The sequence below is a fragment of the Triplophysa rosa genome, linkage group LG10 (assembly GCF_024868665.1).
Source record: "Triplophysa rosa linkage group LG10, Trosa_1v2, whole genome shotgun sequence".
NCBI lineage: Eukaryota > Metazoa > Chordata > Actinopteri > Cypriniformes > Nemacheilidae > Triplophysa > Triplophysa rosa.
In genome coordinates this window covers 24,400,744-24,544,922 of record NC_079899.1, presented here as the reverse complement: position 1 = coordinate 24,544,922, position 144,179 = coordinate 24,400,744, and the positions used below count along the sequence as shown (strand labels likewise).

Sequence of the window (144,179 nt, the reverse complement as noted above, 5' to 3'; positions counted from 1 at the left end):
ATAAATGCGTCAAAAGAGCAGGTGTTTGTGAAACTGAGACTTCTGTTGAAAGTACTGACCGGAGATCCTCTGTATACAGACTGAGACAAGGCATGATAAGAGAGAGGACACAGTTAGAAGCACAAAATAATGGACGCTGGACTGGGACATACAGAATGAACATCTTTAATATCTTTGGAAAGTATTTGTATTGAATTGGGTACATGGGTCCAGTGGATTAGGAACCTTAGATTGTGGGGGGCCCAAAATTTTAAAATTAAGATTTGAGGATGACGTATACAGTACTGTATGTGGTCACGTACCCTCCTGCCCTCCAGGAACTTTAACGCAGTGCCTATGTTGGAAACCCAGTGGATCCTTTTCAGCTGTCTGCCTTGTTCACATGGCTAAAGAAAAGGCGAGAGGACCGTGAGCAAGAGAAATGAATGCAGAACCGTATCAAGTCCATTATCTTTCAATTAAACAGACACTAAATGACATCACCGCGGGCACTGAAGGATAATCTGTAGAATCCGAGGTGAGAAATCGGGATATTGCATTAGTGACACTTACTAATCTCTGTCCAGACAGCACCTCTAACAAAGCCAACAGTTTCACCCCATCCTTGATGTCCTCGAACAGGTCGTTGACTTCTAAGGGAGGTTTGTGCTGGAAATGGAAAAATTTGGTAGAATAGATAAATGAGCAATGACCTTAAAGGACCTTTATAAAAACATGCCAACATTCACCAGCTTACATAGACCAAAACATAGTAAAGAATATTAAATTAAATAGAATTGTTGTTGGCATGTTAAAAGAATATTTCACAATATTTTAATATAAAATCATTTGTGTAAAGAAAGGAAGTCATAGGTGTGTCATGTGTGAGAGATTTTTTCCTTTTAAGGTCTGTTCTCATTCACTTTCAAATCCCATAACCCTACAATACATATTTAGCATCAGAGCAAAATTCGAAGCAACCTTTTTTACAAATTTAATCGATATCCAGCATTTAAAACAGCTATGCTTAGCTAAATAAAATTTATAAGAGGTGTGTGCTAGGATGCAAACTTCTTACTTAGAAATGCAAGTTAAATGGGTCATGTATTCGCGTTTTTCTGTATTATTATTTGCCCATGCATGTATTAGACACGTAAAATTGCAAAAATGAAAGTGTAGGAACAAAAGATGCTTTCTATGCTCACCCAGCCCTGCCTGAAACGCCTCGTGTAACCACACCCCCACAAATCTGAGTAAGACCACCCAAATGTATACGCAAGTAAGGTGGGCGTACCTGTCAGTACAATTGAAGAGGAACCTGATGTTCCAAATATGGTAAGAGGCGTTACATTTCCCTCACACGCTTACAGTATTCGACCAATCACTACGCACTGGTTAACTGGCCAATCATAGCACACCTCGCTTTTCAGAGCCATGAGCTTTGTATCTCCAAAGAGGAGATACAAACATGCACAGTATGTGGAAAATACAGCGTTTTTTAAACCTTAAATCGTGTATACACATTGCATTACATCTAAAACAAACCATAATATTCATTTCAGCCGTGTCATATGACCCCTTTAACATGCAGATACTTGACTATCTGCAGTCCTACTTGTGAGCACATAACAAAATCTGCAGTCTGTGCCGCTCGGTGAAACCAAGATGGAAAGGATAACAACAGAAAGTCTGCTTATGGCACATGCTCCAGCAGCTGTAATGAGGATTATGGGTTCAGAAACTGCTGTGTCACACGGCAGGAAAAGACACGAGCGAGATATAAAGATCAGACAGCGTCAGCACTGGCAGATATTTCGTGCTTTTGTGTTTCATGCTTTCACACCTCATCTGAACATATTCATACAGTAAACGTATAATGTTCCAGTTGCTAAATATGACCCATGCATCTATTCAAAACTCTAAAAATCTATTTCTTTTTATAGACGCCCTTGTGGTTGTGTATAGTCAGCTCTTGATTTTTGCATGCTTCACAAAAAAGTACCCAAAAGACATTATTGCACTACCGTGTACAGGTAGCACTGGACAGCAGTACACATGATTTGTACATTTTCATTATAACTGAAATGCGACTGTCATCATTTTGATCATAAAAAAGTGCAAATTGTGCAAAGGAAATGAAGACAATAGCGAAAAGAACAGACATGCTAAAGGTCAAACCAAAATAGTCAGAACTTTCCATCATAAAACCGACTCGCAGGCAAAGCCCAAACGCATTTATTTGTGCTGAGCATTAAGAAATTAAAATATATTAGGTATCAAAGAAATGGAAGGTACAGAATGACACCATTTCACTGTTGTTCAAACCTGACAAACTGATGCCAAATGTATTTCATCTGAGATAAAATTACACACACACAGCGCTCGATGTAAATCTGTTGATACTGCAAACGGCTCGCAGGAGTAAATCATTTCTCTGCATATCTTGCAGCTCAGTTAGTATGCACTAAGCATGTAGTCTACGTCCAGAATTGCATGAACCCCTCGCTGTCCACATTTCTTGGATTCTTCAAACGTTTCACAGTTGAGCTTTGAGCTATTGTTCACCGGATTCTGTGGAACAAAAGAGCCCCTCACAGCAATCCGGGCTGACTGGAATACATAAACCCACCATTTGTGTCAGATTATCCTCTGTTGTTCACTGCAAAGTGCCCCGTCACCCGAGCAACTGATCACGCATAATGAGGCAAGAGGGAGGAGCAACGATATGTTTACATAGCTGTGAATACACAGAATACAAGTATATTTATTTGTAATGGATTGTGACCTTGACCATAATGTCAAAATAAACCGTCAACCCTGTTATCTTTGAGAAGGTATAATCTCTATATACAGCCGCAGAAATAATTAAGGGACTTTTGCTCAGATTTTGCCCAGATTTTCAGTCTGGACTTGTTGCAGAAAGTCCGTGCCAGTCTGCAGATTTGATCAGTAAGTGGGTTTCTATCTGAAACTTTCAAAAAGTCTGCAAGTATGATGTCTAGTATTTAAAAAATTTGTTCGGATTTTAAAAGTCTTATAGTGTATTCCAGCCATTAATCAGCATTTCTAGATATATGTGAAAGACTGACAGCATGACAAGACACATGAATACTGTGATAAAAATCACACAAAAAATAATTTTTGAACTTTTCCTAAATACATGTACAAATATTACAGTTAGCTTAAAAGTAAATATGAACTTGTTTTCTTTGCAGTACTTGAGGTCTGAAAAAATACAGAGCATTTTTTCTGTTATTTTCACCAGTTTCTCCAGTTTTCATTTTCTGCAAATAAATGCAAATATAAACAATATTTTCATTTGAAATTTGGGAGAAATATTGTTAGTAGTTCACAGAATGAAACAAAAATGTTCATTTTACCTCAACACATACCTATAAATAGTACATTCAGAAAAACTGAAAATGGTCTTTTAAATGGTCTCTTAATTAAATGTACTAATGTATCTTCAGAGAACAAAATTTGTATCACTTTATTGTTTTCCTCCCCGTTTAAATTCACTTTGGATAAAAGCATCGGTTAAATGCCTAAACGTAAATTAAGAAATGTTATACTTTGTCTGATGCAAAAATCTAACTTCCGAATGAACTATAAAAATCACTTTTTCAAATGCACTTGCTTTATAGAACAGCCCATATGCTAACCAAAGACTGACTGATTTATTGATTGTCTTGTATTATTTTTCTTATTTTCTGCTGTTGATTCTTAATCACAAGTCACTGGCTGCAAACATCAAGAGCCCTCAGGAGCAAAGCAAACGCTTTCTCCCACTGTGAATTGTTCCAACCCCTCTCGACAGCCATCTGCACACACCTACAGCGTCCAAGACTTCCCATAAATACACTTGAGCCTATAACGCACACATGAGGTCTGCATTCTTATGTCACAAAAGTTGCATTTCTGGTATGCATAAAAAAGGACAGGGGACCATCCTAAAAAGACATGTCAACATTGAGAAGGTTTTGGTGTCTCAAAGGCACTCCAGCAGTGATCGTTCGTACAGAATAAACTGCAGCCTTGTTTTCAAGATATAAACACAAAGCCAAGCTCCTCAACCTACTAATGCGGTCTCACCCACGCCTTCAGGACCGGGCAGTGGGAGGCCATCACAACGCGGCATTCATTCTCAAAGCATGCAGAATAAACAGCCCTCATGCTTCTTATTACTGCATTACAGCCGCTGATTTATAAACTGCTTTTGAGTTCTGTTACAGCCATTTACCCTTTACACTCATAATGACATTAGGCCATAAAAACAAATCACATGAACCAATCACGGCACACGGAAAAAAGGACAATTAGACAGACATCACGATGCCTGTAATCCTCTGGGTCAACACATCAAAAAAATGTTGTTACAGTGAATCAGATTTTTTTTGCAACGCATGCAAAAGTATGAATGCATTAGATGAGAAAATATTAAACCAAGTGGCTATTTCAAACAGCTAAACATTTTACTCAAATTCGTAACGGATACGGCAATGGACCAACTGTTTAAAATAAAGCCATAAAAATATTTGAGAAACTTTCTGGGCTTATAATGGAAATAAAATCATACATTCATGAACCACCTTGACACCGGCTGGTTAACATTGCAAAAGACTCAGAAAAGTTAAAGTATTGTTAGAAAGTCTCTGGCATCATTTTGCAGCAAATAATGAAGTAAACTTTGCAGATGACACTTTATAATATTATAATATATAATATTAATACTATAAATAATAATAATTTGTAACGAAATTACATTAATACTGATTTCATTGGCTTTTTGCCACTGTATAATAATTGTAATCCACCCAACAAACAGTATTGACTGTTTAATATTGTGTCAAATATTATAAACCGCTAAAAAAAGTCTGTCTTACCTTGGCTAGGTGAGAATTAATCCACTTTGTGAACGTTCTTTTCTGAACTGACTCCTGTTCATCTGAAAGAGAAAGAAAATATAACTTCATGAGTGAGCAGATCTATTTAAACCTTGTGATCTCCTGCAGTTTTCCCAGTCTCCATGACTCACATGGTTACATTTTTATAGTCAAACAAATATTTTATGTTTTTGTACAGTGTCTTTTTTCTGCTTTCAATCTAGAGAGGAGATATTCACCAGCACAGCAGAGCTGAATGTCCACACGTGGCATGTGCGAAAACATGGACATTATATCAGAAACATCATGAAATATGCTTAACATGAAATACACTCAAAATGAATTATCAGACGCACATTGCACAGCAAATGCATTCGTTTAGCTTATTTGTTATCCAGCTTTCAGAAAGACAAAGTTTAACTAGACTCATTTACAGATGCACTTGCGTGCAAAACTTGCCACCACAATCCTAGGGTGTTGCTATGCAGCTACAAAATGCATTTCTGAGTGGTTTCCAGGGTGTTGCTATGCAGTTGCTAGGGTGTTATGGGTGTTTGCTGGGACATTGCTATACAGTTGCATGTTCTTAGTGGCTACCTGCGCCTTGCTATGCTGTTACTAGGGTGAAGTGGGTGGTTGCCAGGGCTTTGCCAGACACTGTTTTAAGTGGTTGCCGGTGTGTTGTCACACATTTTGAAAGGTTTTCTGGGCCTATAGGACAACTTAGAAAAGTACGGTAACTTTTACCCAACAACTCATGTAATTCACGTGTTGCTCAATTCATGCCCTAGTTTTATTCAAATACTTAAAATACTTTGTGGGTTTGTTTAAATCCTTTATCGTAAATAAGAGCAAACGCAATAGGGATGCTTGTCTTCCCAACTGCAAGTAATGAAACTCTATAATACAATATTCAGATCTTGCAGAGAATTTAAACACGCGCAAGGCCGTTTGGTCCAGCAACAAACACCCACCAGACATCTATGCATGATGGGCTCAAAAAGATCATTATTCTACACAAAAAAAACTTCCTACGTTTGCATGCACGTACAAATGCAATGCACAGGGCCTGTTTAGCACACAGTTCCTGCAGCACACATGGCATGCCGGCGCAGCGTAAAGCACACCATAGTTATCATAATCCAACATGCGCAGCGGTGACCCGTTCTAACTCTGACACGACATTTACCTCTCCAGATGAGGAAGACCTCAGCTGGCCGATAGCAATACCGACCCAGAGATGTGTCACTGCATGTCTGGATCACCTACATCCAGCAGAGCACGCACTGCGTTTGAATCCGAGCTCCTGAAACATCACACGGGATGAGAGGAGAATGTCCCACTTACCCCGGAGGTATTGAAAGAATCCCGTCACCAGATTCAGAGATGTGGTCTTCCTCATAGCTACGTCCTTAAATTGAGCCATTGTGCTCGTCACACGCCCTGTCTTTCTCTGTGCCCTTCATGTGTGAAAGCGAGCGCATATTATCCAGGGAGGAAAACCAGATCAGCTGTCCTTTATTTCCGTCTGGAGGCACGGGAGAGCGAGCACTGGAGCTTTCCGTGTGAAAACACTGAGTGCTGGAGGATGGAACCTCCCCCTCTCTTTTGCCTCTCTCTCTCTCTCTCTCTCTCTCTCTCTCTCTCTCTCTCTCTCTCTCTCTCTCTCTCTCTCTCTCTCTCTCTCTCTCTCTCTCTCTCTCTCTCTCTGCGTGTGTGGATAGGCTAATCAAGGGCAGTTTTTTTGAGCTGTTGTTAACAGTGCTGGAGAGCTGTGCTGGTGTGGATGCTCTGATCTGCTCTATTCTCTCTCCAGCATCATCTCACAGCTGCAGCCATGATAACCGGCTATGGCGCTGATGCTCCAATCAGCATGCAGGGGGGCTGTGATGTCACCAGGCAGCTGGTGTTATCCTGATTTACATGGGTGGGCGGGGGTCAGCGCTTGTGCTACACAGCTTGAACTTTAGCACAAGCAATGCAGGAGAAAACGTCTTAACAAATAATCATACCTGCAGTTTTTTTTCAGCACAGTCTAGACTACTACACAACAAAAGAATTATGGGTACGTGACACAGTTATTGTTGGGTGTGTGTGTGTGGGGGGGGGGTTGGTGAGAGGGGGTAGACAAATAGAGACTTGCACATAGTCATAAGCAATCTGAATTGACTTATTTACTATGTTGAAGGGATAGTTCACCCGAAAATAAAAATCTTCAAATGTCTTCATTTATTCACTATCATGTGGTTCAAAACTTTTGTGTTCTGTGGAACACAAAAGAAGATATTTTCAGAAATGTTTCAGTGGTTTTGTGTTCATACAACGGAGGTCAATGGGGAGCAATGTTGTTTGGTAACAAGCGTTCTTCAAAATATCTTCTTCTGTGTTCTGCAGAAGAAAAAAGTCATACAGGTTAGGGATGACATTAAGGTGAGGATGACATGAAGGTGAGGGTGACATGATCTATCCCTTTATTAAATAACTCTGTCTCTCACTTAATCAGTCAGACATTATTAATGGTGTTTACTAAAATAAGATTCACTTTTACTTGCACTTATCATCAGGATTTAAACAAACCCTGAAGCCGAACGTTTAAACTTCGTAAGCCACACAAAAAAAACCACATGGCAATGCCCTAGCAACCAGCCAGTACACCTTAGCAACCGCACTACACTCCAAAAAATACACTCCGAACACATTAAAAAAGTCACATAGCAACACATATTCAAAAGATCTTGGTTCTAAGAAAACACTCATTAGCTTTCAAGAAAAACATTTTAAACACATTCTCATGTTTTACTGATGTACCCAGGGCACATAAGCACATAACATTAATGTCCTGCTAAATATTCTGATTCACTCACATGCATTTCACAGTCTAAAGAAAGAAGATTGATGTGTTGCAAAACCCTATGATTTCATAAGTGTCTATAACAAAAAAAACATTGGTGTTGTGTATTTAATTATACTTAATAATACATGTACTGAACTGCACTATTTGCAAATGGTTTTAAGGAAAAAGGGAACCAAGTGCACTTAAAGTATTAAATCATTTATATCCCAGCTAGTGCAATACATTAACCACCTGCTGCCACCTGGTCAGTAATATCACTCTATTATTCCTGAGCATCCACACAACCAGAGCCATTTAACAACACATCTATTTGTGACGGCTTTTTCTTTGTGACTGTCTGATGGTTAAGAGAAAGGACATTATCATCATAGCCTTACTTTAAACTTAGCTTTTTGTTGTGTCTTTCATAATCTAAAAGTCTTTGTTTAACAGAACAATCAAATAAACAAACATTTTTGACATTTACCTTCATTGTACAAAAGGTCACACAAGATGCTCTTTGAAACATTCTCAAATATCAAGTTTTACAAAAATAAGGCAATGTTGTGATTCAAGCAAACGTACAATGGGAGAATATGCAAAATATTAAGAAATTAATGTTAATTTCCATATTCAGAAGCTAAATTGTTATGGTGGTTATATCATTTAAAACAAAAAAAATGTTGATTATTACTATACTGTAGACAGAAGCATCTTCACTATTTTATAGTCAGCTCAGTGACGTTTGAACCACACAGTAGATTGAATAGATATCCGAAAATATGGGATAGTCTTCATCATATTATGCACTTTCAGTTGTATTTATCTTCTAATAACATAAAAACCATAAAACCCTACAGTATATGGATCTACAGAACCAGCCAATAATATGGAGCTGTCCGGTCCTGAAACATATTTGAGAAATTATGTATTTTAGGTTTTCAGTGTACAATATTAATGTAAAAGTTTAAAAAGACCGTTACATTCATTTTGTAACAGTCTAAAAAGAGCAAATACATAAGCGCAGTGAACATGTTACTGTTCTCTCCGCAAGCCACCCTATAATTTTCCATCAGAAATCAATGTATTTTCACAATGGCAAAAGCACAACACGACACACAAGATTTTGCATGCGTGCTAAAATTGCATGCTAGCAGTATAGACCGTTATTATATGGGAACCGCTCACGTGCACTGAGGACAACATCATATTACAACACCATATCTATTTTATCTGTATGTCTATCTGTGTAAGGACTACAGAAAGTGAATAATAGTATTAATGAATTAACATTAACTTTCCCTTCAGTCTGAAGAATGAACTTTAAACATTTTTCTTTTTTATTACAAAACATGAAACGTAGGATTACCAAAAGTAAGATGCCGCTAATTTATTTTCATAGAAATGTCACTTAAACACTGCCATCTAGTGCTTATGATAATGTGGCTTTTTTCCCTAAAACTTTCTCTCACCTCAGTTAACAGTTAATATCTCAGTTCACCTAGACCCCATGGCTTTGCAAACCTGTATGACTTGAGTTTCTGCACAACATGAAAGCTATTTTAAAGAACGTTGGTAACCAAACAACACTGGCATCCATTGACTTCCATTGTGTTGACACAAAACCACAGAGACATTTTCTTAAAAGAAAAAAATCTCATACAGGTTTTGAACGACATGAGTGTGAATAAATGATGACTGAATTTTTATTTTTATGTAAACCGTTTCTTTAAATGATGGACCTATAAGGTTAGAAGTCAGACGGGCATAAATCAGAGTAATGAGCTGGGTTACATCTCAATCACAAGTTATTTCAAGAATAGGCATTTCTCTTTGTTTTACAATAAAACAATAAGCTTCGTAAGAAGGTTTTTCATTTGACATAAGGCTACAGGAAATGACAGATTCGTGCCAGTGGAGGAAAAACGGCTCACAGTTTCACCTCAGGTTCTGAACGGGCATGCGCCATGCGCTGCTGAAGGGGAAACCAAAAAAAGATCGCAACCACAGGCCTTCTGTTGTGTAAACCACACATCGCCTTATTTACTGCTGATGTGCCATGACAACCAGCACACACCTCTCGCGATATGACTTTCATCGCAGCTTTGACCACACAAATTCATACACATGTCCTGAATTAACCCTTGACATGACTGCTCTGTCGAGTCCGACAACAAAATCTACAGAGTGCTTCTGTTTATGCGCATAAGACTATGCAAAAAATACAACTTTCAGAAACTTTACATAAATTAACATAAATACTTCTATAAATAATCAACTTTTATTAAATGCTTTAGGCATGGTATTGCTACTGTTTGCCATTGCTAAAATGTTCAGAAGGGTTTTTAATGTATTGCTAGGCAGTTGCTAGGGTGTTCTGGGTAGTTGCTAGGGTAGTGAGTTTACTGACACACGTCAAAAGAGCCCACACCCGTGAATCTGTGATATGACAGGATGCTTTACAAATGTAATACTTTGAGCTATGGCTTCATTATAATCTCTCTCAATAATACCAGTGATAACTGCCTGTTCACCATCATGTTTTCATCTTTCATTCTCAAATCAGATTTCCTACACTAAAGCTGCAAATTGCATGTTGACGGTCAAAGAAAAACTCTACCAGTTATCACACACATACAACTTCCTTCCTGGTGTGTCTGAATACTTAGTTCCTCTCTTTAGCTCGAATCCCAGTTCTGGTTTCACCCAAAACAGTACGAGCAAATGCTCCTTGGCAATATGTCAACCTTACCATGAAAAAAAAGAAAGATTTACCAAAAATTTAAACCATACCGATGTCAATGCATGATGGTTTAGATACGCATGTAAAGTTTTGACTGCAAATGTCACAACCATGGTGCTGGAATTACCCGACGTCCATTTGTCATGAGAGCATCTGAAATCCACCGAAATGGCAGAACCAGAAAACTCTTGTAACATACTCCTGTTATGATGCTTTCACATAAAACTAAATTACTGCTAGTTCATGACCCATTTTTATAGGCTTGAACCAGACCAATACCAACAGTAATGGACATCTGCCAACAAGAGGCATCCAGTGACAGCGACTCCAAATATCGATCTCCAATCTTTTTCCAAGGACACAAAAAGTGTCGTGTTCAACCTGTTCGACACAAGCTACTCCTGGAGTCTCCGTGCAGCTCTTAGACAATAAAACTGAATGGATAACCTGGATTTTGTCCAGAAAAACAGGTGGATCATGGAAAAACACTCTTCTCAGCATGAGCCGCTATCACGGACTCCCAGAACAACAATCATTGCTTTCCTTCAATCATTTGGGCGGTGTCTTGTTTTTCCACCTCCACAAAAATGGCTGAAAAAACACTCAACCTTTCCTGCTCTCTGAAGCATTGCCCATAGTATTAAAGGGTACAGGTGGCCATTAGTGGTTTGAACAAGAGTAAGACTTTATACAAGCACTGTTTTAACACAGAGACGATTAAAAATTCCCGGCACTAAAACAACATGAAGAATGTAAATCATGTCAATCTACCAAGAAAGTTTGAGGAACTAAGGTCGAACAAAACTTGTCTCCGCAACAACTCAAGTGTTAGAAAAGAGCCTTCATCAGCAATTGCCTTTGGTAAGAATTAACAACGATGACCTTAACAAGAAACCTGTGACAATAGTTCAAACATAAAACTAGTCCACAATGACAATTACCTTTGTCTGTCATTGCACCCTGTGCCATCTCAAAAGTTAATGCATAGTGAACATTTTCTTATTTTTGCATAAGTAATAAACTGCATAATAACATATATTGTATATCAGCTATGAGCATAACATGCCATCGACCTCATTACTAGATAGCAGCATAAATATCGATCAAACACCTGTTCTTTTATGGAAAGCAGCTTGATTACATGGCTGTTCAATTTGAACTGAATCACAAATTTGTGTAGTCACCAAGCAGACACAATTTTTCATCCAGAAATAAACAAACAGAGACTATTTCTGGTTACTGTCCTGCTAAGAGGAAGAAAACCACACCTGGCATAAAGCACTGCAGCACTACAACATCCCTCTAACGCCTCAGCGGAGTCAACTCACATGGCCATGAACACAAATGTCAAAATGAAAGTGCTTGATTGTTTTTCTCCTTGAATCTATAACACAAATTAGTGTGATGCCAGCATTAGTAAGAAGAGAAATGAATAAGCATGCATGCACAAAATCATGCTGTACAACATTAATATTGATTTATTAAGTAGGTGAGTTCCCGTGCGATCAAATATGAGGTGTCTCAGTTCTTATCCACGTAACAAGAGGCATCTGGCAAAACTCCTGGTCCGAAGGCACTGAATCAGCATAATTCTGCCTGACTCACCGTGCCAGAGAGCGGTCACGAGAGGTAAAGAGCAGAAATCCAGCATCACCTACCTTGAAGCTTCTGCATCACATTCATTATGTCCTTGCTGGACCGTCCGAAAGGGCTCAGGGAAGCCATGGTCCCTCTCTACAGTCCTGCACAGGTCTGATGTGAAACTGTATCACTCTTGCAGTCCACACAGCAGATGCTGCACTACTTTGTAAAGGGGCATCCCCATACGCCCCTCCCACAATTCTCTGTCTTATGTTTCTCTTTTATCTCTCTCTGATGCAGGGACTCCAGGAACTTGATGTGGTCCAATAGAACAGCAGGTCTCATTTAGGTGCTCGACTGTGTGATGGACCAATCAGAAGTCCTCTTCTATCTGGAGATGATGAACTGTGAAGAAAAAGTTCAACAGAATTTCACTTTTTTTTAGAATTTTGGTTCTATGTACTGCATAAACAGTGTCACCACGTCTTTAGACCAGGTATCTTTTATCACACAGAATGCATATGTGAATTTTCTTTTTCACTCTAATGTGACAGTGGTGGACTTTAAATACCGGTTGACCATTCTTGAATGAGAAAATAAGAGTTATAGAAGTCATTCATACTGATTAACTTCTTGCCCACCAGGGATAACATTTCACTTCAGATGTGTAATGCAGTCCTTGTGCATGTCTATAGAGTGCATCATGTATATATTTATCAGTCAAACATTTAAACAACTAAGTAAAGACAACAAAAACTCTATGGCATCACACTTGCAACACCCTCAACCACAGCTTAACTACTGTAAATATATTGTTTCGTAGTAAAACCACAAATAACTACAGTACGGCCGCAATAACCATAGCTTGTACATAATATAAATGGTTATATGACTGGAAGTCAATCTACTTACACTTTTACTGTAATAAAACTTAAACCATGCAACTTTCTTAAGGGCACATAAGTATCTGCACAGACGGTTGATCTAAAAGTTGAAAATGCTTAAAAGCTATGGAAAATAACTATATTTCGCATTTTGGCTAAATAAATAAGCTGCATTTCGTCAGAATCTATTTGATAGTTGTATGGTAGTGAGTATGTTGCGCATGTATTACCGTGAGCCGCAGTTCCTGTCTCATGTGATAATGGTGAAGCTCTGTTGGACAGGTTGCTATAGAAACACTTAAACAATGTTGTAAGGCTTCATGAAACGCGAGACGCCACCTACAGGAGTGAACGGAAACGGAAAGGGGACGTTACATTTTCTGAGGCTCTGCGGAGACTGCGAACGACATCAAAGTATCGTGAGAGCTGCGCTTTTGAATCGCTCTCGCGGTACTGTGTTGTCATACGCTGATCGGTCTGCGCTGCGCTGCGTGAAGTTGAAACAACGTTAAAGGAAAAAGTACAATTTCTATTGTTATATTAATAAAGACAGTTAGCGTGTGTACAAAATCTTATAGAGCTTTAAAAATACCGCTGAACAAAGCAAAGAATGCGTCATGAAATATAATAATTTCTTTAGCTTTCTTTAAATTGTTTAATTCTTGCTAGCATTTTTACAGAATAATTGTAGCAATTACTTCGTGCATAAAACAATATTTTATATATAAAACAAAAGACAAAGATTAAAATATTACATTTTTATTATATCGAAGACAGCCTCTGTTTCCATGCAGTTTTACCATCTATAAGTCAATACTGGCACCTGCTGGACACTGCTGTTTTTTCACGTAAACTCCTGTAAGTATATCAAGCAATATACAACTACAAAATTACTTGTCATGCAGGAGAGAAATGTCTATAAAACCAATTTGACTGGACTACATTTACATTAAGTCATTTAGCAGACGCTTTTATCCAGAGTTCATGGAGCAATAAAGCGATATGTCATACGGGAGCAATAATACAATGGGTGCTAATACCAAGTTACTAGTTTCAACAAAAGCCAGAATAATACCTGTTGAGAGAAAGAGAGAGGGTTATTTTTTCTCTTTCATTTGACTAAGAATTCAGAATATCTCCTTATTTTCTTTTTACAGTTTTCTTTGTTTTATACTAAAGAATTGCACTTTTACAAACCCAAACATTGTTGTCCCAAAAGAAAAAGTGCACTGAGGAAATCCTCTCTGACAACAGAAAACCCCATTATCTGGGCGTTTCCACTTTCTTATGTGAAGTTTTGAAACTAATTTAAAGAGTGATGTATTGTTCTGATTTTTTCTAATCCATGTGCTTTCCTTTTATCTAGAATTTTATCTCAAAACCAAATAAACTTCAAAATCTGTCGTTTTACAGAAGCTGGAAGGTGTAAGTCAGGCTATTATATTATAATGGGGTGAAGAAGCCATTGTATTGTTTCCACTGAAACGGGGGAAATGATGCAAGAGGAAACAGGCCTGTTCCCCTGGATCTCTGTACCAAACAGATAAGCTCAGCACTTGCTAATTATACGAGTATAGAGGCAGGAAAAATGACGACAAAGTTTCCCTTCGTGCAAACAAAAAAAGTAACAGCTTCCCTGAGAAATACAGTGAGCACTTTCTGTGTGCCAAGACTGAGAGTTTGCAAAAGGTTTCTCGCCTCACTGCTGGCCTGCTTCTCCTAAATGTGCTATGGCTTCAAATGAAACAAATGCGATATGGGAAATTCTAAAACCTGTTGATTTTGGTAAGATTTTGCTTGCATTTGTTTTTTATTTTTGCCATGCTTTAGTTGGCTCATATTGTTATCAAGGTAGAAATCATATTTTACATATAGGCTATAAAATGTGTGCAGTTATAAAACTTAAAGCTAAATTTTATTTCTGAAAGATTTGTAGATACATAAGTTTTTCATTTTATTAAGCCAATATTTGCATTCGCTTATAAATGTACAAAATGAAATTGCAAATGATCAAGTCAGATTAAAAAACACCCAAAAGACTTTAACATTCATGTTATACTGTATACATGTCACATTAGAACATGTATTCAATACAGCTTCAAATCATTAGGTTGTTGTTTAATTATTAAACGGAACACTTGATATTATTTCCTCAAAATTCAATTACCTCTTCCATCCAGAGGAGCTCATCCTAGCATTCTGCTTGTCCATATTGATGGGTCTACTCATAGGAATCTTGATTTTCCTCCTCCTGACATGGATGTCACGACGTAGAGCTTCAGTCCGAATCACCAGACGTCAAAACCAGCATGCGGACTCTAAAAGCTCACAAAATAAGCTCTGTCACCTCAGCCACTACAAGAGATACGGTTTCGACAAGAACGGCGAAGGTGCTGGTAGAGCCGTATTAAATCTCCACAGACAGACGTCCGTAGACCCCAACGAAATATTGGGAAGAAGCCCCAGTTTCCAAAACTCAACTTTTCGGCCACCAAAAAAGGCGAAAAAGACCAATGATGAAGCAGATGATGATAACCAGGAGGCACTGATTCCAAACATCACAGATCCGTTTAGTACAGTACCAGCAGAGTCATTTTGGTTGGGAAAGGGCAGTCTAAGAGGCTTTCTGCCCCGACAGACTCCACCACCTGCATATGACAGCGTCATTCACATCTTTCAAGAGAGCACTACCTAACCGCATCATACCTGTCTGCACTAACTGTGACAACAGAGACCTAACAAAAACCTAACAAAACATGGCTTCAATGTGAAGACAATAGAAGAAAAGTTCATGTGAACAGTCTCTTACAGTCCTGCTTTGATAGAGGGATCTGATTTATCCTATTCAACATTACTGACCTGTGGTGTTTAAGGAAAAATAACATGGACCACCATAATGTAATTACATTTAACATTGTGAATATTTTTTCATGTACCATTGAATAAACATGGGCATAGAAAATACCAGACGCTTTACATTCAAGCTATACTTTTACTTTGCAAAAGATAAGAATTTATATATGCATAGATTTCTTTAAACTGGCAAAATGGTATGGTAAGAATGCTTTATTTTTTTAATTCACACTAGGAGTTATACAGAACACCTCTCAGGCATGTGTAGATATTGTTGTAGGATATTGTAGAATGTCGCTTCTCAGTCTGTATGTCTGAACAAAACAAACAAGTCTTCACAACATGCACAACTCATTGGAGAATGAAGAATGTAGTATTACACTCAACGCCTTCAAAAGTTCACGTTCAATTTATTTATATAGCACGCTTATAACAGCCACAGGACTGACCAAAGTGCTTTACAGTAAAATATAACATTATATGTAAACAAAACAAATTTAACAGTATTTAACTGATAACCCCGACTGACTTACCATGAGCTCTTGCGTTGTTGCGTAATCATATTTTGTAGAAACTACTTCAATGTGTATTTAACCTCACTAAAATGGTGTTTGACTGCCGAAAATCCACATATTTGTCAGCTTTAACGAGGAAAAGAGAAACGCTACAAAAACAGTTAGCATTAGCACATGTTTACCGCGGTTTGGGCGAAGGTAAGCAAGCGTTTTCAATCCCCCCCAAGGCAGGTGGATTGTTTGGAATTATGGTCAAAATAAGTTGAGAAAGAACGTTCTTGTACTCCACGTAGCTCTTACATCGTTAAAAAAATAAAAAATGTAAACGTTATTGTGTTTTTATCTAGAAGAAAACAACCCCACAGTTTACTTGTATGGGTTTTGGACGGGTTTGCCTGGTCCAATATGGCGGATGATTCAGTGGTGAATGTGGCGTTTAGCATGTAGTTCATTAAAGGACAATTAAAATCGGATGTGATTGCATTCCGTGTTTGTAAAGCAACGCGTGGCAAAGCAGAACATTAACGCAACATAGCCGTGCAATTTTACGGTTAAGTATGTGACGTTTTGATTCTCATATTTCAGTGATATGTCAGGTAATGGGCACACTTTATACTCGTTATGTCTAAAAAAAATGCATATTAACGTTTTGTAGCATTTTCATTAATTTGTGTGAAAAAAGTTAATTGGGGAAACACTTTTGTAAGGTGACGTTGAAACACGTTGTTTTCAGTACACATGGAGAGATGCTTTTAAACCTTTCTTTTTTATTATTCACACATAAGCACTAACGCAAAGTTCCACACTGTATTGCTTCATGACACGTGTAATAAAAAAAATCATCCTGCTTTTGCATGTAGCCTACACCGCATTTGTGTGATATACCATCTGGATTGGGTTTCCAGACACGTGATCTAAAGTACCATTCCGTCAGAGCGCGGGTTGCCTTCGCGCGCCGAAAGATCCCGCATTTTGGAGTTCTTTTGCGCCATTGCACTCGATCCGAATGCAGCAGTTTGACGTACCGTGAGGTAAAATTCACAGTGTGCATTTGGCAACCATTTAGACGCATTGAGAGCGAGTTGATAGAGGTGAGTTTGCCCATGAAAATTAAGGCAGATTTTTATATGTCTCCCGAACGAATTCTTATCTTGCTTGATGTAAATTGTGCTTTGTGTGGATGGTTTTAAAGGGTTGACCATTAGGCTTTGCTGTTTTGGGATGGTTGTATAATCGCGAGTGTAGGTGGTGATGGATTTATTATAAACTGCACCCAGTGTAATTACCTTAATTAGCTGTCACAACGCAAAAATAACCATTTACACCGTTTGGTACATGGCAACCCTCTATGTGTGTTTCTTGTCGAATGTATTACAGTTTAATAGCAAGATGCCTTATTTGTACAAATTTGTTTAGTTGCAGCAAACGCATGCAAAAATAGCATATGTCTATAGGACATGATCATACATGTAGTTTTAAAGTATTAGACTGCATGTCATTAAAATTCAGTCATCATCACACATCCCTGTTGCCATGACGCCTGCGAGCTGCCTCATCTGCTTTAGTTCTGCACACTGTTCTCTAACGTTATTGTCCGTTTGCATTCTTTTGTCAATAGATGTTTCGATGCATACATTGCTGTGCGTTAATTCGTGTATGAAAGCACGATTTGTGGGGGCTTTAAACGCCCCGTGACGTAACGGGACCAATGTCAACTCGTGTGTGGGTTCAGACACTTGAGATATAATGTCTTCAGTGTCTTCATGGCATGCAGAGTGGTTCTCATTGGTCTCTTCTGTTCTACAGTGTGCAGATAGTATATAAATGTATATGTTCCGGCTGCTATGCTTTATCTTTTCTCCTGTGTGTGTGTCTTTTATTTGGTGTTTTCTCTGCACAGAAATGCTGAACTACTGAAGGCTGGAACGCTTGCTTTATTTATAGGAATGTGCAAATTCTGAGAATTTTGATGTAGACATAATTTAAGACATTTTGTTGAATATAATCAGATTAAACTGGATTGCTCATGATGTGCAGACTATAATGGCCTGATTTTTAGTCCTTCTTTCTAAAGACACATCTGCAGAAAAGCATTCTCAGGTTCTGCTGCACATCATTCTGAATAAGCAAGCAAAATGGAGCACTCATTTAAAGACGGAATTCGGACTAATAATGTCCAGGGACTATGAAGAGGTGAGTGTTTTCAGGTTTCTTTTTTAGACACGAATATATTTTTGCTTGGTCTTAATTTATATTTAGCGTACAGTGTAGTTGTGACCTATTATATACAGTTTTGTCATCCAATAATACATGTGCTATAAGACAAATACCAATACAAGTTTTTCTTATTAATTCATATAAATTGTAACTTCAAATTTTGATAATGAGGAAAAACGTCTTTCAAATATTTCTATGCCTACTCTCTTACACTGATGTTTCCTATTTCTGTTTAATTTAACTATGTTTGGCTTAATTTACAATAAAACCATTATGCAACAGTAAACATCTACTGTATGTTTGTGTACAATAATAATAATTCATTACATTAATATAGCGCTTTTACATGGAAGGAGGAATCTCCTCAACCACTACCATTGTGCAGCATCTACCTGGATGATGCGATGGCAGCCATATTGCGCAAGAACGCCCACCACACACCAGCTTGTTGGTGGAGAGGAGACGAAGCCAATTAGTACATATGGGGATGATTAGGAGGCCATGATGATGTATAGAGACGAATTGGCTAATTTGGCCTGGGTTACACCCCTACTCTTATCGAAAGACATCCTGGGATTTTTAATGACCACAGAGAGTCAGGACCTCGGTTTAACCTCTCATCCGAAGGAAGGATGGCTGAAATGACAATAAAATCATAACTACAATGTGTTGTCTAATTACAAAAGTTACATGCCTGTAGACTTCCTTCCATAGAACACAAAAGAAGAAACACAAAACTTAAAAACCTCATTCTCTGTAATGATAACAATGACCACCACGACCAGAAAGTCATGATTTGGACCGACTTCGGAGAAAATGACCCCACTTTTAATTCTGTCTTCCTCTCCTGTAGTCTGGTCAGTCAGTAGGGATGTTGGCTGCAGTGGAACATGGTCCCGTCCTCTGCAGCGACTCCAACATCCTCTGCCTCTCGTGGAAAGGGAGGGTTCCCAAGAGCGAGAAGGAGAAGCCGGTGTGCAGGAGGCGTTACTATGAGGAGGGTTGGCTGGCCACCGGGAACGCCAGAGGTGTTGTGGGTGTGACGTTCACATCCAGTCACTGCAGAAGAGACAGAAATACCCCACAAAGAATCAACTTCAATCTACGGGGTCATAACAGCGAGGTGACAGCTTGTTGAAGTGGCATTTGTTTGTTACAAAGACAACGCGTTTGTGAACAGTAGTTCATGCGCGTATCAAACGAAATATCTAGGTTAGCTGGGTTGGTTTCTATGTTAATGAAACTTTAGTTTGTAGAGTGTCGATACGTTAGCGGTGTTTGTATATTTGCAAACGAAAATCTCTGCCTTGAATCTTAAAAAAAAGTGTCGTTCTGTGCACCTGCGTGTGTGTCAGCGTTTCTGCATCATTCTGAGGGATTTAAATCCCTGTGGTTTTGCACCTGTGCAGGTTGTTCTTGTTCGGTGGAATGAGCCGTTTCAGAAGCTTGCTACATGCGATATGGAGGGAGGGATATTTGTGTGGATCCAGTATGAAGGAAGGTGGTCCGTTGAGCTGGTCAATGATAGAGGTGCACAGGTATATTACACTTTTTGTTTATCCTTTCTTGTTTATCAGGAGCGTACTAATGTGAATAAACAAAATATAATTTGTTAGTTTGGTTTGCACTGCAAAAAATGACTTCCTTACGTAGTATTTTTGTCTTTCTTGATGAGCAAAATGACCTAAGAAAATAAGTCTTGTTTTTAGACAAAGAAATATGAAATTTCAGTGAATTTGTGCTTAAAGCAAGCTAAAAAATCTGCCAATGGGATAATTTTTTAATTAATTTAATTCGTTACATTTATATAGTGCTTTTATGGGCACTCGAAGCGCTTTACATTGAAAAATAAGGAAAATAATCTTGAATTAAGGTTTACCTTTCTCTTAGACACTAAATTCAAGATTGTGTTTCTTACCCCATTGGGAGATTTTTTTGTTGTTTTAAGCACAAATTCACTGAAATTTCCTTTTTTTTTGTCTAAAAACAAGACTTATTTTGCTCATCGAGAAAATGCATCTTGATTCAAGAATTGTTAGCCATTTGTACTGGAAAACAAGACAAAAATACTAAGTAAGAAAGTCATTTTTTGCAGTGTGTGTTTTGCTTTTCACAATAAATAATGTTTCAAAGCAGGCTTACCGTTTCAGAAAAAAATATTATAAATATATATGATACGATGATTAAGTTGACAGAGCAATTACTGAGCATAAGAGCATATTTTTCTCCACTGGTAATTGTAATAAAGTGCAAACGTCTAGTTTATAATAAATTAGGGCTGTCAAAAGATTAATCGCGATTAATCGCATCCAGAATAAAAGTTTGTGTTTGCATAATATATATATCTGTGTACTGTGCATAATAATTTTGTATTTATTAACACATACACATCCATGCATATATTTAAGAAAAATCTAAAAATTAATAAACATTTATATATCATTTCAATTATTGGTAAATATAAATAAATACATGTAAATATTTCCTAAATATGTATACTTGTGTATGTGTTTGTATTTATAAATACAAAATGAATATGCACAGTACATAGACATATGTTATGTAAACACAAACTTTTATTCTGGATGCGATTAATCATGATTAATCGTTTGACAGCCCTATAATAAATATGTTTTGGAAGCAGTTTCAAACAAGATATCTTGTATTTTTTATATTAAAAGGTCATATTCTTCCGCATCAAAATGATTTATATATGTCATCCAGGTTAGTGACTTCACCTGGTCACATGACGGCACGCAGGCGTTAATCGCCTACAGAGACGGTTTCGTCCTGGTGGGTTCAGTGAGTGGTCAGAGACACTGGTCATCTGAGATCAATTTGGAGAGCCAGATCACCTGTGGGATCTGGACACCAGATGACCAACAGGTAACGTTGGTGACATCATTGACCTGACAGGTTGTTTTCCGTTTTTGCTGATGGTAGACTTTTAACATTTCATGTGATGTTTAATTCCCTCTAGGTGCTGTTTGGAACAGCAGACGGACAGGTGATAGTTATGGACTGCCACGGCCGCATGCTCGCCCATGTTCTTCTGCATGAGTCAGATGGTATAGTCGGCATGTCCTGGAACTGCCCGGACTTTCTGGTGGAGAACAGCACTGAGAGCGACACAGACTCGGATGATCCCACCCCAGCTCAAGGTATGTTACACTCTGAAATTCTTTGAAATTCTGCTCAAGAACTATGTTCATGAGGTCTTTGGAGGATCTTGGCGTTACATTATACTTTATTTAGATATAAAAACAGCAATTGTTGTATTTTAAGGATGATTTGTGTTATATTATTTGCCTATTTTAATGTATACTATAAAACTGCCTTTCCTTACAAGTGCAAAATCTGAAACCAGTGCTCACGGTCAGCTTCATATCGGGAGACATCAGTTTGATGAACAACTTTGACGACCTTTCACCTCACATTATATGCTCAGGACTGAAAGGTAAATTGCTTTTCTTGCAATAGGTAACCGACTCACCGTGTGTTTCTGCCAATGAATCATTATTAACAAATTATTCCGGGTTATGTTGTTAGTTCAGCCAAAAATGTCATCATTTATTTACCTTTATGTCTTTCAAAACCCATATATGACTCTTTCATCAGTTGAACACAAAAGAAGATATTTTGAAAAATGTCTCAATAGTTCATACAATGGAAGTCAATGGGGTCCAGTGTTGTTTGGTTCAACGTTCTTCAAAATATCTTCTTTTGTGTACTGCAGAAGAAAGAAAGTCATGCAGGTTTGATTGACTGAATTTTCATAATATTTCGCATTTTTGTAAAGGTTTACCATTTCTTTCATTAATGTTTTCTTCTGAAGTGGGACTACTTTTCTAAGTGGAAAAGCTTCTGGTTATCGGCATGATGTAGTTCTGCGAAAAATATCTAAAGAGAATAAAAACGAATATTCCTTTAAGGCGTCTGGTGTCGCTGTATTGTTAATCCATTGTGACAGAGTTAGAAAACATGCTGTAATCTGATCAGACAGAGTGTTGTGATTTTCAGATGTGGAGGTACAGTGGTGTTCTCAGGGAGATCTTCTGGCAGTGGCTGGGATGGAAAGACACGGCTTGCCTTCTGACTCAGCCTGTGCCTCCATCATGAGGAACGCTCTTGTCAAGTTTTACAACGTCCAAGGGGAACATATATACACTTTGGAAACTCCAGCCCAAGTGAGCTGTCAACATCAATGATCATTTAACCAAATAAGTTTATTAAGCACTGAAATTATTGCATACTTCATCAAAATAACACTTGGACTACAGTGTATTAAAAGTAATATAAAAAGTAAATTTAGTTCTTATTTGTTTGCGAATACCAAATGAGCTGATATGTTAATGATATGTTTTAAGTGTCCAAATGCTTTTTGAAGATAATATTGTTCTGTCGATTAATATTTTCTAAAAGTATGAAGCATGTGTAAGACTATTGTTTATGTATTATTTATTTATTTATATAATTTTACATGAAGATAATAAATAAATAGAATTTTGAATTTCTTGAAATTGCAGGAAGTAGCTAAATTAATATTTCAATATAATTCTATAATATTTATCAATACTTTTTGTTTTATATTTGTATTATTTTTTGGTCCAAACTTTTTGAAAGTGTGCGGGTCCTTTTTTCTATTTTTGGATATATTTGCTGTGGATTTACGCACCTAAAGTTACTTAATATATTGATATTTGCACTAATGTTTGGCGCCACAATATTTTCTTTTTTTAATTTTTTATTATGAATATTTTTAGCTATAATTCCTTTTACATTTTGCACATTATCAGTTTTATTTGTAAATAGCTAGATATAAAAATATTTACATGCATTTTAAAGTACAGTCTGCAGAGAGTTTACCAGATTTACATTTTACTTCTAGTTGTATGTTTATATACTGTATATGTGAAAAAATCCTAAATGTGTTTTGGTTTCAGAGGCCCATCACCACTATCTGCTGGGGTCACCGAGACTCGCGTTTGTTTCTGGCCTGCGGTCCGGCTCTGTATGTTGTACGAGTTGAGCACCGTGTGGCCAGTCTGCAGCTGCTCTGTCAGCAGGGCATTGCCAGCGCTCTTAAAGAAGAAAGAGATGTGGGGAAACTGAACATGCCCTCCCTTCTCTGTTCCTACGTGACCACTGCATTCATCCCAACAATCAAGGTAAACAGACAAAGCCAAGCAGGTTAAAGTTTAATTTGTACTAACATAAAACTAAACCAATCTCTTTGGTCTCGCCAGCCGCCCATCCCTGATCCGAACAACATCCGAGATTTTGTGAGCTATCCCACAGCGGGAAACGAACGGCTGCACTGCACTATGAAGCGCTCAGAGGAGAATCCAGAGGCGGGAGGACCCTGCTACACACTCTACCTGGAACACCTGGGGGGCCTGGTGCCTATTCTCAAGGGTCGTCGCATCAGCAAACTACGGCCAGAGTTTGTCATTATGGATCCGAAAATGGATAGTAAAGCAGGTACAGCCCTAAACAAAACTCTAAATAAAACTCGAAGGTGTTCATTTTTTCCCATGACAATCGCTTTCAGATGTCATTCAAATAATTCAATCTTGTCTTTCAGATGAGGTTTGTGTTAATGGGATGATCTCCTATATGACAGACAGCTGTAACTGTTCAGACTCTAGTGATATTGAGTTAAGTGACGAGTGGGTTGGGCGAAAGTCGCCAAAGCTTTCCAGAGGAAACAGGTCTCCTAAGCTTCCTAGGTACTCTAAACATATAAGGTACTGTTATATATTCATAAGATTCATGCAAGGTTTCAGGGTGGCAGAAATGTCCAAATTGACACTGTAACGCAATATGAATATTACCAATAATGCATGTATCAACAAGATCAACATTCTGTGACTTTTTTGTTGTTATGTTATGTTATGTTTTGTATTGTTTCACTGCCAAGAATTAGTATGGAATCGAGAAAGTCTCCCAAACTTGCTCAAACATCTCAAGAAATGTCTAGGTCTCCTAGGTTACCAAAGAAGCCCCCAGTACGGTCTCCGAGTCTTACTCGACGAGAATTTCCAGTTGATGGCTTTAGTGAGGTACTTAACATCTTATTAAGAAGCTAAATATGGGGATTATTTTATTATACTTGCCTAGAATTGATATGAAGTGTTTCTATTTATTGCCTGTGTCTACTGCACCATGTCCTTAGATGACACCTCATTTTGTTTAATCGGAAAAGAAAAATTAGTGTACTGACTTTGACTTTGAATACCTTTTTAAAGTTATCGCTCAATTTGCTTTGCAGCATAATTACTTGGCCCAGGTCACCTCTAACATTTGGGGAACAAAGTTTAAGATAGTTGGTCTTGCCACCTTTTTACCAGCTAACTTGGGCGCAGGTATATCAGATGTTATGTAACTGCATCATATATAATAGTATCATTATTTTACTATGTGACTTGACTAATTACATTTTAATTCATTACAACAATGTATTTTGTTCCAGTTATTTATAAAACTAGTTTGCTGCACCTGCAACCTCGTCAGATGACAATCTATTTGCCTGAGGTACGTAAAATATCATTGGACTTCATGAGTCTCCCGGTATTCAATCCCAATGTGTTCAGTGAGGATGAAGATGATTTGCCTGGTAAGAATCAGTTCAAGTCCAGATCTGAGTATAGATTTATCCAAATATAAGTTGTTGATCTCGATATACTATCCTCTCTTTTCTAGTGATGGGACCCTCTGGAGAGTCAGCCGACAATCCTCCATGCACGGTCAATATTCCCATTGCCCCAATTCACAGCCCTGCTCAAGCCATGTCACCTACACAGAGTATAGGCCTTGTCCAGTCTCTGCTAGCCAATCAGAACATTCAGCTTGATGTACTCACCAATCCCACGGCAACCGCCGCTGCAGCAGCCGCAGCGGCGACGGCAGCAGCTGCTAGTGCATCAGTCTCTGAGCATAGTCAGGACACTGCAACAGCACAGTACTCGGTACCAACAAGATACTCGAACCCTGGACAGGTAATATTCAGTGGACTGGAAATTAATAACATCCTGAGTGGAACTCTTCCTCCACCTCCACGTCATCTGCCGCAACAATCTCACCAACTGCGTCAAGATCATCAACAATCAAAGCATCAACAGCAACTGCAACCACAGCAACATCATCTGAAATTGCAACATCAATCACAGCAGCTGCATCAACAATCACTGCAGCAGCAACATCAGCAGCAACTGCAAACGCAGCAACATCAGCAGCAACTGCAAACGCAGCAACATCAACAGCAACTGCAAACGCAGCAACATCAACAGTCGCTGCAGCAGCAACATCAGCAGCAACTGCAAACACAGCAACATCAACAGTCGCTGCAGCAGCAACACCTGCAACATCAGCAGCAACTGCAAACACAGCAACATCAACAATCGCTGCAGCAGCAGCACGTGCAACATCAGCAGCAACTGCAAACACAGCAACATCAACAATCACTGCAGCAGCAACACGTGCAACATCAGCAGCAACTGCAAACACAGCAACATCAACAATCGCTGCAGCAGCAACTGCAAACACAGCAACATCAACAATCGCTGCAGCAGCAACACCTGCAACATCAACATCAATTGCAAACCCAACAACTGCAACAGCAGCATCACCAACTTCAGCAGCAAGTGCAGCAAGTGCAGCAGCATCAGCAACAAATTCATCAACAACAATTCCAACAGCAGCAGCATCAGCTGCAGCTGCAGCACGAGCAGATGCAACAGCAGCAACAACAGATGCAACAACAGCAGCAACAGATTCGACAGCAAATCCAGGAGATGAGGCAGCAGCAGCAACAGCTTCAGCAGCAGCATCAACAAATACAGATGCAACACCAACAGATGCAACAACAGCATCAGCAAATGCAACAGCAGCTCAAAATGCAGATGTCCCTACAGCCTCCTCCTTCAGGGTATGCGACTTTATCCCTGCATCAGTTACAGCTAATGCCTCAAATTATGCATCCAGACCAGCCACCAAACAGAGGAGAACAAGTCCTCACCCTAAAAGTTCCCTCAAGACCACAGTCATTTATTGAAATCGACACTCTTGAGGTTCAGATGCGCAAAGTAAACCCTCCACCACCATATCCAGGCACGGTGGTATCTACTGCCGCAGCCGTCCCCACTACTGCCCCTCCGGGTCTTCTTGTTAGCAATGAAAATGGCAATACGCTGTCAACAGATCTGTGTTTAACTAAAGACGAGTTCTCTCTTCACTCAGTTAGTCTCCAATATCCAACTCCACTGGGCTATGAAAGGATCACAACTTTTGACAGCAGTGGAAATGTGGAAGAGGTGTGTCGCCCAAGGAGACGTTTGATACGGAACCAGAATGCCTACGGGATGCAAGGAATGGGCAGTTCTGCTACGCTAAAAGTGAGTTCATCTGAGAACAAGAAGGTCCTGTTGCCGTATAGCTCGGCAACCCTTAGTCGCCTCTCAGTGCCTAGATATTCTATACCGAGCGGAGACCCACCGCCATATCCCGACACGGTCAACCAGATCAATACAATCAGAGGTCCCCCCCAGAGGATTGACAGTGGTCTGATTCATGCCACTTTGCGTCGGGATCGAAGAGAACCCACCTTGAAAGTTCCTCAAATGGTGGATGCGGTGAGGACACTGCCCACAAAATCCAAAATGAATGGTTCCCTCACACTCTCCTATCATCCTAGGATACCCTCGGCTTTGTATACATGCACTCAGTGTAGTAGTAATAGCAGCAGCACTAGCGTAAGTGTCACTGGTGGAGGCACCAATAGCAGTGGAATTGCTGGAGGAACTGTGATCCGGCAAGAGTTTCCATCTGGCAAAGGGTCTCAACACAGCACTATAATCGTGCACTCCAAAAGTGCATCGCCATTAGCCTCCCAGTCCTCCTATAACCTCCTGAGTCCTATTGACAACAGTAGAGACAGAACTGTATACGTGAACTCTGCCTTTACAGAAGACGAGACGCTAAGTCAACAGTGCCATCTTGAAAAATCTGTGCGCCATTTAACACTCGGGGATGTCAACTTGACGGTCAAACGGCCTCCACCTTACCAATGGGACTCTCCCGCAGCAGAACAACTCTGGATACCACAAGACCAAAATTTATTGGCTGTACCACCAGGACCTCATAAGCCACCTTTTATACTTAGCCAACCGCATAACTTGGACATAAATCGTCTACCTTTTGTCCTTTCGACGAAGCCTCCAACAAATCCAAGTTCGATGACCCTCCCTTCACACTATCAGTTATCTCTTTCACCCTTCCCACCAGTGGTAGGGCATGGTGGACCTCAACTGCAGCCTTTACAGAGTCCTGGGCACCCATGTCCCCCCAATGACATGGTAGGATCTAGCCCTTTCAGCCAACCAGACCCAACTTTAGTCCTGCCTCCAGGTTATCCAGCGAATCTGACAAATCTAGGTTGTTGTACCCTTCCACCCATGTATCCAGGAGCCAGCTCATGCAACAACTTACAGCTCCATCCAATGAGCTTACATCCCTGGAGCACATACAGCACTTGTCCGCCCATGCCGGACCATTCAGCAACACTTCCCAGTAAGACCCACCAGATCATGGAAAAGCCAGTACTCTCTCCCCCACCGCCTCCTCCAGCTCCTCCACCACCCCCTCCTCCACCTCCTCTTCCCCCTCCTCCTCCGCCTGTTGAACACTTGAATCATCAAATCACATCAGAGGCGGTTGCTGAATCTGGGGATAGCTTTCAGGAGCAGACTTCTCTAAATGAGAGTCCGATTCCACAAGGTGCAGAGAGGTTCAGCAAAAAGAGTCGTAAGCGTCTCGACAGTAGGGTGGAGGAGGCGAACATGTCCGGTGTCTCTGAAGGGAAATCAAAGAAGGATAGTCGCACACTCTCGGATTTCAATTCCCTGATCTCCAGCCCAAGGCTTGGCAATAGGGAGAAGAAGAAACCTAAAGGGCAGAAGGAATCACTGAACAAGGCAAAGAAACTGAGCCGGACGTCCAATGAATTCCAGGACAGCTCAGAGAGCGAGCCTGAACTCTTCATCAGCGGTGATGAGTTGATGAACCAAAGCCAAAGCAGCAAGAAAGGATGGAAGAGCAAACGTAATCTGAGGACAGCAGGCGAACTGGAGGAAATAAAGTGCCGCAAGGCCAATGAGAGAGAGGACCGTAGTCTTGGCAGTCAGGGTTTTGTCTATGTCATGGCCAACAAGCAGCCATTGTGGAACGAAGCCACCCAGGTATACCAGCTTGACTTTGGAGGACGGGTGACACAGGAGTCGGCCAAAAACTTTCAGATTGAGCTTGACGGACGCCAGGTATGCAGTTTTCTGAAATGTCAACAACACTTAAATTTGAATATATATCATCAATAGGATCTGACCCATAATTTTCTGTTTCAGGTAATGCAGTTTGGCAGAATCGATGGCAATGCATACATCCTGGATTTTCAGTATCCATTCTCAGCGGTACAGGCATTTGCTGTGGCTCTGGCTAATGTTACTCAGAGACTTAAATAGAAAACCTTTCTGGCAATCTTGTCCACGAGAACCAGTGGACTTTGACATTGAGATTATCGCTGAATGCGGTTTGATAAAAATGACATAACAGTTTCTGCTGCCATTGCGTGCTGCTGTCTGTGCAATGCCAGGTAGTAGGTCTGAGACACGTGGTCGCTTTCAGGCAGAGAATACACAAGTCGCACAGCTGATTAAACAATAAATGTAGTGCTTTAAAGTACCTTTTTGTTAACAGAGGGACAAGCTGATTTAAGGTTCTATGTGAAACAAGTTATTTGCTTGTGTATTGATAGAATATGATTTTATTCATGAATTATTGATTTTTCATGTATTGTATTATGGTGTGATTCAATGCAGAGCTAATCATTGAAATCTGAGATTGATGTTAGACTTTTTGGCTTGATATCCTGGGCCCTCATTGTTTTTTCTTGTCATTTTATGTGGCAAATTTAGATTTCTTATGTATAATCCTATATGTAAAGTGATCTTGTTTTTATCATTGTTTGTCGTCAATAACTCAAATGCGGATTTCACTTCCATGAAGTGAAATCAGAGATAAAATAACCCAGTTAGGATCATATTTTCCCCAATTTTTGTGGTCCTACAAATCCTTTCTCACGTTTTTCTCACAAAATATTATGTTGTCAGCATTCTTTGCACACTGTTGTATTGCAGTATCCCCGTAATGTCCTTTTTGAACAAGTCATTGCTTTTTAATGTAATCAGAATTTAAACATTTTTCAATTATTGTCAAGTACATTATATTATTCAGATTGTCATGTAAATAACATGACAGAAAAGTGATGTAGTTAAATCTACCTAAAAGTTTCGTTTACGCGTGTTCAGTGTACCTGACCAATGACACTTTAGCACGAACTACAGTATATAGTATGCATTAATTTAGCCAAAAATGTCTTATTACTATGTAAATCTAACACACTGTATATTATGCAACGAGTGGAATCAAAATGAAACTGAAAGATGATGTGTAGGACAGAAGGATTCCTCATTTCTAAGTTATAATGATCTGTTGCTTATTTTGATTGTTAGATGTTTCTTTACCATTTAAAACGATGTCCTTTATTATATTCAGTCTGATTGGTTTAACTTTTCTTGCATCAATTGAGCTGAAACACTTGTGTGTTGGTAGTTGCTCGGTTCCTGAGTTTCCTCAGTAATCTCGGTTTTTATTCACATTTCTTGTATAAGAGTCAGTGGTTGGGAGTGAGGTAACTGTTGATATGGTCGACATATTAAGCACTTATTCTTGATGTTGTACGCTTTGATGATTTGTAGTTGCACTTATTTCTTGCCACTTTGTACTGGGATATTCAGGCCCAGTTTAAATGATGTGGAACGTGAGGCTTTAACTGTGCTTTATTGCTTAATGTACATTTTACAAATGTATTTCAAGGATGTCTTGGGAGCTTTAGAATGTGTGTGCACAGTTAGACTTTAAGTCAATAAATAAAATCAAAAATCAAAGTAGTTTGATGACGTCTGTGAAGATTTCTTATATGTATTGTGAATGCATCTCTGTGTAAAGTTGTATTAACACTTGGTCAGAAATACGTGTGCCAATGACATATTATCTCTAAAATGGGTTTTTTAAAGATGTTTTTTGGTCATTGTGGTTTTAGAAAAAAAACAATTCAACTTTATTTGTAAAGAAGTTTGCTCAAAGTATGTTCTATATATATTTGACAATAAATGTAGCTTTAAAACCCCCTTCGAGCAAGCTAAATGTAACTGTTGTGAGAAAACGCATCATTGTTTTTATTTAGAAGATGTAACTGCACTGACCTCCAGATGGTGCACTTGAATTTTGTTTCAATAAGACCTCGTAGTGTTCAGATTCATTTTAGCGAATCGGTTTGTTCGGACGGAGCCGTTCAAAGAAATAGTCTAAAAACGACAGACAAACAACGCTGTATTATTTGAAAATATACAAGTATTATATCATATATTGACTGTTTGTAATACAAATATTTGTTTTCCCATTTCACACATTAGAGGTTAACACAGCGAATCCGTTCGATAGAATCGCCAACAAGAATCGGTTCACTAAATGATTCGTTCGCGAAACGGGTTACACCTGGTGACAGAAGAGCGGAAGAGTCACACAATCTCAGCGAGACCTTACAGCAAGAAGAAGAAAGTCTCTGCGAATTTATAATGGAGTACGATCAAGACAGAGGTCTGTTGTTAACACATTGTTTGTTGGTTGTTACAGTTTTAAGTGTTTTGAATATTGTTGTCGAGCATGCGTGAGAAATGTTACGCTGTGTCTTTACTCATGAATGGATGAGGTGGTGTTACATTGTTTCCTCGAGCATAAATAAATCAATGAATGAATGTTACTTTGTATCTTCAGTCACTCGTGAATGAATTGCTACATTGTGTCTTCAGTCAACGTGTTGCGTTGCGTCTTCTGTAACTGATGAATGAATGCATGTTGACGTCATGTAGGTGGTCAAGGTTCAGCACGAGAGACCCCCGGCCCTAAAATGACAAGACAGCAGATATTAACACTTATCGCAATGGCTTCAATAAACTTCAGCTCAATGATCTGCTACTCCATTCTGGGTCCTTTTTTCCCAAACGAGGTACTGACATTTACACCTGACGTTCATAGTAAATACCCTTGTCTAACTTTTTACTCGCCAGTCTGGTTTTATTAGTATCACTAACAGCAAAAATGTGTGGTTTGAAAATCTTAGTTGATATGCCTCGGTCGGTATGAAAACCACACGTCCTGTGGTTCTTCTGAAATGAATGAAAGTGTATCTGAGATATTTGTACGCATGTGTCATTACGCAGGCAAAGAAGAAAGGTGTCAGTCAAGCTATGATTGGACTTATATTTGGCATCTATGCATTATGCACGCTGGTGGGATCACTTGTGCTTGGTAAATATGTAAGTTCATCATTATTTTACATTATTTGCTTTGCAGGGGATTGCGTGCTATATCCATGCTCTCGACCTCTGTTTCAGATTGTCCAGATAGGAGCCAAGTTTATGATCGTAGCAGGGTTGTTCGTGTCTAGTGGATGTACTGTACTCTTCGGGTGAGTATAAAACACTTAAAACAGCCTAAACCAGCCTATGATGGTTTGCTGGTCTTTGCTGGTTTAAGGTAAATGACTACCGTAAAGTAAAAGAAGTAAACAAATTCCTTTAAGGATTTTATAAAACCTCCAATATAACCGACAGTTTGAAGCATAACTTTGTCATGTTTATACATACGCATACGTATGATTTATAAAATCACTATTGAAATGTTTTGTCTTGAATCACTTGTTCTGCAGGTTTCTCGACCAAGTGTCCGATGGGACAGTTTTCGTAGTTCTGTGTTTCATCACGCGCTGCATAAACGCCGTTGGCTTTTCCGCCGCAGTTACGTCGTCTTTTGCCGTTTCAGCAAAAGTGTTTCCAGACAACATAGCAACTGTTTTGGTGAGTTGTGCTCGTTGTTTTCAGTGCACTTAATGTCCAAGAGCAAATCGGGCAATGGAAGCATGTTGTTTGTGTGACAAAGACGTGTTGTTTCTCCTGAGAGCATCTGTAGATGAAGTTATTCACCGTCTCACTGGTTTGGAATGTCACTCAGTTAAAATGATTTGGGTACGTGTTTGTATTTTGTAATTAAACTAATAACAGTGCTGTTTAATGTTACAGGGTTTTCTGGAGATTTTTACAGGGCTTGGTCTGATATTGGGACCTCCGTTAGGTGGTTGGCTGTATCAGTCATTCGGATATGAAATCCCATTTGTTGTCACGGGCTGTCTTCTGTTTGCCGCCGTGCCACTCAATATGTGGATTTTGCCGAGTTTTGGTTAGTGTGGCTTTTTTACCTCCTCTTCCAGATGATCTATACAGTATGTACTGTATATATAATATGCTGTTATGTTGAAATGATTTGAAACGGCATTTGCATTTCACCACTCGGGGTCTAACCTCTTTAATTTGTGAATGTGTGTCAGCTGTGTTTGTTTCTGTTATGGTTCGTCCTCTGACCACAGCGACAGACGTGTCTGTTTATCTCATTGTATAGACGCAGTTCCTTCCCAGGATTCCTTCTTCAGACTGTGTACCAGAATAAAGATTCTTCTCATCTGTTTTGTGGTCTTCACTGTGAGTTCAGGAATTGGTTTCATGGATGCAACTCTGTCCATATTTGCTATAGAAAAGGTTGGTCATCTTTATTAGCCACTACACAAGTCTGTTTGTTTTAAGTTAAGGTTATTATTGTAAAGTGATAATAACAGTAAAACATATCTGTTCATTGAAATCAAATGAAATATTGGCCTACATATTACTTGAAAATGTAAACTAAATGACGACTTAAAATGTTGCCCTAGCAATATATTTAAATGAGTTAAAAGCTGATGCATTGCAATTGTTAACTGTAAATAAATAAAAAAGACACTAAAAGTGAAATAAAAAAATACATTAAACCCAAACAGTGATAATAAAAATTCATTTATAAATAATAAAATAACAAAAATTTGCTCAAATTAAACTAACATTAACATTAAAACAAAAATACAAATAAAATATTTAATAACAAGTGATTTAAAATATGAATAAAACTGAAGTAAAAACTAAGATAACTTCACTCGTTTTTGAAATATCTGACAAATCATGCAAGGAATCTAAGCCACATTGCTCTTTTCATATTGCTCAATTCATTTATTTTATTTGTAAAATCTGAAGGTATATAGAGCAGTGTGTACAGTATATACGGTTTCAGAGACAACAAAATAAAACAAATGTAAACTTCACTTCCAGTAGACTTCCACAAAGAATCAATAACTGTTGAGTAGTTTTAATTACATTAATTTGAATGAATATACAATTAAATATGAATATAAATTGTTATATTATAACCCAACACAGACTGGAAGTTAACTTCGGGCCAGGCGCATGCGTCCGATGAAATCATCTATAACTTGTGTGTTATTTGTTCACAGCTGAATCTGAGTGCTGGAAGAGTGGGGTTGCTTATGATCGGACTGTCACTGCCGTATGGGGCCGCATCACCCGTTTTCGGTATAATAAGCGATAAATATCCAGTAAGTGCTATCTATCATTATTTTAGGGGTGCTGATAGAATTTATGTCATAATGTGTGTGATTCTTCCGCCAGTAAACTGATTCTCTGTGCAGTCCATCAGGAAATGGATGATGGTGATTGGAGGAATGGCCACAGCGGTCAGCTTCTGTTTCCTCGGCCCACTTCCTGTGTTCCATATGAGAAGGTGAAGCACATGTAGTTCACTCAGTGGGTGTGTCTCAGTCAGCGCTGTAGTACACTTGTGCACTTCTGAGGGGGTCAACCAATGTTAAAGCCACTGTCAAAATTACACAAGTGCAATGAAATGTTTGTTTGTCGTTTACTCACCAATATGTCATTTGTATTTTTTCAACATGTATTTTTAGTGCACACTTCAAATGAAATACTCAAACGTACCTTCAGCTTCAAAATCAGCTTTTTTTCTATGAGGGGCTGAATGAAAATGTCTTAAAGTATAAACGAAGCAGACATTACTTATTACTTAAGAGTGACTAGAGCATGGACTTTGTTTTCCATTTTTCCTGACTCCAAACACAAATTAAGACATAACTTTGTTTAACCTTAGGTAAAATATTTTGACTTTGTATCTGGACCAAAACATGCCAACCCAGAAAATATCATTTACAGTTGTGTTCTTTTAAAGTTGAATCTGTTAAAAACTACCTTTTTTTATTTATTTGTTATGATGAATTATATTAATAAAATAACAAGAAATGCTTAGACATAAAATAAAGGATGCCGTTACACCATATATACTGATTCACTACATAGTGAACTTGGGAGTGGATTGAAACGCATCCGAGTTTTGCTTTTCTTTATGTTGTTGTCTTGTTGTCATGCGATGTCTTCTGTGTCTTCAGTCAGCTCTGGCTCACCGTCCTCGTGCTGGTCGTGGTGGGATTCTCCGTATGCATGACCTGTATCCCCACCTTCGCTGAGATGATCGATTGTGCACAGTGAGGCAAATAAACCGTCACACAAGTCCATTAAACACACAGACATATTATGTTTACACAGTTCCTCTCATTCTGTTGTGTTGCGCTAGATTCCTGAAGTAGTTTGAATAAATAGATTAAGCCGTGAAGCTTCTACACACACGAAGGTAATATTGAGCGGCTGTTGTCGTTCTTGCAGTGAAAATGGCTTCGAGGAAGGCTTGAGTACTCTGGGTTTGGTTTCTGGATTGTTTTCGGCGGTGTGGTCTGCTGGGTGTGTATTGGAAGCTTTTATTCAAGAATATGCCTCACATTTCTCCTTCACAAAACCTAAAGCGTCTTTATTTTATTTGAAGGATGTTCTTTGGCCCGACCATCGGAGGTTACATCACGCAAGTACTGAGCTTTGAATGGAGCGCAGGAGTTCAAGGTGCACTCGCCTTTCTCGCTGTAAGTGTAAAATATTCATATATTCGTGTGACTATCAGCCGAGGAGTGATGTATGTACATCTATTGACTACATTTTGATCTTTACTTTATGTAGGCACTCTTTCAAGTAATATATTTCACAATCGAGGAAATGCAAAAGAATAAGTAAGTATACTGTGATAGTATCCAGTATAGCTTAGTATTAACGTTCTTAGCCAATTTCTAATTCATAATGTCTTGATTTCAGGTTGCAAAAGACCAGCAAGACTGAAACAACGTTATCTCAAGGAGAAAAATCTCCTCTTCTTTCAGAGACGGAAGCTATCGCTGTTGACATCAGTTGAAGCTTCGTGCTTTTCAATGGAAGGACAAACTTTATCGTATTGCCGGTAAACAGGTGAATATGATAGGGAAGACAAACCCAGAACGGGACGATTTAACATCAATGGTCTCCTAGTTTCAGATGGACAACATTTCTATCCAATGAATTATGGCACATTTGAACATTTACAACATAAATGTTGTATGTTCTCTATGTTGTGTTCTTAAATCGAATTAAGAGAGGATTTGTGTGTATTAAAGTGTAATGTTACCTTCATAAAAATCATTATGAGGACATTTCATTCAAACTAAGATAAGTCTGTTGATATATGCTGCACAGTTTAGCTTTTTATGACCAGCTTGAGATATAAAATATTCATCATCACGACAGTAAAGTCATTTTTAATCACTGTTGCCATCAGTTTTGCACATTTGGCTTGATTATTGTATGCAGTAACTTAACATGAGCTCTAGTATGATCAGCACAGATACCTCGTATAAAAATGATATCAAGTCAAGGGTACGTCATTTGTTACCTTGTATACAGTGTGTGTGTGTGTGTGTGTGTGTGTGTGTGTGTTTTGGGTACAACAGAATGTCGTCTGAAAGGTTTAAGGCTTGAAAAACTCTAGCAAATAGCAAGAATGTGAGATTTATGTTACTTAACATGGATTAGTCATATAACAGTAGTTTATCAATGACCCTTTTACAATTTTCAGCTTTTACAGATTACCATGTGTTTTGTCTTCATCCATACAAACAGGCAGGATACAACTACATACAGTATGTAAAAAAACGTTTTAAATAATGTGCATTGCAATATTTTATTAACACTGATATTAATAAACAGTTTTGGATTATTGCCTCTTTCAAACCCGTGCTATTTTTGAAATCATAAGAATTGATGACATTTGTCTTTTTTTGGCAACTAGTTTATTCCCTTCTGTGACCGGTGCAAAATGTTTATATTAGTAATGCAGTTCTGTTTGAGGTGTTGCTGTAACATTCAGAATTAAAATCAATCTAAAACACAAACATAAACAAATACATATTTAAATAAAATATAAGCTCGGTATATCACAGAAATACAGTAAAAAAAAGTGTGCCGTAAAACGACATATTACAAATATCAGTTAGAAACGTACAAAATATAAATCTTCTGATTATAAGGCCAGCTAAAAACACAAATAGAAACATACACAATGAAACACTTGATTCTCAGTGATGGAGGTCAAGTCGGTGTGAAATCAGTCACTTCGTCCTCACGGTTTGTCTGGTTTGGGGAGAGGTCGCCACCTTCTGGAGGATGTTGAAGGCATCTCACGATCTGGCGAGAGAGCTGGGGGAAGATCTTCACTACGCTTCACCTTCTTCTTCTTCTTTCTTGTTCTGTGTACATAACAAGATCGACAGACATTATTCATGAAACACAAGTACAACATGTCTGTGCAAATCACACAACCCAAATGTCTCTTATTGTACTGTAGGGTCAATTTTAGTTTCCTAAAACATAACATAATAATAAACATTTCTGTTGTAATATACATATATTTCATGTAATATACGACATTTTAAAATTTCAAGGTAAAAATTAGGGTGTAGTTTGCAAAACTGGGAATGGATGGTGATGGTGTATGTATTTGTGGTCCAGATTTAAAAAACGAATGGTACTTTTGAAAAAACTGAGGGCACGGATTGGAAACTCGTGGGTGCGGTTTATTAATCTATGGACACGATTTGTTAAACGGAGTGAAAGAATTACAAAACTGTGGCCTTGGATCTGAAGTCCCCATAGGCTCTGTAATAGGAGAGAGTTCTCAAGATGGCGCCTACGCCAAAAAGGTCACGTGTCTGAAAGCCACGAATCGCCAAACATAACCAAATGTTATCAGGCTGTTTCTTCATACTTCGTGGAGGACGCCTCCGGGTCAGTGTCTAGTTCTGAGATGATTTTTAGTTCTCCGGATGCACTCATGGCTGCAGACAGCTGGAGGAAAACAAGACGATATCAGCATCAGGCAGGTGAAGATATCCGCTTGTAAATCATTGTTGTTTCAGTGTTTTAAGCTCACTAATATTCAACGTTTGTGAAACATTACCTGGACTGGAGTTGCACGTTGGACTTCTGCTTCAGAATGATTTGACGCTGCAGGTTGTGCTTCTAAAGCTCGCGACAGGTCCTCATCGAAACTCCCTTCAGAAGACATACAGAGACATTACATTTATGACAGCTCACTTTCCTGTGTGATTTCCTGTGTCATCTATGTACCTTCATCAGCCACATAGGATGCTGGGAAATATCCCTCTTGTCCATTGACCAGCCGTCCAAACCACCAGCTGTCATTGTCTTTATACAGCACATGGATGGCGTCACCGCGCCGTATGGACAGCTCATCAGATCGGTTCGCTCTGTACTCATACAAAGATACCACCTGGAAAAGATTTGTCATATAGATCCTTTCTTTGCGCTCAAAAGCATTTATTATTTATTAGTATTACTGGCTTTAGTAGGACAAACACACAAATCAGATCAAGTAATAATGAACCAAAGAAAGTTTACCGTCTCATGGATTTGTCCAAAGTCCGTCTCTGCTTGTTGAGAGAATTCATAATCCAGGAAACTCTGGAAATGAATACCACAACCTCCGTTAATCAAGTATTAACTGTAAATGCTGAAAAAAACTGATATTTTATCCAAACTGAAATCGCTGAAATCTCCAAAATAGAATGTCTTACTTTCTGGTGTTTGAGAGATGGCGCTCTTCTGATGGGCTGCCCAACAGGGGCATAACCACCTGAGAAAAGAGGGTGTCTTGATTTCCATAGCACATAAAAATGGACATTTTCATGTCTGTTAGCTATAATGTCATTTATACGCCTGCGTTGACAAAAACTTTTAGAAAATTTAAAATAGACCAAAAAATCTCTCTAAATCACTACCAGCCTTCGACTGACATTTATATTAAACATGTAAGGTATAATCCACGGCTAACTGAGCATTGAAGGATTTTATAAAACGGTCATCTCCGGTGCTTGATTCTGATTGGTTGAGTCAAGTTCTTAGCTGTTATAAAATATCCCCATTTATAACTGCTGACCGCATTACATAGCCTAAATATCACTTTATTTACGTCATTTCATGAAACCTTGCTACGCATGTGGAATAACTGTTTTATAAAAGCAATAAGCCCTGCGAAGCAGTGAATGACAATGAATTTTGTCATCATTTACTCACCTATAAATGTCTTTGTTTTGATGAACACAGAGAAAGATATTTGGAAGAATGCTTATGACCAAACAGATCTCGCGCCCCATTGACTCCCATAGTAGGAAAATATACTTTATCATTTTTTTGTTCTGTTGAACACAAAAGAAGACACTTTGAAGAATGTAGGACAGCAAACAGTTCTGGGGCACTTTTGACTACCGTTGTTTTTTTCCTACTATGGGAGTCAATGGGGGGCGAGATCTGTTTGGTTATAAGCATTCTTCCAAATAGCTTTCTCTGTGTTCATCAGAACAAACTCGAAGGTGAGTAAATGATGACAGAATTTTCTTCAATGTAAAATGCTCGGCTAGCTGTGGATTATCCCGCTTATACCAGAGTCATTTGCCAAGCTAAAGCTGTTATTGATGTTGACAGTGTCATTTCTGATCAGTTCATTTCAAACATTGATCAAACTGAATGGAACTACCTGTGCATTAAACTGTTCCAGCCAATCAGAATGGAGTTTTCAAACGGACTATGGTATAATGAAGTATATGTAATCTAATGTGTAGCAGCAGAACATACTGCTCAGTGAAGCGAGTGTTGCCTGTGGTATGAGGTGAGCACTCAGTGATGATGTGGTCATCTGTAGTTTGGAATGAGGGGACAGTAGAGATGGAGGAGGAAAATATGATGCAGTGCCCTGAAATATAAAACGACAAGAGCATGTTTGTTAGTAATCGTATGTTTCCTATTGGAAATTTGAGTGCTTCGTAAAGGGACAGTTCACAGTTACACACCATCATGTCATTTTAAAGCTGTAAGATTTTCTTTCTTCTGCAGAACACAAAAGAAGATATTTTGAAGAACGTTTCTGACCAAACAACACTGGACACCATTGACTTCCAGTGTATGGACTGAAAACCATCGTGACATTTCTCAAAATATCTTCTTTTGTGTTTCACAGAAGAAAGACTTATATACAGGTTTGGAATGACATGAGGGTGAATAAATGATGACAGAACTATTGAACTTGAGTTCTTAATTAGTTGAATTGAATTGAACTTGATTTTTTAATGAATGGGACTGCGAAAGAGCAAACACAACCTGCTGGCTGTGATATATCTGTCTGAAGATGAATACCTCATTAACATTACTTTTACATATGATTTTATGTCTAATGCAGAATGTAGTGATGACACGAGAAGCTTTAGACAGGAACCCCTAATACTTACTTCTAGACTCCTTCCCAGGTGAGACACACCACCTTTAAAACAAATTGACAAACATTTACATCACAACTCATTTAATATGCATCAGCATACACAGTGTTGTTCAAATCTGTATTTAAAAAATGCAGAATTCATCATCCTCTGCACATCACTTGCCTTGTTCATACATCATATCCACATTAGGAGAACTACGACGGGGCTCCTGTAAGAAAAGAAAACGTAGAAATGACATGTTCTGATAACAATCAGACAACGTTTTAAAATCAAACTCATTTCAATGAAAATGTTCACAAGTACAGTCTTCGCAAAAATGTTGCCGTTTTTTACCAGCACAGAATCCAGTTTCTGTTTGACCCGCTGAATCTTCAGTGACACGCGTGCTGTGCTGGCGAACCGATCCATTCCGCTGGCAGAGGGGTTCTGAAAGGTCGTGACCTCTGACGGATTCTTACGGTCCGCAAACTCTGTCCGGTTCATCCCTCTCAAACTCTCCACCTCCATCTGAGCCACTGCGTACAAACACAAAACACTCGGCGTGACTCTGGCTTTGCTTCAAGGGAAAGTTCACCCAAAAATCCTCGTGTCATTCCAAACCTGTATCGCAAAAGGAAGACATTTTGAAGAGAACCAAACAACACTGGACCCCATTGACTTCCATTGTATGAACACAAAACCACTGAGACATTTCTCAAAATATCTTCTTGTGTGTTTCACGGAAGAAAGATTCACAAAGTGAGAGTGAATACATTTTTGGGCGAACTGTCTCTTTAAGAATAACCACTGAATCAGCATGAATGGATGGTTTGGGGTGACTCACCCTTCCTGTCGTACAGATAGAGATGGATGGGCTGGTTTTGGCCGAATGCGCTGAACGCCACCATGTTCTCATGAGGGTGAAAAGCTACGGCCCGAAGAGCAGAAGAGTAGCAGAGCTCCGAGTACACAGCCACCTGATCGCCTGAGAACCAGAAACCCAAATTGAACCAATGCCCTGATTTCTCTTGTGTTTGAAGATGAATCTCTCCCATGAACAGAGGTTTGTAACCTGTCTCCGAATTCCACACGTAAGCCTGTCCGTCTTCACTTCCTGAGAAGATGAAGCTTCCGCAGGGCGTAAATGTGCTGTTAATTCGATCCCTGTAGTTTGTGGCACCAACGTACTTCTTCACTGCAAGACTGCAACACACCAAACACTATTCATCATCTTCTTCTCAAACTGCTTGGAATCTGAGAGCCGCATTGTGTTTTTAAAAAATCAGGTCTCACGTTAAACATCAGAAAAATACAAAGCAGATCCTTACATTCTCAAATCCATGACTCTTAAAACGCTGTCTTTGGCATGAATTAACAGTCGTCTTCCGTTCGGATGCACTTCTACCGAGTTAATAGATATTCCCTGCAAATCGGCCTCTTTAATGTCCTGTAGACAAACAGTGAATTGATGTCAAATCCTCTGACAGCTCACATCATGCTTGTTTAGGAACAATGCAAGCAGTATTCTTCACCCTCTCTTTACGCCAACGACTGGTCACGCCACGTCGAGATCCATCCACAACCTCTGTTCCCCAAACTATGATGATCCCAGAATTATCCGCTGAAAACATTCTGCTCCCTGTGTGAAGACCAACACATGAAATGACCTCGAACCTTTAAAGTGAAGTGCAGAACTTCATGTTCTGGGTTAAGACGTACCGTCAGTGTCGAAACACAGTGTGTTGATGAACGTCTTGTGTCCATCAAACTCCTGCAGAAGTCGTCCGTTGGCGTCCTGTCCGTCCACGTTCCACACCCTCACAAGTCCGTCGTAACCCCCGGTCACCACCACATTTTGAGCCTGCGGGTGATAGCGGGCGCAGTAGACGAATGAAGGGTGAGGCAGAGTTTTATGAGCGAATGTCTGCAGGCGGTCAATGCTCCAAACTCTGAAAGAAGAAAACATTACAGTTTACAAGTGCATTCTGGACATACACAGCCGCGGAAACGATTAAGACACCATTTGAAAATCATTTTCAGTTTTCTGAATTTACTATTTATAGGTGTGTTGAGGTAAAATGATCGTTTTTGTTTCATTCTGTGAACTACTAACAACAGTTCAAAATTCTATCTGCATTTATTTGGAGAAAAGGAAAACTGGAGAAACAGGTGAAAACAACAGAAAAGATGCTCTGTGTTTTTCAGACCTCAAATACTGCAAAGAAAACAAGTTCAGATTCACGTTTAAGCAATACAACAGTTATATTTCTACATGTATTTAGGAAAATTTCAAACATTCTTTTTTATGTGATAACCTGGATTTTCATTTCATTTTGTGGAAATTCAACAGACACTGGGCTGGAATCATCACAATACATCTCAAAATGCTGATTACGTGAACATTTGGTATGGTCTCTTCATTTTTTCCACGGCTGTTTGTGATATTATCTTTAAATAAAGGAGCAAAACGTCCACCTATGCAAAGAGTTCTGAGAGAGATGATTACCTTACTGTTCCGTCAGAAGATGCTGTTAATAGTCCTCTGTCATCGCTGGACCAGCAGAGATCGTACACAACACTGAGGTGGCCATTAAAAGATGCTAAAACTTTCCCAGATGGAATCTCATATACTGGAGAGAGACACAAGATTCAGAAACGGAAAACGTGGCAAACTAAAAAAGGCTTTTTTATTACAAATGATATTATCAGCATCACAATATGTGCATTATAAATGTAACATCACATAACAGAAAAGAATTGCTCTTTATAATCTGAAGCGTCCCTCCCCCTACATTATAAAAACGCTGAAGCGGCATCTGAAATAAGCCACTTGTTCACACGCCCACAAATGCTGCTTTGCCGGGCTGTTAAGTGCTATTGGTTATTTTTAAAAGGGGTGGAGCTACTCAACATGTGCCCAGAGATTGAATTTTGAAATGACGTCAAATAAGGCTGAACGTTTCAGGACACTTCAGTGGGCCTTTAAAAACTGAATGGACAATGAGGAGGTAGTGATGGACCAGTACGAGATGCTTACTGATGATGGGGAACACGTCTCTATCTGCGCACGCTGTCGCCAGGGCCCGTCCGTCATGAGAGAAGCGCAGAGTAAAACATCCCATCTGACCACCCCGGAACGAGTGCATTGGTTTATTGGGGATGCGACACACCTGTTTAAATAAATGATTAGAAAAATGAGTTGTCAGCCTGAACAAACAGGAGGATTATCTCCACTCATCAGTCAAAACAAACACAACCTGTCCCGGCAAGCGACTCCACTTCATGGTTTCTGATGTGGCCCCCTGTAGCAGTGTGCTGGTTTTATTGGTGGTCTCGTTCTGAAGCTCACTGTACAATGTGCTGCCTCTCTCCTGCTGTAAAGCCGTCATAGAGCGGACACCAGGATCCACCTGTCCGACAAACCCAAACACACACAACCTCACTGATTCCGGATTCTTTCTCTGCTTCCCAATCGGACGTGCCGTCCACTCACGTGTTCTGGAGGTTTGATGCCCTTCACCGTCACATATAGAGTTGAAGAATATTTGTTCCTCGGATACTTCCACCACCACTGGAATACATCAACGGTCTGTGGCAGTTTCTTTGCTCGGGCGGGTGGACAGTACAGCTGGAGACGCAGTTTGGTGTTGACGTTCAGAACACCGTTGGTTCCTACAAGCTGTAGAAAACATTTGAAGAGCTTGGAAATGGGTGGACATTTACGACCAAACCACCAGGACTGACAGTGAAGGATACAAGCGAGTAGAAAACTATGAAGAATTCTTCAAGCTTGACATTTAATCAGTGTGTGTGTGAGCTACGGAAACAAATACCCTCAAGAAAGCCCAGGCGATCTTCCGAAATCCCCGCTCAGGTTGCTCAGCAGAGACGTTCGTTCTGGCTTCTTCCACACTGATGAAATCCAGAATCTATAATAGAGAATAACACGAAAAGCTCTTCATGTTTTTTTTCCAAAAACCAAGAATGCAGAGATCATCTCGGCGCACGATTCATAAGACGCACGAACCTCAAAAAACAGCAACACTCGCGGAGATTCATCGTCATCCTGCACGAAATAACCGAAGCGTTCGTTGAAGATGATCTGCTCGTCCCACTCTGGAACTGTCGTTTTGTGTTTCTTAAAGTCGAAGGGTTGAGTTATGATGGGCAGGACGTGCTCGACGTTCTCTTGTTCATAGAAGGATGACACGTGACGGTTGCTGTGCACAAAATGAAAAGAGGACCGTTTTCATTATACAAGAATACTAAATATATGGCTTTTGGTCCAAATAGTTCTTACCTGTCTTCCTTCTTGACATACTGTCCTGTGACCTCATCGACCACGTGAACTTTGACCATGGGGTGAGACACCAGCAGGTCTGTCTTCAGTTTGTCTGTCCTGTGGATATAAACTCCCAGCACGAGACTGTCGTCGAACGACGGCTTTTCTTCTGTCTGTTCCTCCTCGACAATCACTGCAACCAGACACGACAAACCTCGGATATTCAATCAATCCATACTGTTCAACTGTCAGACTTAACATAATTATGTTTAACATTATTATTAAGTTTCAGGTCTATAAAAATGATGTCTTCATTGAAAGCAGAAAGGAACTCCTGTCATGTAAAGTAGGGCTGTCACAATTATGAAATTTGGCGAAAGATTCATTGTCTAATAAATCATTGCGATTACGACGATTAATTGTCTGTTTTAGGGCTTTGATGTTTAATTCTCATACATTTTAAATTCAGCTTTGAAATATGTTTTGAAACATATTGTTCTGAATATAAGACCCAGAACACGTGATAATTGCATTTTTCCCTGTGAACTTTCTTTTACAAGAGCATGCACAAAAGAATAACGTGCAGCGACGATGTATTTTTCACCAACACAGATGTTCAGATCACTCATCGCACCTTCCTTCCGTTTCGTTTTCTTTTTCACTTTAGGCTTGACTGTGTCCTCTTCAAACTTCTCCACGACATCTTCCTGCACACGTTCTGTCTGGTTATCCGCCAGCAATTCAGTCTGACTATAAAAAAATAAGCAGATTCAAATCTAGGGCTGTCAAACGATGAATCGCGATTAATCTCATCCAGAATGAAAGTTTGTGCTTGCATAACATATCTCTGTGTACTGTGCATATTCATTTTTGTATTTATAAACACATACACATACATGCATACATTTAAAGCGGCCCTAACACACGCGGTTTCTGCCAATCTCAAATTAAAATCTACAAAAATTAAAAATTAACAAATGTTTACATATAATTTTACTTAAATATATAAATGTATGTGTACGTGTATGTGTTTATAAATACAAAAAAAATATGCACAGTACACAGACATATATTATGTAAACACAAACTTCTATTCTGGATGCGATTAATGGCGATTAATCATTTAACAGCCCTATTATAATCATAAACACATCATGCATTGAGACTTTGAAAATGTTCGAAAGACATATTTTGTTGTATTATAAATTACAGCAATTGTATGTTATAAAACTGCCACAATTCTACACTCTTTAGACTGTTATTTTATGGTTTTAATAAGTAAATCAGAGTTTTAACTATCCTTATAAACATATAGCCTAACCACATGCATAGAAATAAAACCAACTCATAAGATGGTTTTAATTCTTATCATGTAGGAATGCGTTTTGTTTTTACCTTGTATCTCCCTCATGTTTGTTTGATTTTGACTTTTTCTTTCTCTTCTTCTTCTCCAGTTCATTGTTTAACAGCGGTACCTCTTGTCTCTCTGTGAGCTTCTTCGTGCCTTTCTCCTCTGCCTTCAAGATCTGATGCTGGTACTCCTGTAAATAATCATCTTCTGTCTCCGTCTCTCCTATCTGCGCAGTGACATCACTTGCTCCTCTGCTCTTCCCTTTTCTAGCTTTGCGACCTCGTCCTGCATGTGTTTCAGTTTGGATGTCTGCTTCTGCCCTCTTATCGTTCTCCTCATCATCTTTAACAGGTGTTTTCAGAGGTGGAAGTTTTCTTCTGCTTTTCTTTTTCCCGTTCGTCGATGGGGGCTCTTCCTCGCTGGCATTATGGATTGCGTTGGTCTTCTCTGAGACCTCCCTCTCTCGGCGTCTGTTTTTGGTGAACCTGGGGCTGCCATGAGCTGGATCATACGTGTTATGGATGATGGTTTCATCATCCTCTGTGTCTTTACTCAAATCAAGGTTCTTCTTCAAGGTCTGAAGCTGCAAGAAAACACAAGAGTAACGTGTAATGATCCGATTACTAAAAATCTGATCTATGAATATTATTACCAACTCAACATACCACAAGGATTTCCTGAGACTGGTCAACGGTCTGCTTGGCTTTGGTTTTCTGCGCAGGAGGATTTGTGTATCTCTTTAACACTTCATTAAAGCGAGCATTCGTCTTAGCCCTCACATCACTTTGACCTGACAACAATTTAACGACATTTTAATACAAATCTGACAATGTAAGAACATATGTTATCATGAAAAAAAGCTCAAATATGAGAGATCTTTACCTGCTGGCATTCTGATGTACTCTGGACAAATTCATTCTGAAAACGAGTCCTAAGGCTGAAAACATCAAAAACAATTATTGAATCAAAAAAGAAAAGGTTCAAATTAGTATTTTACATTAGAATACAAACTTTACACACTTTTATACCCCCATTTAGTTATAATCACCCGAAAATAGTTCCTCGTGCTAGAACAGCTAATAAGTTAACGGGGCAGTTAGTGATGACCTCAAAACCAACACAAAACACTTGCAACAGCATTATTGGGTGCTATTCTAAGGTCCATAAACACAAGTACTGGCAATAAACAACACAAATGTCATCTGACTATAAGGCAGATCCCAGTGTTAAAAGCAAAACGAGTGAGCTTGAATCAGTGGTTGCTCTTGTTGTGGCTCCGCTAAATCGCAAACGCTAGCAAGAAAAAAAACAACCAAACAAATCACTGCTGGCCCAAAGCATGATAACATTCCCACTAAATTCAAGCGAATTGTTTATTTGACATATACTCCTGCTAGTGGAAATGTTTCTGTGAAAGAAACGCACTTCGGATGCTGTAAACCTCTGAGGAAATCCACACATATCTGCTGTAGAGAATTCGCGAATGATTTCAGTGAGCGGCCATTGCTGGCGAGACCGTTACCCAGAGCAACAACAACAACACGATAAGCCCCGCCCCCTGTGCTTAGCCCAGCCAATCATTATCTCCGGTGCCAAGACGTAGGTTCTTTGAAACAGAATAGATAACGACAAAAAAACTGCGGCGTACGATGAAATTTTGGGAATTTTCCCAAAACGAGTACACGTTTATTTTTATTAGGAAAATGAATGAAAAAAGAGGGCTATTTGACACATTTTATTGGATCCGAACTAAAAACAAGAAAGCTCGTAACATGTGGCGCTTTCAAAGCTTTTTAACATTATAAATGTTTATATATTTGATATTCTTTTCTGGCAGTTAATGTTAATAATGTGACTTGTACTACCTCTTTTTCTTGTGGCAAATTGAACTAAAAATCTTTCATTATAAATAAACGGTTTCGGTTCGTTTCGTATAGTAAGGCAACAACACGACAAACGCAAAGATACAAAGTTTCTCTAACAACCCACATAAAAATACTGTATTACACTTTAGCATTTCCTTCAGTAAAGTTCTCATATTATTTATAAAATCGCTTCGTCTTCATTTTTGTAAATGGCTTTAAAGCGTCTGCGAAATGTTTAAATGTGTATTTTTATGGCAACCTGTTTTTAAACGTTAATGAACACGTTCGTTTTATCTTTGTTTTAAAAAAACACAAAACATGACTCGTGCATATGTGATTAGCTATTTTATTTTCAAAAAACACATGAACCACTCAACAGGCCATTACTAATAATTCATAAATACATTTATTTTCAAGTGCTCGGTGGGGGTTTGCAACGCGTGTACGTGTCTCTATCGAATAAGACATTTCATTATACAGTATTTACAGTCAGTTTTAAGCATCACTCTATCACCTCTCTTTTGAGAGCAAGCCACGAAACAGTTTCACACTGGAGGAATTTTGTCCATGGAGCATCCGCACTTCTCAACAATCATGTTAGGAAATTCTGCCACTTCAATTTCAGTGTAATCTCCTTTCTTCACCAGGTACATCATGGGCAACGGCGCGCTCTCCAACACAGCGCACGTCCTCTGCCCGTAACCATAGAAACCGCGCTGAGGCTGCTTGCATCCTCCCGCGCAGCGGAACGCCTGGTACCCGGCCGGCTCGATGATCCAGTACTGTGTCCACGTGAGCTCACGGAAGTTTATGAAGTGCTCTTCCCGACAACACTTGCTGCTGTTTGGGCTGGAGTTGCAGTTACCTTGGGATCTATGGAAATGAAAATAAAAGATTTTAGCAAATGATCGACACACTTTAATTGCAACTGCTTTTATAAGAAAGCTAAATGAGTCGGCGTTTAGAAACAAAACTCACCCATATTCATCCAGGTTCAAGGTGTAGAACACAAGTTCTGGTGTGCCCATGTCTTTCTCCAGGGTGTTCTCTTTTGGGTCCTGTGTGGCGAAGCGCACTCTTTTGGCCATCTCGGCTGCATAGCTACCAGGCCTCTCTCCCTCAGTCCACACTTCCAGGTGCAAAGGTGCATTCTTTTTGCTTTTAGACCAGTAATGAATCGCCTGAGTCACATCGAAGCTTTTCCAACCAGTTTCATGGACGGTAACCAATCTGTCACAATAGCAAACAAGGACACGTGAGTTTCTGTTCATGCACTTAAAGATGTGATAATTGTGTAATCATTGCATGATGTGTATCATACCGTGAGTCAACGAGTGATGTTCTATTAGAGCCGTTTCCCAACACCTCCACCCAGTAGATGCTGACTCTGGCGTTGTTGATGGGTCTGTGGTGTCTTCGCTCTGGTTTGGATGGGTTCTGCACTACTGTCTGGAAAAGTTTCAGTTCTGCCATAGTAACCTCAGTGTTTTCTTGCAACCTGTCCTCCATGTCAAACACGAGACGCTGTCGAGTTGTGTCAGAGTACATGACTTCTCCTGTTATATCTGTGAAATGCAAAACATCCGTTAGGTCACTATTAGTGCGATTTACATTCTGTGAAATGTCTAGTCACTTGTTTCCTTCATTTCATTTGTTTTATTTCTTGAAACTTCGAGGGAGCAATTACACTTACGTTTTAAATACAATTTCTAAATACGTATAGTAAAGTATCAGCCCGTTTGGTATGGTCAAAAAGTGGTAAAAATGTTAACGTCAATTAAAACACGTCACCCACCTGCACTCCCACGAATGCCTCTAAGAATTCCTGCCAAACTTGGCAGAGATCTCCTCTTCCTCTTGTTATGTAGTTTCAGCATAGACAGATACTTATTCTTCATGTGAGCTGGGATGACCACATTTTCCAAATCCCTCTTCTGTATCCTGGGCAGTTCCGTTAATCCGAGTTTTTGAAGGAAAGCTTGCTTCATATTCTCATGGTCGAATCCTTCTGTGAATGAAATCAGCGCGGCACAAACGAAAAGCTGGATGAGTAAAGCCATGCTTGATCTGCTGGTGATGCAACTGCGGCTCTCCGGGCTGAATGACTGAGTCGCTGGTGGCTTATATACACGCGGCCCCCCCACATCCCGTCTGGCTTTTCACACCTTGACAAAGGGGAGGCAACCAAAAAAAGACACCCTTCAAAGCCATGTCCCATTTAGGCCAGCTATTGTTGTCCATGACTTTTTTATTTAGGGTTATTATTCATCCTATTCTATATGTGTAATCAATTTAACCTGTTTTTGAGAATGTTTTATAGATCTTTAGACAGTATGTTAACATTTTTGAAAAGTACGTATCAACTATTTTTTTAGCAGTTGCAAACGAAATTTTATTAAACTTTTAAAAATCCTTCTGTTACAAAATGCACCATTAAAATTTGCAATAGGCAATACAACACAGCATAATACTTCATTTCAGTTATTCACATGTATTTTGGCTGCACATTCCCTTCCACTTTCCAACCTTAACCATCTTTGGTAAAAACACCGGTAGTGAGTTTGGAGGGGCACAGGAGAGAGGAAAGTGTATTCAGAAATGACCACCCCTGCTGTCTTATAAGGCCGAGACTTTCTTCCACAAACAGAGGCGGTATATTCTGAAGTGTGCTCAGGGGGATGTGGATTGGAAAGAGTTTTCTCAAGGGGGTGATTATCTATTACTGTAGCAAGACTGCTCAGACCTCTTCAGTCCTGCCAACAGAGGGGACTGAAGTCACTCCAGCCTGCACTTGTGTATTGGGGCCGCAGGTTGTCTTGGGACGGCAGACAATGACGCCAGGAACGGCTGATGATGGATCATGTCATGTCAGACAGCTAAGCAAATTTACTTGCTACACAGCCATGTTTTCATGGTAATTGTGTTATTATCTGACGCTGTTTGTCAGGATGGTAAGACGAGCACAATCCAATGTTTACGAATCAACATGCCTATTATTATTCAAACAAGCAGTCAACAGCACGACAAATTAACAAACTTCTCAGGCAGTTTTACATTTTATTAATTTTGGGCCTTGTTCGATTTTATCTTTGGAAAAGTTCAACATGGTGAAAAAATGTGTTTGTGCGGCAAAATTAATATTGCTCCACTGTTTATGTTTTGGTGAGAAATTGAGAAATTGATGTGCAGCAAAATAAAATAAAAACTCATTTTCTTATAATCTCATGTAACATTTTCCTTCACTGATGGGACAAATGAAGATTATTAAGGGCATTTAATTAATCCTCACAAATTCACCTATTGTAACAGACATTGTGTGCTAGACATGTTTTTGTAAATGTGTTTATGCATAAAAATATACTGTATATATATATAATAATCTCATGCAACGTTAACCTTCATTGACAGGACATAAATGCAAAAAAAAGTATTAAATTATGTATAATTTACTTCACCTTATCTATCTATTTCTAATATAATATACTTAAGACTAACACATTATTACTAAAATATATCTATAATTATTATATATCTATCATCTTTAACCAATTATTATCAACTTTCTTCATTGACAGGACAAAAGTATATTATTTATCTACATACAAAATTTCATTTATTATATCATAGATTGTGTGCTATGTTTTTGTAAATGTGTTTATGCATAAAAATATCTATCTATCTATCTATCTATCTATCTATCTATCTATCTATCTATCTATCTATCTATCTATCTATCTATCTATCTATCTATCTATCTATCCTCACGCACGATTTTTTTCAAGGTTCCTTGCATGATGTTTCATGAGACAGTGCGATTAAATGGTATTGAGGATTATTGTTTTGAATACACAGCATCATAACAAAAGATTTTAGGCCTTCGACTTTCAATGACTCATTAAGTTAACTTATACCGATAGACGGTTGTTTTAGCGGGCGTGGCGTTCGCAATCGACTTTCTTTGATTCATCGACGCTGCAGATCAATTAATTAGATGATCTAGACTGAAAGTGGCATTTCTCATATTCCAATAGCATATGAAAAGGGATCAGAAGGATTAAACCAACAACAACACTGTCCTTCATTTTAGCCCTTTTAATCAAGAGCCCAATAAACACAGAAGGTGTTAATGATGAACATTATGGAATGTGTTCATTGAAACTGGCCCTGTTAACCTCACAAGTCACCGATGTGTGTTCTGATGGAGGACTTTATTTGATCCGCTATCAAGACTAATAGAAATGAAATTAAGTTATGCAGTAAACCAGACAAATTGTTAGTAGGCCTACTACACAGTCGCGATTCGATTTTATGGCTTCAAAGTCCGAGTGCTCTATCACATTTACAAACTTTTATATATTCTTTTACGCATGTTTTCCTCACATTTTTGTAAAGAGGTAGTAATTTATTGGTATTTATCCGAAGCAACTTACAGTACTTTTAATCTATACTTTATTGTCTGTATGTGTGAACATCTGGGATCGAATCCATGATCTTTGCGCGGCTAAAGTACTGCCTGAGCTTGAAATATATGATTTACATATTATGTTTTATATAATATATATAATATTTATAAATACTATTTTTTAAATAAATATAAAAAATATTATGCAGTCAATTAGAAAGCAAATAAAACGAGTAGTGAATACTGTAAAGTACATAAAGTGCGTATCCATGGTTTTGACAGCAGGAGACGCTGCTTTACCATTTTCTCCGCAACTAAACATTCGCGTATTATCGGGAGACAGCGAATATTTTCTGTCCGCAGGGGGAACCCTGACATCTGCAGACCTGAACGAAATTTGCTTACATTAAACTGCTCAATTAAATGTGTAAATTTAGATAGATAAATCTAGGTGTGAATATAGAGAGATATGATAGATAGAAAGATGTAAATTTAAAAATAAATGTGCACCAACGACCTCAACCTAGGCTACCCCCATCTCCCATCCAAATTACCTCACCCCCATACCTACTGGTGAGGTAAAAAAAACAGCTAGTGTGTGTGTACACGTTTACACACACACTGTGTGTGTGTGTGTGTGTGTGTGTGTGTGTGTGTGTGTGTGTGTGTGTGTGTGTGTGTTCATGTTTTTTATATCCCGGTGGGGACCTAAACCTGAATGCACACCAGGGCAATTCCAGCGTTATGGACGTGACATTTTGCATTATGGACGTGACATAAAAATGCTCAGAGAATGAATTTGTTACGATTATATTGAACCATCTGTTTATATTTTACTGAACCCTTGTTGATAGAGTCTAAACATCAAAAAATGTCAGTCTATGAAAAAAATGTATATTTAAAAAAAAGGAAATAAACACGCGTTATGGCTGTAACGACAAAAAAATGACGCGGTTTTTGTGAGACGATAAACTTTGTAGGATTTCTATAAAATAAAATGCACAATCCTGAAGCAATAATACCCAATGAATGGAGAAGGGATGCCTCTTTATAGAACATAAAATACTTACTTTATATTCATTTTCATGTGTCCATTTATGAGGAATATGTAGCGTTATGGATGTGACAATCCTGAAAATGTCACTTACCTGACTATGAAAAATCATGCACTAAAAATAAAACAAATGCTTTACAAATTTGAAGAGAGATCTCACATGGGTATTTGAACCACCAAATGTTAAAATCTGTGCTGTTATAGTAAAAACCGCTGGTAAAAACTTAATTTTTTCGTGGTAAGGTTGACATTTTCACGGAATTGCCCACCAACTCATGGGGACTCGTGTCATCGTGGGGACCAAAATTGAGGTCCCCATGGGCAAAAAAGCTTATAAATTGTACAGAACAATATTTTTAAAAAATCTAAAAATGCAAAAAGTTTTCTATGATCTTTAGGTTTAGGGGTAGTGTTAGGGGTAGGGGATAAAATATACAGTTTGTACAGTATAAAAAACATTACGCCTATGGACTGTCCCCACGGAGATAGTAAACCAGACGTGTGTGTGTGTGCGTGTGCGTGTGCGTGTGCGGTGTGTGTGTGTTGTGTGTGTTGTGTGTGTGTGTGTGTGTTGTGCGTGTGTGTGTGTGTTGCGTGTGGTGTGCTTGCGTTTTGTATGCATATGTATGTATATGGGCAGATTCCAGCGTTATGGACGTGACTTTTGCGTTATGGACGTGACATAAAAATGCTCAGAGAATGAATTTGTTACGAATATTGAACCATCTGTTTATATTTTACTGAACCCTTGTTGTAGAGTCTAAACATAAAAAATGTCAGTCTATGAAAAAAATGTATATTTAAAAAAGGGAAATAAACATGCGTTATGGATGTGACAAAAAAAGGAGCGGTTTTTGGGAGACGATAAACTTTGTAGGATTTCTATAAAATAAAATGCCAATCCTGAAGCATAATACAATGAATGGAGAAGGGATGCCTCTTTATAGAACATAAAATATTACTATATTAATTTTCATGTGTCCATTTATGAGGAATATGTAGCGTTATGGATGTAAAATGGCACTTACCTGACTATGAAAAATCATGCACTAAAAATAAAACAAATACTTTACAAATTTGAAGAGAGATCTCACATGGGTATTTGAACCACCAAATGTAAAAATGTGCTGTTAACATAGTAAAAACCGCTGGTAAAAACTAATTTTTTCGTGGTAAGGTTGACATTTTCACGAATTGCCCATATGCAGTTGTTTGTCATTTTGATTTTAATTATGTGTTTTCTGCATGGTGAATCTGAATGTAGCTCTTTAACGCTTATTCTATTTTTTTGTAATAAGTCCCTCTTTTCCCTCTCCCTCCTCGTTGCCTCTCCCTACTCCCACGAATCTCTCTCTCTCTCTCTCTCTCTCTCTCTCTCTCTCTCTCTCTCTCTCTCTCTCTCTCTCTCTCTCTCTCTCTCTCTCTCTCTCTCTCTCTCTCTCTCTCTCTCTCTCTCTCTCTGTGTCCAGTCGCCATGTTTCTCCGCATCATTCCTCAAACACATTGACTAAACGGCGGCGGGCAGATGAGACACAATTACCCCCGTCACCCTTCATCCACACTATCACCGCCATCCTCCTCATCTCCATCACCACCACCACCATCATCTGAAGGACTTTATCCCGCGCCCAGGACTTATTTTATACGGAATTATACACGAAAAAGGACTAAAACTGTGAAAAACGAACCGATACTTACGGTGCCTTGGAAGAACTTCGCTAAACTCACTTTCATCGGATATAAACATACACGATCCATCTTTTCCACACATTTAATGGCCGTATCACATTTGGGCATGTCATGTTAGTTTCATGGGTTTTGAGGGAAATTTCCCACAGGACGAGCTAAAATCAGCTAGCCTGTTAGCCGAACGTCTTTATTAGCCGGATCATTAGCATCAGTTATTTTAACACATTAAAGTTGATCAAAGTGGAGGTATTTTTAAGTCTAGACGGTTGACATGACTTGACACTAGTATTTACTTATGTTAATACGTGTTTTTACTGTTTATATAAGAGATGAGCAGTCAACAGACATTGTGTCGCGAGATGATGTCGTTCAGCTAGTTAGCTCGAGTGGCTACTGAAAAAGGCAGCAAATATACAAATATTTACAAAAGATAAAGTATTATTTTCTTTAAAAAAACATACACGAGCATTGCGGGCAAGTGGTTTAAACTGTAAGTTTCTTTCTACATTGGTTTGTTTAGCCTCTCTGCCACTGAGTTTATCACTAAAATAAAAATGTAGTGAAAAGTTTGGGTATGAACATAACACAAGTTTTGAAATGAATGCAGATTATACCTGCGTTTTAGTGTCATGATGGGCCTATAATTGTTCAAAGAGCCACTTCAAAGATTTGACGTATTTGCTTTGGTCTCTACTAAGACACAAAGAGAACTGTATTACACATTTTGGGCTGTCACTCTGGTTTTGAACCATGTCTGGAGAAGTGCGTTTGAAAAAGTTGGAGAAACTCATCCTGGATGGTCCTGTGCAGTCTAATGGACAGTGTTTTAGTGTGGAAAGTCTTCTGGATGTTCTCATCTGTCTATATGACGATTGCATCAACTCCCCACTCAGAAGAGAGAAGAATATAGCCGAGTTTTTAGAATGGGGTAAGACATCTGTTTATTGTCCTCTTTAAACCATTTGAGGCCAATGTATTCCTGATTAAGACATATTAAATCATTGCATTTCACGTTTAAACCATACAAAACCAATGCATTTCATGCATTTCCTTTCCAAACCATTTGAAACCAATGCATTTCCTCTTTAAACCATACGAAACTAATGCATTTTATGTTTACACCATACGAAACCAATACATTTCATGTTTACACCATATTAAATCAAAGGATTTCATGTTTTAACTAGATGAAACCAATGCATTTCCTTTCCAAACCATTTGAAACCAATGCATTTCCTCTTTAAACCATACGAAACTAATGCATTTTATGTTTACACCATACGAAACCAATACATTTCATGTTTACACCATATTAAATCAAAGGATTTCATGTTTTAACTAGATGAAACCAATGCATTTCCTTTCCAAACCACATGAAACCAATGCATTGCATGTTTACACCTTATGAAACCAAAGCATTTCACGGTTCAACCATATGCAACCAATATTTCATGCAATGCTCTTTTAACCATCATAATTCATGGCACTTTATGTTTAAGCCATCTTAATTCAATGCAATTTATTTCCAACCCATCTTGTAGTTCAGACCTTAGCAAACTTTGTGCAGGTGGTGGTGTTTTTATAATGAGCTGTCATAATAAGGACATTTTACTGTTGTGAATATAACAACCGTCTTTTAAGTCACATTGGGCAACACTGAATCATAGGTGTATGTGTGTACAGCCCTGGAAAATCAAGTAGAAACATGCTGTTAAATACTGAGCCATCATACCAGCATGCTGAGCTCTTTATCATAGGGAGTGAATAGAAACTAAAGGGTGTGAAATTCATGTAACTTTGATTTGTTATTTGCTGTTGTAACATGTGATTCTGTTTTTATTATATATTATTGATGGTTATGAATATAAACATGTTAAAAGATTGCAGTTAAATATTAGGGCTTAGTTAGTTTAAAAAGCTATGTGAAATATCTGTAGTGCTTTTGGCCTGTGGGAAAGTATTCTGACACTGAAGATTCTTGTGCTATTCACTGTCTTGGTAATTGATCAAACCGGATCTCTATAGGAAAGACTATAGCCGAGGAGTTTATGTGTAGTAAGGTGGAACAAGACCTTAGGTCATACTGTGACAGATTCTGTATATGAATAACACTGCAGTCATATGAAATATTAATTCTTCCTCTCCTGGGTGGGAAGGTTGGTCACGTGACGTAAGGAGTAAGGGGAGTAAGTTCTGCATACATTAATAATTGAATACATTTAGAGGAACCGTCGTAAACGTAAGCATTATGAAGTGCAAATTTGGTGATTTTAATATAGACTAATATATAGTGGAAAGGCTGTATAGTGCTTGAGGTCTCTGTTTTTGTGTGTGCATGTTTAAACGGGGACCACCTGACACAGCTTTGCCCGTAAATATGACTTTAAACTCATTACGTTTTTAAGTCAAGCAGGAAACGTCCGGAGCGCTCCATCACATTCCAGCGTGAATGAACATAGTGTGCCGGTTTATACGTTTATTTTGCGGCGTGACTCCCAGCAACCTTACATGACATTGTGACTCAGTAACGAAATGCCAATTACAAACATTCCGTCCCTAGAGACAGAAGTCATGATGCACTCAGTATGGTTTCAACAAGCATAGCCATTTATATATATACAGTATATATATCCATGAACTAGCTTTGATAAACAAGAATTTGATTTCAAATCGAAATGAACAGGGCCCTAAAATATTCTGTTTCAAAGTATAGGTTGGCGAAGTTCATCTGTAGTGTCATAAAGAGTTTAAAGTGCTAATTCGGCACTCCTAGGTTTTTAATTGTTACCCCGATTTCGCTTTCCTGGCAAACAACTTTCCTGGCGTTCCTTCAGTTTACTCAGACATTCTGTTTATGTTGTGATGTCATGACGTCAAGGCGGTTTTCTTACATTGTCGTTTTTATCGATTTGCATGTAACGATTTTTGCTATCTTTGCCTTTTTGTATATGTAAACACCCTGATTCATTCATTGGCTTTCTGGCACAATGTTTATTTGCCTAATGCTGATTTAAAAGAGGATTTTTATTTTAAGGCAAATGTCGGAATGTGCAAGTCACAGATGCTTTTCAAGCCCAACTGTTTGAAAGAAAGGGCTGACTCGGTCAACAGTGACTCGCAACCACCCTCTTGTATTTCAAGAAGCCCCCCGTGCACAGCGAGTCGGCCCGGACAGCTGCTTTGAATTGACGGCCCGGGCTGTCGAATGTGTCTGTACTGCGAAACAGTCACAACATCATCTGCTCTTTCTCACAGCTTTCAGATGTACTGGTTAAGTTTGTTATTTTTGCTTGTTGAGTTTTGTAACAGGTCAGACAGGTCTCATATTTTGGGATTTAGTGTGTATGAACTTTGGGAGGTTCCTCGTAATGTTAAATCCTAATCGCTGGTTTTTCCTTTATACGGACTCCTTTTCTGTATTATGGCAGGTCATCACACGTTTAGGAGAATTGTGTTCTGTGATTTGATGGAAATAATCTTGTCTATCCTGGACAGATTGGTTTTTAGGACCAGACTTGTTCTTTCTTCTCTTGTTTGTTGTCATGGTCTTGATGGTGTAATGGCCACAGTATAAACATTAGCTGTGTTTTGTAAAAAAAAATTGTTAGCTTACATATAATAATGTGGTTGATATACTTGTGAATATGTGACTGCTTCTAATTCATATACTTTTTCTTTTTTGTTTGGTTTATACTTCTTAAACTAGATCAAGGCATGTGGCAGCATTATAAGATTTTCTAACACCTCATTTTGATGTACATGTTCCAATATAAAACCCACCCTAAAAAAATCGGATAGCTATTTTTTACATTTATTCTGTAAACATTTTATAATGAGCGTGCAGATGACGTTCGAGTTGAACAGAACAGGTTTGAACTCTGCACACGCTCTGAAGTATGTCTGAAATCTTTTCTCAAGTCACTTGCTGCCTTTCAGCATTTCTTTCCCTCTATGGAAATGAGGTTTTAATGATCCTGCCAGTCTCTTTGCCTTTATATGGTCTCCTAATACGAGTGTCCCTGGAGATAGATGGTGTGGTTCATTGGATTTGCAGTCCCGTGTCCCTTCTGGTCGGGGACTGTAATGTCGATATTTACACAGAGAGCTTTCTGACTTCGGACCTTTGTTGACTCGTGCAGGCTGCAGTTGTTTCTGGGTTCTCCTGAGGAGGGCTCGATCTGTAAACTGGCCTCTGGAAATAGCTTTTATGCACTTGCCCTGTTTGATATTTTAAAGGCAACGGTGGCGGTCCCAGGTGGTCTGTTTTCCGTCTGTTTTTAATGCCCTATAAAAGGATAGCTAACGTGGTGTTAGCATTTGATACTCATGGCATTGTTTACATGGAATTACGCCAACCTCCTACAGAGCGATGCGTGTAGATTTCATATCAACAAATCAGGCGATTGACGTTTTGGCTAATGTAACTTCGCTAAGTGCCAACTGGAGCTTAAATATTCGGCCTTGGTCGATGGACTTATATTATGCACAAACCAAAATAAAATTATTTATTGACCAGTTTGTCAGGTGGTCAGGAAATTTGGGACGTTTAGTGATGTTTTTGCTGCACATAGTCAGAAACAAATGTTTAGAACAATGCAATGTAAGTCGCTTTGGATGAAAGCGTCTGTCAAATGCATAAATGTAAACTAATGATAATAAGATAATAAAATTTAGGCCGATAAATTACGAATCATTTTCTCTGGTTAAACCACTTCAGCTGCACGCTGCTCACAGTTAAAATACAGTACAGCACTGTCTATCTGTTATGATCATTCACTTACTGTTATTAGCAAAATATTGTTGATGTAGATACAGTAGATATTTATGAATGTGTAATTTATACGAACAAAAGCTGTCTGAATTCTTTTTGTCTTGAGACCTGTTAGACTTGTGGTTATTAAGAACACTCTTCTAGGTTGCTCTGGAAGAACATCTTTCAGTTATTTATTAAATAAACATTATACCAGAAAAGTTTACAAGTTAAAGAATCTTTAACTAGTGTAAAGTAGGCTTGGTACATGATTTTGTTTTCTGCAGTCAATGTTTTCAAATGAAAGCAGCTGTCCACCTTTTGCCTTTTGTTTCAGTCTTAGGGGATTTTATATTAATATTTACAGTAGATACTGTATATAGGCCATATATCGGTTATCGGCTTCCAACATTAAAGAATGATCGGTTATCGGTATCGGGCAAAATGTACATATCTATGCATCCCTAACTAAAATTAATTCTCACTGATGTGATGTGTTTTCCCAGCATAATTTCCATAAATGGTCTGGGTGCACTGGGGAGGAAATGTTAAACGATTAAAATGTGATATATCAGACGGCTTCTATTTAGAAGAGTGATAAAACCCTTTTATGTCCCTTTTAAAAAGAGCAAATATAGCTTTTGATGCAAGCACAGAATTCTTTCCTTTGAAATCGGCCTTTGGGTTTTATTTATAGCAGGATGGGTCTGGTGGTGGTGGACTGGCGGGTCCTGCCATCTGCAGTGAAAACAGCTGCATGCTTGATACAGAACTTGCAGACAGAGATCATGAGCTGAAAATCATGCATATATATACTGTATGAACCCTATTTTAAGACTCATTTCTTACCATTGCTGCAAACAATTACATCTCTTACACTGGGTTCACACCAAACGCGAATTAAGCGTTTTGCGCATGTAAATTACATACAAAGTCATTGCAAAGACGCGGACTCGCGGTACCAGTATTGTCTACCGCTAAGGTTGAAAATATTTGTAATTTGCGTCACTCAAGCGAAAATGAATTGTATTTCATGTATCAACAAACAGTTCGTCTTCGCCATGGTACCACATAGGGCTGCATGATACCATTACCACTAAACCACTACCAGTGCCATACCACTAAATCCTAATGTAATCGAGCTGGCTGCGATATGCAATGTGTCGATATTTTTTTAATGCGTAGCTTGTCCGTGAAGCACGGCTCTGGGATCAGTAGGAAATGCTGCTCGATCTAAAAGCAGTGCGAGTTTGAGTCGCTTATAATGTGCATTTGAAAAAGCAACACCCGTCAAACATGATCATTATAAATATACTTTATTATCATGAAAATACCTGATGGGGCTTAAGTAACAGTGATAAAAAGATGTCCGTGGGCATTTCCTAGATTCTAGAACGTGTTATGGTCTTCTTCTGCAGTGCGTATTGGGAGTTTCCGTACGAGAGCGCCCTCTGGCTTTCGGATGCAGCAGCATTTTCCCTTACTTCACTCAAAGCTGTGCATAAATGATAAATGATATTTATCGTCGGTTTATCGTGACAGCCTTAGTACCACATACAGTTTTTGGCGTTTCATTTATTTTCTAGAATTGTTGGCATCTTTCTTGTTTCCCGTTAGGACCAAAATGTGCTTTCTTGCTTGAAGCCATGTTGTTTGCCGTAAAACGAAACGGCTGTCCACTGCCAGTTGGACACACAGTTCCTACGTGCCGGTAATAGTGCGATTAAGATGTGTACATGTCTATACAGCACTTCGATAATGCGACTAAAATAGGAGTACACCACCCGTCTTAATTCGATTTGTGTTTACTACGATTATGAGTTTAGACTGAGTAAGCTAATCAAAAAGCTCTGTTTACATGGTCCATTCTTAATCAGAGTATTGTCTTAATCGTGTTAATATCGGATTATTGTTGTCCATGTAAATGTGGTCAATGTTGCCCGTCTTGAGCTGGATGTTATTGTCATTGACCAATACAGAGTTCATTCATTCACGTTCATAAGCAGCATACAACATCGTAGCTGTTTGACTTTCTCATAAATATGTGTCTTTTTTTGTACAGTCTTGAACTGTGTTACATCCCCAAACTAGTTTACACAAAAGCCCATGCGTCAATATATCCTAGCAGTCTATCAGTCATGTTGTTTTGCTCAGAGACACCTGTGAATTTTGACTGTGCGAATGTGCTGTAACTGAAACTGCTACAAATCCTTTGAGAAGTTCAGGCCTGCTTCTCTGACCGCCTCACCGCAATGAAGTGATGGATGAGAATGTATTTAGCAATAACTCTGTGCTGTCTCTCCTCTCTCTTCAGCCAAGCCGTTCACCTCTAAAGTGAAGCAGATGCGACTGCATAAGGAGGACTTTGAAATCCTGAAGGTTATTGGTCGAGGAGCTTTTGGCGAGGTAAGCACTTGTTACGCATGTTTGGCAAGAATGACTGTGTATAATCCATACTGTAAAACTTGCGAGATTAGGATTAGGTTCTCACAATTTCACAGACCCTTGTGGTGCCATTGTTGTTTCTGGAGTCATTTTTAAAATTCCCAGAGTCGTGCCACCATTTCTGACGCATCAAAAAATGAGAAAAGTATAGTTTATTCAAAACTCTGACCTTCTGTTTTTACGCTTATTTTTGGTTTGGAAGACCTGAACCCGCTGACACCCGCAGAACGAAGACCCATTGAACAGATGCTGATGGCTGTCATGGTTTTTGAACGGCTTTTGTGGCTGTCAAAGGGTCGTTTCTTAAAGTTTTTGTTTTTCGGCAGTTAATGTTGTTGATGGAGCTCTTTCTTCCAATTTTTGTCCACCCACATGTACCTCGTCACCCTTTGAGAGAAATCATACGTTGTATTTTGAGTAAAAGTTTTGTTTCCATGGCGATATTTGAGTAGCCGTATGGAAGTTTAGATCATGTTGGGTTGTTATTTGTTTTGAGGGCGTAATGCGACCGCATGCTATTTTAAAAGCCGCCACTTGCACATTCCATGGTCCTCTTCGTCAGATATTTGCTTGATATTTTTGAAGAGAATTCTTTGTTTCGCATCAATCTGTGAACAAACAAAGGTTAAGATTCATGCCTTGTGAAATCTCTGTCAACTATATAGAAACGTGTGAGTTTTGACTGGATTATGCTTGTAACCCTGCTGAAGGTGGAATGTGCAAACCTCTCAATGCGTGCTTGTTTTGGCGTATTGAATCGCAGCGAGTAAATCGCACCCTTGTTTCGCTTGGACACCTACATTTCAAGACAAATAAACGTCCGTTCCACGTTCCGTGTTTTTTCCCACGATGCCCACAACTTAATGTGTGGATGAGAGACACATTGTTTAATTGATTGATTGTGTGCTTCGTAGAGAAGTTTATTGTACCATTTGTACTCATTTTAGTTCTTGCTGAACAAAACCTCGGCCTTTTCAAACACGCACAGCACAGGTTTAATAATAAATTAATTGAAAATTTCAGTTGTTTCAGTTTTCCAACATGTGGCATACAAGCACATATGTATTTCTCTATAAATATTACATATATATGTGTGTATATATATATATATATTTTTTTTTTTTAATATGTGTTTTTTGTAAAACACTTTTTTTTTTGAGATCACAAAAACAAGACAAAAGTCATAGATGTGCAGAACCTCATTTTCTATGATGTAAATACTGAATTCAGTGACATGAATTTGATTTTCTGCCACCCGATATTCGTTGGGCATTAATAGAGAGCGTGTATGTGCAGAAGGTGTGTGTATACCAGCAGTAATCGGACCTGGCCTGTAACTCCGTTTTCACCGTCACAGATATCTAACCACTTCCATGTGTGATCTGGTAATCTAGATCAAAACAGCTCTGCTTTTCATCTGATCAGGGCCTCGACATGTTCCTTCATGCTCCTCTAATGGAAGATCTAGGTTCAGATCTCTCGTTCACCGGATCCTCTTGTGTTTTCTTGTGTGTTGCAGGTAGCGGTTGTAAAGGTGAAAAGTTCGGACAAAGTGTTCGCCATGAAGATCCTCAACAAGTGGGAGATGTTGAAACGAGCAGAGGTATACAAACACACACCACACGTTGTCACATTGCTCGTTTCAGAAAATGCAGTTACAAAAATTCAATTCCAGACGGCGTGTTTCCGGGAGGAACGGGACGTGCTGGTGTACGGGGACTCTCAGTGGATTACCACGCTGCACTACGCCTTTCAGGATGAGAACTTCCTGGTAAGATTTTTGTTTCGAGTGCCTCGGAAGATTTGATCAGATCCTCGTTTCTGTTCACGATTTGTTAAATGAGTGCAGTGAGACTGCCTGGAGAATACAACGCCTCGGGCTATTTCCCACGTAGGGGAATTGCTATAAGAATCACAGCCCTCCAACCCAGAACATTTTATTGTAGAGGTCTGAATGATGTGATTGTTGTCTATATATAGTCTTTACAATCTTATATCTGCACATTGCCATTGTATTAGGTCATTTCTCACCATCTTTGTCCTTTTGTTCTCTGCAGTACCTGGTTATGGATTACTATGTGGGGGGTGACCTCTTGACCCTGCTCAGTAAATTCGAGGACCGTTTACCTGAGGAAATGTCGCGTTTCTACCTGGCGGAGATGGTGCTGGCCATTGATTCTGTGCATCAGCTCCATTACGTCCACAGGTGAGACCAAACGTGCCACAGCTGGCTATTTTTGCTTCAGTTTCTCTTCATTTTGCTGTCTGCTGCAGGACATTTGAGCCAAATCGCATGGAAATTGTTTGTGTGTGCTGATCTGTGGGATAGGAATTTGGGGGGAATACAGGAAGTGAGCAAATCGTTGCGATTTCTGCAGTCACTGAGGGCATGCCAGAGCTTTCTCTGCCTGTCTGGTTGTTGTTGTTGTGTCCTGTATGTGGATCTGTCGCCCAGGGTTTCACATGTGGCTTCGGTGGAATTGATTTATTCTGGGCTTTACTAATTGCAGGCTGTCGCTGTGGAGAGATCCATGTGTGGAGTTTGCGCCCTGGGTCTCAAATAAAGATTGTAATAATGGGTTTAGCCGTCCTAGCTAGAAGTTTGGTTTGGACAATTTGGGGATAGGTTACCCAAAAAGAAAGATTACACCATTGTTATTCCCCTTCATGTTGCTTAAAACCCGTACATGACTCTTTCCTCTTCTGTGGAACACGTAAGAAGATATTTTGAGAAATGTCTTAGTGGTTTTGTATACAATACAATGGAAGTCAATGGGGGCCAACGTTGTTTGGTTATCGACGTTCTTCAAAATATCTTCTTTTGTGTTCTGCATAAGAATGAAAGTCATACAGGTTTGGAATAAAATGAGGGTGAATAAATCATGACAGAATTTTTCATTTATAGGTGAATTGTCTCTTTAATGGTGTACAATACTATGGGCAACTCTACCAAAGAAGAAAAAGACCAAGTATTGTCATTTTTAAAAATAGGAAGTAAATTGTCCTCGTTTGGGCTGATTTACTCGAGTTGCATAACCTCGTTCATTTTATATTGCCGGGAACGGTTGCCCAGAATTCTTCACATTTCAAACAAGCGGCATAAATATTTTCGAGTAATGGATTCATGAAGAGCAGCGCTTTAACTTTGTGATGTATGGGTTTTCCGTTGATGTCGGACGAGATTTACGCTGTACAGGAAGTTGCCCGTTTGTATGCCAGCTTCTTGTTAGTCTGTCCACCTTGCGATAGGGGCACAGCAGGTTTCTCAGATCATCTTTGACCATGTGTTTGCATAATTGTGTAAATCATTATTAGAATGTAAAGCACATGTTTTGTACTCATCTACACGTGTGTTAAAGCTCTGCGGTGAGGTGTATTTAAATCACACAACATATGTTCGCTGACATGGACAGCTTCTATATTCTCGCTTTTATGAAAACGCTCTTGAGTTTTATGTCACTATTAAGCGATTAAGAGGAATATCTGTGTTGCTGGCTCCATATTTCGAGTGTTATGAATGTCAAGCCCTAGATATACATCTCATCAATTCATGAGAACTCTTATAGTAAACACTAAATTTAAAACTGAACCTGTTTGTTGTATTAGGACAGCTTCCTGGTCTTATTGTGCGTGTGATTCCAAATAAAAATGTTTGTAATCTTTTGTAATCAAAGTGTAATAGCCTCCTAAACGGCTTTCAGTTTCGACAGCCGGCACAAGTCCCTCAAATTTTTTCAGCTCCACCCCTTCAGCCACCTGTTGTACAGAAAAACTTTCCACTTTTGTATTTCCTCAATGACCCTTTTCCACTTGGAAATAAGTCACATTACAGAAAGAAAGTGGGTTCCACTTTCTTTTTCCACAAACACTTTTTCCACTATTTTCATAAAAACCAGTTGTGATTGTGTTTTTGTATGATTTATTTTCTCATAACCACAGCTAGTTTCCATAAAAGTAGTTTGTTAGAGTTTGTCTATGTATGACTTATTTTAGAAGAGCATGGAAAATCCTGTTATAATGTGCACACACTGCCAAAAAACAGCTTTGACGTTCCACTAGATGTCAAAGTGGCTTTAGATCCTGTTGCGTTTCTAGAAAACGGCGCTTGTAACCCGACGCTCTTCGGAAACGGTCTCTTGATGTGATCAACTGTAAATCATTTTTGCGTTCGGCTCCAGTCAAGTAGACTCTCATCCGAGCACAGCGTGAGACTTTGGCCAGCGCCTCGACCTGTTCCCCAGAGGTCAGCAGTTCACCTCCCACATTATTTTCATTCCACACGCAGACAGGTATGTGTCACGCCCAGGACAAACCCTCGCAATACCACCGGGCCAGCGGCAGCAATGTTCTGAATGCAGGTTATTTACAGGACCTCCCCTCACAGCCCGGCTATGAGAGCGTCTGGTTTGTGTCTGAGAGACGTCTAACACGCATATCCCTCCGAGGGCCCAGCGGCGTGACTGGGATTTTTGACGCCTCTGTGTCATTTCGGAGGCTTTGACGGCTGTCTTGGGTTTAGAAACCACCTATACATGGCAAGGGAGTTAACTGGATGTTACTAAATTAAAGTGATACTTCACCCAAAAATGATCAACCCATAGTAGGAAAAATTACTTGATCTTTTTTTTGTTCTGTTGAACACAAAAGAAGACATTTTGAAGAATGTAGGAAAACAAACAGTTCTGGGGACTACCATTGTTTTTTTCCTACTATGGGAGTCAATATCTTTCTCTGTGTTCATCAGAACAAAGAAATTGATTCACGTTTGGAACAACACGAAGGGGAGTAATGGCAGAATTTTTGGTTGAAGCATCCCTTGTAAGTTTAAAAAATACAGTATTATGTTTATAACCCTCACATTTTTTTTCTGCAGAACACAAAAGAAGATATTTTGAAGGACTTTGGAAACCAAACAACATTGAACCGCATTGACATCCATTGTATGAACACAAAACTACCGAGTCATTTCTCAAAATATCTTCTTTTGTGTTCCACAAAAGAAAGTGTCATAAACACGTTGAGGGGGGAATCAATATAGATTTTTAATATTTTGGGTGAACTATCCTTTTAAAGTCCATTACCAACCGTGTTTCGTGAATCCGTTTGAAGTCTCTGATTGAGGGTGCGGTGTGGCACAGCTGCGGAGAGTCTCGGGATCTCCGGAATCGTCTTGGCCTGGAATTCCAGGACTTCCCAGAGGAATGAAGAGCGAGCAGATATCTCAGATCAGCATCTGCAAAGTCTTTGAGGCCACAGGAGAAAGCCCCTCACATTCCTGTGGTCTCGTAGCAGGAAGCCGACACTGGAGTCACCAGTAAACTACACGATGACCTTTGTGTGGCACTGCAGACCTTCCTATTCTTGTAGAACAACAGCTGTAAGTCTTCGCGGAGTACAGTCAGGGTTAACTGTAGTCATTAGTAACTGTAGATGATCTAGATGTAGGTGGGAATCGGCCTCTCCTCGTAGCCCAGCTCCAAGCGTTTGTGTAATTTGGGATAATATTGATTTAGGTGCTCTGTCTTTTGCTCGAGTGAATCGCTGGCTGTGGAAATGAGGTCTGGAGTTGATTGTGATTATGAGGTCAGTCTCTAACACACACAGCAGCCGTTCAAGCTCTGATGGAGTACATCTTGATCTGAGTGGTTAGTCTGTTAATTCAGTTATTGATCCTCATCTGGACCGTGTGCAGATATTGATCAGAGATTCCTCTGAAGGACCGGCCCCCACCGTCTCTCTGGAGAGAATGATCTGATGGATCAGCACCCTTGCTTGACAGCAGGTCTTTGGGGTCCCAGAGTTATTGGATACTGACCTAAACTGCTATTGTCAGCACCCTTATGGATAACTGGTCAATTGGGGGTTTTCTGTGTCGTTATTTTCTTTAGCTGTAAGTGATATCTGGTGTAAGGAAGTTACCAAGTATGTTGTGATGCTGCTAACTAAGAGTGTGCTTATACAACAACAGTGTACTTCAGTGTTTCCCACAGGATTTTGAAAGACTGTGGCGCCGATGACGTTACACACTAATTAGCATATTTGTGACATCTTCACGTCGTGTTTGCGTTTGGTCTAGTTTTGGCACTTAAAATCTGTTTCGCTTCTACTATCTGTTAACATTATACTATCTTTTAACACATATTATCTGTTCTGTTGTCAGACATAAAACGGGTATAAAATAGTGACTAAATACAACCAGCTGTCACTTTAGCTGCTGCTAAAATCCTGATTTATAAACGCGACATCGTCTGACAAAATCGCCATACATTTACATTGAAGAGCAGATATACGAGGTGATTTTGGCTATATTAGCCTACTTGTTTGTCTCATGCAGCGCACAGCCTTTACTGCCATTACTCTCATCAATATTTTGTTTTGTTATGCGTGCTTTTTTTATTTTAAATGCAAGTGTTTGTTTATTTGTAGAACGCATATAGCGCAGTCAATTCGGCGCAAATTCAGAAATATGGGAGAATACACTGTTGCTGTTACCAGTGTTGGGCAAGTTACTCTGAAAAAGTAATTAATTACTAGTTACTAATTACATGTTCAATAGTGACTAACTTAAAGGTCCAGTGTATGAATTTAGCAGCATCTAGCTGTGAGGTTGCAAATTACTCCACCCCTCCCTTTCGAAGCACTACGGTGGCTGTCACAGAACTAAGATGTCGTCACATTTTCGCTTCGTTCCCGAAGGAGATAACGTATTTAGTAAACATGCTCTGTAGAGCAGTTTGTCATTTAGGGCTTCTGTAGAAACAACATGGTGAATTCCATGTAAGGGGACCTGCGGTGTATGTAGATACTAGATAGAAATACATGTAGCTCATTCTAAGGTAATAAAAACATAACGCTTCATTATGTGAGGTAATGGACGATTTCCTGATTTACAATATAAATTAAAATATTTTTGTGTAGATACGTATTCACATGTATCTGTTGCTATACAGTATGTATGTTATTGTGTTCATTGCTGCTGTTTGTCACTTGTGATTCAATTATTTGAATTATTGTTTTTTTTGTATAGTATGGGGGATTTGAAGTTTGCATCCCACTCTTCATACAACAGTTTGATGTTATCATGCTAACTAAGATTATAATTTTGTACCGAATGAAAAAGAACTCTTTCTAGAAGAAATATCAAACTTCATTAAAATCAGTGACTTTTTGGCCACTATAAAGGCCTTTATCAGACATCTAATAATTTTGTATCAGATAATTCTTCTAGTTTTACTGTAGTATAGATGCATCTCCCTCCTTAAAAGTTTTAATTTATGAGCATCTTACAGCTTTGGTTTCAAATAACTTTCCCATTATTGATGACATGTACATCCTGCTATCCTTGGGTCACTGTAACGCAATCTTAGTCTTCGTATCCTTGTTGTGTTTTCTGTTTTGTCACGTCGGTTTAGATGCATTCAAGAAAAACAGCACCTGTTGAGGAAGTTGAGGTATGATGTAAACCACAAAACAGGATGTGGTGTAAACCCGGAAGGAAATGGTACACCGCAGGTGGTTGTTCTGCTCCTCATAGGAAGTAATGCATCATTTCCAGGAAGTGAAAAGATGAAGATGTTGCAGTCTTACAGTAGTCGGGCTGTGTACAAAGAGCCGTTTTGGCATTACAAAAATGAAGTTGCAACAGGAATGCATGCTTGTCTTCACTTAAAATTAATAAGTAAGTAAATTAGTTTGTGGTAAGAGTGCTCTTAATATGTGGTTTAGTTCAACTGTTCACTGAAACTGTGAAAGGAAAATTGTTATAGTGGCTAAAATAAACACTCCATACACGTGAGATTGTTATTGATGTAAAACACAGAAAAATCTGTTTTTAATTTTCTCAAACAATGAGACACCAAGACACAAATATGAACAAAAAAGCCTGACTGTCTTAAAAGATGACCTCTTTTCTAACTTCTTGTCCTGCGCAATGTCCACATTATGTGATAAAGCACATTGAATTAGATTTTTTATTTTTTTAAGTTGTTTTAGGGGCTTTTATGGCCTTAATGGGATAGCACAGTAGAGAGGTGACAGGAAAGCGTTGGGTGGAATGGGGGAGCGGGTTTCGGCAAAGGACCCTCGAGAGACTCGAGATGGATATCGGGTCGCTGTGAGCGCACTGGCACACTAACCACAGGGCTATCGGCGCCGACTGAATTTGAATTTTTGCAGCGATATTTTTGGCAAGTTTCTCTAAATTAAACAAATAAATAAAGTATTGTTTGTTTGTTTGCGTGGATCTTTTTTGTATAGATCAGTTAGTATTTGACCATTTGTTCACCAACCAATCGGTCACAAGCTTTTTTGTCACGTGTCTGGAGCTGGTGATTTTTTTTATTATCAATTTTTTATGTGAATGGGCCTAAAACAGCAGGAAAGATTTTTTCCTTGTGTAGAAAGTAAAAACGGAGAGAAAATAGCTGCTTGTAGAGTAAACTCTGTAAGTGGTCTATTTGCGGAAGGATCGGGGAGGAGCATTTGCCGTTGTCCAAACCCCCCATTCGCGAGACTGACAAATAACAAATAGACGCAGGAGAAAGGAATGCTGGGTCACTAAAAGCCATCAGTGTTTACTGTTTATGCATTTAAAGGGAAAATGACAGAGTTTAGGAGCAGCTCATGACGTTGGAACGTCTGTCCATGGGAAAATAGTTTGAATTCATTCAAGCTTTTGTATGTGGCGTGACAAAGTTTTGCATTTGTTTTTTCAAAACACTACAATACTGAGATGTAGTTGCTTTGAGTAGCTTGCGTTTGCAGTCCAGATGAAATGAAAACTGTCTCGAATGTAAGAGATGTCTCTCTTCTGACTGTGTTCGTATTGGGAATGTGTGGAAACATCTTAGTCTGGTTCTGTAAACATGGCTGCTCATCTGATAAGAGTTTCCAGTGGCTTTCACAGGCATGCGTGAAGTTGGCATCTACCGCTTGCCTTAATAGGAAACGTTCTTCTGCTTTCTCTCTCTCTCCTCTCTCCATCTTCATCACTTCCTTTATGGTTTATTGATACTGTATATAGACGTGCTTGACTATAAATGATGTATACAGGAGCTTGGTTTTTCTTGAGATTTCTCTAGGTCTGCATCATATGTATCTGGCACTGATGCTGATACGGTGTTAAAAAATAAATACGACCTTGCGTTGTGTCAATCACATTTACACACCGCCTCCGATATTTTTGTCCGTCATAAAAAAAATGCATTTTTCGCATACGTAGCAAGCATTTTGAGAGCTGTTTTGACAAATCAGAGACAAAGTACAAACGAGCGCAAATACGAAAAAACGCATATGAAAATTTCAGACTGTATGTGCAAAGACCTTTAGAGTTCAAATTTCTCATTTTAATTTTATAATAAAATTGAGATTCCTTTTTCAGTGACAGACTATTCGACTTTTATTAACGTAAATACTTTGAATGTTGTCAGTTCTTCAACAAGTTGTTTGTGCAACAAAAATGTTATCAAAAATGGTAAATGTTTTGAATATAAATCTGTTATGTGACTGTTGTTGAGTTTCTTTTTATATTTTGTGAAAATATTGTGATACTGTTGTATTGCGTATTGAATTGTGAGTGTATTGTTACGCCTCTATTTTATTCATTTTTTATACTTTTTTTCGTATCAAAGCAATAAGCTAAAAACCCCCCCAAAAACATGCCATGACCTATGCTAAAACCTTATAAAAAACAAACTCATACATCATGAGTTCCGTACAGCAAACATCAGTCTGGTTCTCAGTGCAGTTTCAGGCCATGCTAGAAAGTTTTCCTCCAAAGCAAACTAACACTTCCAGTATACAAACTGTGATGTGGCCTCCTCCTTTCACGGTAGCTCAGTCCTCATATAAACACAGAGAGAGAGAGCTGCAAATAAACACGGGCTGTAATGAGGACTACCAAAACACTGCAGCCCCCCCCCATCTCTCACTGCCTCTGGGCCCGTCCCGTCCAGAACAAATTTGGAAGACTCTGATGCATTCGGTTCAGTTTATGCAGACTATTTCCAAAATATATATATTTTTCATTTCAGTTTTACTTTGTAAAGTTATAAAGTTACTTATTTCACTTCATTGCTTCTGTAGTTTTTCAAATAATATTTAGGCCTTTTTATTTAAATAACCATTGTATGTTGTGGGATTGGCAGGCTGTTTGGGTGAAACGTTGAAGGATACACACCTCTACTCGTTCTTATTACAGCTCCACATCAACCTTCCGGATCACATGTACAGGGAAGAACAAGACTAAAAGCATGAATGAGAATAAGATCCGTGTGTGTTGCTCTCTCGCCTCAAGCGTGTTCTCTCACACGCAGGCTCAGGTAAACTTGAATGAAACTGTGAGTTTGTGACACTTTGATGCTTGTTTGTTGATGTTTTCACTAGGGTTGCCCCGCGGGCAGGTCACAGACAGGGCAGATATAAACCTTTCCTAACCAGTTAACACTAATCCGGTCATGCTAATGAGGGTGGGTTTAGATGCTCGGGGTCACTGACCTCTGTTTGTTTTGACGTGAGCTGACGTGAGGTGTAAGAGACGGAATCGTTTCCTATGTGTTAAAATAGAAGTGAATTACTGCCGTGTTTCTTCAAGATGCCCTCAAAAGTGCACACTAGATTTCGGGTTGCAAATTGAACGCAGTTTAAAGGTTCTTTTCGACTCATTGATCAAACGACTGATGCGGTCATAGGTGTTTTCAACATGGCTCAATTTGATAAAAGATTGCAGTTTCAAAATGCAGATCTGAAGTGTTGTTTAGAAACTAAACTTTGCGTATTGGTGTGTTTTCTCTCCGACAGAGACATCAAACCAGACAACATTCTCTTGGATGTGAACGGACACATTCGACTGGCAGACTTTGGCTCCTGTCTTAAACTCACGGAGGATGGAACGGTAACTATTTAAACATCGCTGAATCCAGAGAACATACACTACATTGCTGTCAAAATCGAAAAACGTTTGAAGCCTTTGGGGCTCTGCTTCATTTCCATGGCAGTATAGATCAGCACAGCAGATTCACGGGAGTGTTGTTTCAGATCTGGTTATTTTCCCATATTTTACTTCTCTTCCTATCCAAAGAATGTTTGGCTCGGTCGAATGTGTCTACACTTGAAATGCAAATCCAAGTGCTCATAGTTTCACGGTGTGTTGACGGTTGCTAAGTAGCGATTTGAAAATACTGTAAATATGGTGGTTTTACACGCCTGACACATGTTCTGGTTTAGCTGGTATGATGATGGACGGGGCTGGCCCGGCCAATCAAAATGATTGTAATGTAAACAACTACTCTGGAAATACATAAGAGCTAAAAGTCCATTCGGAGTATAAGAAAACCTGTATGCAATACAACCTGTAATAAAAACGTAAAAAAACCTTCATCTGAAGGTGTTTGCTTGAATGTCTGAAATTAGTGTAGTAGACAAAAATATAATTTTGCAAGCATACATTTTTTCATGACAAAACTTAACATTTGATTGAATAAAAAATGTTTTTGAAATGTTTGACTTTGATTGAATAAAGAAGAAAGGACAGCCAATCAGAGCACAGAATAGATGGGAGCTCCTTTTATATGGTTTAAAAAGCATCTCAGGGCGAGATCTCAAAAATACTGTATTTGAATCGAAAGCAAAAGTCACATCGTCAAAATACCTTTTTGCTCCAATTTTAGGAAGTGACATCACTGTTGTTAAATGACATTAGATTTTCAATTTCAGAATTTTCAGAAATATGTTTATATTATTTGGACATTGTTTACAATTATTAAATACACATCTACATGTAAAATAACCAACTTATGGCTCTTACGTCACAATTGACCAGAGCCAAGCATGTCTTTTTATACGAGTTATTTGTACTTTACGTAAATAATCACGATCAGTCATATTTTGGAAATACTTTGGATTGTAAAGGATAGAAGCACCATGTGTCCATGCTTGAATTGAAAATCAGGTTGAGATTTTAAACCCGCAGGGGAGCGTTAGTTTGAAAGGCAGTGTATGATCAGAGATGTATTTCAGTAGAACAGCTTTTATTTCAGCTGATATCTGCTGCTGTTTTCTGGTCCGTCGCAGACAGTGCGGCAGGAAATCCTCCCGACTTCTGACAAGACCAGAGTGAGTGTTCACACGCCTGTGTGTGTGTGTGTGTGTCTTCACATGTTCATGTGTTCATGTGTGTGTGCCTCTGCCAGCGAGAGCAGCTAATTTACTGCCTCACTTCCACACATTCTTCCAGCTGCGCACATCTGCCACAGGCTGCGTTACAGACAGTTTCTGCCTGCTCAGACCCTTGAACCCCGGCCAGGAAGCTCCAATCATCTCCCCGGTTCATTAGTGGTCTCTAGTGATCTTTCTGTCTCTCGCTTTTGCGGTCTGTGCTCTCAGAGGTCTTGTTTATGTACACTTGACATGTTCCCCAAGGCCACGCCCACTTCTGCTGGCTGCTGCCAATGAGACGGCTTGATTGTTCATTTGCATTTTGCGGTGATGATGAGTGTGCTAATAACAGCATTTTTTCAGGGATCTGTTTGTTTTTCAACATCAATGACTGACTTCAGGGTGCAATCCAAAACCGCTCAGACACAGAAACCTTCTGAGCACGCCACATCCTGAATTCTTCTGAAGTCTTAATAACAAACACTCAGTGGCTAAATCTCACGAAAACTGTGAGAGAACAAATATCCATGTCATTTAAATGAATAGAAATAAATAAATGATTGTTTAACATAAACTATATGAAGCATATTTATGCTTTTTTTTTCATTGTGATTTTAAGTTGATGTCAGTTTGAGTGCATAATTTGCATAATAATTAATAGTAATTTTTATGGCAAAATTTAGTGACAATGACGAAAATCTTAATGGTAACAAAATGTGCTTCATTTACATTATGCAAAATATAGAATATATATTTTTCTTTTGTTATTGCGGTGAAATATGAATCGGACGTGTTTTCTTCACCAGATAAATGTCATTGTCTTCATATGTTCTTCTCCAGGCCTGACACAGGTTTGACAGCCGCAGGTACAGACCTGAAATAATACCACGACATGTTTCGTATGATGTTGTGAGCTAAGGAAACCTTGAAGAGCCTTTGTGGTTTATAATTACCTTTTTAAAAGAATGCAAATTTTAACTTAAAGCAGCATGTAATAGAAAAATGTAATACTATTCCTACTTTTAAAGTGAACTACTCCTTTAAAAACAACACTAAACAGCATTTATAAGACACTTGCTGTAGTGTGAGTTAAACGTTTTAGAGCTTTATTATTTTATTCACTCGAATTTGATGACTTTGTGGATGTCATGCTATGGCTAGATTTATTGTGTGATATTATTTTTTCCCTGTCTACGTGACCTTGATTCCATCAGCCATTGAGTTATATCAAAAACTAAAAAAACATACAGTTTTGATGATTTGTTTACATGAATCACACACTATAAGACCAGGAAAATTGTTTAGCAAAGTTCCCTGTAGAAGATTCCAGCATCACTGCGGTTCTCAGGCCCGCTTCCTGTCCCTCTCGCAGGTGCAGTCCTCCGTTGCCGTGGGAACGCCTGACTACATCTCTCCAGAGATCCTGCAAGCCATGGAGGACGGGAAAGGGAAATACGGGCCCGAGTGTGACTGGTGGTCTTTGGGCGTCTGTATGTATGAGATGCTGTATGGAGAAACTCCTTTCTATGCCGAGTCGCTGGTGGAAACCTACGGCAAGATTATGAACCATAAGGTGCAAATTCATAGCAGTGTGTGTCATTGTTCGACAATAATGGTGTCACTACCCTTAATATTATGTAACCAGTTTATTTTTTTAATGACGCACACTAACACAACCTCACACGCTTCTCTGTCCTGTGTTCCCACAGGAGCGGTTCCAGTTCCCCGCCCATGTGACAGATGTCTCTGAGAACGCCAAAGACCTGATCCGCAGGCTGATCTGCAGCAGCGAACACAGGCTGGGTCAGAACGGCATCCAGGATTTCCAGCAGCATCCCTTCTTCTCCGGCATCGACTGGGAGAACATCCGCAACTGTGACGCTCCATACATCCCAGAAGTCAGCAGTCCGTCGGACACGTCAAACTTTGACGTGGATGATGACTGCCTCAAAAACACGGTAGGATACTGTACTCATAACCTGTTGGATCTTTGACCTCGGCTGCGACAGCTTCAAATATCTCTTCTGTGTTTTTAGGAGGCAATGCCGCCTCCTTCCCACACCGCCTTCTCTGGACGCCATCTTCCTTTTGTTGGTTTTACCTACACTAGTAACTGGTAAGACCACATGATTAAATTATTAATAACGACAATAAGTAAAAATCTGTGAGACTAGCCGTGACCCTGTTTATGCTCTTCAGTATGTTGTCAGACCGCGGCTGCCTGCGGGGGTCCGAATCTCCTGCGCAAATGGACGTGTGTGTGCGGCGTGGTCTGGAAGACAGTCTGGCCACCGAGGCGTACGAACGACGAATCCGTCGTCTGGAGCAGGAGAAACTGGAGCTCGGTCGCAAACTCCAAGGTCTGACGCACTTCCTCTGCCTTCCACAGACGTCTGCTATAACCGCAGAAATACCTCGGATTCTTTTTGCAGAAATAATCTGCTTAATGCTCTCCGGAAGTTGTGCTTCTGGCTGGCTGACAGTTTAAATGTCTTCTGGTCCTCAGAGTCCACTAAGGCGGTCCAGGCTTTACATAACCCCAGCACGGACGGACCCGTTTCTGCCAGCGGAGAGTTTGAGATCCGGGGACTGAAGGAGGAGATCGAGACCCTGAGGAAACAAATCGCAGGTACAAATTTAATATAAACCGAAACAACACTCTTAATGTAGTCATTTCTGCAGTTTGGTCCACCCCGCACTTGGATGTACTGCTGGCGGAGTTTCTCACCTTTAGTTCGGTTCATTTGGTCCGGACCAATGGCAAAAAATGATACATTGTGACATTTTACAGCTGTGTTGGTTCCTTTTTAACACCACCCTGAGTGCTTTGGTCCGAACCAGTTGAAACGAACCAAAATGCAGTCACGTGACAACATCCACATCACTCGTTGGCGAGAGAACGTATTTCCTAAACTGCTTTTTTAAACAAAATAAACTCACCGTCAACATCGCCTGTCATATGTGGTAAAGTTAGCCCGGTCAACTGTGCTAGCTTCAATTCAATTTATTTATATAGCGCTTTTCACAATGTGCATTGTTCCAAAGCAGCTTTACAGGAGCAAATAAGAAAAACACAGAAAGGTAAAACACAGCACAGTGCATGGTGTTTATAGACCAAGCAAGATCATTCTAATAAATAATATCTAATTAATTAATTAATTAATGAATAAATGCAGTCTCCCGGTGAGCAAGCCAACACTGCCCTGTTGTGGTGAGGAACCCAAACTCCAATGATGAATAAATGGAGAAAAAAAACCTCGGGAGAAACCAGGCTCAGCCGGGAGGGCCAGATCTCCTCTGACGTGTCATAGCTGCACTCAGTGACTCCGACCAAAAGCCACCGAGCAAACGTCCACGAAGAACAGGGAGAGCCCACTAGCCACGACCCAGGAAGCCCCACCCGCCGAAACGGTGCAGGTCCAACCCGGTCCCATTCCGCGATCGACACCAGACAACAGAGGAACAACCATGTAAAATAGTAATGGCATAATGTAACTTTATTCCTCTGTCGTCTGACATTGACCACAAAACAAGACCAAACCAGACCCACACAGCCCCAACAAATGAAACCCCCCAAACCACAACCAACAAGCCCCCCCCCACTCCCCACAAACACCTACACACCCAGCAACCTCCAATCAAAGTCACTGAGTGCAGCTATAACTTCAAACTGCTGTCATGTGATGTAAGTTTAGCATTAAATATCAAGTATTGTAAATTTAGCATTAATGTGACAAGTAGTCCGTCTTTGCTCTTGGTTGGGGATGGAATTGTCTGAGCTGGGATGGTCAGATGGTCGCTTTTCTCTTGGGTGGTGATGGAATTGCCTGAGATGGAGCTGGGATGGTCAGTCAGTCCGCAGGCTCTCGCAGGAGGATGGCACGGGATTTTCAGATGTAGCTGGCGTAATCTCTAGTTGGGGATGGGCATATGACGTTCATCTGGGCCTGGCGGAATCTCTCCCTACCTCGGGATGGGCATCTCCCTACCTCGGGGGGCAGAAAGAGAATAATTAGCGTAGCTTCTGTTCATTAACTATGCATTACGTGAAAGCTTGGCTAAAAAGATGTGTCTTTAATCTAGATTTAAATTGGGAGAGTGTGTCTGACCCTCGAATAGTATCGGGAAGGCTATAACAGAGTTTAGGTGCTACGTATGAGAAAGCTCCGCCCCCTTTGGTGGATTTAGTTATTCTAGGTGTTATCAAAAGTCTGGAGTTTTGAGATCTTAGAGAGCGTGATGGGTTGTAGTGTGATAGAAGCTCTGTTAAGGAGGTAGGGGCTAAACCGTTTAGGGCTTATAAGTGATTAAAAGAACTTTAAAGTCAATACGATACTTAATGGGTAGCCAGTGCAGGGATGATAAAACTGGGGTTATGTGATCGTATTTTCTGGACCTGGTTAGAACTCTGGCAGCTGCATTCTGAACTAACTGTAGTTTGTTTATTGATGATGCAGGACAACCACTAAGCAGTGCATTACAGTAGTCAAGTCTTGAGGTCACAAATGCATGAATAAGCTTTTCTGCGTCAGCAACACTTAAAATATTTCGTAACTTGGCAACATTTCTAAGGTGGAAGAAGGCTGTTTTTGTGACATTTGAGATGTGATTTTTAAATGACAAGTTGCTGTCTAATATAACGCCTAGGTCTTTAACTGTATTTGTTGGAGTAACAGTGCAGCCTTCAATTTGCAGGTTATAATCCGAGATATTCTGTTTACGTGTTTTTGGTGCGATAAGTAATATTTCTGTTTTGTTAGTTTAAAAGAAGGAAATTAGTAGTCATCCAATGTTTTATATCTTCGATGCACTCTGCCAATTTGGTTAGCTGGAGGGAATCATCTGGTCTTGATGAGATATATGGCTGAGTATCATCTGCATAACAGTGGAAGCTAATTCCATGTTTTTTAATAATGTTGCCAAGGGGCAGCATGTACATGGAGAATAGCAAGGGTCCTAAAACCGATCCCTGAGGTAATCCATAATTTACTTGTGTTAGATTTGACGATTCCCCATTTAAGTGGACAAATTGATGTCTGTCTGATAAATAAGATCTGAACCATTGTAGTGCCTGTCCCTGAATACCGGTATAATTGTGTAAACGATCTAAAAGTATTTTATGTTCTACAGTATCGAACGCAGCACTAAGGTCAAGCAGGACTAGGAGTGAGATGTTACCTTTATCAGATGCTTATAAGCAGGTCGTTTGTCATTTTAACGAGCGCAGTTTCAGTACTATGATGCGGTCAAAAGCCTGACTGAAATTTTTCGTGCATGTCATTATTTTGTAAGAAAGAGCCCAACTGAGTGGACACTACTTTTTCTAGTATTTTAGACAAGTAAGGGAGATTCATCAGTCGCATCATTGTTAGCGGCGATGGCGATCTCAACAACATCCACCGGGTCAACGTCCGGTTATGTCCCAAGTATGTAATCGAGGTCATAGTACCAGGGGAACTTTTACATCCCGCATTGTACTGCTGGCGGAGTTTTTTTACCATAACCCGGCTTTGTTCCACAGATCTATTAAACCCCCTTTCCCTGAGTTGCTTGCTAAGCAATGAAAATATTGCGCTGTTCTCGTGAGTTTTCGAAAGTTGGGATGTAATATGGTCATCAGACCAAATTTCTACGAGGCTCTGCACCCCCTCACAACTGCAAGTTTGTCCGGGAGCTGCCATGCTAGTGCAAACTGTCAACAAACACTTGTTATTATTCCGTAATGCACAGCGCAGCTGACTACGGCAGCTGGTTTAGTCCAAAAAAGTGCAGTACTTTTTGCATTTGGGTCTGTTCGAGGTCAGATCACGTTCTCACCACAAACGAACCGAGACCACCTCCTCAAGGAGGTCTCGGTACGCTTATTTGGTCTGCTTTTGGTGCGCACTCGAGTGCGATTGCTGCATTCACACCTGCCCAAACCAACCGCACCATGAAGAAAAATGAACTCTAGTGCGATTCAACCGTACTAAATGAGTCAGGTGTGAAAGCACTCTTAAGATTACTACCAAGATTGTCAAATAAATCAAACGCATATAATGTTTCTCATAGATCTCTTTTTCTCTTTCTTCACATGTTTCTCTGGTGGCAGACGCAGGACAGGTCCAACAGCAGTTAGATCAGTCCGGTGCTGCCCGCAGGGATCTTGAAGAATCCTCCAAACAGATTCACTCTCTAGAAAAACAGCTGAAGAACGTGAAGCAGGAGAGAGATGATGTGCAGAAGGTGGAACTTTTCGTTCATTTTAACTTGTGTTACACTCCTAACCTTACATTGTGTAGAGTCTGGACTTATCGTGTATTATGGTCTGTCTCAACCCTGTTAATGTAGAGCCTGCAGGAGTCTTTGGAGAAGCAGAAATGTCAGGGTAAAGAGCTGAAAGAGGCCGACAGCCAGAGGAAAGTGGCCGTGCAGGAGTTCAGCGAGGTGAGCGAGAGAGTGACAGAGCTGCGATCGCACAAACAACGTCTCTCGCGACAGCTCCGGGACAAAGAGGAGGAGATGGACGCTCTCAATCAGAAAGTGGAGGCGCTACGACTGGACGTACGCAAAGCTGAGAGATCCAAGAAAGAGGTGAGCATAAGGGGCGATCGCACGCTTGTCTGAGTTCTGGATGCTGATCTGTCGACAGGCTCGCAAACCTGATTCCCTGAGCATCTCTGTGTGTTTGTGTGCAGATGGAAGCTCAGGCTGAAGAATGGTCCGCCGAGGCTCAGAAGGAGAAGAAGTTGAGAGAACGCAGCGAGCAGTACAGCAGACAGCTGGAAGAGGAGCTGGAGGGAACCAAGGTCTGCACAAATCTGCAGTAACGTTTCTCATTGCTGTATTACAGCAGCAAAAAAACAAATCTGTGATGATCTCGTTGTCTCTTGTTGTGGAGCAGCAGAAGCATGTGGGCCGTTCTCCAGGCGTCAGGACCTCAGAGCACAACAAGGAGCTCAGTAAACTACGAGCGGACCTGGACAAGAAGACCGTGTATTATGAGGAAGAGCTGTCACGCAGAGACCTCCAGCACGCCAACGAACTGAAGAACCTGCAGAAAGAACTGCGCGAGGCCGAGGGACGACAGCTCGCTTTGAAGAAAGAGATCATGATGCTAAAGGATAAGGTGGAGAAGACCCGCAGAGAGAGGTACTGATGTGACCACATATGATGTAAACAACAACATGAGTTATTTGACCCTTATTTAAACTAATCATTAAAGTCCTTTAAAGGGGTCATATGGCGCGAATACGTTTTTTTCTGTGTCTTTGGTGTGTTATAAGTTGCCCATGCGTGTATTAGACACGTAAACTTGCAAAAATGAAAGTGTGGGAACAAAAGATGCGTTCTATCTAAAAGCGAAGGCTCACCCAGACCTGCCTGAAACGCCTCGTGTAACCACACCCCCACAAATCTACGTCAGTTGGTGGTATGATTTGATTAAGACCGCCCAAATGTATACGCAAGTATGATGGGCGTACCTGTCAGTCCAATTGAAGAGGAACCTGATGTTCCAAATATGGTAAGAGGCGTTACATTTCCCTCACACGCTTGCAGTATTCCCCACCAATCACTACGCACTGGTTAACTGGCCAATCGTAGCACACCTCGCTTTTCAGAGCCATGAGTTTTGTAAAAATCTGCGCGTTTCAGAGAGGCGGAGCAAAGAGATACAAACATGCACGGTATGTGGAAAATACAGCGTTTTTGAACCTTAAATCGTGTTTACACATACATTACATCTAAAACAAACCATAATATTCGTTTTAGCCGTGTCATATGACCCCTTTAAGAGGTTAAATGGTTAAAAACAGGATAAAAAAAAAATTGTATTAAGAGATGCACTGATGTTTTGGCCAGCAGTGTTTATGGGCCCAAATTAACTAAATAAAATCGGTATCTTTGTGACTCTTAAAATGGATTCAACCCATGTTCAGTGAAAATGATTTGATGATGTGGAAATAATCTAGCTGCTATACCTTAAATGTGTGTGTTATTGAACTTGGTTATTGAAAATTTTGTCTAAAGCTCAAATAAGTGAGAAAATCACAAATAACGTTTTCAGATTTAGCCAATAGATGTTTGTTATCATATGTGACCCTGGACCACAAAACCAGTCTTGAGTAGCACGGGAATATTTGTAGCACTAGCCAACAAAACATTATTATCGATTTTTCCGTCATGCCAAAAATCATCAGGATATTAAGTAAAGATCATGTTCCTTGAAGATATTTTGTAAATTCCGTACCGCAAAACTTTATTTTTTGTGAGTGGACGCAGCAAAATCGCAAACAAAAATGGCCGAAAACACGTCTACACACATCGCCCGCTCTTTGGGAATTACCCACTCAAGTTTGGGATCTATGTAAAGTTCAGAATTTCTGCTTTCGGGTTCATCTACTCTCCACAACGTCATTACAGCGGTAAACCCATGGAGACCGTTAAAACAAACCTGTTTTCTTCTTAGCAACAGCGCCTCTGATTAGCAACTTCAAACGCTTATTTTTTCAATATTTCGATTTTTTTGCACCCTCATATTCCAGGGTTTTAAATACTCGTATCTCGGCCAAATATTGTCCTATCCTAACAAACCATACATCAATGGAAAGCTGTATATTTCTCAGTTAAGACTGGTTTTGTCTTCACATATCGGCTAAAATGTCTGTTTGGACAATCAACTCTAATGTTAAAAACTCTAGCAGAACATTTTCTGGAAACTATAATGGTCCATCCAAAAACTTGAATATATTATAAATGGGCCTCAAGGAAACAGACTTACAATACCACAAAATACGTGCCCTGAAATGAAGCTGTGTCAGTGTGTTGGCATTCTCGTCACTGTGTGTTGAGTGCAATAACCCTGGTTATCAATCAATCGTTTTCACAGTCAGAGCGAGCGAGAGGAGTTTGAGAGCGACAACAAGCAGAAGTACGAGTGAGAGAGAGTCCTGCTGATGGAGGAGAACAAGAAGCTCTCCAACGAGCTTGACAAGGTGAACCCATACAGACCGTGACTGGAGATTTATTGGATTGTCGTAAAAACCGAATTTTCTGTTCTCAATGCGAGAGAAATGGTTCACGAGAACACTCAGTTTAGAAAGAAGAAACACTTAGCATTGTTGTTTGTCGATTCTCTCCGTGGCTACACGTTCTCCTGCAGAAGGTGACATCAGAAGTTCACTAATGCAACATTACGTGTTTTCTTGTTTGTTGGTGTAGATGACGTCCGCGTTTGAGAAGCTGAGCTGTAGTAACAAACAGCTGGACGAAGACATGAGAGAACTGGCAGATAAGAAAGAGAGCGTCACCCACTGGGAAGCCCAGATCACCGAAATCATTCAATGGTAAGAAACAACCCGTTCCTGTATGAAACCCTTTTCAAAATTCAACCAAATCCCAGTGAATGAACTTTTGAAGGCTTTCCCGGAACCCGGAAACATACACTTCTGATTAGTTGAACTCTGGAGCCGTCTAGTGGTGATGTCAGGCTGTGCAGTACTAAACGGCTGTGTTTATCTCTCAGGGTCAGCGATGAGAAAGATGCTCGGGGATATCTGCAGGCTTTGGCCACTAAGATGACCGAGGAGCTGGAGGGTCTGAGGAGCGCCAGCTTGGGAGCACGAGCTACTGTAAGAATCCTTTCGTTTCTTAACATGCTTGTTCATATTTAAAGAATATTTTCCTTAGTATTTTCAATGGTTTTCTAGGAAATGCCGTGGAAGATGAGACGTTTGGCTAAGTTGGACATGTCCGCTCGTCTTGAGCTTCAGTCTGCGCTGGACGCTGAGATCAGAGCCAAACAAACCATTCAGGAAGAGCTGAATAAAGTGAAAGCGTCTCTCATGGCCACTGAGTGGTAGGACATTGTGTGCTTTTCCCATTTAATATCTTATTACACAAGAGTGAAATTGGTTGATAGCACCTTTTCATGTTGATTTGAAAAATTTTTCGTCTGACATTTGAAAACGTAGCCAGAGTAATACATGGATCTGTCATTACACGGATGTGTCAGTAACGTCTGATTTATTCTCTGTGGTCGTATAGTAAGCTGGAGGAATCTGAGAAGAGTAACCAGGAGCTCAACGCAGACGTCCAGAGACTCAAACAGGAGATGGAGAACCTGCATGTGTCAACAGGTAAAGCACACATCTCTTGCTGTTTTTTACACCAGCAAAGTGTAAGGTAGTTTTGATATCGTTTAGGATTTTGTGTTTTTGCTTTTTTCCGTGTGGCGGGTTTATGTTACATTAGTTTATGTGTTCCAGGCGTCAAGCACCAAGACTCCCAGAATTCCTTTCTGGCATTCCTCAATGCTCCAACCTCTGCCCTGGATCGGTTTGATGTAGGTATCCGAAGCCTTTGCATGTGGCTTGTCTTTGTTTTGTTTGTTTTCTTGATTTGGTGTGATTCTTTAAAGGGATATTTCTCAGGCAAAACAATATTTCCCCATGTCTTGCTCACCCTCAAGGCATCCTTACTGAATATGGCTTTCTTCTTGACCACGTATCATTTTACTTCCAAGCGGTAGAATGGGAGTGAATGGGCGTCGACTTTTTGAAGCTCCAAAAAGTGCATCCATCGATCAAAGAACTGCTCGACACGGCTCTTTGGTCTTAACAAAGGTCTTCTGAAGCAAAATCGATGCGTTTGTTTAAGAGAAATATCCAAATTGTCAGCGCTATTATTGTTTATGTCTAGTTTCTGCGTGAACCAGAGGCTTGTTTTTCCGGCAAAAGACGAAGGCGTGTCATAAGGCATTTTCCGTTTTTTCTCCAATAGGATGCCGCCTCCTCTGCGCGCGGGAGCTTTCGTCTCCGCCATTCGCCGGAAAAACAAGCCTCTGGTTCACGCGCAGCAGAGGTATAATGGAAGCTAGACATCAATAATAGCGCTGTCAATATGGATACTTCTCTTAAACAAACGCTTCGATTCGCTTCAGAAGACCATTATTAAAACCAATGAGCCGTGTCGAGCAGTTCTTTGATCGATGGATGCACTTTTTGGAGCTTCAAAAAGTCGACGCCCATTCACTCCCATTCTACCGCATGGAAGTAAAATGATACGTGGTATTACAACTCCGACTGCATTATTCTTCAGGAAGAAAGTCATATTCAGTCAGGATGCCTTGAGGGCGAGTAAAACATGGGGAAATTAGGTTTTGCCCGTGAAATATCCCGTCAAGCTTTTGTTGGTCTCTTTTTTTAAAGCGTTTTTCTCCAAGGATTTATACAGAAACAGATCTTTACTTGATTGTTTTTCACGTGTTCTTTGAAATGAAAGCTTGTGAATGAGTGTTTATATTATTTGCTCTCTCTCTCTCTCTCTCTCTCTCTCTCTCTCTCTCTCTCTTTGGTTTTGTATTAAAGCAAACCTCTGCCAGTGGCTCGGCCGGTAAAGGCAGACACGTAAGCACTTCTTCTGTGGTGTTTGGTTGAGTGGTCTGTCTCCAGCTTTATTGCGTAGCTTATGCATGCCTGCATTTCTATATGGCAAATCCCCAAAAACAGTCCATCAGACCATCAACCTCCATTTCACTTGCATTTTTAATAGCTCTTTTGTACTTTATGTATTTAACATTCGTCAGTGCAAGAGTTTTATGCTGTGTCTGAAACAGCTCCCTCGCTCACTCCTTCACTATTCCCTATATAGCGAATGACATTTCAGTCCACTATATGGGGAAGAAGTGAATGAAACTGAACGATTTCGGACACTGGCGTAATATAACCTGTGTCTGACAGTACTGTCGCGGACATTCGACATAACGCTTATATCACACGTGTGTGTGGCTTCATTGATTGCTTAATAAAATGGTAAAGTTAATTTTCACCTTATTTGTCACGTTTTCGTATTAGTTTTTAATAAAGAGCCACGTTTATTTACTTTTACGTTTATTACGTTTAATAAAATTATTGAATATATTTCAAATGAAGCACCACTGTCTATAACATCTTTTTAATCTATTTATTCTCAAAAACACGAAAATAGCGGTCAACAAGAACAAACACAAGTGTATAAACGTGCATTCGTGGCATTAACGGTCACTCTCATCCAGCTGATTCTAATCAAGCGGTCGTCTCGTGTTGTATAGTGTTGTATAATGAGTGAGCGAGTGTACTCAGTGCATTGTGGGTAAAAAAGAGTGAACGAATGTAGGGAATGTAGTAGTGCACTCGGGTTTTGGACACCACTACAAAATGCCGGACACCCAATATAGTGCACTATATAGGAGATAGGGAATGGTTTCAGACACTGCCTTTGTCTGCTAAATGACATCATCAGTTTTTAAATAGGAGACCTTGCGGTGCCGTGACGTTTATGTTCGTTGTTTTCTCCAGTTTACTTTTGCTTGTGCTTGGGCAGACTCTCATCTCAAGGATTTCATCGAGTTTCTGTGCTGTCATCCTGTTGGGCGTTATGTTGTTTTTAACCTTTGGCGTGTCTTACTGAGACATGTTTTCAAACTGCATGTGTAACTCCACATATTTCCAAATGTGGTGGTTATGCTTACAAAATGTTTGTCCGGGATGGCTTGGATCTAAGTGATGCTGTTACTGTATGTATTGTAACATGGTGCACGATTTGTGGTCCGTTTCCTTTTCAAACCTTCTCATTTTTCCGACAGATCGACTCCATGGATAACTTCAGCCTGTCCAACACGCCTTCGTGTAAAGATGATGGACAATCCCAGGTCATGTCCCACTCTCGATCGCCCTCAACCACCAGTGACATGGAGCCCCAGGAGGTGACCTCTCACCCCTGAACCTTACAGGGACACTCTCTGTTCCAAACCGAGACATACGTTGTCTACATAAGCATCTGCTTTTAAGGCATCTAAACAATGAAATCTCATAATCATGATAATCATGTTTAACACAGAATAGGCAAGAGTAGTTTAACATTATCACCTTGTGCACAAACTACTCAAATAAGCACAAAACTCGCTTCCATAACGCAGTATTGCAGTGCATTGTGGGATTGCCTTAGCTGTGAAGGTTGATGGTACTTGAGAATTTAGCCAAAAGATATCTTACATTATTTTGCTGCATACTTTACAAAACGGATTTTTGGAGCGTGTCGATGATGCCCCAAAAGGCTTTTTGTGTCGATTTTGGAACAGAGATGAAATGTCCTCGTGCAGAAAAAATATCGTAAGCCGATTACAGATGTAAAAGGACCGTTTCTGTTTGGAGGATCAGCATTGTTGTGACTGTTTTCTCAGCAGGTGGATCGACCGCCGCGAAGAACACAAACTTCATCGGCCTACAGCAGCTCAGAACGCAGCACTCCTAAAGTACATGAATCAGTCTATTCCTCCTCTATTGATGTCAGCCGCTTGACAGTTTTCATGTCAATTGAATGCAAGTTGTTTGCTTCATAGTACCTATTCTCTTCTTTTAGCCAAAGGCGCATCAGTTTATTGTGAAGTCCTTCTCTACCACCACTAAATGTAGCCAGTGCACGTCTCTGATGGTGGGACTCATCCGACAGGGCTGTACGTGTGAAGGTAAGGGGTCACCACCAGCTGAGGTTGTCATGGAAATGACGTTATTATTGGAAATTCATCTCGTTCTTAATCTTCTCCTGCAGTCTGTAACTTCTCGTGTCATGTGACCTGTGCGGATAAAGCCCCTGCCGTGTGTCCTATTCCACCGGATCAGACCAGAGGACCGCTGGGTATCGACCCACAGAAGGGCATCGGCACGGCCTATGAGGGCCACGTTAGGGTAAGAAGTTACCTTTACGATGTGAAAGAAACGTTGATCTAGTCTTCATGTCTGATTGCGAGATGTTCTCTTGCAGGTTCCTAAGCCTTTGGGTGTGAAGAAGGGCTGGCAGAGAGCCATCGCTGTGGTCTGTGACTTCAAACTCTTCCTGTATGATCTCCCAGAGGGCAAAGCTGTTCGGCCTGGTGTGGTGGTGAACCAGGTCATTGACATGAGGTCAGACCAGGATGAAGGTCTCAGTCTGTTTCTGATGCTCATGATCGTTTGCATGACGTCTTATGGTTTGACTGTCTCTGTTGCAGGGACGAGGAGTTCTCAGTTAGCTCAGTTTTAGCATCTGATGTCATTCATGCCAACAGGAAGGACATTCCCTGCATCTTTAGGGTGAGTTACACATGAGTGTACAATATCAATTTAAAGGAGTAATAATAGGCGACATATTTCTGTCATACAGTGTCATACATGTGTTTAGTTTTCTTTATTATAAAAATGATGAGTACGTATTAATAAAAGTATTGTCTAAATTATCATAATGAATGCAATATTAGAAATATATTTTACATATAAATAAATGAATAAATAACACATTATTAAATTATATAAAGTATCAAAATAATAAAAGTAATAGTAATAATTTTGTATTTTCATTCATATTTTCATATTTAAATACATTCAAATTCAATTATAAATACAACAAATCATAATTATTATAATGAATGCAATATAATGAATACATTATAAAAATAAATGTATAATTAAAGGATGAAATATTACATATAATAATATTAATATTTTTGTATTTTAACACTTTTGTATCTCAAATAAAAATGTTTTATGAAGTATATTGTGGGTTGACTTTTGCTATTGTGTATTGTTTATTATTATACCATATTTGTCCTTTTTTTTATACAAACCATATACAGTTTATTGTCTTAATAATTATTTGTTATGCCCCTCTATCCCGTCTTTCTTGTAAGGAATAAATAAAATAAGAGTTTAGTTGTACCAAAGAACAGAGATATTTGAATATTTACATTTTAAAACTAGAGATATTTGTATTACATGTATTGTAGGTATTGTATTACATGTGTATATGTATATTGATAATGTAATGTTGGTTGCAGGTGACCACGTCGTCCTCCAGCAGGCAGAAATGCTCCATCTTAATCCTGGCAGACAGCGATCAGGAGAGAACAAAGTGGGTGGGGCTTCTGAGCGAGCTGCATCGCCTCTTAAAGAAGAGCAAACTGAAGGAACGCTTTGTTTACGTGCCTAAAGAAGCGTATGACAGCGCCCTGCCTCTCATCAAAACCACACAGTCTGCTGCTATTATAGGTACAATACAACACTTTACGGCCGACTAAAGCACTTAAGCTGACATGTATTAAACAAAACAAATATGATTCATTTACATGTGCTCAGTGAGCAGATGCTTTTTTCAAAGCGACTTAAATGAGACTGTGTAACCTATTTTGTGAAATGAGTTTCTTTATTAAACGCTTTGTGTGTTGTTGTTTTTTTACGTCAGATCATGAGAGGATAGCGCTGGGCAATGAGGAGGGCTTGTATGTTATTCATGTTACCAAAGACGGTGAGTTAAATATCTGTGTTTACTAATAACATCTGCATTCTCTAGTCACAAAAGTTGAGTTCTTTTTTCTTTGTCAATCACAGAGATTATCAAGGTAGGAGACAATAAAAGGGTCCATCAGATCGAGCTGATTCCCTCCGAGCAGCTCATCGCCGTGATATCGGGCCGGAACGGTCACGTGCGACTCTACCCCATGGTGGCCCTGGATGACCGCGAGGTCGAATTCCACAAGATAGCCGAGACCAAAGGCTGCCAGACTGTGGTTTCCGGCACGATCAGACACGGCTCTCTCACCTATCTGTTTGTGGCCATGAAAAAACTTGACAAGGTGATCGTCTTCGAGCTCAATAAGAGTAGAACACGTCACCGGAAGCTTCGGGACATACTGGTCCCCGGCACGGTGCAGTGGATGGGACTGCAGGGCGAGAAGCTCTGCGTGGGGTTCCAGTCTGGGTTCCTGCGATATGACCTGCAGGGAGACGGAGCTCCTGTCAGCCTCCTCCATCCGGACGACCACACGCTGGGCTTCATCGAGCTGCTGAGCCTGGACGCGCTCTGTGCCGTGGAGATCTCCCACAAAGAGCTGCTCTTGTGTTTCAACAGCATCGGCGTGTACGTGGACTGTCAGGGCAGACGCTCGCGTCAGCAGGAGCTGATGTGGCCGGCCACGCCCACTGCTTGCCGTAAGTGGCGCGCCGCGAAGTGATTTGAAATCGTAAAATGCAGCACTCTCATGTTGGTTAACTTGGTTTTTCAGGTTATAGCGCACCTCATCTGTCAGTGTATAGTGCGAATGCGGTGGACGTATTCGACGTCAACACTATGGAGTGGATTCAGACCATGCCTTTGAAAAAAGTACAACTTTTATTTTTGTCAAACGGCGTATTACCGAAATATTTAAGAGGCGTGTTCACCTGTGTGGTTTACGCTGTATGATGTTTGTGCGTTCTGCGTTTAGGTTCATCCTATGAATGCTGACGGCTCTTTGAACCTGCTGGGGTTGGAAACCGTACGTCTCATCTACTTCAAAAACAAGACGGCAGGTGAGACACGCCCTTCTGCTGTTTCTCCGAGCGCTCCTGCCCTACAGATTCATGCACAAAGCTTGATTTCATCCTTCGGGATATGCTTAAATCAGTCACGTTATTGGTTTATAACATTTTTATAACCTTGCATATGACAGCTGACATGTCGGGACATAGAAAATTCTTTACAATAATATCAGGAACTTGTATTAATAAACACGACTAATAAAATGACATTGGTGCAGCGGGTCATTGTTTTGGAGGATCTGTTGACCGAAATGCAATATAATATACATAAGTATGTCTTCAGAGGTGTATAAAGACCTTACATAATAAGGCGTTATGTTTTTACTACCTTGGAATGAGCTATTTCTATCTAGTATCTACATACACCGCAGCCCTAATCGGACAAAAAGCGCGTTTCGTAAATACGTATCTCCTTCGGGAAAGATGTGAAAACGTGGAGACATCTCAGCTCTCTGTCAGCTGCCGTAGTGCTTCGAAAGGGAGGGAACGGCCTTTCACAAGCTCACCACTAGATGCCGCTAAATATCACACACTGGACCTTTAATAAGAAGAAAAAAAGAATACTAATTTGGTCTAAAATGTAACTGGTTTGCATAAAAACCATCACTGCTCACGCAGGTGTGATGTAACCGTGTTGTGTGATGTATGATGTTGTGCAGAAGGAGATGAGCTGGTGGTTCCCGAGACGTCTGATAACAGCCGCAAACAGCTGGTGAGAAGCATGAACAGCAAACGCCGCTTTTCCTTCCGCATACCCGAGGAGGAGAGACTCCTGCAGCGGAGGTGATCTTAAACATGAGAGTTAGAAATGACGTTAACGTCGCGTGGTAAACGCAATCTAGAGAAGTGTTACAGAGTTTGCTGTGGTCCTCAGGGAGATGTTGCGAGACCCGGAAATGAGGAATAAGTTGATATCAAACCCGACCAACTTCAACCATGTGGTTCACATGGGCCCCGGGGACGGCATCCAAATCCTGAAAGATCTGCCAATGGTAAGAGCCGCCGTCTCCTCTCGTGTCCTCCTCCTGTATCTCCACGCCTCCATCCATCTGAGCAGCTTTTTATAATCACGTCCAGCCTGATGTTTCGGTTCAATGTGGGATTTGATTTTACTTTCTAAAGACAACATGAACTGCATAAGCCTTCACAATAGACATTTCGTGGAAACAAACATTTGTTTTCCTTAGATTCACATAATCTTGGACATTCCGTAGATGAATGCTTTCATGTTGTCTTTTGAATGACTTTAGCTTTAGCTTACGCTGTTATTGAGCGGTTTGGCATGCGTCCATATTCTGTTGTGTTCTTCTCCATTTCCCCTGGTTCTCCACTCCCCTCTCCTCTTCTACACCTTATCTCCACTCCTCCCATCTTTGAGCATGTCCATCACATGAACGTCACCTCTGCCGACCACTTCCTGTCGCAGGACTCCTCCCCTCGCTCCTCCCACTCCCCGTCCCTCAGCTCCAACCCCGGGACCCCCGCTTCCATCTGCTCTCTGGTAGGAGCAGAGAATGACACACACACACACGCTCACGCTCCATCTGTTCTCGATAGAAAACGAACGTGAAATGTATGGCCTCGTGCATTAGCTCACATTCAATCTGCGTTCGCAAACCGACAAGTCCCTCTGTGGCTTTGGTTATTCCTGCTGTACAATCTGTCTGCTTCTCTGCATGCCGAATCGTCATCTGTCTCCATCCATCTCCAGATCTCACTGCTGTTTAGAAATAGTCTCTTGGTTCAGTTTCAGACATGCCCATAAATGCAAAACAAGCAAAATAATCTGTTTTTGACCCATGTGGTGTTTTCAGAACGTGCGTCCGCCGGAGAGCCGTGGCATTCTGGGAGCATCCGTCAGCATCCCCTCCATCAGTAAAACCAGACCCGAGCCGGGCCGATCTATGAGCACTAGCAGTGGACTCGGCACACGTGAGTACTGACGGGCATTCACGCACCTGTTCATCATCGTAGAGATGATAGAAACCGAAAACAGGACTCTTGTAGCTGTTGTCTTGACAACGGTGATCAAATGTGATTTATCACTGAGGGTTTGTTGCATCCAGGGGCGTGTTTACTATTTTGGGGGCCCTAAGCAAAGTCAAGACCTGAGGCCCCCCCCACACTTGCATACTAAAAAAATTTTTTTGAATTGGACGACATTAATATTGAATATATGGAATTAGTGAGACATATATCACCTGGATTTATTTGACTTTGAACCGCATAACCGCACACAAAATTGTTTACAGTTTGGTATAAGAATAATTCATGTATCAATGATTCAAGTATTTGATATGTGCGCTTCATGTGTATCCAAGTGGTGGCAACACTACCCGGAAAAATGTGGGGCAAATTTTGATCATTTAAAATGTAATATAATTTGAGATAATAATCTAAACTAAATAGCATGAGCACAAATCAAGTAAATATTATAGAAATTATTTTTATTAAAGAACCCTCAAGATTTCAGACTATGCTTGCTTTCTAGATAGGGATGTAGCGGTTCACCGTGGGCTGGTTGATAATGGAAGCCGGTTGAGATGTTATTTGAATCGCAATACATGTTTTGAACAGCAGGGGCTGCTGTGTTTACTGCAAACTTGGAAAACGTTGATATGCTGATATTTCTTCAGTGTAAAAAATCTTAAGAAAAGCACAGACAAACTCTTAGTTTGTTTATATTAAAGAGACTTCTGTATTATTCATTTTTTACTTGATTTGGCATTCGTTTTAAAATTGCAGTTTAGTTTTGTTATTTTACAAAGAAATATTAAAAGGGCCGTTTCTAATTGGTCTCAACTCATTTAGTCAAAATAAACCGTATCGTGAGATCAGTATCGTGAATCGTTACATCCCTATTTCTAGAATAAGGTGAACTCAAATTCCACTTGTAAAAATACAATTTCTGAAAATATGTAAGAATTTTTAAGACATTTAAGTGTATCAAATATATTTTCCTCTCAAAAAAAAACAAGATAGATGATGTGATCTAACGAACTAAAGACTGACTTAAACTAGACAATTGCATCAATTTCATTAGTCCTATTAATGTCATTTCAAGCAAAACACAAATCTACAAGTTATTGGTGTGCTTTAGAAACAGGCAAATGTAAACATATTGACGTTCATTGCTAGATGGTATTTGAACTGATCCTACAAGCAAACCTGTCTGTTCAAGGCATCGGTCTCAAATCATCTTTCTGTCTGTCATGACTCATTTGTCTATGAAACATACCATGGAGCCAGCGTCTCATTATCATATAATTTTCACAGACGTATCTAATAATAGCAAAGTATAATTCACAATATTAGACAGCAGTAATTGTAAGACGTTTTTAAAATCACATGTTGACATTCCGCTGTGTCACTTTACTCCATTGCAGCCTAAACTTTTCTCCAGCATGACTTACTTTATTTGCGGGTAATCCACCCCCTAGCTTTAGGTCACACTTTATATTAAGATACACAAATTCATCATTACCTACTTGCTTATTAACATGCATATTGGTTGTATATTCGTATGTATAGTATTCTACATCCCTTAAATCCTACCCAATACCTAAACCTAAAAACTACCTTATAAGCAGTAATTAGGAGTTTATTGAGGCAAAAGTCGTAGTTAATAGTTAGTAAATAGTGAGAATTGGTCCCTATTCTAAAGTGTGATCGAAGTTTTGATTGGTTTATCAACCACACAGACCTGTCTGTTATTAGGTGTGTCCGGTGCAGCGCCAAAAGCAATCATCCAATTTTTTAACTGCTTGTGGCCACTAGGGGGACCCCAAGCTTGCGGGGCCCTACGCAGTTGCTACTGGTTGCATCTTACATGTTTAGGACACAGATGTTCTTTTCACAACAACTTATTGTCATCTTGATGGGTGTGTTCCGTTTTTTAGGCTCCTCCTCTCAAAACGGCAACGCGCTGAGACGTGACATTTCCATCGGTAACTACGGTTCCACCAAGCGTCAGATGACGTCACCCTCCGATGGTTCGCTGTCGTCAGGAGGTGGAATGGACTGCGGTGGAGACGCTCCCCTCTCCCAGTTTGATAGAGAGGTCAGTACCAGCAGAAACCTGTCAGAAACACAGCCTTAAAGATCAACACTTCATCACAAATGTCTCTTGGTTATGGTTTATTTTCTCCAGATCTTCAAACCAATCAGATCTGAGTTGAATTACTACAATTATAACTAGAATCTTTTTTTTTTGTTGAAATCGCACTGACCTGTGTCTTGCACATCTTGGAAGGGATGATGATAGTAGGATTATATATGAGGAATACTGTCATTATTCAGTCTTTTTACATTAAAAAAAGTTTTACAGTTTTAGGATTCTGGTGTATTTGCACCTTTATTCTCTGATGTTTTGTGAATTATTTAAAGCCGCGGTCACACTTGACTTTTCGTTTATACGCACGTGTATGCGTCAGACCGGAAACGCAAGTCCGTCCGGAGATATTTCGCATTTCGGTTGCGTAGCAAAGTTGAAGTTTGGTGAACTCTGACCTGCGAATTCGCGTCACGTGTGTGCGTGAGACCGATAGAAGATCAAAACGTCACGGCGAGGAGCCGCTGCCGCCCATTTTCCGGCACCGTCCTAACGAATTTCGCTTGCTCAGTCAAGTCTGACTGCGGCATAACATGCGAGTTGACCTTCAGACTGCTGCTAACAGGTAACGGTTTCATCGACGCAGTTTTGTGCCTTCGCTTTTGGCAGTTTCTGTGTTTTGCTGATCACGGCTGAAATACACATTTAATAATGAGCACTACAAGTGTGTTACGCAGTCTCCCATTTCACCTGGCAGAATGTGTTTGGAGGGCGTTCATCCGCTCTGTGTCACGCTATGTGCATGTGTTGAGTGTGTGTGAAGTGGCACTGTATCCACAGAATGAGAGATCTCGACACACGTGTGTAATGATGTGTGGGTGATGTGTATCAATCTCTTTAGTGCCGTCCCGTATCACCCACAGAGAAGACACCTGATCTGAAAAAGGCTTTAAGGAGCCTACTTAGTAAAATAAAGGTAAAGTCACACTCACAGCAGACGCGTAATCCCCCTATTCAACCCTGTAGCTCACGCTCAGATTGTGTAGGAAGGGATTGGGTTGTGTAGTTGGTGGCGGTGTGCAGAGTTTGCTGGCTTCTGGTTTAGCAATAATGTTTAGTGTTTGTACTGAAAGGATTCTTGTGTTGGTGACCGGAGTAAACGATGGAGTAGTCACGCAACGTTTGGTTATGGTAAGCAGTCATGTGATGAGCTCTTCACAGTTTTGTTCAGCCTGACTGGACTTCATGATCTCTTATGCGCTATACGGTCCATTGACAACCTTGTTTATGATAATAGCTATTAAAAATCCTTAGGAAAATGACCTTACAAACCATGCACTTAGAAAATGTAGCATTTAAATTAAATGCTAATTACAGTTTTATGGTAAATTAAAATTTAAAAACATTTTAGGGTGATTAAAAATGATTGATTAAATTAAGTATAAATTAAATACAGTTAGTAAAAATGTTCATTTAAATGCTAATTAAATAAATGTATTACTATACATTCAATTAAAAATATTGAACGTTCATTTAAGATCATTTATTTAAATAATTAAAAATAATGAAATTAAATTCAGTATAAATTAAAAACTAATTTGCTTATATGATGTTACAAGTACAAATGAGTCAACACACAGTAAGTGCATATTGTTTGTTTGCAAATTGTCCTTTGGCATAGAGATGATAGGAAATATTTCCGATATCGCGTTAAAGATTTGTAGTCGTTACAAATTAGGTGATAATATATGTTTTTATCTACATTTTTCATGTCTAATATGAGGCATAGTCATGTAATATAAGTGGGAAAATGTACAACCAGCCTGTGATCGCAAAATGAACCCCTTCAGGCTGATACAAGACCTGATCATCCTCAGGATTAATCTGTGTTTCGACCAGCTAGGGTTTTCGTAAATCATTTGTTATAGATACGACGATTATTTTGCCATTGGCGTATTCCCTTGAACCCATGACCTTGCTGTTGACAGCGCTGTGCTTTCCTAGTTAAGCGACAGAAAAATTCTTCATGTCATGAGAATGTTCTAACTTTTCCGTGTCTTTAGGATTCGGACTCGCCGCGTCACTCCACGGCCTCCAACAGCTCCAACCTGAGCAGCCCGCCCAGCCCGCCCACGCCAAACAAGAGCAAGACTCGATCCCTGGACCGCAGAGATCACCTCGGCTGGGAGACATGAGAGGTACACCCCCCCCACTCCCCCGGACAGTTACGCAACGGCCAAGAGTCGACTCCTTAAACAACATATTCCCACACACCACAGTGTGCGTCTGTGTGTGGTGTTGTGCACGTGTGCTACGATTCTGCGAGACGAGATCACAGTGCACCTTACAAGCCTGTCACTGTTGACCTACTTTTCCTTCGTCTGTGATGGATCGGGATTACAGACCACCCCGGATCACCCCAGATCTGCACGGGGTCAGAAAAGCTTTAACGTCCATTTTCATCCCTGTGTGCCTCCTTTTACCAAAAAACGCGTTTAAAGTTTTCATTTACGGAGTTCGCTTCAAAACCGCGCAAAAGAAATCCGACACATTTTTATCAGGGATCAAGGGAAACCGTTCCTAGCATTCCAGTCTGTGATGACTAATACTGATTTATGTAAGAAACCCAATCGCTAGAGCGCCCCCCGGCTGTCACACTACAGCGCTAACACCACCTCTGCCCTCCAGTGCCATACTGACCGTCCCACACAAAGGTCAGATTATTCTGAGTTCAGTCATGTAAATAGAGTTGAAGTAGAGTATAATATATAATGAAATCACAACACTATTCTGTTGCTAAAGAAGCGTGAGAATTCTTTCCTTTTATTGTCTGTGTCAAGATTTTGTTTTTATTTGTCAATATAAGCGTTCTTTTATTGTTCTGTGTGATTCCACTGAGACCGAGGAGTTAAAATAATGTGCGCGGGGGAACACTAAACAAACATTGGCTCTCACTCACGAAACACAAGAACGAATCGTTCGCAGTCGAATGCGATTTCCGCAGGGCAGCGGCGAGTGATTTACACAAATCGTTCTGCTGGTGTTTCGTGAATGAGACCCATTGTGTGCGGGTTATGAGAAAACAATGTGTATGTTGTTAAATACATATTAAACAGACGCATGTACAGTTACACGTGAACGTAAATAAGCTGAATGTAACAGAATCACTGCAAGCCTTTGTTGTTTCTTCCTCTGTTACTGAAGCAATAATGCTGTTTCCAAAGAGTTTTTGTTAAATAATTACTTGTGTTTGTATTTTATTTTTGGTGTTTTAAAGGGGTTTGTTTGTTTGTTTGTTTGTTTGTTTGTTTTTTCCAAGAACCAAACTTTGCCTACATGTGTAGATAGCGTGTAATGTAGTTTCAGGATGCGTGGCATAAAAACCCTCATCAGGTGAAGCTCTAAATTCAATAAGCTCCGATGTTTTACTCACTGGTGCACACGGCTCACAAACGGCAGGAGAGAAAGTCATTCAACGATTGACACTGATGTAGAGAGAACGTACAGTGATGGTGCTGTATTCATGTCTGAAAACTCCCCCGAATGTCAAAATACCTCAAATCACAGAGCCAAGCCATCACGAATCTAACCTCCACTGAGTGACAAGAGCTGTGACTTTCACTGGTTTCAGACACAACATTAAATCAACCGTTATGAATTCAGCAGAAAACCGCTGCTTGAGATTGATCTGAATCATTTGAAATAAATTACAGTCGTTCTTTTGAGGGCATCTGCAGATCCAGACTTGTAATCTCAACACCGTTTAATAGTCCAAAATGTTCCAGGTTGTTCCTTAAAGGGATACTTTAATTAAAATGAAAAACAGAGTCTTCTTTACTTAACCGCGTGCCATTCTGAACCCAAAAACACAGGTTTTTTTCTTCCTGGAAACACAAAAGTTGGCTCTTATTCATACTGTTATTTTTATTCAGTTTAATGATATGATGTAGTGTAAAATGGACGTGACGTGACTTGTGCTGAAGTTTATTATAGTTAAAACGCTGAAAGTGTTCAAACATTTCTGTGAATTCCAAAAAATTAACATGAAAACTAAAAACACAGAAAATCCAATTAAAACAATACAAATCTGAGGTTTTCAAACGAGGAATATGCAGAAATGTAATTATTCAACATTTTCTATCGCCTTTTGTTTTGGTGATAAAAAAATCACGTGTGTTTAGAATCACGAGGTTAAGTAAATATTGAACATTTGTTTTACTGTAACTAATGCATGCAGAAATCTAAATGAACTGTGTTCAGTATTGAGGCACATTCATGTACAGAGATGATGTGTTTGAGACCTACAGACGGCTTTTCCAGAACTGGTTCTAGTATTGCCAGCGTTTTCTGTGGTTTATTATGCAAACCCTATTGAAAGCATCACTGTGGACCACTCCTGCAAACATGGCACATCTTTGCCATCCCTCTTGCAATCCGTGTGGTATTTGGGAACTTTAGTTATACATTTGTGGTATTATTCTGGGATCATATTAATGCGATAATTCATAATGCAAGCTAAGATCATGGAGGTTGTTTTTTAATAAGGTTGTAGCGGGTTCGAGAGAATTTGCCAGGGTTATGGTATTAACATATGAAATGTTTCTCAGGTATGTCAGAACCAATGATTTTTTTCTATCGCTTGGAGGGATTGTGTGTTTTTATCATTAGGACTGTTACGAGGACTAGATGAATTAATAGAGGGGGAGGTGCCTTAGTTTTTTAGGTTTTAGGTGAACCTGTTCTGATGAGAACGATGACTTGGTGATTTTAAGACACATCACACTCGCCTGATTTTTTTCGCCTTTGCAGTGAATTGCTGTTTCATATCATGCTGTTGTATTTTTTTGTAAGACTCTGTACAGGTTTGCATGGCACAGGTGTAATCGTGATTTCCAGACTGCTTTTATGTGTTTATTTTCTTGACCTGTGTGGTGTCAATGATTGGGATGTGACAGAATTACCCCATAACTGCAATGTAAACTGTTTTCATTTTCCTTTGTTTGCACAGACGTATTTAAGGTGACATATTTGTATTGGTTTCGGACATCACTTTTCACATTATCTGACTGATATTTTAATAAAATGGGAAACTGTTTTGAAGTGTTTTAGTAAGATTCATTGAACATGCATATGAACAACAACACCCGTGCCAAGAAACACTGGGCCGTCATTAACAAGTTTAATTGAATCAAATAATTTAGCCCTGTTAACCTGAACATTAATGCCCATCTTATTTGAATTACAGAGGCCTGGTTTCGAAAATTGATGTTTATGTGCCTCTATCTTCCTAAAGATAAATGTGTTCTATCTGAAATTATGTCCGACCGAGCTTATAAACCACTTAGAAACTTAAATACTTTTGTACACCGTGATGGGAATTTACTTCAAGTCTACTTTAAGCAGTATAAGGTATATTTCAAGTATAAAAATAAATACCGACATAGGAACACAGTAGCCGGTAACACTTCAGTATAGGGGGCAATTCTCACTATTAACTAGTTGTTATTAGCATGCCTATTATTGGCATATTGGCTGTTTATTAGTACTTATAAAGCACATATTCTGCATGACCATACTCTACATCCCTAATCCTACCCAATCCCTAAACCTAATAACTACCTTACTATTAATAAACCACAAATTAAAAGTTAATTGGGGAAAAAGTCATAGTTAATGGTTTGTTAATAGCGAGAATTGCCCCCTATACTGGAGTGTGACCTAGTAGCCAAGTATACTAATAATAATGCAAAAATAATCAACTGTATGATAAGTTCACTTAAGTATAACAGCTATAAACTGGTAGAGTGTACTTTCATCAATTAAAAATGTCCTGCAAGTTTTAAACCATTAAACTACCAGCGTACGTACACTCACCTAAAGGATTATTAGGAACACCTGTTCAATTTCTCATTAATGCAATTATCTAATCAACCAATCACATGGCAGTTGCTTCAATGCATTTAGGGGTGTGGTCCTGGTCAAGACAATCTCCTGAACTCCAAACTGAATGTCAGAATGGGAAAGAAAGGTGATTTAAGCAATTTTGAGCGTGGCATGGTTGTTGGTGCCAGACGGGCCGGTCTGAGTATTTCACAATCTGCTCAGTTACTGGGATTTTCACGCACAACCATTTCTAGGGTTTACAAAGAATGGTGTGAAAAGGGAAAAACATCCAGTATGCGGCAGTCCTGTGGGCGAAAATGCCTTGTTGATGCTAGAGGTCAGAGGAGAATGGGCCGACTGATTCAAGCTGATAGAAGAGCAACTTTGACTGAAATAACCACTCGTTACAACCGAGGTATGCAGCAAAGCATTTGTGAAGCCACAACACGCACAACCTTGAGGCAGATGGGCTACAACAGCAGAAGACCCCACCGGGTACCACTCATCTCCACTACAAATAGGAAAAAGAGGCTACAATTTGCACGAGCTCACCAAAATTGGACAGTTGAAGACTGGAAAAATGTTGCCTGGTCTGATGAGTCTCGATTTCTGTTGAGACATTCAAATGGTAGAGTCAGAATTTGGCGTAAACAGAATGAGAACATGGATCCATCATGCCTTGTTACCACTGTGCAGGCTGGTGGTGGTGGTGTAATGGTGTGGGGGATGTTTTCTTGGCACACTTTAGGCCCCTTAGTGCCAATTGGGCATCGTTTAAATGCCACGGCCTACCTGAGCATTGTTTCTGACCATGTCCATCCCTTTATGACCACCATGTACCCATCCTCTAATGGCTACTTCCAGCAGGATAATGCACCATGTCACAAAGCTCGAATCATTTCAAATTGGTTTCTTGAACATGACAATGAGTTCACTGTACTAGAATGGCCCCCACAGTCACCAGATCTCAACCCGATAGAACATCTTTGGGATGTGGTGGAACGGGAGCTTCGTGCCCTGGATGTGCATCCCACAAATCTCCATCAACTGCAAGATGCTATCCTATCAATATGGGCCAACATTTCTAAAGAATGCTTTCAGCACCTTGTTGAATCAATGCCACGTAGAATTAAGGCAGTTCTGAAGGCGAAAGGGGGTCAAACACCGTATTAGTATGGTGTTCCTAATAATCCTTTAGGTGAGTGTATATGTAGAAATATTGGTCTACGTTAAAATAGACCTGAACTGAAGTATATGCAATAAAATGACCATAAAACTTATTTTTTGTAAAAGCATTTACCATAATGCAATGCAATTGTTTCTTATTTGGTAGTTAAATAGTGAGTGTGTGAATTAAGAGATGGTTTGTGTCGGAAATTTGCATGGAAATTTAAGAGCCAGCAAAAAAATAAAGACGATGAACATGCCAAGAAATGTTTACTCAAGACGTGTATACTGTAATATACTGTAAAAATCTGGAAATCAAATATTTATTGGATAATTTGTCGCCTTGGAATTCTAAGGTTCTATCTGACTTTTTGTCCAAATTGAGTTTTTCACATATTCTTATTCTATGACAACTTAATTACATTATGTGGTGTTTTTCTTTATGTTGTGTACATTTGGGGACTTTTTTTTAGAAAACTAAAAGGTTTTGTCTACCAAGTCAAATGGAATACAAATTGAATGTATTTATGTCCTGTAATTTATCAATGTACATACTATGCGATAACAAATCCATACATTTAAATGACAATGCACATAAAAAATTCACAGTTTTTTATCTGTTTTATACAAAAGTTTTATTGAAATTGGGCATGATGATAAAACTGTATATAATGTCTTTACAGGTTCGACAGATAGCCACGGTTAAAGTGCTCTGTTGTTTCTCACATGAAAACGGCATTCTAGTAAGTTCACTAGATGAATTCAACATGAAGATCAAGTGTGCTAGAGAGAGCAAAGGCAAATGGTACAGCAGAAGCAGTAACAGCTATTCAAAAGCATCACAAAAGTCACACATTCAGGCACCGAGTACCACTGAAATCTCCTTAAAAGTAAACGAAAAGATGATTATTTGCATGTATTTATTTACAAACACATTTTCTGTTAGATAAATGTAGACGAACACAAGTGGCGCGAAACTGTGTAAATAGTTCAATGAAGCATTATGTAAACTGTTGCATTCAAGGCACCGGAAACGCATTGAACAGAAATGAGCCTTGCTTGTGTTTCACGAATGATGCCTTAAGCGTTGAGACACATTTTGTGCATTTCAAAGTGTTTTCACAAGCTTTGGATGCAAAAATACGGCATTAGCCCAAAGCAAACTGTAGAATGACATCAGACAAAAGCACCGTTCACGAAGAATCCTGCGTAAGACTTCTGTACACACGATAAACAGTCAACAACAGGATGGGAAAGTTCACCCAAAAATAAACGTTCACCCTCATCCTTGTTTAAAACCTGTATATGATTCATGATATTTTGAGAAATGTTTCAGTGGTTTTGTGTTCATACAATGGGGGTCAATGTTGTTTGGCACCCGACATTCTTCAAAATATCTTCTTTTATGTTCTGCAGAAGAGAGAAAGTCACACAGGCTTGGAATGACGTGAGGGTGAATAAATGATGAAAGAATTTCCATTTCCAGGTCAACTGTCCCTTTAACTGTGTTTAATGCAGGTGGAATATAAACCCGATGATCTGATGAGGTCGGCCGCCATCACGGAGACGGCTGGACAAAGCACATCAGGTCTCCGCGAGGCGTTTCTGAAAGCCACACCTCCAAACGGACTTTATAAAGTACTTCTGATGAGTCAACATTTGACCAAAGTCTTTGTCGGAATGAAGCATAGCTCGCCAGAGGCTGCCAAGACTCCATTACCCATCATGACTTTCAGGCATGTGAAATCGGATATTTAATGAGTCATCAGTCTTCAAATGTTGTGAACTTGAGTGATGGATGCAACAGGAATGTTTAGTGACTTTCCGTGTCGTGCTTGAAGGTCTTCGGCGTGACGCGGCTGGAGGCACCGTATCACCTTACATGCCCGACAATCTCTCTGAACTTCCCAGTATCAAAGAAAACAGATCTCGTTACTCAAGTACACTTAGTGTGCCACGCTAATGGACCAAATCCTCACGACGGCTCTGGTCAACACGCATGCATTAAGCCTCCGCCAAAGCTGTCGGGCCATCGCGTAAGACAACAGCTGAACCATCAGCCTTCCTTCTCGTAGCTAGGCTGTAGCTCCATCCTCCTCCGCCACGCGGTTTGCGCTGGATGCGTGCGGGATGTCAGTGGGCGGAGCGTTGCTCAAGTCCCGCGTGCTGCCGTGTCGTGATTGGCCGTCGAGTCGATGGAGGCTCTCGTGACGGGTCAGCTGCTCGTTGAGTCGCGGCGTGCTGCCATAAAGCGGGCGTTCCTCCGCGCCTCTGTGGCTGGAGGGGTTGTGCCTGCGTTCAGAGAGAAAACCAGCAGGTTCGTTTGAAACGGGTCTGGACACGCGCAATTATCGAGTAGTTCTCAGAAATATAGCGCGCCCACCTGTCGTCTCTGGAGCGGTGCAGACTGCCGTGATAGCTGCTCATCTTGCTGTGGACGCTGCTGGCTTTACTCCTCACGTCGTCCAGCGTGGCCAGATGGGTGGAGGAGGCGTGGGTGGACGTGCCCTGGGTGGAGGTGCCGCGGGACTTTCGGATGATGGGCGTGTTGGGGTCGCGCAGCAGCAGAGATTGAGCAAAGTCGGGTTCCTGAAGGACCTGACGGCTCTCGTTCACCGCACCGCTGCTGGATGTGCAGAAGACAAGAAGAACTGAAGAATTAAGATGTAGAAATGGGATCATTCTGAATGAGAGGTGGTGGTTTTTATGAAATCTAAATGTTTTTAGTGTGAATATTGTCATTGTATCTCCAAAACCATCACTTTAACATTTACATTTAGTCATTAAGCAGACGCTTTTATCCAAAGCGACTTGCAAATGGAACAACTTAAGGACAACAAAATGCATAAGTGCAGTAAAAAATAGTCTCATATAGCCTACAAACTAAGCAGAGTTTTTTTTGTTTTTTTTATAGAAAGGGTAGAAATGAAATACTAATCGGTCAGGTGTTGACGGAAGAGATGTGTTTTCAGCCGATTCTTAAATAATTCATCAAAATCGTGTCGTTTTCCACTTATCCACATGACGTTCAACATGTTTTAAGACCTTCGGAGCACAAATAAAGATATTTAGGTGACATCCGAGAGATTTCCAGGACTCCTCATACACATCATGGTTATAGTTGTTGTCAAGGTCCAGAAAAGTACTAAAGACGTCGTTAAATAACCCATCACTTTTTAGTGTGCAAAGCCATATATTTATGTTTAAAATAGATCTTTTTTTGTTTTCGTGGGCCAATCGCTTCGCTAGATAACACCCTTATTATCAAATATGATTAACCTTTTGTGAGGGACCCCCTTTTCTAAAATATATATCAATCTATATTTTTTTCTGTGTAAAGAAGCGTTTAAAATTTGTTAGATAAATAGTTAATAGGATTTTATAAAGACAACAACTTGTTTCTAAACCTTAATAGTTGGCAACAATTTCACTTCGAGTCCGAAAAAAGAAACTATATTGAGAAAAACTCACTAGAAAGATTCAAATATAAACAATTCTGGAAACTATCCATAAACACTGTGGATTTTTATCGTTTTATGCTTTATCTTTTTTCCTAGAAAATTTCTGGGGGACCCCATGCAACCTTCTGGGGGCCCCAGGACCCCAGTTTGAAAACCCCTGGTGTAGAGCCTTTTGAAACTGCGATGAAACTGAAATTTGGTTTAAGTGCATTATATGGAGAAGAACTCTGGAAAGCTTACCTCATAATTGCTTTGGACAGAAGAAATAAACACACAGACTGTGAATTATTATTAAATTTTAATTTGAAAGTGAAGTACTCCTGTAACGCACGCTTACAAAGTATAACATTTCATGGTTTAATGGACACACTTTGAGCATAATAAAGAAGGTAACTCACTCTTTACGTCTCCGGCCGTGGAAGAAGCCGGCCCACTCGAAACAGGTCTTCTTACTGCCCACCCAGAACACCGATGGGATGCCAACCACCAGTAACATGAGGTACTTCATCAGAAAGAGGACGAGGTCAGGCCTACTGGTTTCTTCCACCTACACACACAAAAAGAGAGAGAGAGAGAGAGAGAGTATGAAGAGAGCGGAGTGATTATGAGTCTTGTAAGAGCCTGTCTCTCACCGCACGGATCACTGATCACTCCTTCTGGCCCTCGGGCTCTCAGCTTCTCCACGCTTTCACTGCATTCATTATAGGACTCGCGGATATCCAGGATACCAACACCCGATTCAATCTATCCTGAATGTTTTTACCTGATTTATAAGACATGTGGATAAATATGCTAAAAACATTCTCATGGAACTATTTTATTCGTGTGAATCTCATTCGTAGATTTTTTGCTTTTGCACAAGTGACTGGTCATGGGGCGATTCACATTTTGCGTCTAAAACCGTGCGGAAAACGCGATGCGGGATGTGACTCGATGCGGCGCCAACGCGCCTAGAAAAATGTGCGCTCCCTATTTGCCACGTGACGAACTTGCGCGCGCAAAAGACGCAAAATGTGAATCGCCCCTAATGCTGGATTCACATCAAACGCGTTCCACGTTTTATTACTCGTGGGAAAAGTTTGTTATTTTCGTGTGAGTGACGCGATCTGACAAATATTTCCAACCTTTGCGGAAGACGAGATCAACGCGTGTTCGCGGAAATCTCGCCGCACGATATTCTTAATTCGCACCGCCTGCCGCGAGTTTGCGTCTATACACGTCTTTGCATTGACTTTGTATGTAATTTACTCGCGCAAAACGCTTAGTGTAACCCAGTGTACACCGTGTAAACCCAGTGTAAGGCTGGGTTCACACCAAACGCGAACAATGGCGTTCCACGCTCTTTATTACTCACGGGAAAAGTTTGTTATTTTCGCGTGAGTGACGCGATCTGACAAATATTTCCAACGCCCGATTTGCGTCATTCGCACCGCCTGCCATGAGTTCGCGTCTATACACGTCTTTGCATTGACTTTGTATGCAATTTACTTGCATAAAACGCTTAATTTGCATTTGGTGTGAACCCAGTGTAAGGGTTTCAGGGTGGGGCTTCATTACTGCTTTTTTGTTTGTATATTTTTGTATTGATTCGATATTAATTTTTCTGAAATCGGCCACCTCATAAAATAGGTCTGAATCCACACCAGATCAGGTTGGGTGCCCGTCTTCAGAGCGCTTAGTCGCGACCTGACAAGAATCTAATAAGAATTTACTCGCAGAAAACATTCAGGACAACCAATTTATATTAAATTTGTGTAGCTGGAATGAAACTGGAAAAGCGAGTTGTTAATGTGACCGTGACGCTCTCTGTCAGACCGTTTGTCTGAGGTGTGGCGCAAACAAAAAAAAACTAATTGACAACTTTTCAACTTTCGCGTCTCTCTCCGCTGCGGTTTCTTCTTCAACCCTGCGGTCTAATAATAAGTAATAATGTATTTGGGTCAGGTATGTGTGGTTTTAAAGCTATTGAGACACATAGCAAAACAACACAACAGTGCTTTACTAACAGAGATGTCAACACCTGTCAAAACTCTGCAGTGTTTATGTCCATATTCATTCTGTATATGTAATATCTCTTTTTGATTTCTGTCTGTCGTGCACATGGCTTACAGGCTCAGTGTATTTAAATGTGCACGAGTGTGGATGCGTTCGCTCCTTCAGACCGCACAGCTCAGCGCTCCCGGACAATCGCGCTTTCTTCTATGAGCACAAGACTTCACAATGAGCTCTTCTCCTTCTCTTCCTCTCTGGTCCAACCACCTGACGCTCAGAAAACATGCGCATGCCACGATATTCAGAGCAGGATCCTGCATGATTTTATTCATTCTTGAATGCATTTTGCATTAGCTCAGTTGGTAGAGCATTGTGCTAACAACGCAAGGTTGTGGGTTTGATCCCAGGGAACACACACTGATAAAAAAAGACATGTATAGACTAAATGCACTGTAAGTCGCTCTGGATAAAAGCGTCTGCCAAATGCATAAATGTAAATGTAAAATGCAAGCATGCATTCATGATGACGTGTGGGTGGAATTAGAAAATAAATCCACAAGCATTGACAAAACAAATAAACACTTCAGCTTGTCTTTCAGAACGCGTTTTTGTAATCAGCGCTACCGTATCTTCTCCCCCATTTTCTCTTTCCTAAATAAAAACACGTATTTATTTAAAGCCTCAATCGATAACGCTCTTTTTTTCAGTTATTGAGTAAATGCATTTAAAAATTGTGTTCTACTACTTGCCGTATCACAATAATCGAAGTTAAGCAAGCTTATAAAAAGAAGTAGTTTGACGTCATCTAAGAGTTTAGCCCACGTTATAAATACTGTAACTACGTAAAGTAACCTGCAATGTCGTGTTTCAAACAGTGATGGCGATAGAGAGTCACACATGGATTGAAAGTAAAAACTAATTTACATAAAGTAAAAAAGCAAATAAAGAAAACAACAACAAATTTAGTCTTTTATAGGCTAGTCTGGCAAGAGCAGTAATGTAACAAGAAAAAAAGAAAAAAATTGCTGATCTTTATTTGTAATTATAACGTATAAGTAGTCATTTTCCAGAAGGACGTGAAGGCAGCGTTCATTCTGAATGATTCATATCCACCCTCATGTCATTTTAAACCTGTATGTGACTTTCTTCTGAAGGACACAAAAAAAGATATTTTGAAGAATGGACACAAAACCACTGAGACATTTCTCAAAATATGTTCTTTTGTGTTCCACTGAATATACAGGTTTTGAACAACATGAGGATGAATAAATACATACCATTTTTATTTCTGGGTGGACGGTCCCTTTAAACGCTTCATTTCCTTCAATTGCAAATCACAGAGTGAGGTACAGCCGTGTCCCTCGTGCAGACCTGTGATACTGCGCTGTGCTTTTATGAGCGTGTGTGTGTGGTGTTTGTTATTGCGGCTGACGTAATGACAGGCTTTAGCACCTTAAATCACAGTCAGGAGGAGATCTGTGACATCCAGCATCAAACAGCTCGTCTCTCTTATTGTTCTCAAAACGCTACAGGCACTGACCAGAGAACAGCCAGCCGTGCATGAACTAACAAGCCCAGTAATAAAAGAAAACCAAGAAGTGCAAGAGAAGAGATCAAGTGATTGACTATGTATGTATCATACAAAACTCCGTGCCCCGCATATTCCTGGAATAACACCTACATTAGAGAGCTGAAGTGGAGGATGATGGAGGGAAGTGCAGGAGATGCTGAAGAGAGGTCAATGTTGGAGGTGGAGCGGGGGGGTAACAGTGTCATGTGACGCTCGGATCCATTTATTATTGTGTGGAACAGAAATGTCTCGTGCATCACAGTGTTAGATTGGATGTCACTGTTCATTCGCTCGCAAACACAAAAGAAGATCTTTGACAGATGTGGGTCATCGTCTGCGCTCATTCAGTCAAATCAAACTTAATGTGACCAGGTGCACGGGCAGATTTTCACAATCATTGCAGGGACGTGAGACATGCTTTAAAATGGCGAGCAATGATGAAATTTTGGAAGAATTTCCGTTGTATTTTGACATGTAAGAAAGTGGTCACTTTACTATAAAAATGTCGGATGCACACTTTTCAGAAAGATTGCTACATTTTTGCTTTTCGTCTTAAATATTATATGATGTACTATTTATACAATTTGAAGCAAAATCAACCATATTATACATCACAGCAGGGGTTAAAAATGCAAAAGTGTCAGCCAATCACAACACTGGGCGTTTCCTTTCTAGTCTTGAATGTGTATTGGGGGAGCAATTCGCAACCTCACCGCTAGATGCCGCTAAATTCTCCACATAATTAATGTTTAAAATATGTTTCTAAATGTTTCTAAAATATTTGTCATGTTTAAAATGTTTCTAAAAATGTTTTTTTTTAATGTAAAAATGTATGATGTAAAACATTACAAGTGGACCTGAGGGATCATTTTAAAATAAAAAAGATGCAATTCATGACAAAGTCACAAAATGTGGATAGGTGTCTTCTAAAAGCAACATTTTTAACAAAAAGCATTAAAATGCAAAATTGTATTTCCATCAATGACAAAATGATGATGAAAACATTAATAAAGCATTCACTGTTTTTGTATCTGTAGATGCTGTACATTTTCAGAAGATGCGTAACGCGGGGAAAGAGTTAAAGCAACACTATGTAGTTTTTCGACCTTAAAATAATGTCCCCAAAATTATTTCAGCGGTAGAACAACTCTTATCCGGACGAATGCTACTGCCGCTGCTACCTGAGCAGCCTGCTAGTGGCTAAAACCACACTTTTAACTTGGTGTTCGGGTCGGTATACATAGCCTCACCCATCCCCTGCCTGCGGAAGAGTGTGCGACCTGCATTACGGGATAAAGTACGTCACATATTTTAGAGAAACCAAAGAGTTTTGTCGGAGGGAGCGTAGAAAAGAAAGACAGAGACATACATATCGGATGGGCTTACACTCGGTGGCGCGAGCTGAAAGAGGCAACAGGTTGCAAAACGGTTGGAGACCTGGCCGTCCTGCTACTGGGTTTATAAGTCTTATGTATACATTTTTTCTTACTGTCCTGTAATTTTGAGCTTATTTGTTAATAGGCTGTGCTCAGGTAGTTCGTTGGTGCAATTAACATTACTGGCTCACAATTTATAACCGAAAGGTAGCCGAGAGATAAGGTAATGTTGCCCATTTTGATAGCTAGCATGTCGTGCCTCATCATGAATGTGTGTAATGCTTGTAAACGATGACTTCCAAACCATAATAAATGTTTTATGGTCAAAAGTTGCAGATTCCTTCATGCACGTAATCCACATAATTGTTGAGCAGTTGAGTAGGATAATGTTATCAGTATCTGTAGTTACCCTGCTAGGTAAGCTACCATGCTATTACACAAAACGAAACAAAACGCATGGTCGCAAGTGTGTTTAGTAACTTCCGAAAATATAGCTAAAGAAAAGTACACATTTTCGGAGATTACTAAACACATTCACGTCCATGCGTTGTGTTTTGGTTGAATGCAAATGTGCTATGTAGCTAGCACGCTATGTGCTAACAACAATTGCCATTAGATTAGTCAACAAATTCACGTGTACTGCGCTGCCCACAGGGAAGCTTATTCAGCGACAGTATTTACGACACTGGTAACAGGCAATTGCGCTTATCAACCACATGGGGGAAACGTTAACCAATGTTACATAGTTTTGCTTTAAAAGAAATAAATTTGAAGGATAAATTCGGTCGCACATCATCACAAACAAACACCAATAGTGGCCATGGATGTTTATCAAAAGTTTTACCTGATAGGGGCAGGGGATGTGATATTCTTGACAGTGCTCCTGCACCCACGTCACCTCCCAATCTGAACGGTAGGTCTGTTCGTACAGGTAACACCCCACCACGGTCAGCAGAGGAACCAGATACAACACTGAAAACACGCCGATACGGATCATGAACTTCATCAGCTTGTCCTGGTTCTCCTTCTCCAGAGGAATCTCCATTCGGACCCTGTTTAACGCCACGATCCCGACCAACAGCAGCGACACTCCCACCAGAACGTCCAGACACAACGGCGCCAGCACGAACCAGCGAAGAGCGTGAACGTCGTACAGCCCAACAAAACACACGCCGCTTATGTTATCGCCTTCGATTTTATTCATAGCCAGCAGGATTACGGTCAGCAAGCCGGGTATTCCCCACGCGCTGGCGTGAAAGAGCAGGGCCTTCTTCTCGATGGCTTCGCTGCCCCATTTGGGCACGGCGGCCAGGAACCAGGTGATGGTCAGGATGACCCACCACACGCTGCCCGCCATGGTGAAGAAGTAGAGAACCATGAAGAGCAGCGTGCAGACCTTGTTATGTGAGCCTTGGGTGACGGTGGAGGTTTTGTACTGAGCGGAGTTGGCGGCGTTACACGCCACGCGGTCCTCCAGCAGGAAGCCCAGGAAGAAGACCAGCGACACCATCATGTAGCAGACGGCGTAAAAGATGATGGGCCGCTCCGGGTAGCGGAAGCGTGTGACGTCGATGAGGAAGGTGAGAAAGGTGAAGAGCGTGGCGGAGAGGCAAACGATGGACACCACACCGATGAAGTAGCGGGCGAAGGCGAGGTCCTCGCGACGGAAGTACATGTTGGGGCAGGGAGGGGAGCAGTCGCGCACGCCTAGGAATTTGTAGCCCAGCTCGGGTTCGACTTTCAGTTCGCGGGGACACCAGAAACCGTAGTCGCGCTGAACGGACATGGGCGATTGGTCGGTGGGGTCATCATCTGCGAGCAGGTCCTCGACGCGAGGGTACGACTCGTCACAGTCTGGAAACCTGAAGACAAACAAATTGCACATTACAACAGCGGAAATATTCGTTTTAAGTTGCTCTCCATTACTTTTTTGGTTTAAAATAAAGAAAAATGTATAACCACAATTCACAACGATAAGTTCATAATAATGATTTCGAATTTGAGATGTCTGGGATGATTTTGTATGTAATGTCAATCCGACACGATTTGACTTTAAAGCACGTAAAGATAAGTCCATAAAGTAACCTTCACTTTTATGTTTCAAACAGAGATGGCGATAGAGAGGCTAAAGTTTTTTGCAGCTTTAAAAATGTAATGCAAACAGCAGTTAAACAAGTGATAAATATAAATATCATTATATTTCATAATACTTATAATAATAATGCTTGCTTAGCATTTTTTTTAATTTAAAACAAAATAAGTCTCTTTTTAGTTCGCTTATGGCGGTGTGTACAATCTAAGCCTCAAAAGCTTTCCTGTTGCTCAGTGGTTAGAACATGGCGCTAGCAACGCCAACGTCATGGGTTCGATGGGGTCTGCCAAATGCATAAATGTAAATGCAAAATATTATATCGGTTTAAAAACTATTATTTCAGCCACATGTATCACCAACCCTTTCGAATATCTCCTGTTTTAAAAATAAAAAAAACTAGTTTTACTCCTACGAGTTCAAACATTAACTTGATACGACTTGTTTCAGGCTGGAATGAATTGTGAACACATTTTTTCTGTCTTCAAAGAAGTTGTTTTTATCTTTTCAATTAAACATCTGTGTTTGGTTACCAACCATTTTAGTCATAAGTCTATTTCTATTTTTTCTTTACCTAACCTGTTGCATTGCATGATTTACAGTTATTCATTCGTCTCCAAAATAAATTACAAATAAAGGAACATTTAATCCATCCGTCTTCGTCAAAAATAATTAAAATATACAAAGCTACATTTATTATAGCTTCACGCTCTCGCCAACATCGGTCTTAAAAATGATCTACATTTTTTTTGTCATTACCTGCTGCACTCCATCTCCTCCGGCCAGGTGACATCAAACATGTCCATGAGCTTTTGACAGTCTCTTTTGGCACGGATGCAGAGGCCACGGCAGGGCAGAGACACACGGCCGTACTCCATACACACCGGGGCGTAAAGAGCGCACAGAAAGGGCCTGAGGTCCGGAGAACACTGCAGGTTAACCATGGGGTGGAAGGGCTGTCGATTAAAAAAAAAAAACTGTTAATGCCAAACGCAAAAGACTTCCTGAAAGATCTCATAAAACCCACAGAGTGTATTTGGCAGATAAAAAAGGACACCAATGGACCTCTGGCAATTGTTAAAACTGTGCGTTTAATAGGATTTTGACAGACGTGTGCTATGGTATGGTAGTATTTCTAAAGGAAAACATGTTTTTTATGTTTTATCATCACCAAGCACTTCAGTAACCGCATCCCCTTAAACACAATCACATTCCACTCTTAAAATGAAATGGGTTGATCTAAAGAATGAACTCTACATGATCATTTGTTTTGTAGACAAGTCGAGGCAAGTTTATTTATATAGCACACTGCATACACAAAAGCAATTTACAGAAGAAAAAAAGAACAGCAAACATAAAGTGGCCAAAAGTGATGTCCGGGTGGGCATATTTATACAATTTTTGTTTTTAACGCCCCCTTTAGGTTCAAACAAACCATCAAAATATGAGTTGGATGGTACCAAATGGACAAAACGCTACACTTTTAAGGTATTTCTTGGACAAAATTATTTGGAATAAAAAAGCAGAATACAGCATATTAGGGAACATGTTTATTAATACTCAGAAAATACATAGAAAAACAAAAAGCTTGCAGATCTTTAAGAGGACATCCAGTTAAACCACAGTTAATAAAAAACAATAAATAAGAATTGATTGAAAGAACAACTGAAAATAAATAGATTTGAACACAAACTTTAGACTATGAACTACAGATTCAGTAGAAAAACACTGAGCCGCCTCCCAAAACTGTAAGGTGCCAAAAGAAAGATGAGCAAGTTGTCTGGGCACAGTAACCCGATGCCCGTCCTGCAGGATTACAGGCCAGTTTGGCAGCTCCAAGTACACTTTTTGTGCCCTGCAGGGCCCCAGTGCATGCTGGGAGAGCGAGCAGCTGCAGAGCCGAGAATTTAAATTCAAATCTTTGGAAGAACAGACAATGAGTTTCCACCTGGGGCCGGCCAATACACATGCACTTCCTGCTGGGGTCCGGCCTTTTGTGACTGCTGCGTTCCTGGAAAAGATTGACACTCGAGGAATTTCTTCACGCTAAACTTAATCCCTAAGTAGCACAATATTTACAGATGATTTGCATACATTAAAGTTTCCCACCAAGACAAAGACGCCAGTTCACTGCTGGGAAAACCGCACGGCGCTGCGGCAAACCTTAAACCTGAAACGACGTCTCAGAATTCACAAGATGCAAATGAGGCGTTAATAAAAGCTCGATCAATATTTTAAGAAGCCTATAAAATATTTACTGTAATACTGGAGCGGGTAAGTTAAAGTGACAGGAAACATGAGCGGCTTATATTGGCCTCCCGTATGGAAAGTGCATACGTCTCAGTAATTGAGCTACATGAATACAAACAGAATTGAGCTGACATGCAGGGACCGAAGCAAATGCTTTACTGATTTTGAATATCCTCCCCATAACCCCCTGCTCTACTGTAACACGTTCACATGTACTGAAGAAGTCATCTTATGACCTTACAGGATAAAGCACCTTTTTTATTAAGTGGTGATTTCGTATGAACTTTTACGATGTTTTTCGTACAAAAAAGCACTTAGAGCTGTCACGATATCACTACACGGTTATCATGGTCAGGTATTTTACAATAATGGTATCTTGTGCACTTGAAAAACTGCGTTCAAGATGACGCAATGCAGTGCATAAGCTTTGAAACAGCTTTAAAAAATAAATAAGGAACTTTTCTATTAATAATATGCACTATTTCTACAGATGTTTTTTTATTAATTGTTTTTTAAAATATATAAATAATGCTATCAATCAAATTCTTCTTATTTGATCTTGTTATCTTCTTTTATTTAGTGCTTTTCAATAAATCAAACTCAAAATACGAGCGTAAGGTGGAATGAGAATTTGAAGAGTTTGGTTCCAAAACGCGATAAACGCCATTAAAAAAAAAATAGTTTCCGCCAAAATCAGTATTGTATCGGGTCGGTATTGAAAAGTCACTTTTTAATTTTACGCAAAATTTTGAAACAGCCGTGTTATTCTGTCATGTTTTCTCCCTTTTTTCCCCAAACCGCAATATACGCCAGTGTCACTTCTCTGCAGAATGCGATGTATCCGCTCAACCAATCACAGCACAGCATTCCACGCACTGTAAACAGTAATGGCGGCGCTCTGAATACTGTCGGCTCCTAGTTTCCCTGATCTAAAAAAATAAAATAAAAAAAAAGTTTCCCTGATCTACTTTGTACTTTGTGTTCAACAAACAAACAAAAAATGAATGATTTTGACGGCATTGATGAACCTGTGCTGGTTTCTGCGGTGGGGAAGAAACGTAAACCATCAAAATCTTAATCATTTACGTGAGGAGATTAAGAAGATGTCTCCTCTAATTTATAGCATTAAAAACTAATTATAGCATTAAAAAGATGACCCGTTGAATTCATTTTTGGAGCGATGACTGATTGAATGTATTTTTAGTCCAGTGCCTGTATGTAAGATTAGGATTGTATTGAGTTCAGAGGCTGTCACACATATCTTTGTTGTGTATTTTCAACAGTTTCAATATGAAAAATAACCTTTATATTGATTCAATGGATTTATTGCTTTTTGGAAAAAAAATGTTATGGATTTATTGCATTTTGGGGGAACAATGATCAGTTTTTATAATAAATCTTTTAAAATCAAAATCTGGATTTGAATTTTTTATGTTACTAGAACCTAAAGATGCTATGTGACACTTTGAAACAGAAAATAGTGGTTTTCATCTTGCCACTTTCTTTGTAAAGAAAACACATTTTACTCAAATGAATCAAAATGGAACCAACGAGTTAGCCAAAATCGTAGAATAGTTAAGTTTTGGTGTGAGACTGTGTTTACATTTTAAACAGGTGTTAAATCATTTACGATATTATATGTACAAAACTAAAACAATATTGATAATCGCGGGTTTAATATCACCGTTAATGACAATATCGGTATACTGTGACACCCCTACGTACGATTATTAAAAAAAGCAATCCTGAAGCTCTGCCTCTAAACACACAAACGTCACTGGGGCGAAAGTAAATTGTCCAGAAATGTAAGACAAATATTTAAACTGGTCATATGAATTCATACGAATGACAATGTACTAATGTATTCATACAGATGAGTACAAATTCATATGAAATAGCCAACAATTCACTATAACATGAAAATAGTTACGAATAGTGTTGGATCAGACGTGTCGCAGTGGGATATCTTACAGTAAAAAATGTTCCACATGCAGATGAAAACAAAAGACATAATACATGACACACAAGCCTAGCTGTGCTGCAGTTCACGACAACTTCAAAAAATGGACAGCATCCTTTGTTGTTTCAGAAAGAGCTTGAAGCAAGAAGTCAAGAACAAGAAGGTTTCGTTTAACAAGCGTTGTCATCAGCGCCCTGAGAGATCAAACACCGCTGGCTCTGCCCTGAAGGAGAAGATCCTCCAAAAATCACTTCCTCATTTTATGTCGTTTCAAACTCAGACATTTCTTTCGTTTGTAGAACAGAGATATTTTTTCTCTGTTAGTTCTCTTCAAAGTTCAGAATGTATTGAGCGGTAAAAACAACAAAAACACCATAAAAATGTTGCACATGACTCATGCTGTATTAAAAACAGCAATTACTGATTTTTTCAAATGTATATATAGAACTATATTTATGTTTTATGATACAGGTTTAGGTCAGCGTGTGGTCATGTAAATGATGCAGATTTTGAAGAATATAATTCTTTGTTTATAACCACACACCCTCTCCATCGAAACGACACAACCCAGCACAGATTCTGCATCAATCGGGCCAATAGAGACGCCACTAGAGCGACATAAATCTTCTCGTTGTCGGAGCGTGAAATGCCATTTTCCCTGCTTTGCTCTGAAGAAAGAAGGGAGATCACAAGCTTTTATTCTGTGAGCAGGAGGTAAAGCGCGCTGACAAAAATATAACGCTGCCAAATACAGAGCGACGATCCCGAGGCTTAATGGATTCTGAAGAGAAAAAAACACATCACAAGAGTGTCACTCATCCATCAAACTGAGACGACACACTACTTTATTATGAATAAAGTCAGCTTCATTATATGACACATGGTGGAGCTCTAGAAAGAGATTTTCACTTTCAATAGGGCAATAGTCTATAATAAATAGATTTCTCTACTGATCTATATAATTATAAATGTTGATTATTTGAATGCATTCACTTTTTCTTTAGACATTAAGGCCCGGTTTCACAGACAAGGCTTAAGGCTTGAATGAATGTAAGACCTGTCTTAACTAAATATAACGTGCCCAGAAATATCTTAAATTATATCAGTGTCATTGTTTTGTCTCTCTATACTTCTAAGGTATTTTATAAAAGCGACAAAAATATTTTAATTCAACTTGGCTTAAGCCAAGCCGTGTCTGTGAAACCGGGCCTAAATTGCCTAAATACTACATCCATGAATATGAATATAATTTTATTTAAACCTTTGATATCAATTATATTATTGATATATTTATGTAATATATATAATAACAAAATATATAAAAACCCAGTACTAACATCAAGTGTTCCACCATAAGAAAGCACTTGCTCAATACACCTCTTCATTTACTGACAAGCTTTTCACACGCAAAAATCGCTCAGTATTTCAACACGCATGCATATGTGCATGTTAGCGCTCACATAGCGTGTGTTGTCAAGAGTGTGCACTTAGAAACGCAGGCTAAGCATTACAGTCACCACAAATTACACCAGTGGGAAGAGCATTAGGATCCCTCTCTCTCTCTCTCTCTCTCTCTCTCTCTATTACTCCGGTGGGTCTCGACCTTGCAGACCTCAGTGCCAGACATGATTTCTCCTCTAACAATCTCCTGTGGGTCTCTACTCTCAAGTTATTGCCCACATGTGCTGTAGGGGCACACTGAACAAATTATAGTCTGGTCTTAAATATATTCATAAATATTAAATATATATTATACAGACTAAATGATAAATATTAAAATTATTCTTAGATATTACCCACAAGATTAATTATGGAAAGTAGAAAATGCTAGATATTTTGAAGGCCGTTAAGATTTTTTGTTGCATTATAATTTGTGACCTTAACATAATAAAGACAAACAAAAATGGTCAGATATTGTCAATACTGCGATGCACAAATAATACAGACATATTATCTCAATTGAACGTATCTTTGAAAAATACAATTACATCATGGTTGTATGTGCTTTATTTAAAAGAAACCCATCCTGATTTTATCTAAAAAAATATATATAACAATAAATAATTCACTGTGTCTGAATGTATTATAGTAAGTAAGTAATCATATTTTTTCCTTTATGATAAAAAAATTCGGTTACACAAATTCATTAACTACTTGATTATTATCATGCATATTGGTTGTATATTAGTATGTATAAAGCACATATTAATGCCTTATTCTGCATTGCCTTCTACATCCCTTAATCCCACCCAATACCTAAACATAAAAACTACTTTATAAGCAGTAATTAGGAGTTTATTGAGGCAAAAGTCGTAGTTGATAGTTCATAATTTTCATGAAGATATAATTGCGCAAAACATGATGTCTTATTTGTTTTATGCTCAGGCAATGTACCCTACACCTAACCATCTTTACAATGCATATAAAATATAATGTACTGTATATTTTTAAAAACATAACTTGTAGTAACAGATAAGTAAGGGATAATGTACAGGCAGCCGGTTGTTATCGCAGAAATAAGGTATCATACTGAAGGGCCTTATTTCGCGATAACAGCCGGCTGCTTGTACATTATCCCACTTATTACACGGCTACTTGGCACATGAGAAAAAAACTGGACATGAAATGTGAATTTGAAATATTTTATAAACTAATTTTTACCGAATGCAGACCTTCCGCGAGGAAAAGCCATTCAAATGTCACGAACAGGCAATTTGGTTTAATCATTTGTAAATATAATGTCATATATGGTATTAAAAGACATATTTCATTTGTCAAAAAAAACCTGTCAAAATGATTTGCTGCATCCGGGTTACCGTGTGTTATTAATTTTGAGAGGTTGTAATCTGGGAATAACGAACCAGCAAATGTCGCAACTGGCCAATCAGACTCAAGCATTCCAACGAGCCGTCAGCCGTGTAATAATATAAGATCATTTTAAAAGAACAGGTAATATTTTACACTAGTTTTATAGAAGGTGCATACAGTATTTCACCTTTCATGCTGTAAAGAAATACAATACAAGAAACGACGTTCAAATGTCACGAACAGGCAATTTGGTTTAATCCTTTGTAAATATAATGTCATATATGTTATTAAAAGACATATTTATATTAAATTTGTCAAAAAAATGGTCAAAATGATTTCCTGCATCTGGTTACCGTGTGTTATTAGTTTTGAGAGGTTTTCATCTGGGAATAACAAACTTGCGAATGTCGCGACTGGCCAATCAATCAGAGTCAAGCATTCCAACGAGCAGTGTAATAAATTGTAATAAATCATACAAAACATGGCTACTACGCGTATATATAGTACACAAAACGTGCTCATAATTATATATATATATTTTTTCAAACCAGTCAATAATCAGGCTAAATGACCATACAGGTTGATATCTAAATGTTTTATATGGCGTTTATTCCGACCCAAAACTCGCATGAAAACTTCACGCGCATAGAACAGAACGCGCGAATTTTGGGTCTGAATAAACGCCATAGTTTTACTTCAACTGTGGAATCGAAACTGGGAATCGATAAGAACAGAAATCTATAAGCAGAATCGGAATCGCTAAAATTCAAACGATACCCAACCCTTGTCAGCGGGCTCTTGAAGGTGTAATTAAGATCGCTCGCACGCATTCCCTTCATACATATTATGAAGTCTAATCTCCATGTCTAAGACTGTAATGGGTAATTAAAACATTGTGGGGTTGATGTGAATGCTGCGCTGATGTGCCAGAAAGCTCAGACGGTGTAAGAGATGCAGGAGGGGGGGGTCTGGCAACCATGCAAAAGAACACATTTGTCTCTCATAGTCGCCAAGAGCCACTCCTCTAACACTGCAATGGACGGATTAAGTTTCTGCCTGTTTCTCTTTTGTCCAACCCGTGATTCATTTAAAGAATCGATGAATAGGGGTTACCGTTGAAAGCCGGCGAGTGTTTTAGTGGACGAATGCGTGCTCGCGATGCTTCTTGGGCTACTGGAGAACTCCTGGTGAGAAACATAACATGAATATTTTCAATATTTTTCTGCAAAACACAAAAGAAGATATTTTGAAGGATGTCGGTAATTAGAACACCCTCATTCATTTCTATTGTATGAAACAAAACCACAAAAAGACATTTTTCAAAATATCTTCGTTTGTGTTCCACAGAAGAAATAAAACCATACAGGTTTTGAACAACAAGAGTCAGAATTGTTATGGTTGGGTGATATTCCCTAAACTTCGGTATGGTACCATAGTGGCCGACTGAAGGTGTCTGGCCTGCACAGCTTTTACTGGAAGTGTGAGACACGGATGAAGAATGAAATCGAATCTGAGCAGGAAACACCCCCTTCACATCCAGCAGGTGGATTATCTAAAGCAAACGTGACTCCTGCACGTGGAAAATCCAGTTTGCCAACTCTGCAAAGAGTCGCTTTATGGAAAAAAAACTGAGCCGCGTTCTCTCAGGATTAGAAAGTCAAAGGGTTCGTACATCATAATGTTTTCCCCACGGGGCGTGTGCGTGCTACGCAAGACTTTTGATTATTTCTGAATGACTGACGTATCTACTCGACCATAAGCTCTCATTTGTAATGTAATTACAGCAAAAGCAGCCAGTTCAAATGACAGATCTTACATTTATTTAACCAATGCCATTGTGTGAAATAAGAGAACATGCCTTCACAACAATTGAGTCTAGGCTTGGTATCATGTGTTTGTAGGATGTTATGATGTGGTTGCTAGACGGCTCCTGATGGTTTCTTGCCCACCCCCAGGTCTCCATAACATTCTAGTCTTCAGATATGATATCAGAACAAACCGTAAGTGATTCATAGAGTTCTTGTGTAAGAGACTCTTCCCTCCAGCCCAAAATACTGTCAGAAACTATCAGTACTACACTGGCATGACATCACAACAGATCCACTATTCCCGCCGTACAGGACAGGTTATTGTCAGTAAATAAAGATAAGTCATACTGTATGTACATTACATGCACATTTGTTTTCAGTAAAGCATTTTGCAAACACTGCAAATAAAAGATGCTATATACTGTAAATAAAGCTTTATTAATAGAGCTGAGAAAACCTTTGAAATTTCAGTTAAATACAATTACATTTACATGTTATTTATTATTCGTTCGAGGCAAACATCACTATTACTATTACTATTGTTTACACTTTAGTAACATTTGTTATTTTGTTAAAGAATTGACGCAATGCAAGGTTTCATTCAACCATTTTTATGCAAACTAATAAAAAAGAACTGAATAGATCTATCACTGAAAAATAAAACCGAATTTTAACAAAAAAAATATTAAAAATATATTGCCGTAGCTCTACGATACATATCTTAATAGCTCTTTGATGCATTTCTAATATTTACAGATTTGCCCTAAATATTTGGTACATCAATCTTATGGAACATGATAAAAATCCATAGTTTAACAGGGACCAGAACTATAACTATAACTGTAACTATAGTCCAGAATATCATAGTGACTTGAGGGTGTGCTTTTTGGGCCAGTAAACCATAGATATAAATAACTAGATGCCGCATTAGCATCTGTTTCTTTGGGCCCGCCATATTGGAACGGTGTGAGCCGGTCCGTTAACACTCAAAATCAAGCTGACTGTGTGTGTGATTATGAAAACATATTTATTGTTGTGTAAACTCAAACATTATATCTTCTACACTAACAAACGACAACAATGAAAGGTTATCCCATTTTCCAGGAATTTAAATCCCTGTGGTTTTCACAGCTATGGCTGCGCAGCGCAGTGTTGGGGCATTCTAGTCAACTGTGAGTGATGTCAGTGGACCCTTCCAAGATGGCGGACACGTCTAGGTGCCTTGAGCGCCTGAATGCGACATCTAGTTATTTATATCTATGCAGTAAACAACCAACAAGAACACAGTAGCAACCAGCCAGCAATGGCTTAGAAACCACCCAGAACACCCTAAAAATTGGACAGCCTAGGAACTCCTTAGCAACAGCATACGACCTGGCAACCACAGACGTTTCTGACGTCATCAGCGTACAAACTATTTACTTGGCTGCAAGCCATAACGTTTGTCTCGCTTTCGCCATCTGTGTTTGAAAAAGAAAATTAGGAGATTCTTGTCTTTACATTTGTTGAAGTCAAATGACAAGTACAAATTTCCTGCAAGACCGAGCCCGACAGCTCGAATTATAAAACATTATTGTTATAATCTTACCTTTGAGTATTTGATTTTTTTACGTTTCTCTACAATTAAAAATGACTAACACACCACAGACCAAAATGTTGCAGTTGTGATTAAAAATGTAATCCTTTAATTTCTGTTTATGAAATGTTACATTTTGGCTGCATTCAAAGCTTTTTGTGGGGACGGTTTTCTCACAAATAGACGCTGATTGAGCGATTCGAAACCAGAAGCGAACGGTCCGCGTGAGTGACACGGCAACACGCTGCTCGCCCTCAACAGGGTGAATAAAATCGGCGTGCGGGGGACACACAGAGAATAAAACACATCCTGTCTCCCACTAGAACAACAACAAAGATAAACTCCTTCTGCAGACCGCGATTGGCTCCGGGCGGCACCGTCGTGAAAGACTCGCCTGTCCTGAATGGGAAAACTGGCCAAATGTAAAGTTATTTCCTTAATCTGAGCTCTGGAGGAAAAACGGCAGAAAGAAAGGACATCTCGCTCCCACACTCGTCTCCTGTCATTCAACCGTCCTTGAATCGAGATCAGTCGTTACACTGTCCTGGCCACGTCTAGCGCGTTTTACCACGCTTTACCATGGTAACCCCGATGCGCAAAGTGGCCCTTCTGAGAAGGAGGGCTTTTGACGACACTTCATCCTCAGGGGTCAGAGGTCAGCGGGAAAGACCACCTCCTGGGAACACTAAAGCTTGTGCTTTTGAGACGTTCAATTAAGGTTCGTTACCATGGTGACACCTCTACCCGGTTAAGGAGGGCGAATGAACGTGAGAGAAAAGGAGACGGTGAAAGAGAGATTTGAGTCCACCGCTAAAGAGCAGTTGTGTACAAACGACAGGAGGTCTCGTATAAACAAGACTACACAACATTACAATTACCTCAGGCTGAATTCATTTCACTCGCTTCAAGCTGTAAGAATTAGCATCCGTTCACACGGGACGTATTCAAAAATAGCAAAATGGAGACGAATGCTTTAACCTTATGAAGAATGTTACGCTTTATGCGTTTATTTATGCATTATCTTTCAACAGTGGTAACAAAATATAGTAACTTTTATGTCGTGAATGGCATCCAGCTTCATTTGCCAAAAACGTTAAACAGACAGTGATAAATATTACCAGCAAAGAGTGGAAAGAGGTTCTTTCTAAACATCACAACAGGACTCACATTATGTTCTGGTTCATTTGCTCATTGGCTGGGTGTCTAAACTCGCTGGCCCAAGTGTTCAAGATTTTTGTTATTTCAGAAGTTAAAATGCCTTTTAAAAGAACATCTATGATCAAACAAGCTTTGAAAAAAAATCTCCAGCAATATTTTAGGATTTAATAATCGTGATTAATCGCATCCAGAATAAAAGTTTGTGTTTATAATATATACTGTGGATATTCATTTTTGTATTTATAAAAACAAACACATACATACATATATTTAATAAAAAATAAAAAATTAATAAACTTAATTATATACATTTAAATATATATTATATTATATACAATTTAAATAAATACATGTAAATATTTCCTAAATATGTATACATGTACGTGTATGTGTTTATAAAATAAATATGCACAGTACACAGACACAAACTTTTATTCTGGATGCGATTAATCGTTTGACAGCCCTAGAATTAGCACTAATATATGGTGCATATCAGAAAACTAGGATCCCAGATTGCTTGAAAATTAAGTCTGAAATTGTGCTCGAAATTGGACCTCGGACCTGTAAACTCGGGGCAGCGAGACGTGTGATTTGAAATCATCCAAGATTCTTCCAATTAGATTAGCACACATTAAACTACATTTAGCCAATCGTTAAAAAAACTCTTAGGTATGTTCACACATGTCGTAGTCTTCGAAGTCTTCTTCCTTTCAAATCTTTTAATACCAAACTCCTTTTGGAGATGCAAAGTCGATTATGCTTACTAAGCTGCTAATGTGTAAGGTCATGTAAACGCGTAAAACATTTTTCTTTTATCGGGAAAAGGTCATACGGCGTAAGCAAAAACCACTCGGCAGAGGACCCAGATTTCGCGCTGCATGTAAAAGCCTTTAGCGGTTTTCTCTCGGTTTTGTTTATGTGCGCATGCCTGACGCCAAAATAGTAAAAGTCCCAAACGGAAGTACCAGTAAAATAACGCATAAAAGTCCGCTCTCGAATCATGCAGTTGGTGTAGAAACGGCAAAATGAAAAACTATAGTTGCATTTGCAGGTACTGCGACCATGAGAAGAGATATAAAAATACAGCTTCTGAACGATTTCCCGCAGCATTTTTAATTGCTAGACAGACTATCGATGATGACGTCACTGCACGCGAGAAACCTGACACGTCTCAAATTTCCATGTAAACGCGGTTTTCAGCGTAGCCGGTTTATTGATATGCATGTAAACACGAGAAAACGGGTTTATTTTATAAGCTGATTTTTGATAGATACCCATTTATTTTGTGCATGTAAACGCACTCTTGCATGACGTGTGATTGACTGGAACGCATTGAGTTCGGATATCACGATAAGCGCGAATCATGCAACTTTATTTACAAAGCTTCAGCCCGACATACATGGGATTTTTCTCTGTGGTTATCCTGATCCTTCCCATCTCCCCTCCAAAGTTGCATTAAATTCGTTTTTTAAATATGGCTTTACAGTTTTAACACCAGTAAGGCTTAAAAACCCCATCTATAAGCCCCCCCACAACATCACAGAGGTGCTAGCGGGGTAAATAGAGAGGTGGTGAAAGGGTCTCTGGTGATGTTTCACTAGCAGGGCATCTCGGGGTGATGTAATACACATCCACAGGGGACACTCGACACCCCCGACAGATGGATCACCAAACATCTCACGGGGTCACGTGAGGCATCTGACGCTTTCTGCTGTGTTGAGACTGCAGAGAACAGGGATAAACGCTTCTGTTCTTCACTCGGGGTTAATTGACTGTAACAATGGAAGCAAGCGCATTAGTCTACGCTTCACATCAATCCGGCCATTGAGAGAGATTATCGGGCCGTCGGCTTTATGGAAAACCATTAGGTGCATTCAGCACATGAAATAAAATGCCAATCAACAAACACTGCATTCCTGAGACGACACGGAGGCTTTCACAAGATATGTGGGAAAGTTTGACGTTACTTGGACGGATTTCAGAGACAGATGGAATAAATGTGCGTGGCACAATCTTATTAAAACAAAATGAATAAAAAGAGAGTAAATTTTGGATAAAACTAAATTATTTTTCTGTGAAATGAGAAAAGCCAACATTTTAATGCCATGTATGAATAGCCTATCTGCTGAGCTATTTTGTGGAAATACAACATTTTACACCTAACATTTGGAGCCAAATTACAGGGTTTGAAAAATGACTTTAACAAGATGGAGGCATTATTCATTTATTTTTACACAGAGATTGATAGGTCTATTAACAAAATCTGTTGACTTGAGCAATCTTTGTTGCATTACTTGTCAATGGTGGTGGTCCAAAAAGTGAGAAAAAGCATTTTTCGTGTTCTTTTTCCAAATTTGCATGCCTACAACTCAATAAGTATTAAAGATATCTTCATTTCCTTTTAGATTTTGGTTCTACGTAAACTTGTCTTTTGGTGTCCACATTTTAAAGGCCCTACAGGGTACAACGTTAAAGATATGGGGCTCTCAAATTGGCTCCATGTGCAAAAAAAAAAAAAAAATGTGGGTCACTTTGCATATCTTATATTGTCCTATATCTTCAGACATTCTATATCTAAAAGAAGTCGACTAAATTTATTGAAAGTAAAATTATATTTATTAAAATAATTGATTACAATTACTTCATAAGCATTCAGCAAGTTTATTCTTTGGTTTCATAAAGCTAGTAGACAATATCTACAATGTCGCTGCTGGCATAAGAACACCCATTTTTTCCCCAGTGATGCTTTCCAGATCCATTACAGAAAAAATCCTGCAGGCAAAATGAAGGATCTCATTACATTTCATATGGATCGTGATTCATCAAAATAGCTGCGGCAGCCATTCAACTCTGAGAAACTCCTGAGCAAGCGAACACTGACTGACACAGATGTCAACACAAGGAAAAAGAGAAAGCAAGTATCGAGTCGAAGTATAAGCTGTCAAAACAATGTATTCATTAACAAATTTGGAAGATTTTCACGGAAATCCCTTTTAAAATGAGGTTGTATTCAATTACCAGAAAAATATGCATCCTAAAATGCATAAACATTCACAAATAATAGACACACTTCAATAGAGAGCGAAAACTATTGCCTTAAAGGCATCATCGTGACCTACAGAATACAGATGAAGGGTAGCTCGCCGGACACCACTGACGCAGATTAGATTAGATAACACACAGAGATCAAATTGCACACTAGTAAGTGTGGTTGTGTGTGCCGTCCAACCAGTTTACAGTCACAGACCATCAAAACAACAGAAACACAGACTACACCAAAAACAGACTCTACAATTCAGTTACTCTTATTTACTCAATAAATCATTTTCACTACTTTATTCTAAATTATTCAATATCATCAAAGTAGCAACCACGACAACAAGCTCCATAGCAACCCTGCTTCCTGGCCACCAATCCCTGCAATATATGGCAGAAATAAAGCCTCTCTCACCTCCATGGCTAAAGCGGCGGTCTGCTGGTCGTAATGGTTCAGAAGGTTCGGCATGAAGGTGGTATTGTAGGGAAGATCTTGGCACATCCGAAGGTCAATGGACTCACAGGTGAACATGCTGTGACTGCCGACCGAGTCCATGTGGATGCACATGCCGGTCGTGAAGAGAGACAGGACCATCAGCAGATGAAAAATAGTTGCACCAGGTGAGGGTAAATCCAGGATATGCCCCATTGTTGAATGGCGATACACAATGGGGCGAGATTAAAGACTTGCACACAAACACAAGGGTTTATTCTCTACGCGGGGATCTGCCACACCCATAGTGTGTAAGGTATACCGGCACGATTCACTGCTTCCATCTCTGTCCTGTTTCTCAGACGGTCCTCATGGATACCTGCCTGTTGACCTGCGTTTTTGGGTCAGTGCACGCTTTGATCTGGACCATCAACAGTCGCATACATCCTGGAGCATTTATACATTGGTGATAAATGACAACTCTGTTTGGTCAGGGTGGTCTGGGACGGAGCTCTGCAACAACGGATACTCGAAACCTGTAACAACATAAAAGAGACACATTAAAATACACAGGAAGCTTTTGAAAATACTGTCGGATGATCATCTGAAGTCATTGATACTTCAGTATCAGAAGTCGCAGATAAACAAATTACATAAATTGGTGAACTGGTTAACTTATTTAGTTTTGTGTCTGGCAAAGCACGACCCTGTAAACCACAGCCCGCTGTAAATAAACCGTTACTGTTGTATTTAAACAGCTGGGTTACGGTCATAAAATAAAGTCAACCTTGACGACATTTATACATTTATTCATTTGGCGGACACTTTTATCCAAAGTAGGAGAGCATATAAACATTTTGTCAACACGCTGAACAGTACCGTTAGTTTAAAAGGCCATGCTACTAGGAGGAATAAAGCTGGAGTAAGCAAAGGAGAGAATGAACAAGATATATATACATATTTTTTTGACAGACAGACATTTGTTAGTAAAATAAATGCGGAACAGGTATGTTTTGAGCTGTTTTTTGAAACTCGTGAAGGATGCTGCAGTTCGGATGGAGGCTGGTCAACCTTGACGAATATCACAAAACATGTCAAGAATATGTCCAGGTCACATTTGAACCACAACATAAAAAATAAGAAAATAAACATTTGATTGCAATGCATACTAAAATGAAGTAACATTAAAAAGATCATGAAGACCATTTTTGTTTTGCGTTATGTCAACATGTCATTACAATAATGTTACAATGCAAATTGCAATTTTACTAAAAGGATTTTTTTCCCTTTACTTATGCTAAATATCACTTTTACATTAAATAACAAAATGCGTTTAGTTCAAATGAATTGTATAAATGAACTGACAATGTCCATATAAAAAAATATGTTTCATATTCAGTATTTCTCATTCGTGTTCTCACTCCGCTTCTCTCAGTCCTCACTATGTTAAATCCGAATTAACTGAGTCAATGTGAACGTCCCATCCCCCTAACAACACGTTTATGTGAGTCCAAACAAACACACACACACACACACACACACACACACACACACACACACACACACACACACACAACCTGCCCCTCTCTTGGTAAACAGTAAGCAGAGCAGCCATAACAAATAATCAAACTCTTTATTTTTAAAGTAACACATATTAATTGGTTAATAATACTGCATATGCACCAGACATGTCAAACGCATACGAATTAAAAATACTGAATTGTAATAGAAAAGCAGAAATGTGCATTATATAAATACGTATATATTTAACAATATGATCGTTTTTTCCGTAATTCTGAATGCAATAATTCTGCATTTAATGCAGGACCGCCACTGATATACTGTGTGTAAGGTGTTCCAACCCTGAATATTAACCAAACACGCAAAACATAAAATCACATGTATGATCTAATAAAATATTTGACTAAAACACATCACTATACTCAAAAGCACTCATATCAAACTTTACCGTTTACTGGCAGGGATCCGCTGGTTTTTACTACCCACTTATGTGACACTACACAGCGTGTCTGTCCGCGTAGATCCGCGCATCGGCTTTGAATCACGTAACACGCTGAAGTCACGCTACGATAAAAGCACCGGCTCGTGGAGGTTAGTTTGTTTTGAGACGCTGATGGATACAAATAATCGTAAACTATTCAAACGTGCACATGAAGAGAGTCAGAGACGGCTGGTGTCTTTGCATATTCAAAGCGAAACTCTCCCCCTCCCACTACGGCGGATTTGCCCCACCTTCAATTGAGACATAAATACCTCCGCCAGGAGGCGCTGTGAGGACGAAAAGCCTAATCATCCACTGGATCGCATTGAAACCTTACTTATTTGAGCGCTGTATTGTATAACAGTTTAAGTATATTATTATCAAGGGTTTGAACATGAAACATTAATTGAAATGAGACATAGTTGTTTATTTAAAATATATATTTTTAAACCTCCTCATTCAGTAATAACAAATGACTGTGATTGGTCCGTGCTCGCCAGCGCTGATAAATGTAACACGTATCATGTGACCTAACACGCTCCGTTTGCTTCAGCAGCGTCATGGATAATAAAATACACCTGAATAATGCCACCGAGAAACTTTAACCGCTATTGAATTTAAAAACACACAGTTAGAATTGTTATATATAAAACGTTATTATTTATTGACCCGTCGTACATGACCATTTTACACATAACGACCGGGCCTCCAAGCCCCGCCCATTTACCATCTTTTCTTTCTTATTTCCATCTGAACAACCTCAAGGGACTGCGCATGCCCAGGGGACCTGCTTCAGACCCTTGCACACAGAGGAAGAGTGTATGTTTACATCATTTAGAAACTAAAGGAGTGTTTTCACGTCCAGTTTGTATATTAAATATAACTTGTAACAGCCTATTATATATTCATATATATTCCTTTCTCTTAAACAAATTTTGGCATTAAATAAGAGTTATTTTACCATTATCTTGATAACCGTTAAGTAATAATCATAAAGTTGAGGTTAAGCATATGTTAAGTTTTATCATTGACACAGCTGGTCAGAGAACAAACCGATGTAGCGTCCAGCTATCCAACAGGTGCAGTGAAGTGAATCAGGTCAGCATTGAGAACAACATCCACATCCAGAGGCCTCAGGCTAACAGACCATAAACTCACAAATCGAAAAATAAACAGGACCAGTGCGACACATAATTCAGACAATTTATAGATAACAAAATATTAGATTTAAACAAAACTCTTGCAAATGCTTTTAGAATTATTTATTCAAATTGCACACTTTTAGCAAAGATATACTACAACACATACATAAAAGTTTTTAAAAATAAAACGTAGACAGCAAAGGTTCAGTCTTCTGCATTGAAATGACAGGCCTTTGAAAGATCAAACAAACTTACTGCTCTCTGAAAACACAATCCTTTGAAATGAAATCAAGGGAGGGCCGTCATACAGACATAAAGCCTTTTATTTCGACAGTGTCAGTCACATCTCTATGTATTATTATTTCAGTTCTTTAATCACACTAGATTATCCTGAGTGTGAGATTTACTCAACGATCTACATCATTGAACCCAACACAGACTTACGTCTTTCTCTGGCCCTTCATACTGCATACTAGAGTTTCCATGGCTACTAGCTGTCAAGTGTTTACTTTGTGGCACATTAGGTAGTTCGAGCATTACATTTCTTAAAAGCAAATTTATAAAACGATCAGTTCTGGTGCTTGATTGTGATTGGTTGAGCCGAGTTCCAAGCCGTTATAAAATACCCCGATTTATAACTGCTGACCGCATTACATACCCTAAATATCACTTTATTTACGTTATTTTATGAAATAAATAAAAGCAATAATCGTTTTATAAAAGCAATAAGCCCCGCGAAGCAGTGGGTTACAAGTGCATTTTATAACAGCTAAGGGGGTTTCAGGCACGACGCGATGCCCTTAACATTATAAAATGCACTGTAACCCACTGCTTCTTGGGGCTTATTGCTTTAATAAACACAGGATTTGGTGTTTTTGACACCCTAAGCACAATAACAAAACATGAATGATTAATTTCAAAAGATACTTGTGCGTATTTTTGGAAATTTTGTGTAAACATGAACAGCAAACATGTAACTTTATATACAATTTCAGAATAAATCATATATTTGATAAAATTTATTATATTGTAAAATGAAATATCACCAGCAATTAATATGAAATCTTGTGATCAGAACGCCTTGTTAAGCTCCGCCTTCATTTTACAAATCTCTCTCTAAGCGTTGGAAGAATGATGTCTGATGAGACGTTGACCTTGAGTTGCATGACCTGGATCTGTTTTTCCTCCAGATGCGAGTGCCTCCTCCTCCAGCTGTGAAAATATAAACATTCAAATCATGTATATGGAATTAATTATGATTATAGCTCATTTATTAAAGTAAAAACCCATGGAGTATGAAATCCTATCCTGTTGCCTGTTTCGCAGGGTCCAAATTAATTTAGCATGCTTTAAATCTTGTGACCGGCCTATAGGAATGTCTGAAAGCACAAATATTCAGCGTCGTACCTGCTCTCTGATGTAGGTGTGACCACAGGGTCCAATGCCTCTCAATGTCAGACCCACCACGAAACACCAAACAGACAGTCCGGCCTCTACTGTGGTAAAGCCAGCACAGGAGAACCACAGAGCTAACGTTGTGTCCTGAGAAAATAGAAACAGGTCATTATAACCCACTGCAAGGGACTTGTCATGACTATGGGTCTAAAGACTCACATAGATGCGGGTAGCATCAAAAGGGCAGTTGACGATGACCGGAGAACGTGCATTGATGGGCATGTGAGTGGAGTTACATCCCTTCATGAGGCTGTCTCCATCCCCTGATATGGTCAGACTGATTGACAGAAGCAGTCCAACCAAACACGCTGCAGACAGCAGAGCGTTCACACAAGAGCTCACCAACAGACTGATGTGCTACAAGAAAACAGATCTGTGTTTAACACTACAGGGTGAAAAATATCACAGTATTTTAGCGTGTTTGTGAACTGATATATACAGTACCATCTTGAATAAGATACGTATTACGAAACCACAAACAGAGATAGTTACTTACTAGCTTCAAGTTGGTAATATTCCTCGAGACCAATATTGCAACAATTCCATTTGCAATACTCTGAAAATAAACAGTAGATAACTTAAATTAGTTTCAGGACATTTCCTGCCATTTCGCAATCGTTTTAATTCGTGCATATTTCATGCACACAATCCATTTCATTTACTTTATTAAACGTATGTATATGGATATAACCCGCTATAATGGATGCAGAGTCACTCACCAGCAGTCCAGAGGTGACGGATATGATGTTGGATACGGTATACTCTGTCGAGATCTCATTGTTGGGTTTGGATATATGTCTCAACACACTTCCATGAACAATGGCGCTCAGAATGAAATTGACATGACCGACAACGATGAGGGTCAAACCTTTCTTCATCAACCGTCCAGGACCCTTCTGCTTGTCTGCAGTTTAGAAGATAAATTACACTTTCATGCTTTTTTGATAATTATTTAGGTACGTGTCAAAATTTGTGCTTATATAAATATAATAAACTCTTTTTAGCATAAAAAGGCTGATAACGAACTGATGTTTATGAATGAACTGCATGGAGAGTTTTATAATGCCTAATGCATAATCCAACATATTTTATTTGCTAATATACAACATGATCAAATCAGTGATGAATTTTAATGTCAAAAGCTTAAAAAGTGAACAGTGTTGGATATCAATAAATTGTTTGTTAAACGACTATTATATCCCTAATAAACATACATTTTATTTCTGAAATGGTGTTTACAGTGGAATGTAGATATACACTACACGCAATACAACAATACATTTACAGATACCCAAAAGGTATTTAACACCAATGAATTGGCTCTGTTGGTGCACGAGCAGATATAACACTGCATAGCGCCAGTGCAGCGAACAAAAACCCTGATTGTTTGAAGCTCTGCAAACCCTCAACGGCTTTAGTTAAACCAAAAATCATGTTTAATTCTCATACCAACTATACAAAGAAAGTCTTAATTGTCTTACCGAAGCCACACATATTTGTTTCCGTGTAATCGATCACAGTTTTGAAGAAAAACTTTGAAGATTACACACGCAGTTTCCTCCCTTCACGCTCGGTGACGTCACGCAGCGGGACTCACCTGTGCAGCGGAAGTAGGCGGGGCCAAAATACAGAGGTCATTCAATGCAAATGCAACGATTGTTTGCCATTGACTTTAACGATTAAAACAAACAAGGCATTCCGAAAAAATGCAATCAAACAGGTTTGAAAAACGACATTAATGAAAAACCCAAGTAAATGAACATACTGCGATTCAATTATTTTATTGAAACCCGTGTATACACGGATTGTATTGTTAAAATAATGACAAAATAATGATATCGATATACATTAATGAGATATGTAATGGGTCGACCAGAGAATCTGGGTTAAGAATAAAAAAGTAGCGTATTGTAAGATCAGGTGCAGGATGAAACTCCCAAAAGCGCGTATAAATAAAAAATATTATAATGAAATTATGAAAATCTACCCCAGTGAGAGATTTCTTTTCAGATTGTATGTTACGCAGTAGGCTATGTGATTTTACTGTCTCTAAAAAAGAATTAAGGCATCTTTAATGTCACAGGAACAATATTTTCATAACAGCGCTGTGTTTAAGGGCATGTGGGAATCATTTATTTATAGCAAGATTATATTTAGTTGCACAATGTTACCAGCAGGTCTGAAACACAGCTGGCATTTGTCTGTCCATGATAACTATTTCAACAATGAGAAAAACTATATCAGTGTCCAAAGTCCTCAAACGTTTGAGTGACACACCCCATGATATAAACAGCAACTTGAAAATACTAAAGATAAAGCAAAGAAATATCACAAAACAAAATAGAAAACAATCATAACAGAATGCAGAAAAACAGCTACATATGCAAATAGTATAGGCCCAAACCAAATTAGCCTTTAATCCAGTTAAATTTTATTAATTTTTGTGTGTTAGTAATACATATGGACAAAATATTGAGGACGAAGTAATAGCATGACATATATACTGGCAATGAACATTGTTTTTCATGTAAATCAGCATTTACTTACGCATTTTTAAAAACAAGTTATAACTGTTAAAATTAGTTAATGCACAGTGAACTATCATGAACAATTCACTTTGATATGAACTAACATGAACACCTGCAACATGAACCAAATCTGTATAAATGTCTTTGTTCTGATGAACACAGAGAAAGATATTTGGAAGAATGCTTATAACCAGACAGATCTCGCCCCCCATTGACTACCACAGTAGGAAAAAACACAATAGTAGTCAAAAGTGCCCCAGAACTGTTTGCTGTCCTACATTCTTCAAAATGTTTTCTTCTATGTTCAGTTCAACAGAACAAAAAAAAGCATTTTTTCCTACTATGATAGTCACCGGGGGGCGAGATCTGTTTGGTCATAAGCATTCTTCCAAATATCTTTCTCTGTATTCATCAGAACAAAGACATTTATACAGATTTGGAACAACTCTAAAGTGAGTAAATGATGACAGAATTTAAATTTTGGGGTGAAGTATCACTTTAAGCCAATAATAGAATTATGCCATTTTTATGAGTTTTGTATTTATTTCTGCATTTGTTTATATCCTAGTCATTTTTGTCCACCCTAAAATACAGTGAACAGTGAAATGCAAACCTTAAACCACAGCGACCCCTAGTGGCTTCCAGGAAAATGATGCTCCAAAAAGCCATCTGAAGGTCAACTGGCTGGAGATGTGTAACTCTGCTATTCACATGCAAGTTGTATGTTGCACTGTCATATTGTGAAAACGCATGTTGAAACCCACTGGAACAAAATTACCCCAAGGGGATAATACATTTGTACTACTACTACACGTGTGTATAATAAAAACAAACACATTCACAGCATAGAAAGTCAGAATGGTATTTTTTATTTGAACTGTACTGTATGCTAAATGTTCACCTCGGTACAATAAACAAATACAAATACACTAAAAACCAATACAGCTCTGGAGCCAACCTGACTGGAGTTGGCGAGGAATCTCAGAATATTGCATATAAACAACACAATGAGCTCCAAACAGTGCGCTTCCACATAAAGAACCCAAAAAGAGGAACAGGGGATAACAGGAGAGTTTGGTTACAAAAACATTAAACTAGACAATACAAATCTAATTTAACAGCCGTACGTTCAACACCAAAACACACTGGATGTCTGATCTATAAAAATACCTCCGAGTGATCGGGTGGGCTGACAGAAAAGGGCAAATATATCGATGGGGTTGTCGCCTTTCTTTCTTCCCGGTTCTAGACTCGAGTGGAATAACTTGTAATGTTCCTGAGACGGGACGTTTGTTTCACTCCAGTTTCGGTTGTAAGCTGCCATCTGTCTTTCGATTTTACAACACGCATACAAAATCAAGTTCTCAACAAAAATGAATTCCAAATGACCCTTTTTGGAGACCAACATTTAAAACCCGATGGAAAACTGTTTTTATTTCATAAATCCTGACAACCCCAGATAAAGTTAAAGATGGGTAAAATAGTGTGCTCTCGGGTCTTAAATGGGAGTGATGTCTGAGCTGGTGGTTGTTGAATTTGTGCAATTCTGTAAACGAGAGGTCATCTCTTCGAAATGTGGAACAACTCTAATAATAACACTATCATCTTCATTTTTGCAGAAAACAGCTCTGTCTGTTCCCTTCATAGATACACTGTATATATATTTTATTATCAAGAACTTTAAACACTGAAACGAAGAGGACAAGCACTAAATTCGTAGATGCAATAAAAAACGAACGCAGAAACGGAAAACGGACTAACTGCTGCGAATTCCGTTACATGCCCATATAAGGCAAGGAGGAAGAAGACAAGCGCATGACATATGATGTCAACATTTCAAGCTCTGTGGTTGGTGAAGAAATGAGGAGTGGCCAGCTCACGTCGCCACGCCTCCCAGCAAGAAAGCACCGCCCACCTGCAGTAGAACAGGTAGAAATGATGTCCTCCCCTCAAAAACGAAGACAAACTGATACAGAACAACTCCTGGGTTAAAACAACAACTAAAGAACAGAACGGAAAACGCTAAAACCGATTTGGAAAACGAGACGGTGGAGGCGGTCCGTGAATCCGCTCTCCGGTGGAGCTCGGGGCAGCTGATTGCTTGTTCACTCGTTCACTGTCTCTGATTTGCAGTTTTGCTGAATGACAGACTCCCATCTATCGCACGGTGGCGGGCGCGTCCGGAGCCGCGTGGTCGCCGTGGTTACGACTTGGCGAGGTGTTCTCTGTGCTCGTTGTGTTTGATGAGCTGGGTGGTGGAAGGGGCGAGGCTGGGCTGGGTGCCCGGAGGCAGGGGATGGGCACTGGGGACCCCGCCAGTTATCATGCCCTCAAACTGACCACTCATGCCACCAAGAGACACGCCCACCACACCAGGAGGAAACCTGGGGAGCAGAAAAACTGATGACATCACCTGTGTGCTCCGGCCTTCGTTGATTTTTTATGTTTTATATCAACTACACACAAGCACAACAAATATCATGTGTAATTAAAAATAATAATGAGATGATAATGAACGTGCGAGAGACATCTCTGAGGTTGATCCGGCATCATTCAGATTTATCTGCACATCGCGTCGGGTGACGCCGTCATCTGTGAATATTTACCTGTCGTTGTCTAGGTATACATTTTGTCTTGCAGGCCGCCAGGAGAAATGGCTGGCAGAGGCGGGGCCATCCTGCTGAACGAGAGAACCAATCAGACCGAGCAACACAACCGGGGGCGGAGAGTGATTTTACATGCATGTGCGGGTTGCACAATTAAAGGAATTGGATTTGTGATCATTCTTAAAAAACAGCACGGGTTTGGACAGATAAATGAGATTTTTTTTATTAAGTGAACTGTCCTTTTAAATGCATAAATAAGGAAGTGGTAGTAGTGGGAAAATGACCGGAAAAATCTTGTATAGCCAGAGGTAGTATATGCGTTAATTTATGTTACGAGTTTATTTGCATATTTTGCGGGGAAAATAAAGCGCGAGTCAAATGGAAAAAGGAGGCGTTTGAGACCGTGACAAACTCAAGAGTGAATGAAATGAGGGTGGACAGGTGATGTTCTGAGTTTGTTCCTCACCTGTAGGCTCCACCGTTGAGCTCCGGATGTACCTGTTGCTCCATCAAGCCCCACGGCGCTGTGGTAACAAAAAACTCTTTGTTGACGCAATTTCTGAGGCTGTCCGGGATACGACCTGAAAATCGCAACAAACCCACAAAATTAGGACATAGACGGGGCGGAGAGTCGGATTATTTATAGAACTCCATCTGAATTCCATTAAAGACATTCTAGTCTTGAAAATACGCAATATGTTCAAGATTAAAGTCTTCATATTTTGGGTGAAATTACACTTACAATCATCTTCAAGATACAATTTATGCAATAGAAGTCGCTTACGAGTCATCTCACGTTTCTTTAGAAAGTCAAGTGACTTCGTTTGATGACCAGTTACAATTCAGCATACAAACATTACATCTCTGCATCAGTGGCAATGCTAAATTTCCAAGCTTCAATCTTAAAACCTGTGGCTATTATCCACGAACACAAAGTGTAAACAGAATCTCTATGTTGCTGTACGCATTTGACACTGAATTATTAGTAGAAAGTATGAAGAGAAATCTGTAGCGGAGTTTAGTAGAAAATGAAGGTCATACCGGTGACGGCCCTGCGGATCTCAGTGGCCGCCGCTTCTCTCATCTCCAGCGAGGCTTGCTCACTGTACCACGCCGTGTGTGGCGTGCAGATCAGATTGGGCGCGTCCTTCAGAGGACCCTGACTAAAACTGAGGAACCCAAGAGAGACAAAATGAGATTTCTCCCTTGCCTTAAAAACAGCATATTTATACTTCCGAGTTTGTTTTTAGACCCTATGACAGTTTAAACTAACGTTACGCTTTTAAAAGTTTGCGACTACGGTTTGTGTTTCATGACAAATCTTACCTGAATGGTTCGGACTCATGGACGTCTAGAGCAGCGCCCCTTATTCTGCCCTCTTTTAGAGCCTGTGCCAGGGCTTTCTCATCGACCAGACCGCCCCGTGCTGTGTTCACTAGAAACGCTCCCTGTCGCATCTAACAAAACATAGTACACACAACATTTTTGACCCTGGTCTTAAAGTCGGCATGAAACGGAAGTAGCGATTGTCTTTTCTTCCGAGTGAAATGACTTCTGAAATGAGAAAAAAGTGTAGGGGCGGGACTTGATTCCGTTCATCGAGTACTGATTGGATCGTTAAAAGTTGGGTGTTGCCAATTTAATGGACTCAGATTTGTAATCCAGTTCCTCGTGACCAGAAGTGAAGAGATGTGGTTTCGAGGGGAGGGCGAAGGTTAACATTTTTGATTAAAGTGCACATTAATAAAAAATAAAAAAAAGATGTGCACGGATAAATAATTTATAATGAATACTGCTACACTATGTAAATCAATTTGAATTGACATTTTTAATTTCATGCCGACTTTAAAGTAGCACAGGAACATAAAATCCCTTGTGTGGGTCAAAATGATAGATTTTTCTTTTATGCCAAAAATCATTAGGATATTAAGTAAAGATCATGTTCCATGAAGATACTTTGTCAATTTCCTAAAAAGACTTTATTTTTGTGAGTGGGCGCAGCAAAATCGCTAACAAAAATGCTCGAGAACACGCCTACAAACATCGCTCGCTGCAGCCCGCTCTTCGGGAATTACCCACTCAAGTTTGGTATCTATGTAAAGTTTAGTATTTTCTGTTTTCGGGATCATCTACTTTCCACAACGTCATTACAGCGATTAGCCAATAGAGAGCGTTAAAAAAACCTGTTTCTGCTTAGCAACGGCCTGCTACAGCGCTTCAGATTAGCAACTTCAAAGGCGATTTTCTCAATATTTTGATTTTTTCACCCTCAGATTCCAGAGTTTCAAACAGTTGTATCTCGGCCAGATATTGTCCCATCCTGACAAACCATACATCAATGAAAAGCCTAATAATTGACCCTTAAGACTGGTTTTGTTATCCAGGGTCACATTAATAGACTCCTTCAGTTCAGTTTACACAGCGGCCACTGGATGGCGCTCATGTTTACATTTATGCGTTTGGCTGACGCTTTTATCCAAAGTGACTTACACTGCATTGTACTATACATTTTGTTTCTGACTATGTGCAATCCCCTGGGATCGAACCCATGACCTTGCCGTTGTCGACGCCATGCTCTAACCACTGAGCCACAGGAAAGGATGTTAACATAACGACACAGTATTCACAACTTCTGATGCATTCCCTTATAAAACAAAATAATTGCACATAATGTAGGGAAAAACGTTTTGGGATTTGACTTGAAAATGTGAATTGATTTTATTAGCAGGCTATTTATTTCCCTGCTTTTGCAGACTTGAGAGAAGTTGCTATGAAGGTGGAGAAAGGCATTATATTTGAACAAAGACGTTTTCTTTAAAAAATAGCTTTAAATGCTGTATAATGCACCTGTTTGATGGTGAAATCATTGATGAGGTGATGGTTATGTTCGTTCAGGTTGCAGTGAAGAGAAACACAGTCGCTCTGGTACAGAAGGTCCTGTAAAGTATAAACTCTTTGGACGCCCAGGGAACGCTCTAAACCGTCCTGGAGGTACGGGTCGTAAAAGATCACGTTGAAGCCGAAGGCTTTTGCTCGGACGGCTACCGCCTGTCCCGATCGACCTGTGACACAAAAATACATAGAAATATAAAAATGCAGATCCAACAAGCTCAAATAATCGTGTGATAGTACAATAAAGATAATCATACCATCAAGTTTTGTCACAAAAAGCTATCATATGGCTTCGGAATTTGCGTTTTTTTTCTACAGAGAATTAAAAGTACCAACTTAAAAAAAAACTAGTACTGTAGTATTTACTGTAGTAAATACAGTTTTCACAGTATGAACTGTAGTTAATAGCGTAATATACCTTAATGTTTACTATAGTAAGGTTCATGGTAGCATCTTGAAAAAATGGTCAAAAAATGAAAATAATGAAAATTGTGAACTCTCTCACCAAAGCCAATGAGTCCGAGTGTTTCTCCCCTGATGCGGGCGGCACCTGACGCCACCTCTCTGATCTGCTCCACGCTCTGGACTCGTGTCCCCTCACGCATGGTCTGATAAAGCCAGGTGTTTCTCCGGTACAGATTCAAGATGTGACAAAGCGTTGAGTCGGCCGTCTCCTCCACCGCCGCTGATGGAATATTACACACTGCAATACCTGCAGAAACACACACGAGTCCAATTCAGCGCACAGAAATGTGTTAAGCACGTTGTCATTTATCTCAGAGAGACAAAATTAACAAGCCATGTGAACATTTAAGTCTGAACAAACTATTGTAAACATCAGGAACCGAAACCGTTCAACGAAAAATTTAATTTCTGTCATGAATTACTCACTCTAGTTGTTACAAACCTGTATACATTTCTTTCTTTGTTTGAACACAGAGAAATATATTTGGACGAATGCTTGTAACCAAACAGTTCTTGGACCCCATTGACTCCCATAGTAGGAAAAATGACAACGGTAGTCAAAAGTGCCCCAGAACTGTTTGCTGTCCTACATTCTTCAAAATATCTTATTTTGTGTTCAAGAGAACAAAAAAACCATGAAGTATTTTTCCTACTATGGTAGTCGATGGGGTCCAACTGTTTGGTTATAAGCATTCTTCCAAATATCTTTCTCTCCGTTCAACCAAACAAAGAAATGTATACAGATTGAAACAACTCGAATGTAATAAATGATGACAGAATTTTTTTTGGGGGGGTGAACTGTCCCTAGAAACACGGTGCAACACACGCAGATCAGTCACGCATCGTGGGACGCATACTGCGTGTGAAAAAAGTGACACAAAAATGTATGCAATTCACAATCTGTGAAAGTTAGACTGAAAGTTCCCAGGTTGCATTAATAAGCACTTTAAATGAAGAAGGGTTTGACCAATTGTGCGAGGTTCACCACAGGTAAATGTCAAATGTCTAACTTCTCACAATCTGCAAAATTCCCTTCTGAACAAAGATTCAAGTACTTCATGTCTGAAGTGTATTCTGTAATAAAAGATTGAGCGTGAAAAGGCTCAATCCGGCCTCCCAGAATGAAAACACACTTGTCTACAATCCAAATTTTACTTGTCTTACATTCTAAGGGTACAGAAAATATAATATTTCTATTTTTACTATTGTATCAAACATCCTATAAAATTGCTAGACTAGCAGAACTTTCTTTCCTGTTTGACGCATTTCCTATTGAAAACATATCAATGTGTTTTTAAACTGAAGCCGAATGAAATTGAACGCTTTTGCTCGGACCGCTACTGCCTGATCGACCTTTTACACAAATATACAAACACATATAAACACACAGATCGTGTTCGTGTGATAGTCAAAAAGTGTATTTTTAATTTTTGACTATGAAAATTCATCATATCATCAAGTTTATTTGTATGGATTTGGAATTTGCATTTATGCATTTGGCAGATGCTTATATAAAAAACAACTTGGAGTGAATTAGAAGTACTCAATAAAAAATAAAAAAAAACTGTAGTGTATGTTGGAATTCACTATAGTAAACTGTAGTACATTGCCGTTTACTTTGGTTATTTACAATATTCTCATTACAGACAGCAATTTTTTTGGACAAAACGACGCAATATGTGTCAGTAATAGTTTTAGTTTGTTCTGAAAAAGAAAGGTATGTACATTTTAAATGTACATTTTCTTAACATGGGGGTTAGGGACCACTAGGTGGTGTTGAAATGATTTAAATGACTATAAAAGAAAACATCTTTCTAGCTACGGCAGTCACTACAATATTTCATTTGGTAGAAATTGTAAGTGGGGGCCTTCAAATATTGTTCTGCACAAGCATATGTGTCTTAAAGTCCCAGTGAAATTAAAAACGACAATTCTTATTTTTGTATTACATATTGCAGCGTTTATAGTAAATAGCTTATCAATGTGGGTCATTTTCTTTTTTAAATTCATGTACCCTCATAATCGTCAGTTAAAATCTGAAAATGCACTTCCGCGATGAAATGACTATCCATCTCAAATGACGCAAGTTAGACGGAGTGGGCGGAGCATCCGTTAACTCCTCCCCTTCAACTGTCACTGTGTGTTCCCACCAGATGCGAATGAAGCGTTAAGCGCGTGTGATTTACATGTCAAGTCAATGCAAAGATGCGATATACCTCCTTGCGGCGCGATTCGCGCGAATTGAGCGTTTCGGGCGTTTGACGCTTGATTCGCACGAGTTGAAAAATCTGAACTTTGGCAAAAATTCGCGCCGCGTTAACCAATCAGGAGCTTGCTCTAGTAGTGACGTGCAGCGTCTGTGCACGAAGGCAGCCCAGAGAAACAGATAAGCAGCGCAACTGAAGTCTATTTGAATTATAAACAGAGAGCGTCTTTGCAATAACTAATCACATTTAAAAACTACAATATTAATTTCTCGCTAGAAATTCAATCAGAAGTTGTTGAAAGTGAAAATGAAACTTACATTTATACAAAACTATGCTCCAACGGGCGTTTCGGCCGCCATTTTATTTTTTCGAGCTTGCGTCTGTTGTGAATTTCACACGCGAATGACACGAATTTCACGCGCGAATTAAGCGAGGAAACTCAAAATGTTCAAGCGTCCAACTACGCGCGTATAGTGCGATTCATTCGCGCAAGTCGCGTTTGGTGGGAACGCTCAGTCAGTCTGCTGCTATTTTCATTTCAAAATGCAACAGCTGTTTTTATACATCCAATCAATTCGCAGGAAAAAACGCAAGCCACGGCCACTCGTTTTCTCCTTTGAAATTCCTTTTGACTCGGAAATGCGTCAGAATACGGAAGTAAAAACAAAAATTCCGGTTCACGGGGACTTTAAGGTTCAATTTTTCTAAATTGATATTTAGACATCCCCTGAAAGCAGCATAAATAAGCTTTCCATTGATGCATGGTTTGTTAGGATAGGACGATGTTTGGCCGATGTACAACTGTTAGAAAATCTGGGGGTGCAAAAAAATGTATCGAGAAAATCACCTTTAAAGTTGTCCAAATGAAGTCCTTAGCATAGCATACTACTCACAAAAATAAAGTTGTGATATATTTACAGTAGGAAATTGACAAAATATCTTCATGGGATATGATCTTTACTTAATATCCTAATGATTTAATAAATCATTTTGACCCATAAAATGTATTTTTGACTATTACTGAAAATGTTCCCGTGCTACTTAAGACTGGTTTTGTGGTCCCAGGGTGACAACACTGAATCTCTTTTATAAAATCTCTATTGCTATCACACTTCTCTCATACATCAGCTATTTTTTGCAGCGTTACACATTTTTGAGTTAGACTTGAAGAGTCTTTCTGGTACGGCGGCTGTCGTACAGACATCTCCAATACGACAGAAATCGTCCTGAGAGATTCCACCTCTGATTAATGCATCTCCTGCAGGAAATCAACTCTGTGCCTCAGAGGAATCGATTATTAGCTGGAAACTTGTACGCTCCGTCTTACCCATCTCTCCAGCGGCTTTAATGTCGATATTGTCGTATCCGCTGCCGATGCGGATTATGATTCGTAGGGCTTTAAACTTCTCCAGATCCTCTCTGGTCAGAGTGATGGTGTGTTACATCATCGCACCGACCGCTTCGTTCAACACCTGAGAACCAGAGAAAATGTTAAATAAGAGCACACGAATCACATTTCTTTTTAATATGTTGGAATGAGCACGTGGGCTTAATGTATTTCTCAGGATGAATGCGATATGTACATAGCTTTAATGTGTCTGCAATGTCACTTAATACCTTTTCTCCCATGATAATAATTGTGTGTTTTTAATCCGAGCAATTACTCATAATTTTGAATAAAAACAAACATTAACATGATCATTAACAACTTAATATGAAATCAACTTGATTTGAATGTAACGAATACA

The 144,179-nt window shown here is 39.5% G+C and overlaps 9 protein-coding genes across 16 annotated transcripts in view; 4 read left to right on the top strand and 5 right to left on the bottom strand.

Annotated features, from left to right (window-relative positions):
• The window catches only part of syne1b (spectrin repeat containing, nuclear envelope 1b), a 91,296-nt gene extending 84,830 nt beyond the window's left edge, over positions 1-6,466 (bottom strand). The window contains 5 exon segments of the mRNA XM_057344572.1: positions 60-80; positions 303-386; positions 553-648; positions 4,863-4,924; positions 6,210-6,466. Coding sequence (XP_057200555.1) covers positions 60-80; positions 303-386; positions 553-648; positions 4,863-4,924; positions 6,210-6,288 — 342 coding nt within the window. The 5' untranslated portion in view covers positions 6,289-6,466.
• An 8,098-nt stretch (positions 6,467-14,564) lies between these two features.
• Positions 14,565-18,285, top strand: myct1b (myc target 1b). The gene is made up of 3 exons (XM_057343880.1): positions 14,565-14,688; positions 15,084-17,362; positions 18,172-18,285. The coding sequence occupies exons 1-2, from the start codon at positions 14,634-14,636 to the stop codon at positions 15,596-15,598; spliced, it is 570 nt and encodes a 189-aa protein (XP_057199863.1). The 5' UTR covers positions 14,565-14,633; the 3' UTR covers positions 15,599-17,362; positions 18,172-18,285.
• A 66-nt stretch (positions 18,286-18,351) lies between these two features.
• On the top strand, positions 18,352-29,567 carry tulp4b (TUB like protein 4b). Of its 4 annotated transcripts, none has more exons than XM_057343879.1 (15): positions 18,352-18,464; positions 19,342-19,611; positions 19,898-20,026; positions 21,213-21,374; positions 21,469-21,649; positions 21,838-21,945; positions 22,509-22,675; positions 23,432-23,656; positions 23,735-23,969; positions 24,073-24,217; positions 24,469-24,550; positions 24,760-24,853; positions 24,961-25,104; positions 25,191-28,801; positions 28,886-29,567. In XM_057343879.1, the coding sequence occupies exons 1-15, from the start codon at positions 18,444-18,446 to the stop codon at positions 29,000-29,002; spliced, it is 5,691 nt and encodes a 1,896-aa protein (XP_057199862.1). In that variant the 5' UTR covers positions 18,352-18,443; the 3' UTR covers positions 29,003-29,567. The 4 variants fall into 4 exon arrangements, with proteins under 4 accessions (XP_057199862.1, XP_057199860.1, XP_057199861.1 ...); XM_057343877.1 differs by having other exon boundaries at positions 24,409-24,550; XM_057343878.1 differs by having other exon boundaries at positions 24,073-24,235.
• A 1,534-nt stretch (positions 29,568-31,101) lies between these two features.
• On the top strand, positions 31,102-36,503 carry slc18b1 (solute carrier family 18 member B1). Of its 2 annotated transcripts, XM_057344576.1 has the most exons (14): positions 31,102-31,199; positions 31,472-31,608; positions 31,823-31,918; positions 31,997-32,070; positions 32,311-32,458; positions 32,681-32,837; positions 33,057-33,193; positions 33,976-34,077; positions 34,171-34,262; positions 34,939-35,034; positions 35,213-35,287; positions 35,370-35,463; positions 35,558-35,607; positions 35,690-36,503. In XM_057344576.1, exons 1-14 carry the CDS (start codon positions 31,178-31,180, stop codon positions 35,784-35,786), a joined length of 1,377 nt encoding a protein of 458 aa, XP_057200559.1. In that variant the 5' UTR covers positions 31,102-31,177; the 3' UTR covers positions 35,787-36,503. The 2 variants fall into 2 exon arrangements, with proteins under 2 accessions (XP_057200559.1, XP_057200560.1); XM_057344577.1 differs by lacking the exon at positions 31,102-31,199 and having other exon boundaries at positions 31,496-31,608; positions 31,823-31,910.
• A 158-nt stretch (positions 36,504-36,661) lies between these two features.
• On the bottom strand, positions 36,662-47,344 carry ahi1 (Abelson helper integration site 1). Its single transcript, XM_057344575.1, has 27 exons — positions 47,235-47,344; positions 46,692-46,746; positions 46,475-46,599; positions 45,854-46,392; positions 45,093-45,208; positions 44,477-44,651; positions 44,204-44,396; positions 44,010-44,105; positions 43,670-43,855; positions 43,434-43,586; positions 43,214-43,346; positions 42,683-42,806; positions 41,896-42,125; positions 41,709-41,815; positions 41,505-41,623; positions 41,249-41,379; positions 41,021-41,161; positions 40,531-40,712; positions 40,360-40,405; positions 40,207-40,238; positions 39,557-39,674; positions 38,500-38,558; positions 38,324-38,386; positions 38,033-38,195; positions 37,863-37,957; positions 37,671-37,750; positions 36,662-37,152 (listed from the first exon to the last, which is right to left on the bottom strand). Exons 2-27 carry the CDS (start codon positions 46,699-46,701, stop codon positions 37,026-37,028), a joined length of 3,543 nt encoding a protein of 1,180 aa, XP_057200558.1. The 5' UTR covers positions 46,702-46,746; positions 47,235-47,344; the 3' UTR covers positions 36,662-37,025.
• A 696-nt stretch (positions 47,345-48,040) lies between these two features.
• On the bottom strand, positions 48,041-49,755 carry lft2 (lefty2). Its single transcript, XM_057344547.1, has 4 exons — positions 49,470-49,755; positions 48,996-49,239; positions 48,653-48,904; positions 48,041-48,547 (listed from the first exon to the last, which is right to left on the bottom strand). Exons 1-4 carry the CDS (start codon positions 49,732-49,734, stop codon positions 48,220-48,222), a joined length of 1,089 nt encoding a protein of 362 aa, XP_057200530.1. The 5' UTR covers positions 49,735-49,755; the 3' UTR covers positions 48,041-48,219.
• Positions 49,756-54,618: 4,863 nt separating this feature from the next.
• On the top strand, positions 54,619-99,662 carry cdc42bpaa (CDC42 binding protein kinase alpha (DMPK-like) a). The gene is given in 39 exon segments (XM_057344681.1): positions 54,619-55,747; positions 61,884-61,975; positions 63,534-63,617; positions 63,690-63,785; positions 64,072-64,220; positions 72,812-72,905; positions 75,540-75,740; positions 75,877-76,125; positions 76,204-76,283; positions 76,367-76,527; positions 76,674-76,796; positions 80,259-80,392; positions 80,498-80,740; positions 80,845-80,955; positions 81,051-81,298; positions 83,037-83,142; positions 83,369-83,493; positions 83,673-83,778; positions 83,857-84,005; positions 84,194-84,285; positions 84,415-84,491; positions 85,516-85,554; positions 86,772-86,891; positions 87,369-87,440; positions 87,548-87,653; positions 87,737-87,873; positions 87,950-88,089; positions 88,176-88,257; positions 88,998-89,208; positions 89,402-89,464; positions 89,548-90,147; positions 90,222-90,319; positions 90,423-90,507; positions 91,176-91,299; positions 91,391-91,508; positions 92,331-92,448; positions 94,416-94,576; positions 95,469-95,543; positions 96,631-99,662. Coding segments are annotated over 39 exon segments (5,379 nt in total). The 5' UTR covers positions 54,619-55,569; the 3' UTR covers positions 96,763-99,662.
• Positions 99,663-102,238: 2,576 nt separating this feature from the next.
• fzd3b (frizzled class receptor 3b) lies at positions 102,239-129,377 on the bottom strand. Of its 4 annotated transcripts, none has more exons than XM_057344684.1 (7): positions 129,104-129,375; positions 127,117-127,670; positions 112,865-113,061; positions 110,861-111,878; positions 105,477-105,625; positions 104,001-104,240; positions 102,239-103,909 (listed from the first exon to the last, which is right to left on the bottom strand). In XM_057344684.1, exons 2-7 carry the CDS (start codon positions 127,348-127,350, stop codon positions 103,693-103,695), a joined length of 2,055 nt encoding a protein of 684 aa, XP_057200667.1. In that variant the 5' UTR covers positions 127,351-127,670; positions 129,104-129,375; the 3' UTR covers positions 102,239-103,692. The 4 variants fall into 4 exon arrangements, 3 of the variants coding, with proteins under 3 accessions (XP_057200667.1, XP_057200665.1, XP_057200666.1); XM_057344682.1 differs by having other exon boundaries at positions 104,001-104,243; positions 129,104-129,374; XM_057344683.1 differs by having other exon boundaries at positions 104,001-104,243; positions 129,142-129,374.
• A 5,730-nt stretch (positions 129,378-135,107) lies between these two features.
• Positions 135,108-144,179, bottom strand: part of ctbp2a (C-terminal binding protein 2a) — a 26,336-nt gene continuing 17,264 nt past the window's right edge. Inside the window, 7 exon segments of the mRNA XM_057343194.1 lie at positions 135,108-136,645; positions 137,334-137,448; positions 137,909-138,036; positions 138,194-138,324; positions 139,715-139,929; positions 140,265-140,471; positions 143,759-143,903. Coding sequence (XP_057199177.1) covers positions 136,465-136,645; positions 137,334-137,448; positions 137,909-138,036; positions 138,194-138,324; positions 139,715-139,929; positions 140,265-140,471; positions 143,759-143,903 — 1,122 coding nt within the window. The 3' untranslated portion in view covers positions 135,108-136,464.

Coding starts and splice junctions, on each gene's coding strand:
- myct1b (XM_057343880.1), top strand. CDS start 14,634: ATGGCTTCAAATGAAACAAATGCGATATGGGAAATTCTAAAACCTGTT. Junction 14,689..15,083: donor TCTAAAACCTGTTGATTTTG/GTAAGATTTTGC, acceptor TCTTCCATCCAG/AGGAGCTCATCCTAGCATTC.
- tulp4b (XM_057343875.1), top strand. CDS start 18,444: ATGTCCAGGGACTATGAAGAG. Junction 24,236..24,408: donor AGGTACTCTAAACATATAAG/GTACTGTTATAT, acceptor TTCACTGCCAAG/AATTAGTATGGAATCGAGAA. Junction 25,105..25,190: donor GGATGAAGATGATTTGCCTG/GTAAGAATCAGT, acceptor TCTCTTTTCTAG/TGATGGGACCCTCTGGAGAG.
- slc18b1 (XM_057344576.1), top strand. CDS start 31,178: ATGGAGTACGATCAAGACAGAG. Junction 31,609..31,822: donor GTCCTTTTTTCCCAAACGAG/GTACTGACATTT, acceptor GTCATTACGCAG/GCAAAGAAGAAAGGTGTCAG. Junction 35,608..35,689: donor GAGGAAATGCAAAAGAATAA/GTAAGTATACTG, acceptor TCTTGATTTCAG/GTTGCAAAAGACCAGCAAGA.
- ahi1 (XM_057344575.1), bottom strand. Junction 43,856..44,009: donor TCGCCTGGGCTTTCTTGAGG/GTATTTGTTTCC, acceptor TGTTTTCTACAG/CTTGTAGGAACCAACGGTGT. Junction 43,347..43,433: donor GGAGTCGCTTGCCGGGACAG/GTTGTGTTTGTT, acceptor TTATTTAAACAG/GTGTGTCGCATCCCCAATAA.
- lft2 (XM_057344547.1), bottom strand. CDS start 49,734: ATGGCTTTACTCATCCAGCTTTTCGTTTGTGCCGCGCTGATTTCATTC. Junction 48,905..48,995: donor ACATCACTCGTTGACTCACG/GTATGATACACA, acceptor CTATTGTGACAG/ATTGGTTACCGTCCATGAAA. Junction 48,548..48,652: donor TTGAACCTGGATGAATATGG/GTGAGTTTTGTT, acceptor TCATTTCCATAG/ATCCCAAGGTAACTGCAACT.
- fzd3b (XM_057344682.1), bottom strand. CDS start 127,350: ATGGGGCATATCCTGGATTTACCCTCACCTGGTGCAACTATTTTTCAT. Junction 113,062..127,116: donor CCGCCGCTTTAGCCATGGAG/GTGAGAGAGGCT, acceptor TTTAATCGACAG/CCCTTCCACCCCATGGTTAA. Junction 104,244..105,476: donor CACGGCCGGAGACGTAAAGA/GTGAGTTACCTT, acceptor CTGCACATCCAG/CAGCGGTGCGGTGAACGAGA.